The following is a 139946-nucleotide window of genomic DNA, read 5'->3' as shown; positions in this document are numbered from 1 at the left end:
TAAAGTTGTCAATAATTGGATGCATGGAGTTTGATGGGTTAACAAGTTGTGCGGTAGTCTAAAAAAAGTTTTCAGTGGAAGAATGTGAAGAAGTTGACGAGGAAGAAGAAGAAAAAGAGTATAACGAAGAAACAAACGGTAAAAGTTACGATAACAATTAACACAAAATTTGACAATGAAAATGACAAGAAAGAATATGAAAAATAAGAAAACATTGAATAAAAAATACGAAAACATAGGTGGTAGCGATTAATTAAATATAAAAACGAGTTAAATTCATGATTATAAAATTGTTTCGTTTTTCTGGTGGTCAAAGAAAATGGTTTAGGATATGTGAGGTCATCAGTTTGATTTGCCTCGCCTCGAAGTCAAGTTAAATTTATAGATTTTTTATCAGATTTGATTTTATAACACAACTGATTTTTATATATATTTTTAAAAATTGTGTATCTGAATTTTTTTTTCCTTAGTACTAATTTTAAATTTTTATGAGATAATATATTATTACTGTAATCAATCATATATAACTTTTATCAAAATATATCAAATAAACCCACGCGTAGCGTGGATTCAAAACCTAGTATATGTGAAAAGTTTAATAAAGTCCATTCAAAGAGTTATAATATTTTCGGTAATATATACGGTATTTTATAAATCTTCCTTTACATTTATTATACCTAAGATTAATCTGAGTAATACTTGGGTTCACCCCTAGGGATGAACCTATTCATTCACCCCCTTATAAAATAAGGAAATAAAATCTGTACATATTTATTATAAAATTAAAAACTTAAACCGCTCTTTTATAAACCTAAACCGATATATAATTTCGTTGTAATTGTAAAATCTAAACCCTAACCATCTCATTTGTAAACCTAAACCGACAAATACTTTCGTTCTAATTGTTAAATCTAAACCCTAACTGACATATATTTTCGTTCTAATTGTTAAATCTAAACCCTAACCATCTCATTTGTGAACCCAAATCGACATATAATTTCGTTTAATTGTAAAATCTAAACCCTAACCATCTCATTTGTGAACCCAAACCAACATATAATTCCGTTCTAATTGTAAAATCTAAACCCTAACATCTCATTTGTGAATCCAAACCGACATATAATTTCGTACTAATTGTAAAATCTAAATCCTAACATCTCATTTGTGAACCCAAACCGATATATAATTTCGTTCTACTTGTAAAATCTAAACCCTAACCATCTCATTTATGAACCCAAACCGACATATAATTTCGTTCTAATTGTAAAATCTAAACCCTAACCACCTCATTTGTAAACCCAAACCGACATATAATTTCGTTTTAGTTGTAAAATCTAAACCATAACCACCTCATTTGTAAACTCAAACCGACATATAATGTTGTTGTAATTTTAAAAATCTAAACCAAGTTAATATTTAACTTTCCTTAATTAAAGTATACATAATTTGTTTCTTTAATTTCTTTTTCTTTTTAATTTAATTTTGATTTATTTTTTAAATGAAATATTAGATGAAAGATTCTGATTGGCTTTAAGAAGAGGGGGTGAACAAAAAGGTTTAACCCATAGAAGTGAACCTAAGTATTTTTCCATTAATCTTCTTTTGGCTTTGGTAGAACCTCGATAAATCGAATCGAGGTTTCCAAAAATTGACGGGCAAGCCCAAATCAAAGTAAGGTTAGGCTCACTCGCCTTTTAAAATGTTCGTCATATTGTTGACATGATACGCCGTCTCTTAACGATCATTGACGCATCGTCATCTGACATAAACGGGTTACAAAACTATCTCACATCATTTCCAATTTATAACCTAAAGAGATTATAAACTCTTTCATAAACTTTCGATGTGGGATAGTTTGACTTTTCATTTCAGTTGCCGACGCTGTATCTATTGCCATGTGGCGTGATCTCAAAGTAAGGATAAGACTGGTCGGATTTTAAAGTCCTAGATTAATCACAAAGTAAAGCTAATTAATAAGGTTGAGATATGAGAGGGAACGATTGATCTCCCTATTCATCCATGATCCACAGTTGCTAGCTAGAGATGAAAAAAGTATATCAAATCTCAGCGTAACATATGTTGTATTTTTCATAATTGTATAGTAGAAAAAAACAATGGAACTGTGGAATTATTCATTTTACCACATATTACCCAGTTCACTTATCAAAACAATACATATTTCTAAGAACCAAAGACACAGCCACCGTAACTAGGGTTTATAGAAGTGAACTTGCGGGTATTGATAAACATGAAATTGCATGCTTTTATAGTGCGGCCATGGCTTTGGTAATAAGCGTTCATCACAAATGACGCATGATTTATGAGTGTATTTGGGGTAAAACATGATCCACCTGGCTGTATTTGTCTGCAATCAACTCCTTAGACTACATCCAAAATTTATAGTATTTGCTTGTAGTTGCACATTCGTTGACCCTAGACTTGCTATACACGGCATTGTGTGAGGTTGCTACGGGAAAGTAATGAATCATGATAGAAGAGAGAAGATGAAGAGGAGATTTAACATCCTTGACATTTTTTTAAAATTTTGGAAATGAAAATTTAAAGAGTTTTATTAGGAATATTTATGAAGATATTTTTAGTAATATTGTTTTGAACAAAATGAAGATATTATAGAAGAAAACCTGATAGAGTTGAATACACTATTTGAAATATTTTGTTTATAAAAGAGTTTGTTCATTAGATATTCAAAGATTTTAAAATGTCTATAAAAATAGAAAACACTAGGATTTAACCCGTGGTACACCACGGAACAATTATTTACTTTTATTTATAATGATGTTTGAATTTAACGATATTTAATTTAGTAATAAAATTATGTATTTTTAATTTTTAGTATTTTTTATATTTAAGTGGTGTTACAATTATTCTTAAAATATTCTAATTTTATCAGGATAAAACACTAAAATTATGAAATATAACTGTTTGTATAATGTATAATTAATCAGAATAATATATTGTATTTATTTAAAATAATACTTTGTTTAATATATAATTATGTTTTAGTGTATAAAGTTTAATGATTGATTTTTTATTTTATTTTTATTTATTTTGGGACACATATATAGAAAACAAATTTGCTATTAATAATGAATTTAAGTAGAATTAATTAGTTTCTATAAAAAAATCGATTTTGTCAATTTACCATATTTTACATATTGTTTTTAGTGCAATTTTGTAGGGACTAAAATTTTAAATAAACAAAATTAAAAGTGTAGAACCTAAAATGTACTTTAAAAATGTATATACATAAAATTTTAAATAAGAAAAATTAAAAGGGTAGAACCTAAAATGTACTTCAAAAATGTATATATAGATAATACCAATAGTACATATGGGAAAAAATGGGGTTAACAAAATTACTCTTCTAATGGAGAAAGGCTTAGAGCTCCTTAAGTGAGATTCCGTAGAAACTGAGTTTCACACAATGAATTTGTTTGAAGGGGAAAACAAATTCAATAAAGCTATCTCTCTAAGAAGTCGGATCAAAACTAACAAACAAAAGGGAATTGAAATCTCTTGAAAAACAAGTTAGAGTTTTGCTCAAAAACAATGAAAAACTAAGATTTTAGTATTAATTGCTGGATAGATTACAATGAGGGAAGATCTCCCTATTTATATTTCGTCCTATATTACAAAATATATCCACTTTCCTAATGAGTTGCATCAAAATTAGGAAAGTTTGTCGTCCCTGACTAGGTCGGCCGCTGGGCGATCTGGAAGATCGGCTCTTTGCTCCAGAGCTGGGCTTTCTTGATCTTATTGGGCCTTCATTCGAAGGCTGAATTCATCTCAAGATCGAACCTCCAATTCAGGTATCCAATTTCCTTATTGGTTTAGACTGGTATGTTGGGGGTGTCAATTCTCGCACCAACAATTAGCCACTCCGACGTCCGGAGTCCGGACAGTAAATTGATTTTGATATTATTTCACAACCTCTCTCTCTCCTACGCCATATACAAACTTCTCTAATCTGAATCAACCAACGGCCACCAATAACAAACGCGCGCTCCCGCCACAATTAGTTCATTAGACTATTCTTGTATAAGAATCACGTATGAAACACTATAACAAAAAGACTGAAAGAAAAAAATCAACGTATGTGTTATGCTTATACAAATGATATATTGATTAGATTTCTCAATTTTAATTGTTCTGTTATACATGGCAAGGAAAGGTTTGAAAAACGGTGGATTATTTGCTTGGACTCAAATCCACGACACTAATATGAAATGATGCTCTTATATATCATTGTAGTTTTTATACATTTCTCGTGTTTCACCCTTTCCCCAATGTGTTTAAATTAATTAATACCCTAGATCTAAATTTTCATCTAGTTATGTTCGAAACGATTGACTGAAAAAAGTCATTAGATCTTGTTGTAATTAACTACTATCTGCCTACAACCAAATAACCAATAGAGAACATAACACATGTCGTCGTGATTTGTTAACCTTAATTACATATGCATTGATATTGATGTACAATAATATAACATGCATCTTGTATTATATTTTTCCTGTTATCTTGTCTGCACGTACTATAATAATAATAATTGACAATAATACATGTTTGATTAAAATTAACTATTTGCCTGTCTCTTTCTGTTATTTGAATAAAATAGCCATATCAACACACATACAAAACAAACCTTTCTAGACAACTGCTCTGCACAATCTCAGTTCCCTTTTTAAATTTGTCTTCTCCTATTGACTTTTGAGTTCCTCATCAAATCTCCAAACGTACAATGGGAAACCAAGAAGTAGAGCTCGTCATCATCCCTCACCCGTTCTCCGGGCACATCCTCGCCACAATCGAACTAGCGAAACGTCTCATCAGTCAAGACAATCCTCGGATCTACACCATCACCATCCTCTACTGGGGACTACCCTTCATACCGAAAGCTGACACAATCGCCTTCCTCCAGTCACTAGTCAAAAATGAGCCTCGTATCCGTTTCGTCACCTTGCCCGACGTCGAAACCCCTCCACCGATGGAACTCTTTCAGGAAGCTCCTGAAGCTTACATTCTTGAATATGTCAAGAAAATGGTTCCCATCGTGAGGGATGGTCTCTCCACACTCTTGTCTTCACGTGATGAGTCGGATTCTGTTCGTGTGGCTGGATTGGTTCTCGATTTCTTCTGCGTCCCTATGATCGATGTGGGAAACGAGTTTAATCTCCCTTCTTACATTTTCTTGACGTGTAGCGCAGGTTTCTTGGGTATGATGAAGTATCTCCCAGAGAGACACCTCGAAATCAAATCAGAGTTTAACCGGAGCTTTAACGAGGAGCTAAACCGGGTTCCTGGTTACATCAATTCTGTGCCTACCAAGGTTCTGCCATCAGGTCTGTTCATGAAAGAGACGTACGAGCCTTGGGTTGAGCTGGCTGAGAGGTTCCCTGACGCTAAGGGTATTTTGGCAAATTCATTCACGTTTCTTGAGCCTAACGCTTTTGAATATTTCGGTGGTTGTCCGGATAATTACCCACCCGTTTACCCAATCGGGCCAATACTCTGCTCCAACGATCGTCCGAACTTGGACTCGTCGGAACGAGACCGGATCATAGGATGGCTCGATGATCAGACCGAGTCATCGGTGGTGTTCCTCTGCTTCGGGAGCTTGAGAAATATTCCTGAGACTCAGATCAAAGAGATCGCTCAAGCCTTGGAGCTCGTTGACTGCAAATTCCTCTGGTCGATACGAACCGACCCGAAGGAGTACGCGAGCCCGTACGATGCTTTACCAGACGGGTTCATGGACCGGGTTATGGATCAAGGCCTAGTTTGTGGTTGGGCTCCTCAAGTTGAGATTCTGGCCCATAAAGCAGTCGGAGGGTTCGTGTCTCACTGCGGTTGGAACTCGATATTGGAGAGTTTGGGTTTCGGCGTTCCGATCGCCACGTGGCCGATGTACGCGGAACAGCAGCTAAACGCGTTCACGTTGGTCAAGGAGCTTGGTGTGGCCATGGAGTTGCGGATGGATTACGTGTCGGAAGAAGGACATATAGTGAAAGCTGATGAGATAGCAGGAACCGTTAGATCTTTGATGGACAGTGAGGATCGTGTGCTGAAGAGTAAAGCGAAGGAGATTGCTGAGGCGGCGAAAGAGGCTGTCGTGGACGGTGGATCTTCGTTTGCTGCCATTAAAAGATTCATCGGTGACTTGATCATCGCCGATGGTTTGTAAAGGACGCCGTCGTTTCATTTGTTTGGTCGTGTGGCGATCATGTTTTTTTTTATAAAAAAAATCGTAATTATCACTTTATTTTAATATTAGAAGACTGTGTCTTCTTCTTACAACTTTTCCTATTTCATATTTGCTTCCATGTTGTATTGTATCTCGTGTTTAATGATTTTTTTAAAAAATTATTATTCTGGTCTTAGAAGTGTATCAAACTAAGATTTATTATTAGCTACACACAAGATTACGAGAGATGTTGTGGAAACCCCTTAGTCCAGTGGTTAGTCTAGGGTTCATTAATGCTTCTACACTAGGAAGTCTGGAGTTCGAGCCCTAGTTCATTAATGCTTCTATACCAGGAGGTCTGGGGTTCGAGCCCCAGATAATGCGATTTATTAATTGTGCAAATTAACGGAGATAAATTTACAAACAATCTCCAGTGATGCGATGCGTAATTATTGCCGTTCGCCGTGATTTTACATACAACTGAAGGTGAGCATAGAAAAAGGAGGAGGTGTCCATCAAGAACATGGAGCAGGCAGGAGAGCAAGAGTGTATGTAGTGAATCTAGTAGGGTCGAAAGGAATTGTCCATGTTAGATTCACATGTAATAGTTATCATAATTTGCAATCAATAATAAATCCAGAGTTAAAAAAAAAAAAAAACATTGCTTACTAACAAAAAAAAATTAAAGATTCCAAACACCGAAATTTTAATAATCGAAATATATTATTGTTTTTGTTAGGTAAGCATTTGGAATCTTTCAAGTTGACTGCTGAAAAATGAAAAACAATGCTTTATGATTATATATTTAATTTATTTTTACTAACATTATTATGTATTTATTTCAAGGAATCATGGGAACAACAACAACAACAAAAAAAGCTGGTAAATCAAGAACTGAAACATAAATTGAGTGCGACACAATTTATAACAAAATTGAGTGCGACACAATTTTCCTCAGACATCCCCTATATAATAAAATGGAAGTACACAACATTATTTTGTAAACTATATAATTTTAATAAGTTGGATATAAATAGAATATACATTAATGATAGATTAATTATTTACAAATAGGTTATACCAAAAATCTTAAAGAGAATATTCTAAAGAATCATATCATCTAACTTACTATATTAATTTCTTTTATTAAATTATTCATCAAATAAAATCTTTTGATATATAACTTAACATATTAATTTGTTAACTATCATTATAATTCACCTTTTATTTTTATATATGAGTCTATTTTGTAAAACAAATAAATTGTCATATTATTTATTATAATTAAAAATAGTTTTATTTCTGGATATACCATAAGTTGAATTTTAAAAACAAATATAAATTATTCAATCTATAAAATATTCAAGCTTTAGTAATATTTTACTGAGTAACAGGTCAAAATTTGAATATTTAAATTCAAATTTACAAAATTATATCTTATAATGACATTTAAGTCATGATGTAGAATCTACATTGTTGAAATAACTTCACATATATAACCTAATACAACATATTAAAATTTTCTTTTAAAATATAAAATATACAAAATTTCGTATAATATAATTATCTAGAATCATTAACAATATAAAACTTACAAAATAAGTGTCTCTTTTGAAGCCATCATATTTAGCATATGATTTTATTGCATAATGTTTTATCCAAAAAAACTTTTAAAAACAATCACATAAATTATATTTTATATAAAAATTATAATATAAATAAAATGAATTTCAACCAAGAGCATGGGTCTTCATCTAGTATATTAACGAATGAATGTGTCATGGAACTTATGTTTTTCTCTTCTTAAAAAAACAACTAAAATTTTAACATTTCACCCCAAAAAAAAAATTAGGAAAAAAAAATATATATATAAAAATTTGGTTACAAAAAAAAATTAATATTACAAATTTAAACAGAATTTGCCTCTAATCATTTTAAGTGAGATATTGTCACAATGTCACTCATCAGAATTTTGCTACTATATAATTTGTAAAAGAAATAAAAAAAAAAGTAAGCGGACACAAAAAAAATGGCTACCTTCTCCACAGCACAACCGCTCTCTCTGCCACGTCATCCAAATCCGAATCAACAAACCACCAATAACGAACGCTCCCGCCACACTATATCTCTGATCGACCGATGTACAAACCTTCGACAACTGAAGCAAACCCACGGTCACATGATCCGTACCGGTACTATAGCTGATCCTTACTCAGCTAGCAAGCTCTTCGCAATCTCTGCGCTCTCTACTTTCGCCAGTCTCGAGTATGCACGCAAGGTGTTCGACGAAATTCCTCAACCAAACTCTTTCACTTGGAACACCCTTATCCGTGCTTACGCTTCTGGACCAGACCCTGTTCGTAGCATCTGGGTTTTCTTGGATATGGTTTCCGAGAGCCAGTGTTACCCGAATAAGTACACGTTCCCTTTCCTTGTCAAGGCCGCTGCAGAAGTTTCGTCTTTGTCTTTGGGTCAATCTCTTCACGGGATGGCGATTAAGTCAGCTGTTGGATGTGATGTTTTTGTCGCTAATTCTTTGATACATTGTTACTTCTCTTGCGGGGATTTAGATTCGGCTTGTAAAGTCTTTACTACGATCAAAGAGAAAGACGTTGTTTCGTGGAATTCGATGATTAATGGGTTTGTGCAAAAGGGTTCTCCTGATAAGGCTTTGGAGCTTTTTAAGAAGATGGAGTCAGAGGACGTTAAGGCAAGTCATGTGACTATGGTTGGTGTCTTGTCTGCTTGTACAAAGCTACGGAATCTAGAGTTTGGGAGGCAAGTTTGTTCTTTTATTGAAGAAAACAGGGTTAACGTGAACTTGACATTGGCTAATGCGATGCTTGATATGTATACAAAGTGTGGAAGCATAGAGGACGCAAAAAGATTGTTTGATGCAATGGAGGAGAAAGATAACGTCACGTGGACAACAATGCTTGATGGGTATGCCATTTCAGAAGACTACGAAGCAGCTAAAGAGGTTCTTAACTCTATGCCTAAGAAAGACATTGTTGCTTGGAATGCTCTTATATCCGCTTATGAGCAGAATGGTAAACCTAATGAGGCACTGTTAGTGTTCCACGAGCTGCAACTTCAGAAGAACATAAAGCTGAACCAGATCACTCTGGTAAGTACTTTATCAGCTTGTGCTCAGGTAGGGGCACTTGAATTAGGTAGATGGATCCATAGCTACATCAAAAAGCACGGCATTAGGATGAATTTTTACATTACAAGCGCACTGATTCATATGTATTCCAAATGCGGAGATCTTGAAAAGGCCCGTGAAGTGTTTAGTTCTGTAGAGAAGAAAGATGTGTTTGTATGGAGTGCAATGATTGGTGGTCTGGCGATGCACGGATGTGGAAATGAAGCTTTTGGTATGTTTTATAAAATGCAAGAGGCAAATGTAAAGCCAAATGGTGTGACCTTCACCAATGTATTCTGTGCTTGTAGCCATACCGGTTTGGTGGATGAGGCTGAGTCGTTATTCTACAAAATGGAAACGAGTTATGGTATTGTCCCTGAGGACAAGCATTACGCTTGCATAGTTGATGTTCTCGGCCGCTCGGGTTATCTGGAGAAAGCTGTAAAGTTCATAGAGGCGATGCCAATTCCTCCAAGCACTTCTGTCTGGGGAGCGCTTCTAGGAGCTTGTAAGATCCATGCCAATCTGAGTCTTGCTGAAATGGCTTGTACACGTTTGCTTGAACTGGAACCTAGGAACGATGGCGCGCATGTTCTCTTATCAAACATATATGCTAAATCTGGGAAGTGGGAAAACGTTTCTGAGCTGAGGAAGCATATGAGAGTCACTGGACTGAAGAAAGAACCAGGTTGCAGCTCAATTGAAATCGATGGCATGATTCATGAGTTTCTCTCTGGAGATAACGCTCACCCGATGTCTGAGAAGGTATACGGGAAGTTACACGAGGTTATGGAGAAACTGAAATTGAATGGTTACGAGCCAGAGATGTCACAGGTTCTGCAGATCATCGAGGAAGAAGAAATGAAGGAACAATCTCTGAATCTCCACAGCGAGAAGCTGGCGATTTGTTATGGACTGATATCAACAGAGGCTCCAAAGGTGATACGAGTTATTAAGAATCTAAGGGTGTGTGGAGATTGTCACTCAGTTGCTAAACTAATATCTCAGCTCTATGATAGAGAGATAATAGTGAGGGACAGGTATCGGTTTCACCATTTCAGAAATGGGCAGTGTTCTTGTAATGATTTCTGGTGAGATTTCAGATTTACTAGAAGAAACTCAGTCAATTTTTGTGTGTTGTTCCTGTAACGTTTTGCGACTTGGACCTCCTCTCCACCGTTAATACAAATGTTACATATACCAAACATATCATCTTCTCATTGTGTATCCTAGATAGATAGCTTCAGGACATTGTAATTACTGAAGTCAAAACCACTAAATCTCTGTGTTTTGCGTTATCTCTTAACCTTTTCAAGTTTGCTCATATATATGGTAAAAGCAACAAAGTATATATATAGTTTCACCAGGACTCTGTATCTTCCCAATTTGATTGTAAGCAAAATAAATCACTTTGTTTTGCTTCATCTCCAATCCAAACCAAGTATTCATAATGGTCATATAGTAGAAGCAGATTATATCTCACAAATCAGAAAGAACCAGAGACTAGCTAAACCAAAGATGCATTTCAACAAGTCTCGTAAGAACTTTAGTACAAAGAGTGGCCAACTCTACACAAGGCCTATTCTGATAAGAGTAATCACATTTTTGCACAAAGGTTAAGAAGGAAGACGAGTTACTTTCCAAAGTGTTAGTTATAACAGCTTCTGAACCACTTTTGCTTCATATTTGCTCTCATATCAACAAGCTGCTAGCTAAAAACAGTAGATGTAATAAATGTTCCTTCACCTGCAAGTCAATGAAAGCCTAATTAAGACTTGAGGTTAAAGAAAATGTCATATATAGTCCATACACATCAAAAGATTAACATACCTTATACTGCAAGAAACCATCCCACAGAACATCAAAACGTAACAGAGCGACAAAGATCAATATAAGGCGAGTTCAAGGAGCTTAGCACAGGCACCACTGAATCGACCGTCCCCCACATCTCACCTCCTTCACGTCTTTCTAACGTGATCTCTATGCACCAAGTATCATTATATGGGATGTAAGAAGTGCCCAAAACCATCAGCTTCCCACCCAAATTCTCTATTTTACACTCAAAGTATTTGAGGTAAGGCAAACGATCTACACCCTTCAGAGGAGTCCAAACCATTTTATTTGGATCATATACCAGTATTGGGTGTCTAAGAACACACCGTGGATCGAAGCTATAAAACAGATCCTCAATCACACAACACGGCTTGCGCCAAAAATGCATCAACTTAGTTCCAAGTTCCGATGACTGCCATGTACCTTGTCTTGGTTCGTAAACCAAATCACGCATAGCATCCATGATGTAAATCCTATTTTGCATCACCAGAGATGTCACAAACCCTCCTTCTGGCAAACTAGATTTGTAGTCGGATGGATCAGGCACAGTACTCCAAGTTCTTTCCTCTACATCAAACACTTCGATCCAATCATCATGACGCTTCTCGCAACCTCCGATGACATAAATCTTTTCTTCAACTACTCCGGCGGCTGCGCGGTAGCGAGCCCTGTGCATATTTGGGAGGTAGCCACACGTGTGGTATCTACAGTCGATGACAAACACAGTCGATGCAGGTTGATCCAACCACCGATCACATACATTTTGTATCCGATTGTGACCACAGCACATCCAGGATTCATAGGAGGAAGTGAAGTGATTCGGATCAATCGTAATGAGTTGTTTCTTGGAATGTTACGATTGAGTATGTACCAGCACGGGAGACTAACAAGAGGGAACCCGATCAACGCATAAAGAACAGGGTAATGACATCTCCGGACGTGTGCGACGGTACCTCCGATGAGTACTTCTGGGATTTGTCGAGGATTCGGAGCAAGATCATCTTCTTGAGGCTTCTCGCTTTGATTCTCTTCATCGTCTTCTTCTTTCGGGTTCTTATGGAGTTCTTCGAGTTTCTTGCTTGGATTGCCACCGTTAGAGCCTTCGTCGGAAGTTTCAGAGATTAAAGCCATCGTCGCCGTGTGAAGTCTTTCAGCAGCAACGAATTAACCGAAAGGGAGAAGACTAAAGTAGATTTTTGAAAGAAGCTGTTACGTTCCTTGTGGTATTTATAATGAAACCATTATTATGAGTACGTAAAACTATTATCTTCTTTTATGGATTCAGAAATTTTGTTTTAAAAGTTATTGGATTCTGTATTACTTTATTTATTTTCTATTTATAATGTGTTTATTTTCTTTACTTAGGCTTTTTTTGAAGTAAAATATATTAAAAAGATGTATAAATAAACATGTCAATTCTAAATTACTAAAATGTTTTAAAATAAAAAAAAATGAGAAAGTTCTAAACATTTCATAAAAAGGAAATTTGTACATAAGTGGAAAAAATAATAATTTGTTTATATATTTAAAAGAAATAAAATTAAAATATATCCGATTAGAGGTGTGACATGAACATGTAATTTTTTTTACAGATTATGGCTTTCAAATAATAGTAGAGATAGATTATCAAGAAGCATATTCCACTGATTGAAGTTTGAACATAATAATTGCGATTATTGTTCGCATATAACACAAGACCCAGATGAAACGGACGATACGACTAATTTTTTTTAGTATTTGATATATGCCAGGCCCAGCCCAGCCCAATAAGATCGTTTGAAAGACGCGAGACAGATCTTATCCCAATCTGATCCAGAATGGGACCTTCTTAGTGAGCTCAACATGGTTTTGGACTAGCCTATTCGATGGGACGAGGACAAATCCAGGGGAGGAGATTTGATGTTTTTTTAATGATTATGGTTTTGGTCACCATGTCCTATATGTGTAATGTGTTTATTCTCTGAATATTTTCCAACATAAGCATACATAGAGTTGCGTGATCCTTGTAGTATAGAAGAGATTGTACGTTTATATACAAAAATTATTAATCAGTTATTTTCCTAACTATTACAATTGTACTTTCAAAATTTTCCTGTTTTACAACTATGATATTATGATTATTTTTTTTTACAAAATCATATTAATTTTACAATATACTTATTTAAAACATATCATTCCATAGTAAAGTGTAATAATGTTTAGAAAGTAAACTTTCAATGGCACTAAACAAAATTAGTTACGACGAGCATAATTATATTGTATCTGTTTCCTTTAGGTAAAGTCATTAAGTTAAGTTAAGCCATTAGGAATGTGCAGTCATTCGCACAATGATATAAATTAGGATAACACCTGCTACGATCTCTGAAACAGCAATAACACGTATCTGGTCCGTGGTGACTTCGACATGTTTGACGAAGGCACACTGAGGAACCTAACTTGTTCGATTCAACACCTTTTCCTCCGTTTGCATCTGTAATTAAGAAATATATTCGAAGTTAAAAAAAATGAAGAACTAAAATAAATAAAGAAAGAAATATTATTTATTAAAATATGATTACATTAATGGTGATTATTAATATACATATATGCATAATTTCATAAACATATATATGTGTATATATGTTTTTGGAGAGGAACGAGAAAATTACGATGATGCAAAGGATAACAAAATGTTAATTATTTATTTGTTATTTGATGATTGAAATTCAAACCTTTCTTGGTCGCGTCAAACTTTTGTGTTTCCCCAGCTATATATATATATATATATAAGAAAAAAAATTAGAAGTTAAAAATTAATATAGAGAAGATTATTTATATAACAATATATATGCTTACAACGATGCTGATTGTCATTAAGCAATGAAAAACGATTATTTATATATGTGCTCATAATTTCGTAAACATACATCCATGATGAACGAGCGAAAGCATGATCATGAAAAGGATAGCAAAATGTGATGATGACATTTCTTGTGATGTTCTTCTGAATATCAAATTTTGTTTTTTTGTTTTCTTTTTTTTGTTTTTTTTGTTTTTTTTATGGTTGAAAATTTGAAATCCTTACATACAGTTGGTTTATTATATAGATAAGTTGTATGTAATTATTAGCGCATGTCTCTTATGGTGATCCGTAAAAACTGTTAAATTGTTTTTACTAGTTTTAGTTCTTTCCTATTCCTTAGTAAATTAGAAATATTGGTGTTGTTTAACATGACAACTAAATAAATTTACTATTATGAACCATAACAAAATATGTATACCAATTCACACATACTGTACATATATATATGATATATACTATAGACCTATGGTCTAACATGTGTGAAGGGAAACTGAGAGTTTTAGATAGAGCGAGAGAGAACAACTTTAGTTCTTCTTATTGTTTTCTTTCCATTCTACATAGATATATATATGGGAGAAACAAGCTACGTAAACGTTATAATTTTGGCTTGTGAAAGCTCGTGGCAACTCCGTCGGATAGGCTAACTCTTATAAGCATTTGGCGAGCGACTTGCCTTTTTCCGCTTCATATTGCTTTGTTCTTTCCTTGCTTCTTTTTAGTGGGTCTTCACTTGCGGTTAGTCATTCTTGCTTTGTAATTTTTCTATAGTTTTCAGTATTTCTATTTACCAGTGATTTCTGTAATTTTCTTTCAAAAATTTGAAAATGGTATAAAACTTGACATTCATACCAATTTTTTTTAAATTACTTTTCTAAAAATTACAAAGGTGGTTTTTAGTGGCATACAAGTTTAAGACTCCAAGTAATATTTGATATTAATTAGCTTTTGTAATCCGAACCTAGTTGTTAGGTGACCTTGTTTTATCAAGTAAACACTATTATACCCAATAAGTATATATAGATGTGAAATTGTTTAAGACTTAACATACCAAAAAAAAAAAAAGTGTGATACACGTCGAAAATTTGCATCCATACGCAAAACTTGATCACTTTCATACCAAAATCTTAAAAGAGTACCATAGGATTTTTTAGTGGCTCCATACTATAATATTCCAGTTTGTTTGTAACTTCGGTGATTTGTGTGATACAAATTATGATAAATTTATGAAAGTAATCCTTTTGGGAAATAGTATTCTCTATATCAGCCGTTAAGACTTAAGAGTTTCAAATCAAACAATCTCTTCACGTCTTGGTATTTATCGTTATAGTTGTCATGATAAATGGTAGCGCGCGTCCCATGGTTTTTTTATTTTATTATTTCTATATGTTCTTGCTTTTTCTTGATTTCAAGTTCTTGTATCTAGTTTTCAGTTACGTTCTTAATTTTTCGGAAGTACTACTAGCTAAAGTCTAGAGTCACTATAGAAAATACGATGTTGATGTCAAAGGTACAAATAACTTTAACGGTTCTTGACTAATTTGCTTGAAATTGCTTGGAAGTAAAGAGAAAGAATGACTATACGGGTCAAGAATTGTATAGATGGAAAATATAAGGTGAACTTTTTAAAATTATCATAAACGTGCTATACTAAGTAAAATGGAAGATGCAGCGTTTCAACATTTTCAAAACTATTTCACTTTTCCTCTCTAGCTTTTTTTGTTGTTTGGAGATTGAGTGATGGACGAGTCATGTGTATGGTGGAACCAGCGATCAAGATTTTTATTTTTTACTATCTATACAAAGAATATACATGAAGTGGTTTCTAGTAAAGCATACAAGTTTTAAGTTTACGAAGTCAAATTCAAACTATTTTTTTTTTTTGTAATTAGCTAGCGTTCGTGCTAGTTCGAGTCTAGTGCTGATTGTGTAAGGAGGAGTCATGTGTGTTTGTGAAACAATTTAGAGATACTAATTTGAGAGAAAGTGAAACCAAGACTTCATCTATTTGCTCTTTTTAATGTTAAAAATAGAAAATATAGTTTCATAAGATTTCTGTAGATACAAATTAAATGCTAGTCTGCTACATACACGCAAATAATATTGTAGAATTTAGAATTCACACAATGAATTTGTTTATACGAGGAAACAAATTCGACAAATCTTTCTTTCAAAGAATCGGATTAAAACTAGAAATTAAAGGAGAGATTTAATCTCTTGAAGAACAAGCTAGGGTTTGCTCAAGAACAAAGATGAATTTAGGGTTTTTTGTATTAATTTTCGGATCCTTTACAATGGAGAAGTCTCTCCTCTTTTATACAATTTCATTGATCACAAAATATATTAACTTTCCTTATAACCCAAAATGAGATATGGAAAGTTTCCATCTCTTCCTCAAGTCGGCTGTCGGGCGAATTAGGAAGTCGGCTTCTCGTCGATGGGCTAAGCTTTTTTGCCCGAACAGGCCTCATCCAGATCGTTAGTTAAGATCCTTAAGCGGATTCCCGGTTAAGTAATTAATTTATCTTTCTGGTTTAGATCGGTATGTTGGGGGTGCTAAATCCCGCACCAACAATTAGTCCCCCCCAGTTCTGAATATTTGAGATTAAATTCGAATGTTAGAACTATAGGAAATAAAATATCTGATCTAAACCATAAAGAATTTTAATTATATAACCCAGACTTTCAAACCGCTTTACCACAAATTGTTGGTAACACGTGTCACATCCGCTAGGTCGAAAGCCAAAAGGTCACGTAGGTTATGATGACTTTCGTAGGGTTGCCGCCCATCCGATTCTATAAATACACAGCCTCCCTCTTCATTTCTCATTTTTCGCCGACAGCACAAGGTATTCTGCTCTGTTCTCTCTCCTCTTTGCTTATTTACTTTTGTTGCAATTTCTGGCTTTCTTCCGCACTCTCCGATCATCTATCATGACGAGCACTTAGGATCTCGCCTCCTCTCCTGAAAACGAAAACGGTCGCCTAATTCGACGCAATTCTAGAAGTGAGGCACGTAACCTAAATCGGGTTACACAGATCGGAGGACCCCTCAGATCGGGCTATGAAGCCCAACTTCCCCTAGTCTGATGTTCGGCTGGGACTTCTTCTTCACGAGCTCAACCCACAAGTCGCAACGAGAATGAGAATGATGAAACTCCCAATTTCGATCTGCACTTGGAAGAAGATCGATTCGTTCCCTTGGTAATCTTGATTGACGATCTCCCACCATCATTGGATCATAAAGGGCGAATTGGAGGTGAAAAGACTCTGAGTTCAGTCAAATCGGTCAACGACATGTTGAACTCATGCGGCCTTGGGAAAAGTGGCGTTACCATCCTAATCCCACAAGATGATCACCGCCCCTGGAATCCTCCAAAAGGATACATCTGTTTATACGAAGATTATTTTTCAGAATGTCGCCTTTGGTTCCCGATTCCAGCCTTATTATTGCTGTATGCCCAAAGACGCTGGATTCCGATCTGCCAGCTCACCCCAGGCAGTATCTGTAACTTCGTCGCTGCTCTTACTATAGCGACCGAAGTAGGAGTTGAGATCGGAGTTAAGTGCTTCGAGCAGCTGTCAAATTTCAAAATATCAAAGAGCAAAGAGAACTGGGAAGTGAACATGTAACCGCAACAAAACTTTCTTCCAGGCAAAAAATTTAGCAACTTCAAAAAGTGGGCTCGGCGGAAACGACTCTGTTTCTGATCCACCATCTTCAGTTAACCGCAAGCGCTCGACGGAAGAAGAAAAAGCAAAACAAGGGGAAACAAGTCGGAAACGACTCTGTTTCTGATCCACCATCTGCAGTTAACCGTAAGCGCTCGGCAGAAGACGCGGGATTGGAATCCGCTGACCGATTCCGTGTAAAAGACGGAATGATAAAACTGACTAGTTCGCCTTTGATTATTTTGGTGAAGGTCCTTTGGTCGCGAATCGGGCGACCTCTGGTGAAATTTTCCGGAACCTGAAAACTTTCAGTCGCATTCTCCCGGAAACGGAGAAGCTAGAGTTCGAACAAGCATACCTCGACATCGCAGAATCCCACCTAATGATTTGTATCACTATTTTCCTTAAGCTGTTTAGATTTTACATGGGCGAACTAACGCACACTTCTTGGATATAAAGACTGCTGCCAGGATCAACGTGCTAACTCAACTGTATGATAGGCGAATGAAATCATTGTCGACTTTGGGGTTCGAATTTGAAAGATGAAGGAAAGCTTAGAAGAGATCCGGACAGCCAATAGGGCTAAAGACGACATGATCAAAGAGCTGGAGGCCGTCATCGTCGGGAAGGATGAGATCATCGCTCAATCCGAACTGAAGATTGGTAAACTGAACTCCCAGACTCGCGCTCTTGAAGAGGAGAAATCCGAGCTACGGCGAGAGTGCATTGAGCTGAAGGCTAAGTTTGACTCTGAAGTTCGCAGACTCCGCCAGGACCGTTTGGATAAAGTAGAACGAACGGCGAATAAGGCACAAACTCGTCTAGATAAAGTTAGAGCCTATCTGGTTGAACAGGACATGATAGTTCGCCCCATGGAAGACATGCTAAATCAGGCTGTTGGAGTTCAGGAGACGGTGCAATATTTGATCGAAAAAAGGTCAGTTATTCCAGAAGAGCGAATCATGGAGATCAACGAGAAGAAGGCAAAAGCTCAAGAGGCCGTCGACGCGATGGATATCCTTGAATTGGGGGAGAACGATCTCGTCATGTCTTCGGATCAGTTTGGCTTTGGAATTCTTCATCCTAGGACCATGACTCCGGACTCCGTGAGGCATCAACATGGATCAAATGCTGCCATTTTCCAAGCCGATCTGTCCGACAACTTGGAAGTCTAAGCGTTCGCTTCGTATTTCACTAGGAGACTAACTTGTTTAAGTCCGGGGTTTGAAAACCCTTGTAAGAATATTGCCGACTTGCTCGGCTCATTTTACCTTTTTAAGTTTCTAAGACTTCGGATTTTACTTATTTTTTCTGGAACCTTTCCCTTTCGTATAAATGGAATATGTCTAGTATCGAGAAAGTCGAAATTGTTTTTTAGCGAAATTGGAAAAAATATCTCCTCCTAAACTTGTATAAATAAGCTTGCATCCTTTTGTTTGCTTGGAATTATCCAGACCGAGGCAAACTTAGAACTGGAATAATACCTAGTTCTATCAGTAGCGTAGAATCTCCGCTTGCCGGGAACGTTGTCCCGACGTTCTCGAATGTAGAAGCTATCGAGAGAGGAATGGCTTATTATCCGAACATCCGGGTTCCTTGGATGTTAATGTTCCATGTTAATTCGGAAGAAAGACGTGACTTAGAGGAATTCGGCTTGCTGCCTCGGAACAAGTGCAACGTGAGTTATTGCTCAAACTCGAGATGCTCGAGTCCCATCCAAGGACTTGGATCGAGAATGGGTTCGACAGGATTGCTGTCCTGCCACCATGTTTGATCGCATACTGCAACGAAGGCAGTCGGAGGGCGAATCAAAAGTCTACCCAAACAGATCCTGACTTGATTGGCGATTTTGTTCCAACCGACATCAGGTCGTTTTACATCAACAGGCGTGCTAGTGAAAACGACATCGCTGAGGCCAACACCTTTCATCGCCAGGTAACTGTCCTCTAGTTCCTTTTACTAATAAAAAACCAATCCGCTATTGCTTTGATTTGACTATCTCCTTCGTATTGTGTTTGTGCAGATTGAAGCTATGCATCAAGAGCTAAACCAAGATCTGCAGTACTTTCATATGAAGAAAGGAAGGATCGAACGCGAGCTAAAAAATCTGGAATCAGAGATTGCTATTCTTAAGGCAAAAAGAAAAAGGACTACCGATCTGCTTGATGAGGTGGAACAGAAAGTCAAAGCACTAGAGACTCGTCCCGAAGAATGGGAGAAGACTGGGCTGCAGCTGCTGTGGCTGATGCCGAAGCGACTCAAGACCAGTGCTCGTGAGATTGCCGCTAGTGGTGTACTAGCACGAAAGTAACACATTTTGTATTGATAATATGTCCTCTTTTATTTTAATTCAATAAGACGAACGAGACTTTGCCGAACCGTGGTAGGCTGAATAAAAATTGAATTCGCAAACATGTTTCTATTATTTTGCAAAGATGTACAAGAGGCATGACGTCTCCCGGCTTACATCAAGTAACGTTTGGTCAAATATTCGTAGAAAACAACGATCTGAACCTCAAAGGTGGGCCATTATCCCTTAACGGGATATGTATGTTCGGAGTGCGAGATACTGGGCTCGGCTTCTCTCCTTTGCTCTAGTTCGGGAGTCGGACAGCAAAATTTCTCTCTCGGTTCGGCTAACCATTCCGTTCGAACTAAAGGTTAGGTGCGACATAAATACTTTGGGTTCGGCTTATCCTATAAATTAGAGATCGGGTGCGAAATAAATACTTTGGATTCGGCTTATCCCTACATATGCAAGATGGGGGTTAAGTGCGAGTTGATCACCTGGCCAGGGTGTCAACGAAGAATGTATTTTGACTTCGAATGAAGTCAGTCCGAACGGACAAATATTCAATCCAGAACGAATGTATATATAATATATATCCCGATCTCGCGATTTTGCTCCGAACTCGGACACCGTCAACCCGGGGGTATCTCCCTTACAGCTGTAGCACCGAGCTCGTCATAAAAGGATGGGCGCATATATTCGGGCGCTTCAGCTGAAGCTTGACCAGCTCCATCGTCTCTACCGTTTAGAAGGGACCATTCAAGTCCTGGAGGATCTTATCGACGAAGGTTACTTCCTGGCGCACTGGCGTATGGCCCGACTACTTGCTGAGCACACGGCGTGCAAGGAGCTGGTCGACCGGATGGATGTACCCGATCTACTGGACAGCGATCGCGAACCCCTAGGGGAAACCGCCTTCCCGTTCGTGACAGACATCTGGGCCTATCGAGCTTGCTTGACTAGGTTGATCCAGTTCGTCAACTACTTGGAATCGTCAGGTCAAGCCTTCCGCGAACGCTATCTACTTTAAGGCCCATGTGCCTTCATAGAGGACATGATGTCCATGATGTCCATGGGCTCCGGGTTGCCAATTGAAAGGCTAGAAGCCTTACAGCGGGAGCGAGAGATCTAGCGAACTACGGTGAACGAGCTAGCGGTGGAGGAACCGTTGGAAACTGACCTATCCGGCCCATCGCCAGCCCTGAGATTGCAGGACCGTCCAGAACGCTAGAGGGTTACTGGCAAAACTTTTGGATTGGGCTCCCCGGCAGGAAGCTTACCGCTTAGGCGTTTTCTTTAATTATTTTTTCCTTTTTCCTATTTTGTAAAACTTTATTCGATGCTGATTTTGCCCATCTGAATGTAATCGACTCGTACTCCATGAAAATTCTGACCCTTTTTCCTGTTTTAGTCGAGTTTTCGCTTTTGTGTTATGTCGAACTGAACGCGATTGAACCACATCCAATAAAAATCTCGACAAAAACAAACTTTATTGAAAATCTTGCTGCATTCCTTCAATCTTTAACAAAAGATGAGGAATTGCCTACGTACCCTGAAAAGGGATCAAGCCAGTCGTAGCTCGTGTTACAAAAGAAAGATAAGTGGAGGTCGGATTCCCGAAACCTCCTAGGTAAGATCATGAAAATGATTTATTAGTAGTAATGCTTCAAATGGGTTGCGTTCCACGAGTTCTTGATTCGCTCACCAGCCATGGTCACGAGCTCTTACACGCCAGGGCGAATTGCCTTGGAAACGAGATATGGACCTTCCCATCGGGCGCCAAGCTTACCATCGTTAACTTCTCTGGTGTTTTCGAAAACTTCACGCAAAACTAAATCGGCCTCGTTGAAATGCCACTGGCGAACAGTCTTGTTATAGTATCGAGTCGCCGTATTCTGGTAGTTTTGAATCCGGACCAGAGCTTGGGCGCGCAGTTCTTCAGCAAATTTGATATGATCGGTCAACATATCGTTATTAAGGTCGTGATTGTCGACCATCATGGTGCGGCGAAGTGTCGGGTTACCTGCTTCAGCTTGGGCGACTGCCTCGATCCCATACGCCAGAGAGAAAGGGGATTGTCCCGTAGATCGCCGCGGGGTTGTGCGGTAGGACCATAGTACGCCGTCGAGGTGATCTGCCCATGCTCCCTTCTTTCGCCCAACTCGTTTCTTTAAGCCATCAACGATCGACTTATTCGTGGCCTCGGCTTGACCATTCCCTTGAGGGTATCGGGGGGTCGAGGTACTCAGACGAATTTGCCATTTGCTCAAGAAACGCTTGGTGATGAGCGAAGTGAATTGCGTGCCGTTATCGGTGACATTCTCGTAAGGGAGTCTGTGCATATAATGTTTTTCCATATGAAGTTGGTTACGTCTAGGGACTGGACTTTTGTGAAAGACTCCGCTTCTACCCATTTGGTAAAGTAATCGGTTAGTACGAGGATGAATTTCATGGTCATTAGCCCATGACGCTGGAAGGTTTCACATTTCGCCGAAAAGGCCTCGTAGTCGGCTACCATGGTTGGCCAGTAATGACCATCCTTCTTGATTTTCAAAGCGAGTGCCCGTCCACCGGAGTGATTACCACCCTCACCTTCGTGTACTTCCATCATGATTCATTCGGCTTCGTCGCGACTGACGCAGGTGAGGAACACCCCGGACGAACTACGACGGTATAAATTCCCATCCAAAAGGATGTACTTGGCGCTTCGCGCTTTCAGACGCCGAGCTGCCCAGCGATTTGGCATAACGACTCCTTCAGAGATATACATCTTAATCTCAATTTGCCAATCGTCGGGTGGTGTCGTGACGTCTGTCAAATCCTCTATTGGTTCGTCGAATTCCATTAGAACCGAATCGTCGTTGATAACGGAGATGCATTTGACTAGAATGGTACACCGTAAATCAGGATCCGAACTATTTGCCAAGGCTGCGAGGGCGTCGGCCGATGCGTTCTCGTCCCTCAGCACTTTCGTCAGAGAAAAAGAGGTAAATTCCCAACCAGTGTCCTGACCAATTGACGGTACGCTCCCATTCACTTGTTCTTGGCGTCTAACTCGCCACTAAACTGGCTAACTACTAATTAAGAATCACAGAAAACTTGTAAATGCGTCACCCCGAGTCCTCGCGCTAAACGGAGCCCCACGAGAACGGCTTCGTACTCTGTTACGTTATTGGACGCCTTAAAATTGAGCTTCAATGCTTGCTCGAGTACTTCGCCAGACGGAGATCGGAGAATGAGTCCTACACTGGATCCTTGATCAGATGATGAGCCATCGATGAACATCATCTAATGGTCCTGTTTAGGGGTAGGGTCCCCGAGGTCAGGGGATAGCTCGGTGATGAAATCGGCCAAAACTTGCGACTTCAAGCTCGGACGAGAGCGGTATACGATATCATATTTGCTCAACTCGACTGCCCATTTCCCCATTCGTCTAGACTGGAGAGGGCTATGGAGAATAGTTCGGAGTGGCTGATCAGTAAACACGACGACGGAGTGCGACTGGAAATAAGGTCGGAGTTTACGTGCAGCAGTAACCACGGTAAGGGCCAGCTTCTCTAGTGTGGGGTATCGAGACTCCGCGTCGATCAGGGTCTTGCTAGTGTAGAAAATTGGTTTTTGGTCGCCGTGATCGTCTCGAACCAGGGCGCCGCTGACTGTCGAGCTGGAAACTGAGACGTACAGATACAATGTCTCGACATCCTTTGGCTTAACCAGCACTGGGTGACTGGTCAGATACTCCTTTAGCTCCCGGAACGCGTGCTCGCAATCTTTGTCCCAATGAAAATCCTTGTTTCCTCGGAGGAGTTGGTAGCAGGGGAGGCATTTGTCGGTTGACCAAGCGATGAATCAATTCAAAGCGGCGATCCGGCCTGTCAGGCGTTGGACTTCCCGTTTCTTAGCTGGAGATGGCAGTCTGAGTATGGCCTCAATCTGCTTTGGATTTGCCTCTATTCCTCGTTCGGTAATGATGTATCCCAGGAATTCACCTGATGTGACCCCAAAAGTGCACTTTGTCGGATTCAGCTTCATTTGAAACTTGTCCGGGATATCAAAATATTCGGTGAGATGCTGAATGTGTTGTTCAGCGATCAAGGATTTGACCAGCATATCGTTGATATAGACCTCCATGGTGCGGCCGAGTAGATCGGCGAACATCATATTCACCAATCTTTGGTAGGTCGCCCCAGCGTTTTTTAGTCCAAACGGCATAACTTTATAACAGTAGGTTCCCCTGTCTGTGATGAATGCCGTTTTCTCGCGATCGGTTGAGCTCATGGCGATCTGGTTGTATCCCGAGAAGGCGTCCATGAACGAGAGTAGTTGATTTCCGGTTGTGGCCTCGACGAGACGATCTATGTGTGGCAAGGGAAAGCTATCCTTTGGACACGCTTTGCTGAGGTCGGTGAAGTCCACGCATACTTTCCACTTGCCGTTCTTCTTTTTTACCACGACTGGATTAGCCAACCAATCGGGGTATTGGACCTCCATTATTTGGTCTGCTTTGAGTAATCGTTCGACATCGTCCTGGACTGCTTTTGTTCGGTCTGGACCCAAGCGCCTGCGTTTTTGCCTGATCGGTTTGAACGTGAGGTCAATATCCCGACCATGTCCTTTGCCGACCAAGCGAATGTGGAGGACCGGGATTGCAGAAAAGCGATCAGCTTTGTCTTCATTTGGTCTTCGAGTTCAGCCCCGATGCCAACAGTTCGTGAAGGATCGGAAGGATCGATGTTTGCCAGGATGATCCGATATTCCGGAGACTTAAGACGGTCTCGCTCCGGCTTATAAGGACCAGGATCATGACATCCTCTGATCGCCGTAGAGCGTGCATAGATGGTAATTCGACGGTACAGATTGCATCGCGTATATCCACGGTGCCCCTAAAATGACGTTGTAAATTGGGGGCGCGTCGATGACCACAAATCTAGTTTTCCGGGTCACCCCGCCAGCGCGTATTTGTAATTTTACATCGCCCATCGACATTTTAGCTATCCCGTCATAACCGATCAACGTTTGAATCTCGGGTTTCACCTACTCTGGTGTGATGCCCATTTTTTCCAGCGTACGCTAGAACAGAACGTTAGCGGTGCTCCTGGTGTCGACCTTGACTCTTTCGACATTGAATTCGCCCATAGCTACTTTGATGACCAGGGGATCTGTGCAGAGCGGGGGTTGGATTCCTTTGGCGTCCTCTGGTGTGAAAGATATGGGATCTGTGCAGAGCGGGGGTTCGTTCGAGGTTGCCTGAAGGCTGCAAACTTGACGCGCCCTTTTCTTCATTGCTCAAATGGAGTCAGCACAATCCTCTGATGGACCCAGAATCATAGTTATTTGACCTCTTAGAGGGGAGTTGGCGCGCTCGGGATTCTGCCCTCTCTGTCGCTTGGGAGGACCAGGTAGTTCGTCTTCTTATGGCATTTCGTCTTGCCGATTTGCGAGCACTTGATTTGTTGGCTGTTGAATATCATTAGGCCGACCGTTGTTTACGTATCCTCGCCCGCCACCTCCTACACCGCGGCCTCCGTTAGAACGACTACCCCGCCATCCTCTGCGGCGACCTCTGCCTCCACGGATACTTTTGGGCTGAAAGATGGCTTTGGTTTCACCAGAAAGGTACTTTCCATATAGGTAGTTCCTTAGATGGGCGCACTCGTGCGTGGAGTGGTCGGCTATCATCTGGAAATCGCAGTATAACTCCTTCGGAGCGGATGGTTGCTTGTTTTGGCCGTCTACCTCAGAGACTGCATGGACGACACCCTTCTTTCGATCCTGAGGGTCCTGATGCTTTCGGGGCTCGTGATGTTCATCCCGGTTCTTAGCCTTCAGGAGATACGATGGTGGCGAGGTCATTTTCACAGCCAATCGGGCGTCCTCATCTTCCACGAGTGCAAATCGGGAGGCTCGATGTAGCGCGTCATCGAGGTCTTTAGGCTCTCGGATGTTGAGGTCCTTCCGCAAGGGTGATCCGGGAAGAAGACCCTTCTTAAAGGCAGCGAAGGCGGCATCTTCTGGGATAGAAACATTCGCCAATTTTTCTTTGAACCTACCCAGAAAATGTCGATGGGCTCTCCGGGTTCTTGGGCCATTTTCCAGAGATCGGAACTCGTCACACCTCGCTCCATGAAGATCCGATAGTGCTTGAGAAAGGCCGTTGACAATTGGTTGAAGTTGTCAATCGAGTTCGGCTCGAGCCTTGTAAACCAGGTTAAGGCAAGGCCGAAAAGACTATCGACGGACAGCTGGCAGCATCCGATATCCCTCTGTTCATCAGTGAATCGCGCCTTGGCTACAGTTGCCATGAAGGATGTCATAAAGAGGACTAGATCCTTATCCCCAAGGTAGGTCGGGAGCTTCAGCTTGACGTTTGGTATGGCGGCTTGCAGAATCCGCTGAGTGAAGGGGGTTTGCCGAGTGACCTCGACAATCCTGTCGATCTCAGGAGCTGTGCTGATAGCCCGGTGGAGGAGCGAGCTCATGCCGCGAATCTGCGACTGGATCTCCTCGATCTCGAGGCAAGCTCCCGTGTTTGTTGAGGGAGCGGTCGGGTTTCACGGATCCGTGAGCCCGAGTTCGATGGCCGGAGACTCGACGTTTCCTGTGGGAGGAGGGTCCTTCGCTCTGATTGGTTGACTGTCGGTATGTTCGAGATATCGAGACGACGGGTAAGATCGCCTGTCCCAAGTACAGGCGACTGCCCCGTGGAGACTGGAGATGGGGTCGTATGTGTTACGACTGCAACGACTCTGCCATTGGTGTCGGAGATCATCTGGTAAATTTCTTTTGTCATGGTGCCGAACAAGATCTTGAAATCTTCCATAGAGACGACCTGCGGGTTTTGGACCGCTATTGTAGTGCGATCAGGGGGATTCTCGGTTCGGACCCCGGGTTGTTGCTCCGTGGCACGCATTGTTTCTCCGCTCAAGGGTGGTTCGTCTGAGTGCTCCGTATCGAGGTGGACTGGTTGTTCGCGAGTTCGCCCTATTCCCTGGCTGGGATCCCCTTCAGATTTTACCTCAGCTGGGAGTTCGGGGCAGTTATCGGTTGGGTTGACCGACGTAGCGACGCTACGACGAACGTAAACAGCTGTCGTTTGCGTGGTTATAGCGTCACTTCGTGCTTCGGTGTCACCCCGAGGAGGTGCTAGGCTTGTGACATCGGATACACTTGAAGAGGTGCGGTTTGCGCCGATGATGTTGTTGCTGGTAACTGGAGACATTGTCGTAGGCTTGAAGGGAACCTTTCGGTCGAGCTGCTTTGAGAGAATAACTTGTAAAGACGATTTCGCGTCCCCACAGACAGCGCCAATTGTAGAATCTAGAATTCACACAATGAATTTGTTTAGATGAGGAAACAAATTCGACAAAGCTTTCTCTCAAAGAATCGGTTTAAAACTAGAAATTAAAAGAGGGATTTAATCTCTTAAAGAACAAGCTAGGATTTGCTCAAGAACAAAGATGAATTTAGGGTTTTTTATATTAATTTTCGGATCATTTACAATGGAGAATTCTCTCCCCTTTTATACAATTTCATTGATCACAAAATATATTAATTTTTCTTATAATCCAGAATGAAATATGGAAAGTTTCCATCTCTTCTTCAAGTCGGCCGTCGGGCGAATTAGGAAGTCGGCTTCTCGTCGATGGGCTAAGCCTTTTTGCCCGAACAGGCCTCATCCAGATCGTTAGTTAAGATCCTTAACCGGATTCCCGGTTAAGTAATCAATTTATCTTTCTGGTTTAGATCGGTATGTTGGGGGTAAATTCCGCACCAACAAATATTTATCTTCTCTTTGCATATAATACAGATAGCTTCATGACTTTTGTATTTTCTCACTTTGGTATTGTATGGTAGAAGCAGATTAGGCTTCCTTAAAGCTAGTCGTGATTAGTGATTACTCACAGAAGAATTATATATCTAAAGAAAAAAGAACTTGAGACCATGTTAGTGCAACTGCACACAAATCCCCGGAAAATGCATTTCAACAAAAGTTTCCTAAAAGTTATTGTATACAGGGTAGGTAGATAACAGAGTAGCATATTCTACACAGCTTAAGAAATTTTACTCAACTCTGAGTTACTCTTTAAGGTGTAACAACAGCTTCTGAGTTACTTTGCTTTGATTATAATAGTGATGTTAATTCGGGTGGACCCTGCCCATTTAAATCCAACCCGATTAAACCCTGCCCATTTAGAAGATATAATTTTTAAACTCGTTTAGATTCTACCCTTTTTAAACCCTGCCCATTTAAAATCGTTGATACCCGTTTAGCCCGTTTAAATTTAACTTTTTGTGTCAACAAATATTTATTTATTTTAATTAATTGTAAAAATCAAGTGCTTCCATCGACTTCTTTCTTGTTCTCCTCTCTCACCCAGTTACCACCATTATCTAACTCACCTCTGCCCTCAATCTCTGTCCATATCCTTGCGACAATTATCATCTCCTATACCGGCCACTGATTCCCGATGAGTCAAATCCCAATTTTATGGGTTATCTTTTAAACTCTAAAAAATCAGAAGTATCTAGATCTAATTGAAGATAATAACATTGAAAACTATAATAATGGAAGCAGAGGCGAAGATGCTTGGAGCACAGGTGGTGAGGCTTGAAGGAGAAGGCCATGAGGCTTGAAGGAAAAGACGACTTAGCTTGGAAGAGGAAGCGATGACGGCAAACAAAATTAACAGAGAAAAACCCTAAATGAAAACTACGTCGTTTGAAGGAAAATAAAACCAGAACATATAATAAATGGGTAACCCGTTTAATTTTGATCGAACCCGCTAAGCCCGCGGGTCTAAACGGGTTAACCCGTTTACACCCTTTTATTTTTATATTGTAGTTAAATGGGTAACGGGCTGAAATTATTATACAGAGCCCGTTTAGACCCGCGGGCTCTGAGCCCGTTTTAACATCACTAGATTATAACAAGCTTCTCAAACAGTAGATGTAATATCTTTCACCTGCAAAGTTCATAAAAGCCTAAATAAGACTTGAGGCTCAAGAAAATTTCTGAAACGTCATAATTCATTATCAAAGGTCCATACTAACAAAAGATATTAACATACCTTGCAACTGCAAACGAATAATCAAACCGTAACAGTTCGAGCAAACTCAAACAAACAAGACTCGCTGAATGAACACACACGCGAGATTGATTCGAACTTCCCCCAAATATCACCATCTTCACGTTTCTCCAACGCCACCTCCACGCACCAAATTACACCCCGGCTCCCATTATAATACCCCAGAGTCACTAACTTGCCACCAAAACTCACCATTCTAGACTCAATATAAACGAGAGGAGGCCAAAGATCTACACCCTTGACAGGTCTCCAAACCATTTCCCTTGGATCATACACGATAATAGAAGAACCAAAACCCGCCAGATCAGGAACATTAATAGAATACAGCAAATCATCAACCACACAAGACGAAGCGTGCCGTGGACTTGTAGGTCCCCGATCCTCCCATCTACGTAGTCTCGGATCGTAAGCCAAACAAAACGGACCATCCATAATGTAAATTTTATTATCCAAAACCACAAGTAAAGGAAACATGCTAATCGAACTAGCAACAGGATATCGATAGAGTGGAGCAGGCACAGTTTCCCAAGTCTCAGTCTCTACATCGAACACTTCTACCCAATCATAATATCGTTTCTCCCTACCTCCGACTACGTAAATCTTTCCGTCAATTACACCGGAGGCAGCGAAGCAACGATCCCTTTTCATACTTTGGAGCTGGCGATACGTGTGGGATCTGCAATTTATGACAACCACAGTCCTTACGGGTCGGTTTAAGCGGACGTTAAAGCCACCCATAACGTAAATCTTGTGTCCGATTGTGACGGCAGTGCATCCAGGATACATCGGAGGAAGTGAAACGATTCTGCTCAACCGTAAAGAGATGTTGCTTCGATGGAGAATGTACCAGATTGGGGGCTCGAAACGTGGGAACGGCCTAATCAAGGTATAAAGAACCGGTTCTGTCAAGCCGAGGAGCGAGCGCGTTACGAAGAGTTGATCCGAAGAGATTACGTCACGGAAGGCTTTGGAGAGTAGAGATAGCCTCGGGTAATGACATCTCCGGATGAGCGCGACGGTTCTTTCGATGAGTATCACTGGGATGTCTCGTCGACGAATGGGAGCAAGATTCTGATCTACTTCTTGATCGTCTTCTTTCGGATTCTCGTTTTGATTCTCTTCTTGTTCTTCTTCTCCTTTCTGAATCTTGGTTAGATCGCCGCCACTGGATCCGTCGTCGGAAGTTTCAGAGATGACAACAATCGTCACCAGCAACAGAATTAACTGAACGCGAGAGCCTAATTCGATATTTGAAACTGAATAAATGTTTCTTCTTCACAACGAAACCATTATTATAACGAAGACCGTAACGACGTCGTATAAATTATTATATATTGGGCCTACGGCCCAAACAAACTTTCTGAAACTGTACATATAATTTTGTTTATTTATCTATTACTAAAACAAAGTAAGGGAAGAAATTAGAATTAACTTGAAGTGTGAAGTAGATTTCAATGTTTGAAAGAAGCTGTTACAAATGTTGTGGTATTTTAAAGGGAACGAAGACCTTATCGACGTCGTTAGACGATCAAGAAGTAGCATATGCGATTTTCAAATGGGCCTAATAAGCGTTGACTTGTTGTTTTTTGCCATTAAGAAGGTGTTGATCACTTTTAAGTATGATAATGGTGGTGTTATTGCAATCTTGTTGATGAAGTTGCAATCTTGTAAGTCTGCTCAACTTTTTAAAATCTTGTTCTGATTTGCTGAAAAGTCAGAGATATGATTTTGAAATGGAATTATGTCTGTTTTTAATTATTGGGTTATGGACCTTATGGTTAGCTAAATTTGGTTTGGGATCTGTTAGGTCGTTTTCTTCATTCTAGTTGTGTAAACTTACTCAATCCTTTGTAGAGATAGCTTACAAATATAATACCGAATCACCATTCACATTCACTAAACTTGATCGTTATGGTGATGAAAATTGTAATCTGTCTCATCATCAATCCATGATCGAAAGCTGTGTTTTATGTAGGAAATTGGGAGAAGGTCCAAGAGGAACCGTTTTCTATGGTGTCAGCTTGGCTTCAACGTAAACTGTTATCTTTGAAGAATCTGCTACTTCTCCAAGATCAGTGTTACTAGACAGTTGGTCAGCTGCAAAATGTGGATTCACCTGTTGAATCATCTCATAATCAGTTTGATGTAAGTCCTACAATTCATAATCAGCTTGGACATTCTGAACCAACTGATGAAAATACAGTAGAAACAGTTTGTTCGGATGCCATGGGAACAATTCAAGAGAAGCAAGAGGTGAGCCATTATCCTTTTCCAAGTTACAATATAATACTCTGTATACACTTAACCTTGAGTGTATAATTCTTCTTGTGCTTAACATTGAACATGAAACTATCAGGGGTCTGGTGACCTCAGAGAGTCCATCAATCCATTGGTTGTAGAACTTAAAAACAATCAAACCGATGGAATCAATTGATGAAATGGTAAGTTTGAGATAATTGCCTTGGATGAAATCAATTTGTTTTTTTAGAAGAAATAATATTTTGAAAAAAGCTGACGTGGAGGGCGATTCGAAAGGCAATTTAGGGTTTGTTCCGGGTTTCAAGTATGCTGTCGCCACCGGCATCTCCGGCTCAAACTGGAGAGATTTCGGTGTCGGAGGGAGGTTCTCCTCCTCTAGGGATGGAAGTGGAGAGTCAGTTGCAGGTTTCTGTGGATTTGATTGGTGAGAAGGAGAAGGGATCTGTTTGCGTGCAGGACAAGGGTTGTGTGAGCCTGCAGGGAGATTCGGCTGTTGGTGGTTCGACTCAGGCTGTTCCCGTTAATAAATCTTGGGTTCAGGTTGCAAAGAAACATGTTTTCACTCAGCAAAAGTTTGTAGTTGATGTTATTGAGGGGTAGGAACGAGTTAAGGTTCCAAAGGAGGTGATTGCAGGAGCAAAGCCTTTGTGGGAAGATTTTGTGATTGGAAATTTTTTAAACGACAAGGCACCACATGTGGGAAAGGTTCACATGATTGTGAAAAAGATCTGCCGTCTAGGCGATAAGACTACTCTGATTGTCGTTTATGAGGTCAATGCAACAAGAATCAAATTTCGTATCAAAAGTGAGGGAGTGAGAATGAGAGTCCTGAATAGAGGCATGTGGAATATCATGGATATTCCGATGGTGGTGTCAAAGTGGACTCCTTTTGCAGAGGAAGCACAACCTACAATGAAGTCTATACAAATGTGGATAACGTTAAAGAATGTTCCACCATCAATGTTTTCAGAGCAAGGCTTGGAGTTTTTGGCTAGTGCAGTGGGGAGACCAATTCGGCTCCATCCAAAAACAGAGGCTTGTGAGAGTTTTGATGAGGCGCGGATATTGGTTGAAGCGAATTTAACTAAGACGCTTCCATCTGAATACGTTATTATTGGTGAGGAGGAAGGTGAGCTTGATGCAGTTGTTACGTATACGTATCCTTGGTTGCCACCGAGGTGTAGTGGTTGTTTGAAATGGGGTCACCTGCGGGAAACTTGTCTCTCTGCAGATAAACCTAGCTCTCCAGTTAAAGCTCAAGCTGGGGCAGCTCTTCTGACGACCAGTTCACCAATTCTACCTGCAGCGACATCTGATGGAGTGGTTTCAGAGGAGAGTGTAGAGACATCTGTGCCTCGGGAGCACACTCAAATGCATCTCAGTATTGGGGCACCTACCTCTGGTGTTGGCAGTGAGGAAATAACTGGTGACGATCAGGGTTGGGTTACACCACCAAAATCCTCTCGTAGTCCGGTGAAAAGGCAGGCAGCAGCAGAGTTGACGGGTACTTCTCTTCTCTCGAATGCGTTCTCTGCCCTTAGTGGTCAGGATGACACAGGGGAGGTTTCGACTGGTGAGAAAGATCTTGATCGAGTTGAGACTGGGAAGACAGGTGTGATCCCGGGGCAGGGATGGCATCCCAGCCACCGACAGTGGAGACAAATTTTGCCACGTGAATCAAAGACAGCTCACAAAGTGTTATCAGCTTCTTCTACTCAATCATCTAGGCTTCCTCCTAGAGATCAGAGTAAGAGAACCACTACTAAACATCATTAATGTCAGGGTTCTGCTGGAATGTTCCTGGCTTAAACAGATCAATAAAACATTCCATTATCCAGAAATGGATTGAAGATCAGAGATTTCAATTTGGTTGTCTCTTAGAGACAAGAGTTAAGGAGAAGAAAGTACAGAGGTTGTGTACTAAGTTGTTTAAAGATTGGTCTGTCTTGACCAATTATGAATATAATAGGAGGGGTCGGATTTGGGTGGTGTGGAGCAGTAAAGTGAGGATCACGCCTTTCTATAAAAGTGTTCAACTTATAACCTGCTCAGTGAAAATAGAAGAGTTGGAGGATGAGTTCTTCTGCTCCTTTGTCTATGCCTCGAACTCTGCTCAGGTGCGTCAAGAACTATGGGCAGAGTTGCGAGATCATTCTGATTCGCCTATCATTCGCAGTAAACCTTGGCTAATCTGTGGTGACTTTACGAGACATTGGATATTTTGGAACACTCTCGAGTAGCTGCTACTCCCGTCCTCACTGCAGGAATGCAGGATTTCCAGCGAGCGATCAACTACTGTTCTCTCTCAGATTTAAATTCCCATGGCCCACTCTATACCTGGTGTAACAATAGAGAGGATGATTTGATTCTGAAAAAGCTGGATCGAGTGTTTGTGAATGACAATTGGTATCAGGTTTTTCCCCAATCCTACAATGTTTTCGAAGCTGGTGGGTGCTCCGATCATTTGCGTTGTAGGATAAATCTAAATATTGCTGTTGGGGTTACCACTACAGCTCGCAAACCTTTCAAGTTTGTTCATGCTGCCGCTGAAATGGAGGAATTCAAACCGCTGGTAGAAGGGTACTGGAAGCAAACTGAGCCTGTTTTTATGTCTACCTCCTCTATGTTTCGTTTTACGAAGAAGTTAAAGGCTCTTAAGCCTTTAATTCGAGGCTTAGCAAAGGACAAGTTGGGTAATCTAGTTCGGAGAGCAAAGGAAGCATATGCTACGCTTTGTGAAAAGCACGAGATCAACCAAACAAACCCTTCCCCCTAAACTATGCATGAGGAATCAGAGGCTTATATCTCGTGGGAGCGGATTGCTGCTTTAGAGGAGAAGTTTTTGAAGCAGAAGTCTAAACTCCACTGGTTGGAGGTCGGAGATCAAAACAACAAAACTTTCCACCGCGCAGTACTATTCAGGATGGCTCAAAACTCCATTCGAGAGATACGAAGGCAAGATGGGACGGTAACGTCACAAAATGAGGAGATCAAAGCAGAGGCAGAGCTTTTTTTTAGGGAATTCCTGCAGCATATTCCTAGTGACTACGAAGGAGCCTCAGTTGAGGAGCTCCAAGATCTATTCTCTTTTCGTTGTTCCGTGGCTGACAAGGAACGGCTAATTCGTCCTGTTTCTGCGGAGGAAGTCAAGCAAGTATTGTTCTCCATGCCTCGTGATAAATCCCCGGGCCCGGATGGTTATACTGCTGAGTTCTATAGAGCTGCTTGGGAGTTCATTGGTGCAGAGTTTGTTATAGCGGTTCAATCCTTTTTTGTTAAGGATTTTTTGCCAAAAGGAGTAAATTCCAAAATCTTGGCACTCATCCCAAAGAAGTTGGAGGCTGTGGAGATGAAAGACTACAGACCCATCTCATGTTGCAATGTGATTTACAAATTCATTTCCAAAATTATCGCCAATAGGCTTAAACGGGTGCTGCCACTGTTTGTTGCCGGTAACCAGTCAGCTTTTATGCAAGATAGGTTGCTTATAGAGAACCTTCTTTTGGCAACAGAGTTGGTGAAAGGGTACCACAAAGACTCTGTTTCTAGTTGGTGTGCTATCAAAATTGATATTTCCAAAGCTTTCGATTATGTCCAATGGTCCTTTGTTGAGAATGTCTTGGTAGCTTTGGGATTTCCCTCAGAATTTATACACTGGATCATGCTTTGTATTATTACAGCCTCATTTTTGGTTCAGGTAAATGGAGAATTGGTTGGTTTATTTGGCAGTTCTCGTGGCTTGAGGCAAGGTTGCTCTCTCTCACCCTATCTATTTGTTATAACAATGGACGTATTGTCTAAGATGCTTGACAAAGGAGCCGGATCACGAAAGTTTGCATATCATCCGCAATGTAAGTCCATTGGCTTAACTCACCTTAGTTTTGCTGATGACTTGATGGTACTTTCAGATGGAAAGGTGAGGTCTATTGAGGGCATCCTTGAGGTTTTTAATCAGTTTGCAACACGCTCAGGGCTCCGGATTAGTATGGAGAAATCTACTGTGTATCTAGCTCGTGTTACGGCTTCCTCTCATCAGGAGATTGAAGATCGTTTCCAGTTTGGTGTTGGTCAGCTACCTATTAGATACCTTGGTCTCCCGCTGGTCACTAAGAGGCTTTCCTCTGCTGACTATAATCCATTATTAGAACACCGTAAAAAGAAAATAGGTTCTTGGACAGCTCGATTTCTTTCCTATGCTGGTCGACTGAACTTAATCAGTTCTGTTCTCTGGAGTATCTGCAATTTTTGGCTTGCTGCATTTAGACTTCCTCGAGAGTGTATCCGAGAGATTGAGAAGATTTGCTCTGCTTTTCTCTGGTCTGGTCCTGATTTAAATTCGAACAAAGCAAAGATCTCTTGGGTGGAAGTTTGTAAACCAAAGGCAGAAGGAGGTTTAGGTCTTCGATCATTGAAAGAAGCAAACGATGTTTGTTGTTTGAAGCTAATATGGCGGCTTTTGTCTCATAAAGACTCTTTGTGGGTAAAATGGTGTTGATTATCTCTATTGCGTAAGGACACGTTCTGGTCAATCAAGCAGACTCCGCATCTGGGATCCTAGATGTGGAGGAAACTACTCAAATATCGGGATCTTGCCAAAGGTTTCTGTAGCATGGAGGTGCAGAATGGGGTTCAAACATCTTTCTGGTATGACAAGTGGTGTTCTTTGGGGAGACTCATTGAGATCACGGGGGAGAGAGGTTATATTGACATGGGGATCAGTAAGCATATGTCGGTTGCAGAGGCGTGGAACCGTCGACCTCGACGGCATAGGTCTGTGGAGTTGAACTCCATTGAAGATGTTTTGGCTACTAAGCAGTGATCCTGTACAAGTGTAGTGGACACGACATTATGGAAAGGGAAAAACAATGTTTATCGTTCCAGTTTTTCTACCAAGGATACTTGGAACCATATACGATCCATATCACCACCGGTTCCCTGGCACAAAGGGGTTTGGTTTGCCCACGCAACGCCAAAGTACTGTTTCTGTGTCTGGCTGGCGACACGGAACAGACTCTCAACAGGGGATAGAATGCTTCATTGGAACAGGGGCCTGTCCACGACTTGTGTCTTTTGCTCTAATACTCTTGAAACTTGGGACCACCTCTTCTTCACTTGCAGTTTTACATCAGGTATATGGGCAAACGTTGCCAGAAAGATCTTTGCAATGAGGTTCTCTTTGGATTGGCAAGCTTTGATAACCGCACTATCGGGCTCTTGGAAAGATCCATTGGAAAGTTTTACTGTCCGCTATGTCTTTCAAGCCACGGTCCATGCTCTATGGCGAGAGCGAAACCAGCGGCGCCATGGAGAACATCCGACCACTGCAGAGCAGTTGATCAAATATATTGACAGACAAGTGAGGGACCGGCTCCTCTCGATAGTAAGGAGTGATGACCGCCGCTACGATGCTGCTCTGCAGTTTTGGCTAGCCTCTAGATATTAATTCTCAAGACTCTCTAAGCTTGTAGCTTAAAGTTTTTGTTTTCACCCTTTTTAACCACCTTGTTGCACTAGTTGTACAAACGTTATTTTTTCTTTGAATCAAATTTAACATTTTATTCAGTAAAAAAGAAATCAAATTGTTTTCTTTTGATATTCAAGTGAGACTCTTATAAGGTTTTGGTTCTAACTTTTACAAGGAACACTATCTGATTCTCTTTTTCTTTTGTTCTAACTGTTCGGATGCAGAGTGTTCATCGCATTTGCAGCAAGTCAAATCAAGAACCAAGTCACTTTGGTTTATAATCAAACACCAAATATAGGAACTTACAAAAAAGAAGCGAAATGAATGAATGATAAGATAATAGGAACTTTATGTTTGTGTTGTATCATGAAATGTATGTTTCATACAAAAGTATAGCGAGAGAATGTATTGGTTTCTTGTGTGTGCTCTGCTTCCTTAGAGCCCACGGCAACTGAGGAGATCCTCTTGAACATTTTTGTATGAAACATACATTTGCATGTGTAAAAGAATCACCTTGGATTTGCATGTGTCGATGTTGAAGATGACTTCTCTCCTCCCCCATCAAGTTTTCTTCTTTGTATCTTAAGGCAAACTGGGCATCATTTATAGGTTTTTTTGGTTGATGTATAATCTTCTTTGAGTCATACTATTATTTTAGGCTTTTTTGGTTGATGTATAATGTAAATATTGACATATTATATAAAAACCATATAATGTTGGACTAATAATAAATAACAAGTTCAACTCTACTAATTTTTTTTGCATACAAATAGAACCATATAAACATGTTGTACTGATTTATGCGTTTAAAGTTTTTAAAAATTATTTTAAAAACTAAATGTCCATATGTGTTTATTACTAACGTGTTGTTTGAGCCTCAACCTTAATCATTTGTATATGATAACTTGGAGAGCATGATCGATATATTTTAAAAATAATTTTGAAGACTGCAATCATTCAAATATATATTTTACACATCGTGTTTAATTATTTTATGCAACATTTAAAAATCAGACATTAAAATTTGGGATTCTAGGTACCTCACAAATATTAAAAACGTATTATATATGTTAAACTAATCTAAAATTAAATTTCATATGTAAATTAAATATATATATATATATATATATATATATATATATACATACATATGTATACTTAAGATATACAAACTTTTTTTTGCTACTATCTCAATATACAATAGAATTTGAAATAAAATTATTAGTTAATATAGAATTCCATATAGAATAAAATTGTAAATGGGTTATTTACCATTTAATAGAGATATAAAAAACAAAGCCCATCAGGCCCAGTAAAGAAGATCGCTAGGGTTTAAGATTCAGAGTCAGAGCAAGGAGGCGATGAAGAACTGAATCTGTGTGTAGACGTAGACGAAGGAAGAGAGAAAAGAGTTGGCGAAAAAATGGACGCAAACATGATGGCTGGACTAGATGGTCTTCCTGAAGAAGACAAAGCACAAATGAGCTCGATGATTGAGCAGCTTCAGCTACGCGACAGGTTCGTCGTCTCTTAGATCTAGGGTTCTGTTCGCAAAAATTTCGACATTTTTTTGGCTTCTTGGAATAGTTAAGGAAATTAAACTACGATGTATTGAAATTTCTTGTTCTTGAACTAGAAACCGGTCGAGCTAGATAGATGTTTGGATCGTTGTTTTGTTTATCAGGTTCATTGACCAAGTTTTCACAACTGAACCAGCCTATCATCCCCTGTATGGGGCTTACACTTCGAATTGTTGATTCAGCGCCAGGGTCAAGCCCTGACACGAAAGAATACTAACACTCCTAAGAATTGTCACATTTTATTCATGAAATGGGTTGGACTGACAAAAAGAAACGAAGTGATATTTAGTGACATTATCTATTTAGTCTCGAACTGCTCTGTTCTAGTTGATACTGTTCTTGTCAAGTTGGGCCAAGAATTATTCTTAATTTGCAATCTGCTTTGACTCTGTCGCTTGTTGTTGTCTGACATTGAAGCGTGATCTCCTTTAAAACCAGTGCAGCCAATTAATGTTGCAAACTGGTCGTTTTAAGGAACAACAACTTATGCACTGTCTATTGGAAATGAGAGTTCATTGTTCTGTGTTTAGACCTTAACTTATGCTTTGTGTTGCAATTACTTTCAGCTTGAGGATGTACAATTCATTGGTCGAGAGGTGCTTTGTGGACTGTGTTGATAGCTTTACACGCAAATCTCTACAGAAACAAGAGGAGACTTGTGTTATGCGGTGCGCTGAGAAGTTCCTTAAGCACACTATGCGTGTTGGTATGCGTTTTGCTGAGCTCAATCAGAACGCACCAACCCAAGACTGAAAAAAAACTCTGCTGCCTTCAATTTTGTTTTTTTGGTACGGTTTATTGTCCCAAACCAGAATAAACCGGTTGTTAGTTGTTCAGTTTACTCTTCTTTGAACACCAAACTCCTGTACTGTGAAATTGTTTTGACTAAGTCCAAATTCTGATATTGATATTTATTTGTATTTCATTGGAGAGTCTACAGAGAAACATATCATATCAGTATGAAAATTTTCATTATACTCATTTGGTTTCTCATACATAATATTGTTAAACATGTTTGACAAAAAATAAAAAAATAAAAAAAATATTGTTAAACATATTGAATCTTAGATTACATAAATTGTTATCATTCACAATCATAGCATCTCGATGACGTTTATATCAGTTTTTCATGATACCTACATTGTAAACCGGGGTGAAGTCCGGTTTGAACAAACCAAAATTTTGCTCGGAAATCGAAGGTTTGAGGTTCTCGTTGAAGAGAGCGAATATGCAAGTCTCGAAAACCCGGTTTGGCATCAATAGAGTTCCCTTACCGGAATTCACATGCTTTTTCCGGTTGTATGTAGCCGCATAATCTAAACCAACGCCGGTCTGATTCGGTTCACCAGCTGAGGGCCAACCGGTTTCAGCCACAATGATGTCCACGTCTCCGTACCCGATCCGTTTCATTGCGGAGTAAACCGCGTCAAGCTGGGCGTCGAACATGTTGGTGTAGTTCAACTTCGTAACTGGGTCAACGACGACTGCGTCTTTTGAGTTAAAGAGTGCGTAGTTTAATGTTTCGGGTCCGAACCCGAAATATGGGTATGGGTGAACCATAAAGAGAGACTTCGTGCGGTTATGGAAGTCGAGGATTGGAGCGAAGATGGCTTTGCCGTAGCCTCTACGCAACTTTCCGAAGCTAGGTGGTTCGGAGGAGCCTGAGAGGACACCTAGCGAGTGAGGCGTAGAGACTAATTAAGATCCCAATGATGCAATGAAGTACTAATATCAAGGGTGTGTGGAGATTGTCATTCAGTTACGTCGTTCAAGTAAACCAGTTTGTTTTGCTCCCAGACCCATCTTCACATCTCTATAACCAAGATTTCAAATTGCTTATATACTTGAAGGCTTGAAGCACAGTTGGTCTTTAAATGTTAAGAAATTTCATAAGATTTCAGTAGATGAAAATGTTACTTACAAACAATTAGGACTTTGTATTAATTTTCTCACTTTGAAATTGTAGTTACCAATAAAATAAGTCAAAATTTGCTTTTAAAGTGAGACCAATGTTTCTTCTGCTTATCTCTAAACCAATGTTTCTTATATTGTTGAAAGAACTTGAGACCATTAGTGCAACTACACACACCAAAAATGATAGCTAACGAAGATGCATTTCAACAAGTTTCGTAAGAAATCATGTTTCAAGGCTAAGAGAATGGCCTAGTCATCATCTACCCAGCTTAAGACACAAGGCTAATTATGTATGATAGTAAGAGTATATACTAATCACATTGTGCACAAAAGTTAAGAACGACGACTTACTCTTTGATGTGTCAAGTAAACAGTTTCCGACTCACTTTGTTTGCTTCCTATATATATGCTCTCTCATATTAACAAGATGCTCAATCAGTAGATCGATGTATTAAAGAACCTTACCTATAAAGTAAGTAAGACTACTTCAAGCTAAGAAAATGCCTGAACATGATTATATATTTATAGCATCATCAGTATCCAAACTCATCACAATTAACATACTGTGATGGTATCATCCCACGATGGAATCATCAAACCATATCAGTTTGATTAAGCACAATCAAAGGCGACTTTGCAGGATGAAAGCACATGCAATCTTTGATTTGACCTGACCCCAACTATCACCATCTTCTCACGTCTTTCCAGTGCGATCTCTATGCACCAAAATGTCCTTTTTACTAGTAACAATCGCAACAACCCCTGTTCTCTGTTTAGAAGCCCTAATTTGTTGTTTAATAAATGATAAGGCCACCAATTGGGAAAATGCTCCTTGAAGATCCTTTTTTTGTAGTCACTATCAAATCAAATAAAAACCACTGGTTAAAGTGAACCGGTTTGTCTTGCTTTTACATTGCTAATACACTGGAAGCACGGTGAGTCTTTTTAAAATGAGAACAGAGTATCATACAATACAACGATATTATCTTCTCTCTTTGTATGATCTATATAGAAAACTTCAGGCTTCATCAGGACTCTGTACTTCCACAGTTTTATATTGTTGTTACCCATAACATCATAACCACTGGTTAATTAGATCACTGTGTTTTGCTTCATCTCTATTATACCAAGATATCATATTGCTCATAGTAGAAGCAGATTACTCTGCTTACTTACAAAAAAAGTTATATATCTAAACTAAAAGCAAACAGAAAGTAGTTGAGACAATGTTACGGAAAGAAGAACAAAAAACCCAAAATAAAGATGCATTCCAACAAGTCTCGTAGTGGCCGACTCTATACATTGTGCACAAAAAGATTAAGAAAGACGAGTTACTCCCTAATGTGTCAGAACAAGTTTCTGAGTCAGTATATATGCTTCATACTTGCTCTCATGTAAACAAGCTTCTCAGAAACAGTATATGTAATATGAGATCCTTTATTCATCATGACCTGCAAGTTTATGAAAACCTAAATATAAGACTTGAGGCTCAAGAAAAATGTCATAATTCATCATCAATACTCAACAAAGATTAACATACCTTGCAGCTGCAAACGAATCATCAAAACGTAACAGTTCGAGAAATCAGAAAGAAAGGCGACTCGACTGAAGAATGCACAGGCGATATTAGTGACTCGACCGGCTAGGTTGATTCGACCTTCCCCCAAATAGCACCATCTTGACGTATTTCCAACGCAACCTCTACACACAAAACGTTTTTTTCCGTGTCATGATCACAACTATCCTGGCTTTGACACCATCCCAATATCACCAAATTCCCACCAAAACTTGCCATTCTAGAAAAAAATAACCGAGACTAGGCATATCATCTAAACCCTTGACAGGTCTCCAAACCATATCCTTTGGATCATACACGATAATCGAAGATCCAACAGCCGCCACATCAGGAACAATGGCATACAACAAATCATCAACCACACAAGAGGAAGCGTGCCAAAAAAGCCTCTGTGGACTTCCAGTTGCCCAACTACTCCATCTAAGTAGTCTTGGATCGTAAGCCAAACAATAGTGATGATCCAAAATGTAGATCTTATTATCCAAAACAACATGTATAGGAAACACTCCGTAAGAACTAGCAACGGGAGAGAATGGACCAGGCACAGTTTCCCAAATCCCCTTCTCTACGTCGAACACTTCAACCCAATCATTATATCGTCTCTCGCGACCTCCCACCACGTAAATATTTTCGTCAATGACTCCGGAGGCTGCGTAGCAACGTTCCCTTTTCATATTCTGGATATGTTTCCACGTATGGAATCTACAGTCGATGACAATCACAGCCTTCACGCGTTGGTTTAAGCCGTTGCGTCCACCCATAACGTAAAACTTGTGTCCGATTGTGACGGCAGTGCATCCAGGATACATCGGAGGAAGTGAAACGATTCTGCTCAATCGTAAAGACATGTTGCTTCGATGGAGAACGTGCCAGCTTGGGGGTGCAAAATATGGGAGCGAGATCAAGGTATAAAGAACCGGTTCAGTCAAGCCGAGGAGCGAGCGCGTTACGAGGAGTTGATCCGAAGAGATTACGTCACGGAAGGCTCTGGAGAGTAGAGATAGCCTCGGGTAATGACATCTCTTTACGAGTGCGACGGTACTTTCGATGAGTATCTGTGGGATGTCTCGACGAATCGGAGCAAGATTCTGATATACTTGATCGTCTTCTTCTTTCGGTTGATCGTCTTCTTCTTGCGGGTTCTTTGTTGGATCTCCGCCACTAGAGCCGTCGTCGGAAGTTCCGGAGATCAAAGACATCGCCGCCGTGTGAGTGTGACCAAAGTAGTCTTTGAGTTAGTTATGAGATGTTTAACTGAAAGTGTGACCAAGTAGACTTTGAAAGAAGCGGTTACGTTTGTTACTTGTAGACCTGTGGTATTATAAAAGGAACGAAAAAACTAACGACGTCGTGTAGACGATTGTAAAATGAGGCCTACTATGTCGTATAAGCGATATTCAAATTAGCTCGATATTCAAAAGGCCCAAACAAAAGTAACTTGAATTATTTTGGTTTTTCCGGTTATTTATGCTACAAAAGGAAAATAAAAAAATAAAAAAAATAAGTGGGAAGAGATTAGAATTGACGACGATGGAGAAAAAAATTCTCGAGTATTTGCAACTGAGCGATGAGGAGGTAGAAGAAGACGGCGGTGAGGCACAGCGGCTGCTGGAAGAAGAGTTTTCACGGAAAGGAAAAAGCTTCTACGAGGTTTTTAGTCTCAGAGGAATCCGAGTCAACCGGGTCGACCCGGGTTTCATTTCCTGCTCTTTCAAGGTCCCTCTCCGTTTGACGGTTCGTCTCTCTCTGTCTCAATCCTTGTCTTTGCAATGGGAAATGGATAATTTGAGGCCAGAAGATGAGAATTCGATGGATAGTAGTAGTAGTAGTGAGTGATGATCCGAATTTGATTTGTTTCTCCACTGAGCCATCTTGTGATTAGAGAATCAAGGCCGAAGAAGATCTCCTCCTTTAGTATTTATATATTCGCTTGGAATTGCTTTTTGCGGTTTGTATTTGAGACGTAATTTTTGATTTAGGAATAAGGAATTGGTTTAAGTGAGGATCTGAATTGGTTTAACTTTTTTGAGTGAGGATCTGAATTGGTTTTTGTGAGCAGAATCAGGAAGAAGAAGATATATATATATTGTAGGCCGGACTTGTTTTTGTTGTTTGTATTTGAGACTTGATTTTTGGTTTTTTACCCTTTTAAGGTGGTTCTTTGAGCAGGATCATGAAGACATTGTAAAAACGGTGGTATTGATCACTTTTTAAGTTTTGATAATGGCAGGGTCGAGACGGGAATCTAGCTAATGGTGCGGTTGCAAATCTTGTGGATGAAGTTGGTGGAGCGCTTGTACAAGTCGTAAGCTTACCTTTGTGTGTTTCTGTGGACATGTCTATTGCATTCCTTTCTCAAGCTAAGCTCGGTGTATGTCTGTCTGTCTGCTCGTCTTCTTCTTTTTTTTTCAGTCTTTCATTTGGACCGCTTGTTGTGTGATTTATTCAATAGTCAGATTCTGAAATGGAAATATATTTATCAGGAGGAGTTGGAGATAACGTCGAGATTGCTAGGCGAGAGAGGAGGTTATAAAGGAACACTTGTTGTAGTGAGAAACCAGAGGACGGGAGAGGTTATAGCAGAAGGTCGACATTCTCTCTTTGGCAGACAAGCTAGTAAGCTCTGAGGTCGAATCTTTCTTTTGACATTCTTTGTTTGGCACCTTCAAGTGTTTTGCTGTTATGTGTTTATGTCTGTTTTCAATGATAGGGTTATGGTTAGCTAAATTTGATTAGGGATCTGTTAGGATGTCTTTTTCTTCTTTCTGGTTGTGTAAACTTAATCATTTGTAGGGATAGCTTATAAATATAATACCGAACCACCATTCACAGTCAGTAAACTTGATAGTTATGGTGATGAAAATTGTAATCTGTCTCATCAATCCATTTACATTCGATAAACTTGATACTTATGGATCCTCTGTGGCATTTTTGTTTTCTTCGGCTATATATTTTCATGTGTCTTGTATAAAAGGTGATTTTGTCTTTACTATATAAGGTGAAGAGAGAAGTAAAAAGAAAGAGAGTAAAAATATGTCTTAAGCTCACTTCGATAATGTTTACCCCATAAAGACAATATATCAACTAAATCACTTTGTTATGCTTCATCTCTAAATCATAAGAATGCATATCAACAAGTTTCGTAGGAATTAAAGGCTAAAACACGAATGGCCTATTTTGCACAAAGGTAAAGAAAGACGAGTTACTTTCTAAAACTGTCAGAGATATAACTTGCTTCTGCACCACTTTTTGCTTCATATTTGCTCTCATATCAACAAGCTGCTAGCTAAAAACAGTAGATTGTAATAAAGGTCCTTCTTCACCTGAAAGTTAATGAAAAGCCTAATTAAGACTTGAAGCTACAGAAAATGCCATATAATAATATCATCATCAATAGTTTATGCACATCAAAGCTTAACATACCAAGAAACCAGCCCACGAACCATCAAAACGTAGAGCGACAAAGATCAATGGAAGGTGAGTCGACGGATTTAAGCACAAGCGATCTTGATACGACCTTCCCCCGAATGTCACCTCCTTCAAGTCTTTTTAAGACGATCTCTACGCACCAAACATCTTGAAGACCTTGTAGGTTGATTCTGCCCGGTCAAACCACCGATCACATACATATTGTATCCGATTGTGACCACAGAAGATCTAGGATACATAGGAGGAAGTGAAGGGACCTCGCTCAAGCTTTCTGAGATGTTTAAGTTGAGAATGTGCCAGCTCCGGAAACTTTCGTGACTATAAGGGAATCCGATCAAGGCATAAAGAACCGGTTCAGTCAAGCCTAGGACCGAGCGCCTTCTGTAGAGTTCCGGCGAAGAGATGACGCGAAGGAAGGCTCTGGAGATGAGAGATAGCTTCGGGTAGTGACATCTCCGGACGAGTGAGACGGTTCTTGCGATGAGTAACTCTGGGATTTGTCGAGGAGGAATCGGAGCAAGATTCTCATCTTCTTCTTGATCTTCTTTGCTCGGGTTCTTGTGGAGTTCTTCGGTTGAATCGCCACCGTCGTCGGACATTTCAATTTCAAAGATCAATTCATCGGAAGTTGGATCTCCGCCATTAGAGCCGTCGTTGGAAGTTTCAGAGGTCGAAGCCATCGCCACCGTGTGATGTCTACTCTTCAGCAGCAACGAATTAACTGAAAGTGAGTAGAGAGTTTGAAAGAAGCGGTTATAAAAGGAACGAAGACCGCAACGACGTCGTACAGACGATTGTAAAATGAGGCCTAATACGTCGAATAAGCGATTTTCAAAATTAGGGCCTTATAAGGCCCAAACAAAAGTATAGTTTCTGAAGAACTTGAACAATTTCTTTTGTTTATTTTATCCTAAAAAAGGAAAAAAAAAATAGGAAGAAATGAGAATAGAGGAGGATGAATTGATGATAATGGAGAAAAAAATTCTCGAGTATTTGCAACTGAGCGATGAGGTAGAAGAAGACGGCGGCGAGGCAAAGCGACTGGGACTGAAAGAAGAGTTTTCACGGGAAGGAAGAAGCTTCTACGAGGTTTTTAGTCTCAGAGGTATCCGAATCAACCGGGTCGACCCGGGTCTCGTTTCCTGCTCCTTCAAGGTTCCTCTTCGTTTGACGGTTCGTCTTCCTCTTCGTAAGATTCAATGAGAAGTATTAGCGTCATAGGGTTTCATTTCCTGCTCCTTCAAGGTCCCTCTCCGTTTGACGGTTCGTTCGTCTTCCTCTTCGTAAGATTCAGTGACAAGTAGCAGCGTCATAGGGTTTTTAGGAATTGGATTATTTGAGGCTGTAAGATGAGAATTTGGTTTATTATACTCTTTACAAGTAGTGTATGATGATCCGAATTGGTTTGTTTCTCCACTGAGCCATTGGTGTAGTTCCTAGAGATTTGTGCATAATCAAGGACCTGTAAATTGTTGTTTGTATTTTGGCAGAGAAACTCAATTATTGTTTTCCCTTTGATCAACTTATAAGTTCTGATGAAGGCAGGATAGAGACAGGAATCTAGCTAATGGTGCGATTGCGAATCTTGTGGATGAAGTTGGTGGAGCGGTTGTACAAATCGAAGGCTTACCTCCTTGTGTTTCTGTGGACATGTCTATTGCATTCCTTTCTAAAGCTAAGCTCGGTGTATCTCTCCTCAACTCCCTTTTTTTTTTTGTTTATTTGACCACTGCTGAAGAGTGTCATAGAAATGGGATAGAGAGAGAGAGAGAGAGAGAGAGAGAGAGAGAGAGAGAGAGAGAGAGAGAGAGACAGAGAGAGATATGATTTTGAAATGGAAACGATATACTTTCAGGAGCAGTTGGAGGTAACGTCGAGATTGTTAGGCGAGAGAGGACGTTATAAAGGAACACTTGTTGTTGTGAGAAACCAGAGGACCGGTGAGGTTATAGCAGAAGGTCGTCATTCTTTGTTTGGCAGGCAAGCTAGTAAACTCTGAGGTCGAATCTTACTGTTATATCTGTTTTCATTGATAGGGTTATGTTTCTTTCACCGTTATGTCTGTTTTCTGTTTTGTGTAATCTTAAACCTCTGTAAATAGCTTTATAAAGATGAGACCGAACCACCATTCGATAAATTTGATATTTTTGTGATGATCATAATGGTAAATTCTCTCTCATCAATCCAAAATCAAAAGCTGTGATTTAGGTAGGTATTAGAAGAAGGTCCAAGAGAGAAACTGTTATCTATGGTTTCAGCTTGGCTTTATAGTAAACATTAAGTTATAAAAACTATACACAGTTAACAACTCTATTCTCTTCCATCATATAATGTAACGCAAACAAATAGTTGACCAAGAATTTTTGATACATTGGAAGCTAACTATATTGTAAATAGCAGAAGCAAAAAATTCAGAACGCTGTTGAACTGACAGTGGTTTCTATTGAGACGAACCAGTAGGAACAACAACATCAGCAGATTGCTGAGAGGATCCTGAAGGTACTGCAGACACAGAGTCAGATGGTGGAACAGAGACTGAGCTTGGAGGAGGGGGATTAGGCCTTGAAACGGGACTTGGTTGTTGCGGATAAGGATGAGGAGCTTGTTGTGGCGGGCTATGGTGGTAAGGAGGATACTGCTGGTAAGGTGGTTGCATGTATCCTTGTTGGAATTCTAACTTCTGACCTCTGTTTTACTCACAAAGGTTTGGACTCTTACTTTCTCTCTTTCACTCTCTTTGATTCACTTTCGTTGGTGTAGAGAGAAAGGATCCAAGAAGCGTTTATGCTTAACCTTCTACATTGATAATATCTTGGATAATGTTCACTTACAACATTACATCTCTTTTATACTACTTCTTCCTCTTAACCTAATTACTATGCAAACAAGCAAACCCACTTAATACATTGGGCTTAATTCACTTATGGCCCAAACACCTTATTACAAAACACACAAGTCCAACTTCTTCTTCCTTGTCGTTGACTCTTCTCCTTCGCTGTCACGACACTTTCTTCTTCTTGTCCGCTTTGCTTCTTCTTCTCTTCATCCTCTTCTTACTCTTCTCTTTGTTTACTCCACTTGCAGGATTAACCAATTAATCAACTTCCAACACTCCCTCTTGATTCATTTGGTTAATCCCCAAAATCCAAAAGTTGAGATTTTGAATCCCATGCTCCTTGTTCTTCGCCCGTGAATCCGCCTCCTCTCCGGATGAATTTCTTTTCACGACATCAGCAAGGTTCACTGTTAAGTTCACTCACTCCCTCTTGCACTGAACCTTCACGCATCAATCCTTGTGGAAATCCATTTGCGACATTGGCACAATCCAATAGTGAGTTCTCTTGCTCCCTCATTGCTTCAATCTTCACAAGCTTTTCAATTTGCTTCAGAATCATCACTTTCTCTCGGTTTTTGATTTCGGTTTCGACTTTCCTCAATCGATTGTGCTTGAACCCAATTGAAAAACTAAGACTCTTTTCCCTGCAGATTATTGTGTTGTATTGCTGTCTCTGATCTCTCTCTTGCTCTTATTCTCCATGGACTTCTGCAGGTGCTCTGCAGCAGAATCACTATTGTCTCCCTCTTCAATGGAGCTGATGCTTCACGTCAGTCTCTTCTGGTGAGTTGAACCGTCACCATCTCGGTTCTTCTTCATGGACTCCAAAGTCAGGTAACTCACCTCACCCTTGTTTCTTTTCTAGCTTTAGCTTCTTGCCCGACATCACCATCTTTTATGAATTCTCTGTTACTATGTCGACATAGCTCATTTGCAGGTAGCTAGCTCTTTAAATCTCCCTCTTCATCTGAATCTTTATTGATCCAGCTTTTCTCTTGCGAATTTCTTTGTCACCTCTTGACAGTTTTCCTTCGCTTTCTCTCCATGTTTCTCTTTGATCAATTACTTGACCAATTTGTTTCACTTGCAGGTCAGTCAGCTTTGTGGCTTCATCTATGTAACATGCAAGTCTCTCCTTCAAGCTCTTCCATGAGCTTCTCCTCAGTGCTTCTACAATCAGCACTAGCTCTCGTTAAGGTGAGCTTTCTCTTGTTTTGTTTGGTGTCCTCTTCGATATCACCATCTTGTGCGTGACTCTTGTTCAGACTCTTGTTCACGTCTTCAGCTCCCTCTCTTAGGTAAGCCTCCTTTGTTCTTCTGTTTCGTTTAAGCTTTGATCTTTCTCTTTCTAACCAGTTTGTTGCTCCCTTTCACTCTTATGTGAGCATCCTCCTTCTCATTTTACTTTGATCTCTGCTTCTCCAACAGCTTGCGCCGTTCACTCAACCTCAGGTATGCATTCTCCCTTTCTTTACTTTGAGTCTTCTTTGATCACCAAGTTGTGCATTTCCATTCTCTAAACCATCACTTTGGTTGACTTTAGTCTGTTTGGTTCTTTTCACCATCACCTAAAGCTTTTCTCTAACCTCGGTCTATTTGTTTTTTCCAGAATCTCCAACACAACTTGAGTAATCAAAAACGTTTCCAAACTTAAGCATACCTCTCTCATTTCAACTTCAGCCACATATTCTCCTTTTTGGTTTGATGCTTCATAGTTTTGTTCTCAGCCTCAACCTTCTTTCTCAATCCATCTCTTTTTGAATTTGAGTATTGTTGATCTTTGAACTCTGGTTTTATGCACTCTAACCTCATGAGATTTTGTTTCCATGGCTGCAGCCTCGCTTTCCTCGTTCACGCCCTCCTCTTTGGACGAGGCTTCTCGTTGCCTTACACGTCTCTTTGTTGTGAAGGCTCCATCTCTTTACTTCGGTTTTTCTCTAACCTTTGGCTTCTTCTTCTTCTTGTTTCAGTTTAGGAACCACACGGATTCTCAACCTCTACAAGCGTCTTCAAGCGTCACTTCACCATGTCAGAACAAGAAAAGAAATCACCCCACAACTCTGTCTTCACATCCGCACTATCTCCACAGCTTCTTCCAGAGACCTCCTCGCCTTCTTGGATGCTCTTGAAGGTACGGTGTGAAAGTGTTTGTGGTAGCTGATGGTGCTCTTGTCACCACATCCTTTTCCTTCTCTTCTTCTCTGACTTAGTCTCAGATAGCTATTCTTTTTTTTTTTTTTTCATTTTTTTTTTCTTCTTTCAGCCTAACACTTTTCCTTGTGTAGGCTTCTTCTTTCCTCACCCAACAAGCTTTGCTTTGAACAACATGTTGGTCTTTCTCTCTTTGCCGTTTCTTCTTCACGGCTTTCTCTTCTCCCTCACAGCCTCTCACTTGGTTGTAGGTCCTCCATTGAGGAGCTTCTCTAGCCGCATCTCACTTCCTCCTTTCTCTCGGATATGTTGGTCTTATCTAACCAAGCTCCAGGTCCGTACTCCCTTCTTTCTCTTCTCCAGTTCAGTCTTTCCTTGACTAACTTCTTCTCCCTCTCGGTCTCATCTTATCTTCTTGATGCAGGCTCCAGAGATCTTGTAGCTCTGATACCATGTTGGAATTCTAACTTCTGACCTCTGTTTTACTCACAAAGGTTTGGACTCTTACTTTCTCTCTTTCACTCTCTTTGATTCACTTTCGTTGGTGTAGAGAGAAAGGATCCAAGAAGCGTTTATGCTTAACCTTCTACATTGATAATATCTTGGATAATGTTCACTAACAACATTACATCTCTTTTATACTACTTCTTCCTCTTAACCTAATTACTATGCAAACAAGCAAACCCACTTAATACATTGGGCTTAATTCACTTATGGCCCAAACACCTTATTACAAAACACACAAGTCCAACTTCTTCTTCCTTGTCGTTGACTCTTCTCCTTCGCTGTCACGACACTTTCTTCTTCTTGTCCGCTTTGCTTCTTCTTCTCTTCATCCTCTTCTTACTCTTCTCTTTGTTTACTCCACTTGCAGGATTAACCAATTAATCAACTTCCAACACTCCCTCTTGATTCATTTGGTTAATCCCCAAAATCCAAAAGTTGAGATTTTGAATCCCATGCTCCTTGTTCTTCGCCCGTGAATCCGCCTCCTCTCCGGATGAATTTCTTTTCACGACATCAGCAAGGTTCACTGTTAAGTTCACTCACTCCCTCTTGCACTGAACCTTCACGCATCAATCCTTGTGGAAATCCATTTGCGACATTGGCACAATCCAATAGTGAGTTCTCTTGCTCCCTCATTGCTTCAATCTTCACAAGCTTTTCAATTTGCTTCAGAATCATCACTTTCTCTCGGTTTTTGATTTCGGTTTCGACTTTCCTCAATCGATTGTGCTTGAACCCAATTGAAAAACTAAGACTCTTTTCCCTGCAGATTATTGTGTTGTATTGCTGTCTCTGATCTCTCTCTTGCTCTTATTCTCCATGGACTTCTGCAGGTGCTCTGCAGCAGAATCACTATTGTCTCCCTCTTCAATGGAGCTGATGCTTCACGTCAGTCTCTTCTGGTGAGTTGAACCGTCACCATCTCGGTTCTTCTTCATGGACTCCAAAGTCAGGTAACTCACCTCACCCTTGTTTCTTTTCTAGCTTTAGCTTCTTGCCCGACATCACCATCTTTTATGAATTCTCTGTTACTATGTCGACATAGCTCATTTGCAGGTAGCTAGCTCTTTAAATCTCCCTCTTCATCTGAATCTTTATTGATCCAGCTTTTCTCTTGCGAATTTCTTTGTCACCTCTTGACAGTTTTCCTTCGCTTTCTCTCCATGTTTCTCTTTGATCAATTACTTGACCAATTTGTTTCACTTGCAGGTCAGTCAGCTTTGTGGCTTCATCTCTGTAACATGCAAGTCTCTCCTTCAAGCTCTTCCATGAGCTTCTCCTCAGTGCTTCTACAATCAGCACTAGCTCTCGTTAAGGTGAGCTTTCTCTTGTTTTGTTTGGTGTCCTCTTCGATATCACCATCTTGTGCGTGACTCTTGTTCAGACTCTTGTTCACGTCTTCAGCTCCCTCTCTTAGGTAAGCCTCCTTTGTTCTTCTGTTTCGTTTAAGCTTTGATCTTTCTCTTTCTAACCAGTTTGTTGCTCCCTTTCACTCTTATGTGAGCATCCTCCTTCTCATTTTACTTTGATCTCTGCTTCTCCAACAGCTTGCGCCGTTCACTCAACCTCAGGTATGCATTCTCCCTTTCTTTACTTTGAGTCTTCTTTGATCACCAAGTTGTGCATTTCCATTCTCTAAACCATCACTTTGGTTGACTTTAGTCTGTTTGGTTCTTTTCACCATCACCTAAAGCTTTTCTCTAACCTCGGTCTATTTGTTTTTTCCAGAATCTCCAACACAACTTGAGTAATCAAAAACGTTTCCAAACTTAAGCATACCTCTCTCATTTCAACTTCAGCCACATATTCTCCTTTTTGGTTTGATGCTTCATAGTTTTGTTCTCAGCCTCAACCTTCTTTCTCAATCCATCTCTTTTTGAATTTGAGTATTGTTGATCTTTGAACTCTGGTTTTATGCACTCTAACCTCATGAGATTTTGTTTCCATGGCTGCAGCCTCGCTTTCCTCGTTCACGCCCTCCTCTTTGGACGAGGCTTCTCGTTGCCTTACACGTCTCTTTGTTGTGAAGGCTCCATCTCTTTACTTCGGTTTTTCTCTAACCTTTGGCTTCTTCTTCTTCTTGTTTCAGTTTAGGAACCACACGGATTCTCAACCTCTACAAGCGTCTTCAAGCGTCACTTCACCATGTCAGAACAAGAAAAGAAATCACCCCACAACTCTGTCTTCACATCCGCACTATCTCCACAGCTTCTTCCAGAGACCTCCTCGCCTTCTTGGATGCTCTTGAAGGTACGGTGTGAAAGTGTTTGTGGTAGCTGATGGTGCTCTTGTCACCACATCCTTTTCCTTCTCTTCTTCTCTGACTTAGTCTCAGATAGCTATTCTTTTTTTTTTTTTTTCATTTTTTTTTTCTTCTTTCAGCCTAACACTTTTCCTTGTGTAGGCTTCTTCTTTCCTCACCCAACAAGCTTTGCTTTGAACAACATGTTGGTCTTTCTCTCTTTGCCGTTTCTTCTTCACGGCTTTCTCTTCTCCCTCACAGCCTCTCACTTGGTTGTAGGTCCTCCATTGAGGAGCTTCTCTAGCCGCATCTCACTTCCTCCTTTCTCTCGGATATGTTGGTCTTATCTAACCAAGCTCCAGGTCCGTACTCCCTTCTTTCTCTTCTCCAGTTCAGTCTTTCCTTGACTAACTTCTTCTCCCTCTCGGTCTCATCTTATCTTCTTGATGCAGGCTCCAGAGATCTTGTAGCTCTGATACCATGTTGGAATTCTAACTTCTGACCTCTGTTTTACTCACAAAGGTTTGGACTCTTACTTTCTCTCTTTCACTCTCTTTGATTCACTTTCGTTGGTGTAGAGAGAAAGGATCCAAGAAGCGTTTATGCTTAACCTTCTACATTGATAATATCTTGGATAATGTTCACTAACAACATTACATCTCTTTTATACTACTTCTTCCTCTTAACCTAATTACTATGCAAACAAGCAAACCCACTTAATACATTGGGCTTAATTCACTTATGGCCCAAACACCTTATTACAAAACACACAAGTCCAACTTCTTCTTCCTTGTCGTTGACTCTTCTCCTTCGCTGTCACGACACTTTCTTCTTCTTGTCCGCTTTGCTTCTTCTTCTCTTCATCCTCTTCTTACTCTTCTCTTTGTTTACTCCACTTGCAGGATTAACCAATTAATCAACTTCCAACACTCCCTCTTGATTCATTTGGTTAATCCCCAAAATCCAAAAGTTGAGATTTTGAATCCCATGCTCCTTGTTCTTCGCCCGTGAATCCGCCTCCTCTCCGGATGAATTTCTTTTCACGACATCAGCAAGGTTCACTGTTAAGTTCACTCACTCCCTCTTGCACTGAACCTTCACGCATCAATCCTTGTGGAAATCCATTTGCGACATTGGCACAATCCAATAGTGAGTTCTCTTGCTCCCTCATTGCTTCAATCTTCACAAGCTTTTCAATTTGCTTCAGAATCATCACTTTCTCTCGGTTTTTGATTTCGGTTTCGACTTTCCTCAATCGATTGTGCTTGAACCCAATTGAAAAACTAAGACTCTTTTCCCTGCAGATTATTGTGTTGTATTGCTGTCTCTGATCTCTCTCTTGCTCTTATTCTCCATGGACTTCTGCAGGTGCTCTGCAGCAGAATCACTATTGTCTCCCTCTTCAATGGAGCTGATGCTTCACGTCAGTCTCTTCTGGTGAGTTGAACCGTCACCATCTCGGTTCTTCTTCATGGACTCCAAAGTCAGGTAACTCACCTCACCCTTGTTTCTTTTCTAGCTTTAGCTTCTTGCCCGACATCACCATCTTTTATGAATTCTCTGTTACTATGTCGACATAGCTCATTTGCAGGTAGCTAGCTCTTTAAATCTCCCTCTTCATCTGAATCTTTATTGATCCAGCTTTTCTCTTGCGAATTTCTTTGTCACCTCTTGACAGTTTTCCTTCGCTTTCTCTCCATGTTTCTCTTTGATCAATTACTTGACCAATTTGTTTCACTTGCAGGTCAGTCAGCTTTGTGGCTTCATCTCTGTAACATGCAAGTCTCTCCTTCAAGCTCTTCCATGAGCTTCTCCTCAGTGCTTCTACAATCAGCACTAGCTCTCGTTAAGGTGAGCTTTCTCTTGTTTTGTTTGGTGTCCTCTTCGATATCACCATCTTGTGCGTGACTCTTGTTCAGACTCTTGTTCACGTCTTCAGCTCCCTCTCTTAGGTAAGCCTCCTTTGTTCTTCTGTTTCGTTTAAGCTTTGATCTTTCTCTTTCTAACCAGTTTGTTGCTCCCTTTCACTCTTATGTGAGCATCCTCCTTCTGGTTTTACTTTGATCTCTGCTTCTCCAACAGCTTGCGCCGTTCACTCAACCTCAGGTATGCATTCTCCCTTTCTTTACTTTGAGTCTTCTTTGATCACCAAGTTGTGCATTTCCATTCTCTAAACCATCACTTTGGTTGACTTTAGTCTGTTTGGTTCTTTTCACCATCACCTAAAGCTTTTCTCTAACCTCGGTCTATTTGTTTTTTCCAGAATCTCCAACACAACTTGAGTAATCAAAAACGTTTCCAAACTTAAGCATACCTCTCTCATTTCAACTTCAGCCACATATTCTCCTTTTTGGTTTGATGCTTCATAGTTTTGTTCTCAGCCTCAACCTTCTTTCTCAATCCATCTCTTTTTGAATTTGAGTATTGTTGATCTTTGAACTCTGGTTTTATGCACTCTAACCTCATGAGATTTTGTTTCCATGGCTGCAGCCTCGCTTGCCTCGTTCACGCCCTCCTCTTTGGACGAGGCTTCTCGTTGCCTTACACGTCTCTTTGTTGTGAAGGCTCCATCTCTTTACTTCGGTTTTTCTCTAACCTTTGGCTTCTTCTTCTTCTTGTTTCAGTTTAGGAACCACACGGATTCTCAACCTCTACAAGCGTCTTCAAGCGTCACTTCACCATGTCAGAACAAGAAAAGAAATCACCCCACAACTCTGTCTTCACATCCGCACTATCTCCACAGCTTCTTCCAGAGACCTCCTCGCCTTCTTGGATGCTCTTGAAGGTACGGTGTGAAAGTGTTTGTGGTAGCTGATGGTGCTCTTGTCACCACATCCTTTTCCTTCTCTTCTTCTCTGACTTAGTCTCAGATAGCTATTCTTTTTTTTTTTTTTTCATTTTTTTTTTTTCTTTCAGCCTAACACTTTTCCTTGTGTAGGCTTCTTCTTTCCTCACCCAACAAGCTTTGCTTTGAACAACATGTTGGTCTTTCTCTCTTTGTCGTTTCTTCTTCACGGCTTTCTCTTCTCCCTCACAGCCTCTCACTTGGTTGTAGGTCCTCCATTGAGGAGCTTCTCTAGCCGCATCTCACTTCCTCCTTTCTCTCGGATATGTTGGTCTTATCTAACCAAGCTTCAGGTCCGTACTCCCTTCTTTCTCTTCTCCAGTTCAGTCTCCCCTGATGAAGAAACTACAAACATGTGCTCGGTTCCTTTTGTAGTATGGCGTTGTTCTTTGAAGCATACGAATGGTATCATTAGATCGAATTGATCGCGAATGTTATCTTAACATAATTTACAGATATCATCAATTCAAAGTAGCCAAAAAGGTTTTGACTTTTCTCCGAAATTTCGTAAACCCTAAAATCAGAAATCACTAAAATTGCAGCTCCAACACTCAGAGAAACATTTAGAAAAATCATAAAACGAGTAGGAACAAAACAATGGATGAAGAAGAAAAAGGAGAGATTGGAAGTTGAAGAGTTTTACCATTCGAACGTAAAGGATTGTCACCGAGACAAGACTCGCATATGATTGATTGGGAAATCAGAACGTTCCCCATCCATCAGCCTCATTCATGATCTCTCAGTATTCTCTCTTTCTCAACCTTCCTGAATTTGATTTCGTCAGTCTCTCTCTCGAACACGACGAAGATGACTGACTGACTGGGAAACGAACAGAGGGAATCAAACCAACAACAAGTGATACGTAAACCGAAGTAAACCACAATTAAATTAAAACAAATCAATAAACCGGAAATAACCGACTAATTATAAAAAAGAAAGGCTTTATAAAGTGGTGGTGGTGTATAGAAATAGCGATTGCCGTCTTAATCACTTCTCTTCTCAGTCCTCATCAAATCACCTCTCTCTGGCTCTCTCTCTCTCTACCAATCCAATTTTTCTTAAACGTTTGCTTCATTCTCTGCAGGATTCGTTTAGTTTACTATTTCGACTAGGGTTTCGTTTCGTTTCTATTGTTAGATCTTCTCTTCTAACCCCTTAACCAATCGCTCGTTGTTTTTGTTTCTCTTTTGTGATTTTTTTGTATAATGGGTTCCTCCTACTTGAAGGCAATGGCTCGATGCCCAATTCAGCGATCCTTTCTCCCTAGAGATACGTCCAAAGAAAACGTAAGTTTTGGCTAAAAAAATTAGGGTTTTCGATTTTTTTTTGGGCTTTGTTCTGTTCTTCGGGATTTTAGGGTTTTGAACTTGCCTTGCTTTAATGTCTTCGGGATTTAGGGTTTTGAACTTGCGTTGCTTTAATATCAATTGATTTCGTGTTTTGTGGCTTTGTTCTGTTCTTCAGGATTTAGGGTTTCAATTGATTGATTTCGTGTTTTGATTATCAATTTCGTGTTTTGATGATGAATTGAATTGGACTGATTGATTTTGTTTTTTATGTGTGCAGCTTGACAGATTCATTCCGAATAGATCAGCCATGGATTTTGACTTTGCCTACTCGCAGCTTATGGAAAAACCACCAAACAGGAACGATGATCATCAGGCAACAAAGGTAAGCTCACCATCGAGAGAAGCTTATAAGAAACGATTAGCTGAGGCCATGAATCTCAATCGCACTCGTATTCTTGCTTTTAGGAACAAATCTCAAACTCCAACTCCAGTGGCAACTCTTCACAGCTCTGTTTCTTCTTCTTCGCTTTACCAACAGCAGCGTAAGCCGCCTAGACACATCCCTAAGACTTGCGAGAGAATGTTGGATGTTCCTGACTTGGCCGATGACTTTTATCTCAACTTGCTTGACTGGGGCAGTGATAACGTTTTAGCCATTGCATTGCATCATACTGTTTGTCTCTAGGATGCTTCTAAGGGACCTGTCACTGAGCTTGTCACTGTTGATGAAGATAAAGGACCTCTGTCACAAGTATCAACTGGGCAGGAGATGGTCGTTATCTTGCTGTTGGGCTTAACAGCTGTCAAGTCCAGATTTGGGACTGTGTTGAATGTCGTAGAGTGAGAATGTTGGAGAGTGGTCACGAGTCTAGAGTAGGATCGTTGGCATGGAACGATCACATCTTGACAACGGGAGGAACGGATGGGAAGATCATCAACAACGACGTACGGGTTAGTTCATACGTTGTCAAAACGTACAGGGGTCACACTTTAGAAGTTTGTGGGTTGAAGTGGTCAGGATCTGGACAGCACTTGGCAACTGGTGGCAACGACAATGTGGTTAATATATGGGACCGTTCTAGTAGTACTCAGTGGCTGCACAGGCTTGTAGAGCACACATCTGCAGTTAAAGCTCTTGCTTGGTGCCCTTTCCAAACGAATTTGCTTGCAACTGGTGGCGGTGAGAGAGATGGGAGAATCAAGTTCTGGAATACTAGGACAGGAGCTTGCTTGAACACGGTAGAAACTGGCTCTCAAGTTTCTTCTTTGTTATGGAGCAACAAGGAAAGAGAGTTGCTTAGCTCACATGGGTTTACTCAGAACCAGCTTACACTTTGGAAGTACCCATCTATGGTGAAAATGGCTGAGCTCAATGGTCACACATCACCTGTTCTATATACGGCCCTGAGTCCGAATGGTTGTACTGTAGCTTCTGCAGCAGCAGACGAGAGACTGATGTTTTGGAATGTATTTGGAGTACCAGAGGTTGCCAAAAAAGCTGCTCCAAAAAAAGTAGTAGTACCTGAGCCGTTTTCTCATCTGAACCGTATTCGCTGAAGTTGTTGTGAAGCCATTGTCTAATTGTATTTTTGCTGCACAAAAGAAATGTTTATGCACATTGTAGTCACATGTTAAGTTGTTGTTTCTACCTGTAACGCTTGTATATATCTCATTATATGGATTTTTTTTGATTTTGCGTTCATTTAAAAATTAAGTTAACAACTGTTGTAACAATTCTATTCTCTTCCATCATATAATGTAACACAAACAAATAGTTGACCAAGAATTTTCGATACATTGGAAGCTAACTAAATAGCAGAAGCAAAAATTCAGAACACAGTTGAACTGACATTGGTTTCTACGGAGACGAAACAGTAGGAACAGCAGCATCAGCAGATTGCTGAGAGGATCCTGAAGGTGCTGCTGCAGACACAGAGTCGGCTGGTGGAACAGAGACTGAGCTTGGAGGAGGTTTTGGTGAACTAACTGATTTACTAGAACTCAGTCAATTTTGTATTTGTTAGACCTTGTGAACCAGAATCACAATCGTACCAAGATCAAACAATGTAGTTTCAAAATGTCCGTGAGAGGATTATATCGTCTTGATCAGTTGTTTTGAAAGCAAGATTACAGCCAGTTTAACAATCAGATTTGTCTTGCTTTTACATTGCTCTCATATACTTGAAGCACAGTGAGTATTTTTAAATTGATATATAGCAAAGTATCATACAGACGATATTATCTTCTCTTTTTGTATATATGATCTATAACTTCAGCCTTCATCAGGACTCTCTACTTCTATTGTTAAAATCATAACCATCGGTAAATTAAATCACTGTGTTCATCTTCATCATTATACCAAGATTTCAAATTGCTCATTTAGTAGAAGCAGATTACGTTTCATGAGCGTATAAACTACTCTGGTTTCTTACAAAAAAAAAAGTTATATATCTAAACCAAAAGCAAAATAGAAAGTATTTGAGACACTGTTAGTGAAAAAAAAACCCGAGATAGAGATGCATTCCAACAAGTCAGTCTCGTAGTATTTTATTTGGTATAAAGGCTAAAACAGTGGCCGACTCTACACATTGTGAAGAAAGATAAAGAAGGACGAGTTACTCTCCATTGTGTCAGATCACACTTTCTGAGTCACTTTGATAGTTTGGTTCATACTTGCTCCCGTGTATGAGTGTATCAACAAGCTGCTCAAACAGTAGATGTAATAGAAAGATCCTTCACTTCACCTGCAAGTTTATGAAAGCTTAACTAAGACTTGAGGCTCAAGAAAATGTCTGAAACTATCATATTTCATCACAGAAACATACCTGCAAAGTACTGCAAGAAACCATGCACCACGATTTGAATCATCAAACCGTAACAGTTAGACAAAGCTCAATGTAAGCCGACTGCAGCTCGTCTGTATACACAAGCGAGGTCGATTTCACATTCCCCCAAATCTGACCTCCTTGACGTGTTTCCAACGCAATCTCTACACAACGAATATCTTGTACCCTCCCGTAATAGCCGCCCAAGAGCAACAACTTGTCACCAAAGTTCACCATCTTAGACAAATGATGATAACTGTGCATAGGTAATTGAGAAGCGTATACGCCCATGAGAGGTCTCCAAACCAACTCATTCGGATAATAGATCACTATTGGGTATCCAAGAGAAAGCTTAAGATCAATGCAATACAACAGATCTTTAACCGCACAAGAAAATGGGCACCAAACTCTCTGAAGTTGACTTTCAAGTCCCCATGACTGCCATAGACCTTGACTTGGTTCGTACGAAAAACAACTCCGATGATCCAAAATGAAGATTCTCCCCTGCATCACCACAGACGTACCAAATATTCCGTTCGCACTAGCATCGTTAGGGCATTGACTAGGCACAGTTTCCCAAACCTCAGTCGCCACATCGAACACTTCGATCCAGTCATCATCTTGTTTCTTGCGACCACCGATTACGTAAATCTTTCCGTCGATCACTCCGGCGGATGCATCGAAACGAGCCCTTTGCATATTTGGGAGATACCGCCACGTATTGAATCTGCAATCGATGACAATCGCATCCGTTAAGGGTTGCATCATGCCGACGTAACCACCAACTACGTAAATCTTGTCTTCGATTGTGACGGCAGCAGATCCAGGAAACATGGGAGGATATGAAGAATATATTCTGATGAATCGTGAAGACAAGTTGCTACGATGAAGAATGAACCAGCTTCGTCGGGTATCAAGTGCTGGGACCGAGATCAAGGCATAAAGAACCGGTTCGGTGACGCGGTGGCGCAAGCGAGTTTCGAAGAGATGTTGCGAAGCGATTAGTTTACGAAAGGCTATGCATACGTCATATAGTATCAGGTAATAACATCTCGGCACGTGTGCGATGATGATCTCCATGACATCGTTAGGAAGTTCTTGAAGAACAGGAGCAAGATTCACTTCTACTTCTTGAGGATTCTCGTTTTCATTCACTTCTTCTTCTTCTTCTTGAGGATTCTTGTTTGGATCACCGCCATTGGAGCCGCCGGAAAGTTCAGAGATTACAACCATCGCCGTGTGACGTTAGCAGCAACGAATTAACTGGAAGTGATGAGACTAATTCAATTTTTTTTTTCTTTCTAAAATAATGTTTGTTGTTGTGTATAGTATTTATATTAAGGAAACCAAATTGTCATTTCACTAGGTATATATACCCTCAATGCAGGCGTTTAGTTTTTTTTTTTTTTTTTTTTATAAATTCCAAAAAATATAATTTGTAATTAAATCATTTTTCTTCTTCTTAATTAATCAAAGCACTTCAAATTGTTGAATTTATATTCACATTTTTTCGATGTAAAATTTCTCCGAAAACAGTCGGTCAAAGAAATCCACTCTTATTATTATTATTGTTCTCAACTATATATATTAGCAATGGTGTTTTTATTTCTCACATTTTGTTTTTTTTTTTTTTTTAAATTTTTTCTTGTAAGACTGGTGTCTAATTCTTTTGGTATTTTTATTTAGAAATAAATTCAGCAATGGAAAAATAGAAATAGCAAAAAAAAAAGAAAAAAAAAATTAAGCCAAACGTCACTGAGTACTGTTTCTCACAATTTTGTGTGTTTTTTTGGTTCTACTAAAATAGAAGACACAATGCTTTAGAAATAGAGAGCGATGAGAACCCTAGGGCGACGGCGGGATCTGGTGTGCAGGATGCTACAATGCTGGACGTCGGGGAGAAGGGGCGTCCTCCGGGAGAGCCGCCGGATGACATGAGATCGTGGGTGGATAGGGTTAATGGCGGTTCAGTCGGAGGTATGCGGACGCCGGAGAGTGTCATGGATGATGCTTTCGTATCAGCATGATTACGTGTGGCATATCCACATGGGGAGGATGGTGAGCCTGAGATCACGATTGGGGACGAGGTTCTGCAAGTGATGTATGGTTTGTGGAAGAATTGCATGGTGGTTAAGATGCTTGGACGGCCAATTCCGATTGCAGTCTTGAGTCGCAAGCTACGAGAGTTGTGGAAACCAAAGGGGGAGATGTACGTAATGGATCTCCCACGTCAATTCTTCATGGTCCGCTTTACACAGGAGGATGAGTACATGGGGGCTCTTACTGGTGGTCCATGGAGAGTCTTTGGTAACTATTTGATGGTGCAAAATTGGACGCTGGCTTTTGAGCCATTGAAGGATGAAATCGTAACTACGCCAGTCTGGGTGCGATTGTTGAATATTCCGGTGTCATTTTATCATCAGTCTATCCTTATGGGTATTGCGTCCAGTCTAGGGAAACCGTTGAAAGTGGATACGACAACGCTGAACTTCTCACGGGCTCGATTTGCCAGGGTTTGTGTTGAAGTCAACTTGTCGAGACCTTTGAAGGGTACGGTTCTGATTAATGGGGAACAATATTTTGTTGCATATGAAGGGTTGGATAGAATTTGTTCATCATGTGGACTCTATGGGCATTTCGTTCATAGTTGTCCGACGAGGGAGACAGAAGAGGCTCTCAATATTTCTGACAAGCCAGTGATGTCAGCTGTAGGAGATGCGCGGCAACAACGACAAACTCCTCCAGGGACGCATGAGGAGGGCTTTACTACCGTCAGCCAGTCTAGACGACCTCCGGCCAGGAAACCGGCGGAGACAGCTAATGTGGTGATTTCTCTCGATGGTGTGTTGGAACGTAATCTTCGGGATATTACGGGTAATCCGGGATTGCAAACATCGAATCGTTTCCAGAATCTGATCACCGATACGGGATCCACTGAGATACGGGAAGGTACCATGTCCAATGCGACGAATAAGGAAAATGAGTCAGCTCCTCATAATCTATATCTGGAAGGTAGTGGAGGGCCAGCGCGGTCAGAAGGCAAAGTGGGCTGGGGGTGTTAAAAATGGTGAGGTTAATGGGCCGCACACTAGAAAAGGTTCGCAGTCCAGGCCCATGAAGGGTTTGGTGTTTGGCCCAACAAAGGGTGAGGAAGCTTTATCGGCGAACGGGAAGAGATTACGAGTTGAAACGGTGGAGATGGCGAGACCCGGTGGACACCAGGAGACCAGAGAAGTAAGTCCGGAGGATCCATTACTGCACACGGGACCGGGACTCTTGGTGAATAATGCCACGGTGGTTGGGGTTAGTGTCCAGCAGGATAAGAGTGGTATGGCGGGGGAGTCGGAGTCGGGTTGACCGCACACCCCGGTAGTTTGGAGGTTTTTTCTTCAATTCCACATGAATTGCATCTTATGGAACTGTCGGGGGGCGAATAAACCCAATTCCAGGCGTGCAATACGATACTTGTTGAAGAAATTTAAGACGGATGTCTTGGCTCTGTTTGAAACTCATGCGGGTGGTGATCGCGCAGCTCGTATTTGTCAGGGGTTAGGATTCGAGCATTCCTTTCGTGTGGACTCGGTGGGCCAGAGTGGAAGTTTTTGATTACTTTGGCGGTCCGGTATTGGTGATCTGGAAATTGTTGAAGCAGTATACCAGTTCATTGTTGCGACACTAAATTCAGGTACCGAGATTTTAAATTTTGTTTTCGTCTATGCGGCTCCGTCAGTGAGTCGTCGGAGTGGGTTGTGGGAGCAGTTGACTTCAGTGATAACTCGTTTGAATGGTCCTACTATAGTTGGAGGTGATTTTAACACAATTGTGCGTGTTGACGAGAGAACAGGAGGGCATGGTGGTTTGTCTCCAGACTCACTAGCATTTAGCGAATGGATTAACTCTTTATCTCTGATAGATATGGGATTCAGTGGTAGCAGGTTTACTTGGAGACGTGGGAAAGTGGCGGAGACTTATGTGGCCAAGCGTTTAGACATACTGTTGTTTTGTGCTCATGCGAGACTGAAGTGGCAAGAGGCGAGTGTCAGACATTTGCCGTTTCTGTCCTCTGATCATGCCCCTTTATATCTCCAGTTGTTTCCGGACGTTGTGTTGAATCCTTTACGGAGACCTTTTAGGTTTGAAGCAGCCTGGCTGAAGCATTCTGGTTTCAAGGAACTTCTTACTGCCTCATGGAATGTGAATGTGTCTACGCCTGAAGCTTTAGAACTATTACGAGTGAAGTTTCGAAAGTGGAATAAAGAAATCTTCGGTGATATTCAAAGAAGGAAAGAAGACTTGATGAGTAAGATTAAAGTTGTGCAAGATGTTCTGGATGTATCTCCGACGGATGATATGTTGTAGCAGGAGGAGGGGCTCATCCATCAATTTGAGGAGGTCCTAGCTCAGGAGGAAACACTATGGTTCTAGAAGTCACGGAAAAATGGGTTACTCTTGGTGATCGCAACACCAAGTACTTTCATACATCAACGGTGATACGGAGACGCCAAAACCGGATTGATATGCTGCGAAATGACGATAATACCTAGATCTCGGGCCAAGCAGAGTTGGAACAGCTTGCGGTGTCCTATTATTCTCGACTCTATTCACTGATGGATGTCCCGCAAGAGGTGGAGCGGTTGCAAAAGGAAGGTTTTGTGACACTGAAAAGAGATGAGAAATTGCAATTGGCAAGACCTTTTGTGCCAATGGAGGTGGAAAAGGCAGTCAGAAGCATGGGGAAGTTTAAGGCTCCAGGTCCTGATGATTATCAGCCTGTTTTTTATCAAGATTGTTGGGAAGTAGTGGGTGAATTTGTCATACGGTTTGTTCTACAATTCTTTGAGACTGGGGAGCTGCCTCCGGCTACAAATGATGCATTGGTGGTACTTATTGCTAAAGTCTCTCGGCCTGAGCGTATTAACCAATTTCGACCAATCAGTCTATGCAATGTTCTTTTTAAAGTCATAACAAAGACAATGGTCTTGAGGTTGAAGCAAGTGATAGGCAATCTTATTGGCTCGGCGCAGTCAAGTTTTATTTCGGGCCGTTTAAGCATTGACAACATTGTTATTTTGCAAGAGGCGGTGCACTCAATGAGGAGGAAACAAGGCAGGAAAGGGTGGATGCTCTTAAAGTTGGATCTTGAGAAAGCTTATGACCGGATACGGTGGGATTTTCTCGAAGATACGTTTAGAGCAACTGGTTTTGAGGAAAAATGGGTTCAATGGATCTTAACATGCGTAGTGGATCCGTCAATGACGATCTTATGGAACGGGGAGAAGACAGAGGCTTTTAAACCAGCTTGTGGCCTTCGTCAGGGAGACTCCCTCTCTCCATATCTCTTTGTCTTGTGCCTTTAGCGGCTCTGTCAAATGGTGGATAAATTTGTTGCAGCGAAAGAATGGAAACCAATACGCCTGTCGCAGGGTGGTCCAAGCTTGTCTCACATTTGCTTTGCTGACGACTTGATCCTGTTTTTGGAGGCTTCAGTAACCCAAATAAAAGTTATCCGTCGGGTTTTGGAGAGGTTTTGTGTGGCATCAGGTCAAAAAGTGAGTTTGGAGAAGTCGAAGATTTTTTTCTCTAGCAATGTCTCACGAGAATTGGGAAAGTTGATCAGTGATGAAAGTGGAATCAAAGTACAACAGACTTGGGGAAATACTTAGGCATGCCTATTCTTCAGAAACGGATCAACAAAGAAACCTTTGGTGAAGTTCTTGGTAGGGTGAGTTCAAGATTATCTGGTTGGCGAGGTAGTTTTCTGAGTTTTGCGGGGAGATTAACTTTGACCAAGTCTGTTCTATCCTCTATCCCAGTGCATACAATGAGCACCATCAGTTTACCGAAATCAACGATAATTGAGCTTGATAAAATCTCTCAATCTTTCCTCTGGGGTTCCACTCCGGAGAAACGAAGACTGCATCTCGTCGCTTGGGATAAGGTATGTCAGCGTAAGGAGAAGGGATGACTTGGTATTAGGAGATCTCAAGACATGAATAAAGCTCTATTAGCTAAAGTTGGCTGGCGGGTTCTTCATGATCACACGAGTTTATGGGCGCGGGTGGTATGCTATAAATATAAGGTCGGTGGAGTTCAAGATCAGTGTTGGTTGTCTGCCAAGAGACCAAGCTCTTCCACCTAGAAAAGCATTGTGCTCGGGTTAAAAGAAGTGGTGGTGAACGGAACCAGATGGGTTATTGGGGATGGTAGAACCATTCGCTTTTGGACAGATAAATGGGTACTAAATGAGCCTTTAATTAAGAAGGTGACAATGGCTCCTCCGAATGGTTTCGAAGGGATATGTGCGAAGGATGTATGGCGGAATGGTGAAGGGTGGGATTGGAATTTTATCTCTCCATATGTTTCACTGGAGACTCGGCTGGTTTTGTCAACGGTGGTTCTTGACAATGTCACAGGTGCGCGAGATAGACTTGCTTGGGGAGGCACTTCGAATGGACAGTTTACGGTTAAATCTGCCCACTCTTTGCTCACAGGAACTACAGATCCAAGTCCAAATATGTCCAGTTTTTTTCAGAGAATCTGGCAAGTCAGAGCCCCTGAGAGGGTTCATACTTTTTTATGGTTGGTAAGCCATCAAGTCATCATGAAAAATATGGAGAGAGTTCGACGACACTTGGGCGATACGAGTGTCTGTCAGGTATGTAACCAGGGATATGAGACCATTATGCACGTTTTGCGAGATTGTCCGGCTATTGCAGGACTGTGGATTAAACTTCTACCAGTTCAGCGCAGAGATGCTTTCTTTACAAGCACGATCTTTGTCTGGCTCTATGGTAATTTGGGACTAACAGATGATGAGACAGAGTATTCATGGGCAACATTGTTCGCTGTTGTGGTATGGTGGGCTTGGAAGTGGAGATGCAGGCATATTTTTAGTGAAGTAAGCAAGTGCAGAGATAAAGTGAAGTTTGTCAAAACACTAGCAAAGGAGGTGGTTTTAGCGCACAAGGCCACACAGGAAGGGAACCACTTGTACGATCCGGTTGAACAAATGATATGTTGGAGACCACAGCGGGATGGGTGGGTGAAGTTGAACACTGATGGAGCGTCACATGGGAACCCGAGGATAGCTACAGCTGGAGGAGTCCTGCGTGACACGATGGGGCACTGGTGCGGTGGCTTTGCCTTGAACATTGGCATATGCTCTGCTCCCTTAGCAGAGTTATGGGGAGTTTACTACGGCCTACACATTGCTTGGGAACAACGAGTAACAAGGCTTGAGCTGGAGGTTGACTCGAAGATGGTTGTTGAATTCTTAACCACAAGGATTACTGATTCACATCTCCTGTCGTTCCTGGTACGCCTGTGCCACGACTTCATTTCAAGGGACTGGATAGTCCGTATATCTCACATCTATAGGGAAGCTAACTGTCTAGCGGATGGGTTAGCCAATTATGCTTTTTCTTTATTCTTAGGCTTTCATTGGTTTGTAACGACTCCGACTATGCTCGAGTCGCTTGTAATGGAGGATATTGCTGGAACTGCGTTTCCGCGTCAAATCCGTTTTTAGTGAAGTAAGCAAGTGCAGAGATAAAGTGAAGTTTGTCAAAACACTAGCAAAGGAGGTGGTTTTAGCGCACAAGGCCACACATGAAGGGAACCACTTGCGCGATCTGGTTGAACAAATGATATGTTGGAGACCACCGCGGGATGGATGGGTGAAGTTGAACACTGATGGAGCGTCACATCTATAGGGACGCTAACCGTCTAGCGGATGGATTAGCCAACTATGCTTTTTCTTTCTCCTTAGGCTTTTATTGGTTTGTAACGACTCCGACTATGCTTGAGTCGTTTGTAATGGAGGATATTACCGGAACTGCGTTTCCGCGTCAAATCCGTTTGTAATTTTTTCTTTCGTTATGTATAAATAGCAAGGAGGTCATTTGCCTCCTTGTCCTTTACCAAAAAAAAGAAGACACCATGCTTTTTCTTTCACCAATTGGAAGTGCTTTGATGAATTAATGCTTGATTCAGAGAGAACATTTCCCTAATTTGACTATCGATTCTTAGGTTGGTGGATTAATAATTCCAGTTTTCTCAATAGAACTCTTTACTCTTTTTCTTGTTTTTCCTTTTAATCTAGTAGTCGGTTCTCGTTAAACAAAAGATACTCAACTAAGCAAAATAGCAACATCGAAACTATAGTATGGGAATAGCTTTTCTAAAATATTAACTTATGCAGATAATAAGATACTAATTAATAAGTTGTTTAAAAATGCTAGTTAACTTGTTATTATTATCAACGTCCTAAAGATAGTCACACAAAGTCAATATCATTTTTGCCGTGTGGGAATAACAAAAAAAAATTGATACACACAGTATAGTATAATATAATACATAATGTTTTCAGTAAGTATATATATACATACATTAATTTTGGTTGATTGTTTTTTTTTTCTATTTATATAAATTTCTTTCCAATGCAATTATGGATATAAATTTTTACTTTCTCAATAAAACTTTATGTAACAAATTAATATTTAGATATGAATGAATCTATTAAGATTTCGTATAGATATTATGATAATTAGGGGTGATAAAATCATTCACACAAAAAGAAGAAAAAAAAAAAAAAAAAAGGAAATGTCTGACAAAAAGGCGCCCTTTTTTTGTTTCTTTGAAATTGGACCCATATCATATGCTACTGTTTGCAGATCAAAAGCAAAAGAGAGAAAAAAAGAAAAAAGAAATTATTTAAATTATTGTTTTTTTTTTTTTGCGAAACTCCTTCCTCTCTCTTTCTCCCTCTCACTCTTCTTCAGTTTTTTTTTGTTTTCTTCTTCTTCGCTACAGAATCAGGACGATCGGATCGAATCTGTTTTCGTGTGCTTTGATCTCTGTAAGGATTCTCAGTTGATTCCGAGTAATTGTTGTGGTTCTTCCTTTTTCCTGTGTGTGTTGCGTTTCAAATTTCATCTTCGAATTGTTTTTTTTTTTGTTTGGAGATTTTAGGCGTTTTGCTTTTGTTATAGCGTTCTTATTATTATTCTGGGTTATGATTTTTTGGTTGTAGTGTACAGTCGAAAGCTGTATGGATCATCTTCCGACTAATTTTGAATTGTTGTTACGGAAAAGTTGTTGTTCTCTCTGTGGATGATTTATTAATTTATTGAGATAATTATTTTAAATCTGAGATGAATACCAAATTATAATAAATAAAATAAAAGCGTAAATGCGAAATTTAAATGTGGGAACAACATTGTTTGTTGGTGGATTGAATGTTTCCTACTTTTTTGATTTTGATTAAAACTAAAGCGTTACTGTTGTTTGTTGGATTTTGTTTTTTATTTTTTATTTTAACAGAGACGATGAAAAAACACAAAAATGTTTAGGCTAAGCAAAGACATTGATTCAGCATTTCAAGGTGTTGGAACTAAAAGGTATGTATGGCTTTGTTTGTTTATGAGAGAGATCTATGGACATTTTTTGTTTTTGTTTGTTTGATTCTCTTTATGTTTAAACCTTTTTTGTTTGGGGTTTAGTAGTGGCTTGGAGATTTGGTGTGTTTATAATAACCAGCTCGTTTCTATCCCAAAGTCTTCTTTTGGAAAATTTCACTCTGGAAATGCATACCTTGTTCTCAGAGTAAGTAAAGCTGTTTCTTTCACATTCGTGTCACAAGTAATATAATTTTGAATTAATGTGGTTAATTTTAACTTTTAGTTCTTAGAGTAACTTTTAGTTTCTAACTTTCTATCATGTTTGTGTAGACGGTTTTGCCTAAGGTCGGATCTCCCCAGTATGACATTCACTATTGGCTAGGAATTGATGCAAATGAGGTTTTTTTTTTTTTTTGCTTATCTCTGAAATAGTCATCCTCACATTTTTCTTGATTTTAATGGTGTACATTGTATATGGCAACTAAAATTGGTGTTTTCCCTTTTTTTTATCTGAAGGTGGACTCAGTTTTGGCATCTGACAAAGCACTAGAGTTAGATGCAGCACTTGGATGCTGTACGGTGCAATATCGTGAAGTTCAAGGTCAAGAAACAGAGAAGTTTCTCTCTTACTTTAAACCTTGTATTATACCTGTTGAAGGCAAGTATTCCCCCAAAACTGGATTGGTTGGGGAGACGTACCAAGTCACCTTGCTAAGCTGCAAGGGAGATCATGTTGTTCGTGTTAAAGAGGTAATTATGTGTTTGGATTAGGAATCTTTGAACATTGTCTGGTGCATAATTTATGATGTATCTTATTTATTCATCTGTGTGGACTTGTTATGCTGTATGAGCCTTGACCTGTTCATGCCTGGATAAAGTCGCAGGCTGGGAAATATAGCTAAAACTTATGATTGATTCCCTTTTTTAAGTTTCTTTTCTTCGAGTCTAGTGTATATTCATTTAATCTGACTTTTATTGTTTTCCCTTGATTTGAATCTACATAAGGTGCCTTTTCTTCGCTCATCACTGAACCATGATGATGTGTTCATTCTCGATACTCCATCAAAAGTTTTTCTCTTTGCTGGTTGCAACTCAAGCACTCAGGAAAAAGCTAAATCCCTTGAGGTTGTGGAATATATAAAGGATAACAAGCATGACGGAAGATGTGAGGTGGCCACTATTGGTAAGAATTTTCTCAATTTCAGCTCCTTCTTTGATCGAAAGGACTGAAATAAAAGCAACAGCTAATCACTTCTCTGTTTTTTGGTAGAGGATGGAAAATTTTCAGGTGATTCAGACGCTGGTGAATTCTGGTCTTTCTTTGGTGGTTATGCGCCCATTCCCAAGCTTTCATCTTCTACAATCCAAGAACAGACTCAGACCACATCTGCAGAATTGTTCTGGTGAAATGTGGTTTTATACACTCGCAACAGTTTTGTTCTTTTTAAGATATTGCTGTAATAGCCGAAATTCCTGTGCTTTGAGGAGCTGCTGAGTGCTGGCAAAGACAGACCATTATTAATCAACTAAAAATCTTTCATGAACAGGATAGATACCCGGGGAAATCTACATCCAACTGGAACAGGTTCCCTGGACAAAGATATGCTCCAGAAGAACAAATGCTACATGCTGGACTGTTACAATGAAGTATTCGTTTGGATGGGACGAAACACATCACTTACAGAAAGGAAGACATCCATCTCATCCTCAGAAGTAAGTACTACTATTGGTAATATAACATGATTGATATGGAAGCACATTTGAAAGTGCTTCACCTGTGTTTCTCTTAGTTTATGCCAGAGCATCTGAAAGTCCATTCATATAATATGATTTAAATTTGCTGTGCTCTAGGAATTTCTAAGAAAAGAGGGACGCTCAACTAGCACAAGTTTAGTACTTTTAACGGAAGGACTAGAAAATGCTAAATTCAGGTCATTTTTCAATGAGTGGCCTCAAATTGTGGAGTCTAGCCTTTACAATGAGGGTCGAGAAAAAATGGCAGGTCTGTTTCATATTGCTCTGGTTCTTAGAAAATGATACAAAATTTGCTTAAGAAAACTACTGACATCAGATACTAAAATTATAAACACTTTTATGTAGCGATGTTCAAACAGAAGGGATATGATGTTGATGAGCTTCCCGATGAAGAAGATGAACCTCCCTATGCAAACTGCCGGGGCACTCTGAAGGTACTTCATACCAAAATGTCACATATCTGAGCATAAACTTGATTAATGGGATTCTTTAACTAATTTCAGGTTTGGCGTGTAGATGGTGATGAGGTATCGCTTCTCTCCATTCCGGACCAGACAAAGCTATTCAACGGCGATTGCTATATTGTGCACTATAAATATGATTATAATGAAAGAACGGAACATCTATTATATGTATGGATAGGTTGTGAAAGCATACAGGTACGCAGGCTGTAGTCTTTTCTTTCTTTTTTTGTCATTTCTTTTTTTGTCAATCATTTGTGAGTTGTTCCACTATGAACTTCATTCTGTTTCCTTAACTTCATTGCAGGAAGATAGAGCTGATGCCATAACCAATGCTAGTGCCATTGTTGGTTCAATAAAGGGTGAATCTGTACTGGTTAGTTCCTAGCTCATTTGTTTGCTTTCCTTTCCTTTTGGATCAACACTGTGAACTTACTGATCTTTTTCATTCAACATTCTTCATCCAGTGTCACATACATCAGGGAAGCGAACCTTCTCGTTTTTTCCCAATGTTCCAGTCCCTGGTTGTTTTTAAGGGCGGTTTGAGTAGACGGTACAAAACGTTTCTAGTAGAGAAGGCAGACAAAGTGGAAGAATATAATGAGAACAAGGCTTCTCTTTTCCGTGTTCAAGGAACAAGCCCAAGGAACATGCAAGCAATCCAAGTTGATCTAGTGGGTTCTTTAGTACTTTATGCATTTCTGATTTGTTAAGATACCGTAATTTCTTTGGCCATTCACGTATTATTAATCATATGAAAATTGTCCCCCTTCAGGTAGCAACCTCCTTGAACTCATCCTACTCATACATTTTACAATATGGAGCTTCTGCCTTCACTTGGATTGGAAAACTTTCATCAGACTCCGATCATGATGTTCTTGACAGAATGCTATATTTCCTTGATGTAAGTAACTTTAGCTCTCATCTGCTGTTTACTAATTCCATGCCATACATTTATTCTGGTTTATTAGGGTTATGTTCAGTATCACTAGCATCAAGTCTATTTCTTCGTTCCCATCTGCAGGCATCTTGTCAACCCATATACATCAGGGAAGGAAATGAACCAGATACATTTTGGGATTTGCTTGGTGGGAAGTCAGAGTACCCCAAAGAAAAGGAAATGAGAAAACAAATAGAAGAACCACATTTATTTACATGTTCATGCAGTTCAGGTAATGGTAAACATCTTTCAATTTTTTTTCTATCATCTTACATTATTGTTAGTTCTGCATTGGTTCAGCTATAAATTATGCCTAACGTACACGTGGTCCATGACTTTGGCTCTTCTGTTCAGATGTACTCAAGGTAACAATTCATGTGTATATTAATGCTATCTTTTCAGTGATTAGAGATCAGGTCTGAATACTCTTATCTTATACCCACTCTGTGCCTGAGATTTTCAGGTGAAAGAAATATATAATTTTGTGCAAGACGATTTAACTACCGAAGATGTATTACTGTTGGACTGCCAAAGTGAAGTATATGTTTGGATTGGATTAAACTCAAACCTAAAGTCGAAGCAAGAAGCTCTAACTCTTGGTCTGGTAATTTTGCTCTTTATTTGGCCTTCCAAGTGCTATATTTGCTGTCTTTTGGTGGAACTGCAGCATAGACATTAAGCAGAGTTAGGCTGATACTTGGTAGAAATGGGATCAAATATCACATGCTTTGATTATTTCCTTACTCTGTGTTATGATATATGGCTTCCTCTTTCAATGTTTCTTAGTCCATCCTACTTGTGAGATTGCAGAAATTCCTAGAGATGGATATTATGGAAGAAGGTTTAACCGTGAGGACTCCTGTATATGTTATCACAGAAGGCAATGAGCCACCATTTTTCACCCGTTTCTTTGAGTGGGTTCCTGAAAAGGCGAACGTAAGACATCTCTTCCCATCTTGATTGAAGTCTCCTCAAACAGAGCGTTAGGATATTCGATATCTTTTGATAGTAGTCTAGAATTGAAGTTTTGGGTTTTTGTATACTTCCACTAATAATATGCATGGAAACATTGCAGATGCAAGGTAATTCATTTGAAAGGAAGCTTGCTAGTCTGAAAGGAAAGAAGACAATCACTAAGGTAAGTCACACTCAAAAGAACTTGTTTACTTGAGATATGTTACAGTAATGACCTACAAAGCCAATGGACTTCTCGGAATGCGAGAGTAGTCCGACGTTTTTATTGTTATGATCGTAAACAAGCAAAATATAAGAAAGAAAAATGTGTTTTGAAGTAGCTACAACATTTGTGCCTTCAGAGATCTAGTGGAAGCCCTTGGAGATCACGCTCGAAGGATAATGCATCACGTGATTTACCAAGTCGACCTTTGAGTTCAAACGGATCAGAGCGAGGAGTGTCACCTTGCTCCAGCGAAAAGCTTTCGAGCTTGAGCTCTTCAGAAGACAGGACAAGCAGCAGTAACTCAACTCCAGTTGTCAAAAAGCTTTTCTCAGAATCTCGTTCAGTGGATCCTCCTAATGGTAAGGTTTCATATGTCAACCGTTTCATTGAAGTTCATAGTTATATATGACTCATAAATATCAGAAAAGTAGGAAACAGCTTCGAGATCACTCAATTGATGAAAGCAGTGGAGAAACAACAAACTACGTAAATTTTCTTTACTATTGGATTCTTCAACTTGTAATGGTTTCCAATACAGGATTGGCGAGACAAGATTCAAGCTCCAACTCAGAAATTTCTAAAGAGAATCCACTCAATGGAATCAATCTCGATCTCAGTAGTCTAGAGTCACTTGCATATTCATATGAACAGCTTAGAGTTGATTCTCAGGAGCCAGTGAAAGATATAGATGCAACAAGAAGAGAGGTAAACCCTACAATTCCATATAGAAATTTTAGTTCTATTATTTACAATCACATAAACACTTCAATGCAATTTTATCTATCACCCAGGCATACTTAACAGAGAAAGAGTTCGAAGAAAGATTTGGAATTGCGAAATCAGACTTCTATGCACTTCCAAAATGGAAACAGAATAAACTCAAAATATCTCTTCACCTTTTCTAACAAAGCCCTCACCATAGAAGTAAGATCTTTGGAGCAACGTTGTTTTCTCCAGATATATAAGTTTGAGGCTAGTTTGTTACAAGATCACAACACCAAACAAAGAGACACCTAAATACTATTATTGAGTAACTTTTTAAAGATCATAAGCAAACAATGTCTATGAAACTTGTAAACTGTAAATTCCTCATGATTTCGCAGTAAAAAGTCAAAGTGCAACCAAACGACGTCGTATTGTGGAGTGGCTTGAAGAACCTCAGACAAAAGAAGAATAAAAATCTGAGAAAGGTACGCCCTTTAGCTTCGTCTTCTTCTGATCCTTCATCATCCTTAATCGAATTCGTCAATTTGACTTGCCAAAAGCTGAAACCTTTTGAGTACCCAATGGATCGAAACCAAAGACCCAGAAGCATTATAGATTCATTAGGCGAAGAACTCATCGCAATCCTCACACCTGTCTCGATTTGTATGTTCACCGTTGTTCTTCTGGTCTGTATCCTAAACTCCGACCCTTCTTCTTCCTCCTCCGCCTCTTTCTCCTCCATAGCCACCGCTGCTTACTCCGAGAGCGATTCGGATTCCTCATGGGACAAATTCGTAGGTGCCTTTTTGAATTCACTCGTCTTCGTCGCTGCAATCACCGTTGCAACGTTCGTTCTCGTCCTTCTCTTTTACCTCAGATGTGCTAAATTCTTGAAATTTTACATGGGTTTCTCAGCTTTCATCGTTTTAGGGAACTTAGGTGGAGAAATCTTAGTTTTACTGATCGATCGTTTTAGATTCCCGATTGATTGCATCACGTTTCTGATACTTCTATTCAATTTCTCCGTCGTTGGTGTCTTCGCTGTGTTCATGTCCAAGTTTTCGATTTTGGTCACTCAAGGCTACTTGGTTTGGATTGGTGTTTTAGTTGCTTACTTCTTCACGTTATTGCCTGAATGGACTACTTGGGTTCTTCTAGTAGCTTTGGCACTTTATGATATTGCTGCTGTGCTTTTACCTGTTGGTCCGTTACGTCTTCTTGTGGAAATGGCTATATCTAGAGACGAAGATATCCCGGCTTTGGTTTACGAAGCACGGCCTGTGATTCGAAATGATTCACGTTTGGTTCAGAGGAGAGTTTGGAGAGAGCGGAGATCAAGTCAGAATGATAACGATGACATTGAGGACAGGACTAATCGAAATGAAGTAGTAAGGGTGGTTAGATCAGCAGAAGTAGATGAAGAACGTGTGGGTTCAAGTGAAAGAGCAGAGATATCTGTGCCTTTGATTGATCGTAGACCTGATCAGGTTGAGAATTCAGAGACTTTTCTTGAAGGGATTGGGTTGGGATCATCAGGTGCTATCAAGTTAGGACTTGGGGATTTCATCTTCTATAGTGTTTTGGTTGGAAGAGCTGCAATGTATGATCTGATGACGGTTTACGCTTGTTACTTGGCGATCATAGCCGGTTTGGGGATCACGTTGATGCTATTGTCTGTGTATCAGAAGGCTTTACCAGCTCTTCCTGTATCGATCATGTTAGGAGTTGTGTTTTACTTTTTGGCGCGGTTATTACTTGAAGTTTTTGTTGTGCAATGTTCTTCAAACCTTGTGATGTTTTAAGAATATCGAAAGTAAAATGGTGCTTTTGATGTAAACTTGTAAGTACAGCTTCATTTGTTTCGTCAAAATAATAGTGTTGGTTTTGATTGATTTATCATTGAACTATGAACCTATGGTAGTGTGCTCGTCCTCGACATGAGTTCAAATCAAGTTTTTCTGCGACTGTTGCAACCCGAGGACTAAGGAAGAGTTTGTGGAAGAAGAAGAGGTTTTGGATCATTGGATAGAGTGTTCATTAAATATTAATGTTATTTTAAAACTTTTTACAGCGTTAATATTTTAAACTTTATATATCATTAATAATTTAAAATTTTACAAACTTTAAATATTTATCATATATATTACCTTTTTTTTTTTTTTGTAGGAAAAAGGGAGGCTTAATTTATTCAAAACATATAAAATTACAATCTCAAATGTCATGGGAACATAGTTCCACCAACATCTTCAAGCAAACAAGACTTAACACAATCTGGAACATGGAACAGACTCTAACAAATGAAAACCTAATCATAAAGAAAAGGCATAGTTCATTAATCCATCTACAAGACTATTAGCTTCCTTATAGACATGCGATATATGGATTATCCAGTCCCTTGATAAAAAGCCATGACATAGACGTACCAGGAAAGACAACGAATGAGCATCACTAATTCCTGTCTTGAGAAATTCGACCACCATCTCCGAATCCAGTTCAAATTCCAACCGTTGTACCCGCCGCTCCCAGTCAATGTACAAACCGTAATACACTCCCCATAACTCAGCTAGAGGTGCAAAGCAAATCCCAATGTTTACAACAAAGCCCCCAACCCAATGCCCAGTCTCCCCCCCGTAATGCTCCCCCCGCAATAGCAAGCCCAGGGTTCCCTCTAGATGCACAGTGTTAAGTTTCACTAGGCCGCTTCCAACCGATCAATATCTTTACCCTTACCCCTCGACCACTCTGCTGAACCTCCATCCTCCTACAAGCAAGTGAAACTTCTCTCGCCAAATCCTTAAGAAATTGCACCCGGTCCCAACACTTACTATTGGTTCCAAAAATATTACCGCAGCGTCATTTACACCCCCACCAAACCGTAAGAGCAAACAACGTAGACCAAGGACTATCACCTAGCATCTCAGTCTCCCCCAAATTACCATACAACCACTCAATTAATGACTGCTCAAAGAACACCCTTCTTCTCCTAGGCAGCAATAACCGATCCCAAACCCCTGACATGGCTGGACAATCACGCAAAATATGAATAATGGTTTCCTCACCTCCCTTACAGACTTGACAAATCCCAGACGCACATAAGTGTCGTCTTTGTCTCTCTGTATTCGTCATAAGAACTTGGTTTATGCCTAACCATAAGAAAACACAGACTCTTTCTGGGGCACGCACTCTCCACACACGTGAAAACAAGCTACTAAGGTCCGGCCTTGGGATACTGTCTCGTTTCAACAGGGCGTAAGCAGATTTAACTGAAATTTCCCATTGTCTTGACCTCCCCATGAAAAACGATCTCTAGCTCCTGTCACATTATCAACAACTCCTGCTCCCAGCTGTAAAACACTCTCTACAGAGGCGTATGGCTCAATCTGATCCAACATCCAACCCCTACCATTCTGCCATAGATCACGAACCTTGAGTATCTCCGCTCCCAAAGGTAGATTCACGGTACTCACTGCCAATAAGGATGTATCCAATAACTATTTATCTGCCCAGAACCTGATATGACCGCCATCACCAATGACCCACCTAATATTTGGTACCACCACCTCTCGAAGACCAATGCACACACTCCTCCATGCTGATGACCAACTACTCTTAGTCACCAACCAAGAGCCATCCTGGAAATCCTTCACCTTATATTTACTTCGCAATACTCGAGACCAAAGGCTAGAATGATCATGAATCAAACGCCAGCCCAACTTCGCGAGAAGTGCTTTATTCATAGTCTGCAACGATTTTATCCCAAACCCTCCATCACTCTTACGACGACAAACCTTATCCCAACAGACAAGATGTTGTCGTTTCTTTTCTGCATTGCTACCCCACAAAAAGGATCTTGACACTTTATCCAAACTATCCAAAGTCGACTTTGGTAAAGAAATGGTACTCATGTTATGAACCGGAAATGAAGATAACACCGCTCGTGTCAAAGTCAATCGTCCTGCAAAGCTCAAGCATTGGCTCCTCCAACCTGATAACCGTGAGGATACCCTCTCAAGTATGTCACCAAACGTCTCTTTTTTTTTTCCAACCTAACATTAATTAAATTAAAATTCCTAGATTGGTTGCCCAAACTGGAGGAAAGTTGTTTACATAAATCGTTTTTGACAAAAGCATTCTAGAAGTACGAGCTAAACAATCAGCCTTCACATTGGACGTCCTGGAGATTCTGGAAATGATAAAAGGAGGCAAGGAGGCACTAAGCACCTGAAACTCATCAAGAAGCGTATAGAAAGCCGGCCACTCCTCCGGAGCTTGCATCATCGCTAGTCACCAAACGTCTCTTTGTTTAGCCGCTTCTGTAGGACTGGCATCCAAGATACTTCCCCAAGTCCTTTGTCGCTTCAATGCCGCTTTCATCACTAATCAATTTCTCCAAGTCACGACTCACATTCTTTGAAAAATAAATCTTTAATTTCTCCAAACTAACTTTTTGTCCTGAAGCAATAGAGAATCTCTCGAGCATTCTCTTTGACAGATGCTATTAGATCATATATATTACCTTGTAAAGGTTTAAATATTTAAAATTTAAAATATCATTTATTTTAGGTAAAATTATTGGTTCAACTAAAGAACCAGATTAATTTGAACAAAACTTTTAAATTTTGACTCATTTGGATCTGGAATCATTTTGGGTTATTTTTATAATTGAGTCTCAACCATTGCTCAATATTTTTAACGAATTCGAGATGTTGAAAACACTCTTTTTTCTTCAACAATTGAGGAATATATTTCCGGTTTCAAATATCTAATCGCAACAGAAAACTGTACATATCTATTAGTTATATGTATTACATATTATATGATAATATGAAAAACTAATAGAAATGATAGATTATTCACAATATTTAAATCTTAAAAATATATTCCATAAATAATAAGAAAAAAATTAATGCATTTGTTTGGTTCGGAAATAATTGGAAAAAAATTTGGTTATATTCCTCTCTTTTTTTTTGATTAAAAATATGAAATACCATAAAATCTTACAAAATATTGTCTCAAATAATTTGAATGTTTTCCCCTTTTTGAGTTTCTTTTGTTAACACTTATAATTTGAAATCACTATTTCTGTTTTGTTCATAAATTCAAGATTTGATAACATTATTTTTTAAAATTAAAAAAAAAATTGTTTAAATTATTATATAAAACACTTTCCATATGAAAAGTTTAGAGATTAAACATGGATTAACAGGAAACTAGTTTTTTTATTTATCCCCGTTTACTCTAGTGTGTAGCAAAATTTAATAACACTGTTAAAAAAAGATTCTCTATTTTTTTTTTAGGTTGAATAATTAAATTATAAACCACATAGGAAACCGGCAAACGGTAGGAAACCTAATTTGGTTTAAGTTCGTACAACGAGATTTGTTTCACCAACAAGCAAAAAGGAAATTTAACAAATAAATTAACGAACGCTAATCACAAAAAGGAAATTAAGAAACTAAGAAAGGAAAAAAAGAAAAAGAAAAGGGAAATTACATTAACGCGTTGGAAGTCTGAACAAATTATATAAACAGAGTTTTGCTTCTATAAATATAACACAACACAGTAAACCTTCTCCACAATCTCATCTAATCTTTTACGACTCATCCATCTTTTACTCTGTCTCTGAGTTTTCTTTTTCTGATTTTACTCCGACAATGGATACTGAAACAATCAGACTCGATGTTAATGTAGCAGCTACGCCTCAAGATCCGTCGTTAGGGTTATTAAGCACGGTGATAATCACTTTAGAGAGAGAGCAGAGCCGTGCCTATGTGTATTAAAATGAAACATTCGCCTACGGCCTTATATTTTTGTAAGAAACCTAAAAGGCAGTCAAATGCATATTTTTATTTTATAAGAGTAGAGAGTTAATGAGGATTTGTAAAATGGTAGCTAAACTAGAAATATGGAAAGTAAGTTAGGATGACACACTAATCTCTTCATCTCTTCTTAATTGGAATATACGTAATTTAAGTTTTACATTTTGCTTCCTTCTATTTTTATTATATAAAAACTAATAAAAACAAATGAATAATCAATTGGTAAGTATACAATTCACTATAAATGGTTTCATCTAGTATTATTATTCTTTCATAATAAACAAAACATAATTTAAAATTTACAAATGATGCACCGATAGTTATTATAGATTAGAATCCGATTAAAATTATAGTTTTGTAATATTTTTGTATTTATTTGTAAGATAATGTAATTAGTTTTTTAAGACATACTTTTATTACCGCCTCTAGCCTAGGCACGGCTCTGAGAGAGAGTTCGAGGAATTTATCATAGAGGAGAAGAACGATGATCATCATAGCATCAAGAGTAGTGTCGGATCTTACCCTGATTATTCTAGTCCAAACTCACTATTCATTCTGAAACTCCGAACCTTGGACCCAAACGACGTCTATCTAAATCTCCATAGCCAACTCCACGATGGTCTCTTGTCCGAGTACATAGCTGATGAGATTGTAGCCCAAGCCCAACGGCAAAGAAGCAAAAGTTCTAACTTGACACAACAACCTTTATTCATGATAGGCTCTGTCAAACTGACACAGAAGGTGTACAACGTTGTGCCTTGTTAGTTGTTACTCTGCTCCGTCGGCAACAAATTTGGAGACTTGTGCCATCTGTTTCGAGAATCTGTCTAGAACCCAAGTTTACTGCCAGATGCTTCACTGCTCGCGTTGTTATCATGAAGATTTGTGTCAATAAGTGGGTAGATCAACTTGATGGCTCATGCCCTCTCTGTCGCAAACTCGTTAATAAACGACCAGCGTGAAACAGACTCGTTAATTAGGGTTTCAATGTATTATTGTGTGGTCTTAATGATTTTTGCTAATTTGTGTTTTTTTTCTTCTATGTAATGATATTAATCCTGTTTTTGTTTGCAACATGTAATGAAATTAATTTTTTTATAGACTTGAAGTTCAAATTAATAATTTCATCTACAAGTTTGATACAGTCTGCAACATATATCTCACCACACACCATTGACTTAAAAACACATTTTGTTTCAGATAAAAAGAAGCAACTTTGAACCTTTTGATGTCGGTTTACCAAATTGAAGGAAACAAGGAAACAATCCAACAATACCAGAGTTTCAGAACTGAACTAGACGTGATCCTAGGTTCTAGATATTGAAAACATCTCTCAAATCACCAGACAATACTAATGACTCTTTATCTACGGATTAAACCAAACTCTAGATGACTTTTAGATAAGATCAAACCTCGACGTGCTTGAAGTGATACTCATCGATTGTCGAGTATATTAGACCATCTCCTTCCAGTGATTGGATGACGCCCCTATACATATACCAGAAAGAAAACAAAGCAAAGTCATAAACACAACAACTTTGACAGTAAAGAGAGAGAGGTTATAAGGAGAAAGGAGAAAAGAGCATACTCTAGCTTGTTCTTTGGGATCTTCAATTGCTGAGCAATTTCATCAATGTGTATCCCCCTGTTGTCTTGCTCTGCAATGAAAAAATAACAATTATCAGATCGACTTTAGGTGGTGCAGTGTGTACAGCAGACTCAAAGTCACATGCAAGCAAAATGAGTTTTGATTTGAAGTGGTGCAAGGTGAAGCAAACTCAAACTCACGTGCAAGCAGGTTGCTTTAGATAGTCTAGAATCATGTCATCTAAGTTCTTGCGACCATTCCCATCGTTTTGAGAAGACACCACCTAAAAGAGAGAGCAACAACAATGATATTTTAAGCAAGCAAATCACATGTCAAGAAGGAAACCAAAAAAAATACTTGGTAAATCTCAACGTACAGGGTTCAATGGTGCTGCCTGGTTTGTGTTTGATCCACCTTGAAACGTGGCGTTACCCGATTGATTGACATCACCAGCTTGTTGTCCCTGTTGAGAAAACACATGTCAGAGAGCATTGATGATTGAAAATTGTAATCTTACAACAACAAAGTAGATCTTCTGCTTTATTCCATTTATTTTCTACTACCTGTGATTCAGAGTTCTGGGAGTAGAAGTGTATACACTCAATGTAGTGAAAGGTAAACTCATTGAAGTCCATTATAGGCCTGCAAAAACAGAACAATCTCTAAGAGGGGGTATTCAAGGATTTTAATATTTTAGAATTTTGAAAGATTTTAGCAAGTTTTAAGAGAACTGATTGTGTTTTAGAGTTTTTCTATTTTTTTTTTTTAAAAAATGAAATGTGATTCTATGAGATTTGACTATTAAACATTGGGTGATTTAAAAATATTTTACAACACAATACCAAAAGAAAATCAAATCAATAGTTGGAGCTATATCCTCAGTTCATGTACGATGGTGAGGTTTTTTTTTTTTGCATCCAATAATAATCTGATCGAACTCTCCATGAGCTCAAGGGAGAGAGAGAACCTCAACCTGAAAAGTTAAAGTACAACCGGAAAAGCCTAACGAACTCATAGTTCCTGACGTGAACCGTCGTCATCTGCGAGAGGCTATGCTTCACGTTGCTCTGTTTCACCTTTGGCTGCTGAACCTCCTCGACAATGGCCGCCTCCACCGTAGCAATAACAGTCACAATCGCAACAATCGTCTTCACAACCACAATAGCGGACACATTCACAACCGCAACCCAATGATGAATTTCCCTTGTAGTTAGCTATGTTCCTCGAAGAGGTTTGTGAACATTCCGGCTGGGGAGCTGCTTTGCTTGAGAAGATTGGATTCAAGTGGTTTAGTGTGGTGATGATTACTACCGAGAAACTGATCCAAACCAATTGAATTCATTATCCCTTTATTCTGCCTCTCTGGTGATGCTCCGGTAAACCCGGAAAACTCGACGGCTCAGGCTACCCTGGGACTTGTTGCAAGCATATTTTTCAATTTGCGTTCTTTAACTTGATCAAAATTAAATAACCATCGATGATGGTACGTATAGGCTAAATTTCCAACACCTAGTTTCGGCATGAAAATGGGAACAGAACCTCGTACCGTGGACAACCGCATAACGAATAGTCCTGACGCTACTCCATCGATTTCACTGTCATGTGCGATATAAGAAATTGATAAACTCACTTCATTATCTTTGACATATAATTGTTGCTTCACTACAAGAAACACGTTAAATAACGTCGGTTTTGTTTAAGTCAGTTCTTCAACTGACGTTAAATGTTAGAAAGGAACGAGTATTAACATCATTTGCTTAACCAACGCTAACATTTATTTTATTTTCTAAAGTTTTCAAATGGATTAGTTTCCAGAAAACGAAAAAGGCCCAAAAAAGCCCAACATGAAACAACAAAATTAAAAAAAAAAAAATGATGACGTCTTCAAATTAATCAAGTTTTTTAGTTAATTAAATTCTTAGGTTTAATTAAATCTTCTTCTTCTTTAAAGCTTCTTCTTGTTTCTCAACCCAGAAAACACAGAGCAATCAAAATCAAAACGATGGGTTTTTTTTTTTTTTTTTTTGTCTTTATGGATTAAAATCACTAAACAGTCTTAAGTCTCAACGAATCCCAAATCCTTCACCAATTTCATCAATTTCGATTTGAAAATTGTTCTGCAACTCCATAAGAGGTTCATAAGGTTTGAATTTCTTAAAATTTGTTGTGTTATTGACGAAATATGTCGATTCTAACAATGATTATGAATTTTGGTTGAAGGATCCGTGAAGATATTTAGGATCAATTTTTCAGCTTTGGTGAATCTCATATTTCAGAGAAATTTGAAATTTAAGGTACCATTCACTTTTCTACATCTAGATTGAGTGTTGAGCTTTGTTTTTGTACGATTTAGCTACTACTTTGTTTCTTAATTATTTGTTCCCGTTTGATACTTGTGTTCAATGGAAAGTGAAAAATGTGAGCAATAATGAGCTCAAAGGAACCAAAATGTTATATTTTTTTATCATGTTCTTGTTTGATTTAAATTGTGGTTAAGAATCACTTAATTGATTGTGGATTTGTATCTTTTGCTTATGCTCATTGGCTGGTTAATTGATATTGATTCTGGATTTTTGTTTCCACAAGAATATATTGTCTATTCTAAAAGCAATAATTGATAAAATTTTGTGAATCCATGATTTATCGCTTATTTTTTCTTTAACTATGGTGTTTGATTTCCATTTCTATGGAAGTCAAAATGTTTTTGTGTATCTGATAATTAGATTACTCTATTCGTAGAGTAACTGTGCAATGGACAAATCTTAGATAACGAAACATCGTTTATCTCAAGACTACATAAGTGGAGTCGAAGCATTTTTGGATTTTGCTTTTGGTGTTGTAAGACAGAGATGGTAAAATGTCCTTGTCAGACTTTATATCTTGTTAAATACAAGCTTAGGGTTTAGATTAAGGGTGATTTAATCTGTCATGGTTTTCTACCTACGTATACAAATTGGTATCTCTATGGTGAAAAAAAAAATAGATTTTCAGGAGCAAACAGTGAGGTTAGAACCTGAATCTGATGGTGATCATGCTGAAAACCTGACTATGAATCTGCTTGAAGATATTTTGCCTGTGGAGGATCATTCAAAGCAAAAGGAGGCATTTGATTATTTGTTATCAGACTGTAATGCAGCTTTATATGAAGGGTGCCACACATTCAGCAAGTTATCATTTATGATTAAGTTGTATCGCATCAAGTGTATATCTAGGATAAGTGACAAAGGAATGTCAATGATAATTTATCTCTTGAAGGAAGCTTTTGAGCATGCAAAACTGTCAGATTCATCTAATGATATGAGGAAGATAATACATAATTTATGATTCAACTATGAGACTATTCATGTGTGTCCCAATGATTGCATGTTGTATTGGGGAGATGATGCATCTAGAAACATATGCAAAATCTGTGAAAAATCAAGGTGGAAGACATCTACAACAGTTCATGATACACAGGATAAAAAGAAGAAAAAGAAGCAACAAGCAGCTAAAGTCCTTAGATATTTTTTCGTTGAAACCACGCTTGCAGCGTTTTTTTATGTCATCCAAAACTGCTGAATATATGAGGTGGCATGCTTAATCTGAGAACAGAGATGGTGGACGAAGACATCCTAGAGATGGAAATGCTTGGAAAATATTTAATGAAAAATTTCCAAAGTTTGCATCAGTTCCAAGGAATGTCAGACTAGGATTAGCAACTGATGGATTTAATCTGTTTGGTTCTATGAGTACAAGCTATAGTGTATGGCATGTGCTTTTATTTCCTTACAATTTTCCGCCTTGGATGTCCATGAATGATACATCAATGATTTCTTCAATGCTAATCCCGGGAAAACACATGCTAGGTAATGATATTGATATCTATCTTCAACCTCTTATACAAGAACTAAGATAGTTATGGTATGATGGTGTTTCAACCTATGATGCTTCTTTAAAGGAGACATTTTGTATGCGTGCGGTTTTGTTATGGACCATCAGTGATTTTCCAGGGTTTGGAAATTTATCTGGGTGGAACATATACACAGGATTGGCTTGTCCTTCATGTAATGATGATGCTGCATAGTTTCGCTTACGCCATGGGAAGAAAAACTGCTACATGGGAAATCGTCGGTTTCTACCTCAAAGTCATATTTTCGGAAGGATAAGCAGCATTTTGATGGCTTTATTGAAACAAAGGGCTGCTCCTATTACACCATCAGGAAATGTTATTCTCCAGCAACTCAAAAATGTTCATGTTATTTTGGGGAAGAATGTAGATAATATTGGAAAGAAGAGGCGCAAGCTAGAAGTTAGGAAAAATCAATGGAGAAAGAGTAGTATATTTTTTAAACTCCCTTAATGGAAACATCTTCTATTACGTCACAATCTGGATTTGATGCACATAGAAAAAAACATATTTGACAATCTCATTTTTACCTTTTTGGATGATATAGGCAACTCAAAAGATAATCTCAGTGCTAGAAAAGATTTGCAGGAGCTTGGTTTTCGTCAAGAATTGTGGTCTAATGAAAATGGAAAATATCTTCCGGCATGTTTTACGATGGCCACACAAGAGAAAGATAGATTTCTTACTATCTTACAGTGTGTAAAGCTTCCAGATGGATATTCTTCAAATATATCTGCTTTTAGTGATCTGAATTAACGAAAAAAATTTGTGGGTTTAAAGAGTCATGATTGCCACATCTTAATGGGTCAGTTGTTGGCTATCGCTATACATAACGTTTTACCACGAGAGGTCTCATTTGTTGTAACAGATTGTAACAGAGTTATGTCGCTTCTTTCGAGAAATAAGTTCAAAGGTATTGGATATTAAAGAACTGGATAAGTTGCAGGAGGATATTTCATTTACGTTGTGCCATTTAGAGATGATTTTTCCTCCATCATTTTTCAACATAATGGTACATTTGACCATCCATCTGACAGAAGAAGTGAAACTAGGAGGTCCAGTTCAATTTTGATGGATGTATCAAGTTGAGAGGTAACTTAGATTCTATTTAAAAAGAAATATAATATATATATATATATATATATATATATATATATATATATCATCAAACAAGCTTCTCTTGTTTCACGACTGAAATAATTATGTTATATTTTCTCTGTAGGGTCTTTGGGCGTTTAAAGTCTTATGTCAGAAATCAAGCTCAACCTGAAGGGTCCATTTGTGAGCAGTATATTGCTGATGAGTGTCTTACGTTTTGCTCTATGTATCTTGATGGAGTAGAAACAAAATTTAATCGTATTGGTAGAGTGGATGATCACCCTATGGCTAAGCATAACTTAGGTCCTGGATCACAAATTCAACATGTTTTTCCTTTACTTGGGAGACATGTTGGTGCTTCTAGATTGGAGACACTTAGTCGTATAGAAAGACAACAAGCTCACTGATATATCTTAGTCAATAGTTATTTCTTAGATGATATTGTATAAGATTGCAATTCTAGAAAATAAGAGACGCAATATTAAAAGTCGGAGTAAACATAAGATACCACATGCACTTGGAAAAAAGAGTTTAGCGAGAAATTCTAATGAGATGGTAATCTTAGTTATATCTTACATTGCATTAATTTAAACTACGTTACATGGAAGCGTGGCTAAGGCTCCGATTCTTGCTTCGGAATCGGAAACGGGAGCGGAAGCGTCCGGAACCGCTCGGAAGCACGATGGAATCGCGATTCTCAAAAAGATGAATTTGGAAGCGCCTAGGAAGCGTAGATTCCGATTTGGAAGCGTAAAGAGACATAAATGGAAGCGTCGAATGATATGGCCAACTCACTTGTCAAATAACTTTAATCTATATATGAAGGTTATTTAATTTCGAGTATAATCCATTGAGTTATATCTCATGAAAGTAAAGAAACTTTTTTATCAGTTTAAGAAAAACAGATCTTTTACCGCGGAAGTAAGGAAGAAGAAGGAGGAGATACTAGGGTTTTTCAAGATTACACGTGGTTTTTTTATTTCAATACTCTATTTATGGATTTTATTTTAAATCTATAACTACTAGAATAAAGTGAAAGATGACCCACGTAAACCAACAAAACAAAAAAATATATTAAATAGAGATCACACGAAATTGAAAATTATCACATAGTTTGTTATAACATTTTATTTTCATATGATATTAATATTATGTTGATTTATATATATATACACGCTTCCAACACGTACTTGCTTCCTATTTCTTTTAAAAATTCCGCTTCGGTGCTTCAAAACGATTCTACTTCCATGTATCCGCTTCCAATTCCATGCAGCTTAGATTAATTATTAAATATGGTTTTGTTTATCTTTAGACATTCATTGCAACCACACTTTGTTTAGGAAGACCAGACTGGCATAGAACCAGATCGAGCTGATATTTTTGTTGCATCACATACTAGATCAGATGGAAGTTTAGTGTGCAACGAAGCAAGAGTCTCTGTGGTAAATTTTCTCTCTTTTTAAAATACGATAGTGGTGATTCTTTGTCCTTTTCTTAAGTTCTATTGTCTCTGTGATAAGTTTGGTGATAATTTTTGCAGGATAAACTTTCACAAGTAATGACTCAGAATATAAGAAATGAAGTACTAAATAATGAGGCTAGGCCAAATGATGCATTTGAGCAAGTGTTTGGTCCTGAGCATCCGGGACGAGTTCGATGAGTTGGACATGGACCCACACCGTTCAAGTATTTTTCAAATCTGGAATCTACTACGTCTAATGCCGAGATGATAGATATGAAGCACCGTAAGAAAGGACTTGAAGATAAACTAGAGATCGTGACTAATGTTCTGTTTGCTCTTACTGGATCAAGAACTCATTTTCAGGTAATATACAATTTCTTTGTGATTAAGAAGTTATCAATGTTCTTTGTGATTAAGAAGCACCATAATGTTTACATGAGAATGCAATAGGTGGAAACACAAAGTTAAACACCAATCTTCATCAATCATCTAGTATCAACAGTAGTGACCATGTAGCAAAATTAGAATTATATGTATCTTATGCATTACACTTGAAGTAGAACTATCTACAATTTATCTACAATTTCAGGAAAGTAGCATTACGAAGACTTGAACTGAAGCAGAAAGCCATTTGACTTGAAACTGGTATGTAAACAGATATGTTAGTTATTGTATAATATCTTGGTCTGTAGCTTTTAATTAGTCTCCTCTTAATAAGTCCACTCAATTAGTGTTGGACTCTGTTTTAAAAACTTTGAATTAATTATGAGAAACCAACGTTATTGCATGATGAATTTCTTTTGTTTAGTTATGGAATGCAAATGGGCAAGGGCGGACGTACGTTACGGTAAATTGGGGCACTTGCCACGGTTAAACTTTTCAGATTAATGTTATTTTACATGAGTTTTTAAGTATGCTCCTGCTAAAATATTTTTTATTGCCCCTATTACCCTATTTTCTTCTTAGATATACTTTTTGTGTTGTGTATAATATTAAAATATCCTACAAATACAATACAAAAACTTAATTTTGTTTATATTTCCTATGTTAACAAGCCCATATTCTATTAATAAAACAAAATTTTGTTACTTATATTAACTTGAAACTAATCAAATATTTTTAACTGATATAATTTTATTTAAAAAAATAATAAATAATAATTTAATATTATTGCCCCGGATAAAATAATTTTCTGGATCCGCCACTGCAAATAGGTAGTGTTGTTGTTGTCTTTAAGGCTACGTAGCTCGTTTAAGATAGAAGAAGCAAAGACTTTATTGTCCTTTTATCATTTGATCATTGATTATGGTTACTATGTTTTTTTTCCAATTTAGATGTGCGTTGGGTGTGGAACAAGGCAGTTGACTGGGAATAACGGAATTTCTTATTTTTATACATCAAACAATTTTTTGTATTTTTCATCATATACTATTTTATGACAATTATGTATTGTCCTTAAAATATAATATTTGAGCAAAAGTTAATAATAAAGAAAACTGTTTTGTAAACAAAAAGATATATAAAAAAAATTGTATTACGTCGGTAGGGGTGTCAAAATGGTTAACTCAACCCAACTCAACTCATTATCCAATGAGTTTAAAGTTAAATGAGTTTATGAGTTGACTCGACTCATTTAACAGTTGAGTTGGATCAACCCATGAATCCATATAGTTAAATGAGTTAGATGATTAATTGGGTTAATCCACTACACTATAAAGTAATTAATATTTAACATAAAAATAATTATAATTAATTTATATCATCGTTTTCATCATCGTCATTATTATCACTATCAACATCACATAACTTTAAGTGGAAATAATGGATTTGCATTTTAGCGGGAAAATTACGAGTTTGCGTTTTTTGCGGGAAAATTGTGTGTTTGAGATTTTGACGAAAAAATTACCGGTTTGTGTTTTGGCGGGAAAATTACGGATTTGGGATTTTGGCGGTAAATTACAAGTTTGCTTTTTTTTGGCGGGAAAATTGTAGGTTTGAGATTTTGGCGGGAAAATTACGGAATGCGTTTTTGGCAGAAAATTGTGGATTTTTCATTTTGGCGGGAAAATTGTGGATTTATATTTTTGGCGGGAAATTTACGGTTTTTAGCGGGAAAATAATAAATTCTGAATTTTGGCGGAAAAATTATGGATTTGCGTTTTTAGCAGAAAATTAAGAGTTTACTTTTTAGCGGCAAAATTGCGGGTTTGGGATTTTGGCTGAAAAATTATGATATGATGATGACATCATGATATTGTTATGATTGTGAAGGTATGATGATGATAGTATGAAGAAGATGATGATAGTAGTATGATGATAATGCTGGTAGTATGATGATGATGATAATAGTATGATCATGGTAGGATGATGATGATGATGATAGTATGATGATGGTGATAGTATGATGATGATGGTATGATAATGTTGATGATATTAGGTTAATCATGTAGAAATTGATGGGTAAATGGGTTAACTCATAAACTTATTATAATCAAACTCATTTGACTCATTAACTTATTTAATCATCAATTTATTTAATTCATCAACTCATTAGGGTCAAAAATTTTAACTCATTACAGTTCATGATTTGAGTTGAATTGAATTGAATCATTAGTCTTGACCCATTTTGACATCCCTATACGTCGGTTTGAAAAGCCATGCGAGGAACTGTAGAGTTATATAATAAGTTAATAATTCACGCTACAAGAAAAGCAAACAGAAGTTAGTTTTTAACGTTAAAGTTAACGTCAGTTTTACAAATGAAGCAAAAACACTTAACGTCGTTCCATGGTAAGTTAGTTACAAAACCGACGCTATATTATTAGAGTCATTTTTAAACTGATGTTAAAGCTTTATAAAACTGACGTAAAACCCCTTCTTTTTTGTAGTGCTTCTATATCAAAAGTACAAACTATTGATAGTATTTTAAATCTTTGATCATGATATATACTAGTAAGTTGAAGATAAGGAAAATTTTCTACCTAATTCAAATATATATAAATATATGATTCTTTCATTTTTATTTAAATTATTTTGAATAGTTATATAATAAATTTAATTAATAAATTTTTTGATTTTTTCTGTCATATTATGTATTCAAATATTTTGAAACAGACATATATTACTCAATCGATAAATAAAAAAATATTGGTACTATATCCCACATAAAGTGCTATTAATATTTTTAAAAAATCTTTATCATTTAGAATCTTACCTATAATTGTTTTTGAAATTTTGATAACTAATATTAAATGCTAATTTAGAAAATGAGGATTTATTTGTGAAAAGTACTTCAAAAAATACTAGTATAGATAAACAAAGTAGAAAGAAATATCAATTAAGATGGCAGTGCTCTTCAGAATTAGGCAGACAATTTTCTTTTATTTTCATAATGAGATATATAAAATAACAAAAGTAAAACAATCTTAAATTCAGAATCATGTCTCTCATCAGTGACCACTTTCTCTTTATTCTTTCCCTAAATATATAACAAATTACTGAGTAATTATATATCCTAGCATAAAAAGCGTCCATCTTAGTATTTTTTTCGCATGCTAATGATCAATGTCTAAGAGAGAAAATCAGAAGAAATGGATCTGACAGCTTGATGAAACTCTAGGAAGCTTCATAATAGCATTGGTGATCTCTGGTACTTGTTATTACCATTGTTGTCTTGTCGGCGATTCACTTTAACACCAACCTTCACAGTTTCAAGACATTTCAAATTTCCCAAGAAATACCTCATCTGTTTCAGCTCTCTAAGAGTTCCTCGATATCCTGAAATGTTTAGTATTTTCACTTGACATGTCAATAAACAGCATCCTCCCTCTTCCATCTGCTTCTTCTTCCTCCTCTTAGGGATGCAAGGGCAGGCGTCCCCGCACATATTTGTAACTTGGTGCACAAGACCCTGAAAAGCAAAAATAATTCAGGTATAAACATTAAAGCAAAGAAAAGAATAAGCAAATTCATGTACAATAAAAATGATCTCGCAAAGAAAGAGAATTATATGTTGCGCTGATCGAACGGAATTGATGATACCTCGATGGCTAAAGTTTCAAGGTTTGGAGAGTGGTTGAGGAGGAGTGGCACCACTTGTCAGCCTATATCTTTGTGACTCTCAAAAGATAAGAGTAAGGAGGTTGTGAAACACCGGCATTGTATCACAGCACAAGTGAAACACCTGGATATATAAATCACAACCAAAACAAACACATGAATACAAAATGAGACTTTGAAACAAATGATTAATAGAAGTATATGTATGAAGAAAAACTGACTGACCTCAAGAGTATCATAAGATAAGTGAAGGGTTTTGACATTGCTTATCCCTACAAGCAGATCTGTAATATCACCAGAAATATCATCATCATCATAATAATCATCATCATCCTCGTCGCTCTCATCATCATCCTCGCTCTCCGTCTCGTAGTTGCGCTCTTTCTCGTCTACCCATGATCGAATGTTGAGTCTAGCTTCTTCAAGGGAACCCAAATCAACCTCATATTTATCCGCGACAAAACTAGAATAGTCAAGGAACACAAGGCTGGGTGTCTCAAACAAACAACGCTCGTAAGCAACCTCACGGTAAAAGGGTAAACTGTGAAAGATGGTCAGTCGTTTGAGGGAAGGACTAGACACGACCCCACTCCAATCCGGGGGATCGTAATCGCCTTCATAGTGTAGGGATAATTCCTCAAGCACAGGGCAACCGTCGATGAAATGCTCATACGTGAACTTCGTATAGTTATCTGAAAACGCCACTTGAATTAGAGAAAGTGTTTTGAGCGCAGGGAAAAACACGCCTCCAGGAGGGAGACGACCGTCAAGAGAAAACCTATCACATATTGTGAGCTTAACCAATGTGTTGCTCGTGAAGAACTCAGTGTCTATACGATGCAGACCAACGGTCTTCAAGTGAAGTTCCAAGAAGCCGCGCTCCAGGACAGTGCGAATCCAACTGTCCACCCGAGCATCTTCATGCTGAAAGGCACAAACCAGAGAGAATCTCTTGACGGTGGTGGAATTGCTTAAGAGAGCAAGTGTTCTGTCCACAAAATCACAGAAGTATCGATAGTTACCACTTGCGTCATTCAAATCAAGGTTGTCTACAAGCGCAAGCAGGTTCCTCCACCTCTTTGACAGAACCGCTGTGCAAGCAGCACGATTTGTCCAAAGCAATGACAAGATTTTGCCAAGAACCTCATCGGGTAAACAGCTAATCAAATCTCTAGAACCCATATCTACTCTTTTGGCAGACATATATATAGATTATGGTTATAAAGAACCTATCAATAACAAAAATATCGATTTAGGGTTAGGGTGACAATAGCTCTAGACAAAAAAATCAACAGAATTGAAGGAAAATATCAAATAAGATTCCACTAAAATTCTAGGTCAAACATGCAAGCTTAACTCAAGACGATATGTAGATTGCGGTCAGAGATATATAGTAGAAGTAAAAACTTACGATTGGAAAGGAAACCAAACGAGGAATTCGAAAGCACGACGAGGCTAACAGGAGGATCGAAGATAAGTTTTGAGAGGGACGAAGAGCGAGAACGCAGCTATTTATACGTAATCAGTTTCCTTTTTTTACAAGGCAAAGCCCTAAAAAATATCAAAATTCCACGTCGACTCTGTATGGCCAACTGTTTTCGTCGAATATCCATCGTCGTCCTCAGCTGCCCCCTTGGGGTTTCGTAAGTTCTCTTTGATAATAAAGAGCACTGATTGATTTGTTCTAAAACCCCAACGTAGCGGAAGGAGAAATAGGGATTATACATTTTCTTTTTGTAGAAAGTAAAAACTAAAAAACATTGCTTTTTCATAATGGGTTCTATATATAATAAGCGTGCATGAGGCGAAATAATACAAAGCCCACCAAAAAACTAGTGTTTCGAGACCAAAATTAAATTAGGAAATTACGTACCACAGTGAACCAAGTGGGAACCATCATTAGTGATGATAATTATATCATCAAAATCATTTTGGAATTTGCTATTGGATAATAAAATTAAAATTTATATACAAATTGGAGTAAAAATTTGTACATTTATCGTAAGTCATCCCGCTTCCTACGAATGTAGGAATTTGGCTAATGGTCCGATCTGTTGTGGTCCAATCATTGACAAAAAAAAAAAAAATTGTACATTGAGATTGTTAGAATAACTTACAATCTGTGTAGAATTTGTATGGATACCAATTACCAGTACGTGAATGTCTCTAAACAATACATATATTTTGAGACAATATATAATATTATAATTACAAGATTATTCAAAAAGATAGAGTCAGAAATTAGTTGTAAACAATAATGATACAAAATTACTGGTTGGGGTGGATTCTCAATCTCACGTAAGACCTTCACATAAAGCCCAAAATTATTGGAATGTGAACAAGGGTATTGCGATCTTTTTGATAGATGAACCGACACAATATTCTATAAATAAGGGGATACAGTACCTGAAAAAGGGATAACAAAAAAAAGGAAGAAAACAATTAGAAAAAAACGACTAGCAATTGACGACAGACTCGTCAATAGTTTAAGTTGGACGAGCTATTTAGTTCGTCTGTTTTCTGTTCTCGTCTTATTTAACTCGTCTGGTTGAAAATTGTAGCCTGACTTTGACGTGCCTCGGCACAAATTTATAAAAAAAAAACTTCAATATCCTTTCCACCGAACTAAATCTCTAATTGTAACCAATAAGAACATCAATCAAATAAATGTGATTCTCTTCATTTTCGTGTCTATCTCGGCCTAGAAAAAAGAAAGAAAAAACGATTTCGTGTCCATCTATAATATGAGTTGTATTGCAACAATAAAAGGAATTAAGGGTTTGTGTAACGGCAATGGACATCTACTAAAACGCAGATGTAATGAAAATTCTTTTACGTTAATTCTCCAATATCATTACTTTATGAGTTTTGTTATATTTTCTAAGAAAACAGTAAAAAGTTAATAACTAATTCACAAAAAACCCAACCAAACAATCCTTAATTTTTCAATTTTTAACAATAAAATGAAAAACAAAATACTTATCTACCTATTCATTACCGGAAAAAATGGAATAATATAGGCCACCACGAAGAATACTATACTATCTTTAGCAATTCCAGGTTACATATAAGTTTTAAGTTTACCGCTTCAACAAGATTATTCAGTTCTACAAGGCATCACTGTTTAATTAAACTTTCTTTTCTTTTTTTCTATTAGTTACGAATTAAAAATTCAACAATCTAATCTAACCATTAAATTCCCCCAATACATACATGCATACCCTCTAGATGCAATTTTCACTAAATGGAACAAAAAAAAAAAAAAAAAAAAAAAAAAAAAAATCTTAGTTGACTGCATTAAACAGAAAAAATTAACTGCTTAATTTAATTATCTTTTAATAGCCATAGTTACAGAAACATTCGATCAAAAATAGTAGTAATCGTAATCACTATTCAAACAACCTTCTAGAAGAAAACAAAAACAAACTCAAACGCTACTCAAACTCTTTCTAAAATACACACACTCGGCCTCGCTCCACAAAGACCACAAGGGCAACACCGTCATTTCATGTACCTTCAAAATATGCCCGGTGATTATGCACACGCTTTATATAATGTAGACTCCCCCTTAACTGAATCAAAATAATCTAACAGAGAAGTCCCAAAAAAAAGGTTCTCTTTCTCTGATTTTTCGGAGAGTAACAAAAGAAAAAAACAAAAAAACGAAACAAATTCTCAAAATCGTGAGAGAGATAAGAACAAATCTCGATTTCGATCTCTTCTTCGTTCGGAGAGCAATGGCGGCGGCTTCGAATGGGAGCGAGTATTTCGAATTCGACGTTGAGACTGGTAGAGAATCGTTCGCGCGGCCGTCGAACGCCGATACTGTCGAGCAAGATGAAGAGGATCTACGGTGGGCGGCGATCGGGAGGTTACCGTCGCAGAGACACGGTGGTAGTAATCTCGGTACGACGATCCTTCGTCGGTCTCAGACGCAGAGTCAGACGACTTCTGGTTACGCCGACGGGAACGTTGTTCAGACGATTGATGTGAAGAAGCTAGATCGCGCGGATCGTGAGATGCTTGTTCGTCAAGCTCTTGCGACTAGTGATCAAGATAATTACAAGCTCCTCTCTGCTATTAAAGAACGGCTTGATCGGTATGTGACTCTTTCGATTCCTCTGTTTCTAATTTTAGGAATTTTTTTTTATATTATATTTATTTAAATTATAATTTTTTAAAATATTTCTATAGAGTTGGTATGGAGGTTCCAAAAATCGAAGTCCGGTTCGAGAATTTGAACATTGAAGCTGATGTTCAAGCTGGTACTAGAGCTTTGCCTACTTTGGTTAATGTCTCTCGTGATTTCGTTGAGGTTTGTCTTCTTTTTTTTTTTTTTTTTTATCTTCTGACTTTGCAAAAAAAAAGATTGTTTCTAATTGTGGATTCTGTCTCTGTTGTTTTGCAGCGTTGCTTAAGCAGTTTGATGATTATTAAGCCTAAGAAACACAAGCTGAACATTTTGAAAGATATTAGTGGGATTATCAAACCAGGAAGGATGACTTTGTTATTAGGACCACCAGGTTCGGGGAAGTCGACGTTGCTACTTGCTCTAGCAGGGAAACTTGATAAGAGTTTAAAGGTTGGTTTAAACATGTGAAGTTATTTACTCTATGTTCACATATATATCACATGCATCTTATTTTTTGGTATCTGTTACAGTTTAATAGTCACATGCATATGTGTTAAAGGTTTGTAATTTGATCATACAAAGATTCTGTTCACTTTTTTTTCTTTCTTTTTTGGTATTTATGATATAAACTTTTAACTTTTTGATTTTATAGAAAACGGGTAACATTACCTACAATGGGGAGAATCTTGATGAGTTCCATGTTAAGAGGACTTCAGCATATATCAGTCAAACCGACAACCACATTGCTGAACTCACTGTTCGTGAAACGCTTGATTTTGCTGCGAGATGTCAGGGTGCAAATGAAGGATTTGCAGGTTAATTTTTCATTTGGTGTTACTACTCACTCACTATAAAATCTTCTTCCAGTCAAATGTTCTTAAACATTTTCTGTTTTGATGTTATAGGTTACATGAAAGATTTAACCCGATTAGAGAAAGAGAGGGGTATACGTCCTTCTTCTGAGATTGACGCTTTTATGAAGGTCAGTGTCATATAGCTCCTATATCATGTTTCTTGATCACACAACAAAGCCTGACACTTTCTCTTTGTTATAGGCTGCTTCTGTCAAGGGTGAAAAGCATAGTGTTTCCACAGATTATGTGCTTAGAGTGCTTGGTCTTGATGTATGTTCTGATACAATCGTTGGTAATGATATGATGAGAGGTGTTTCAGGAGGTCAAAGGAAAAGAGTAACAACAGGTCTCTTTCACTCTCTTTTAACTTTATATCTATCTCACATAATTATCCACCAGCTCTGTTGTGTGCTAAACTGTTAAACCTGACCTATATATAATGCAGGAGAGATGACTGTTGGACCAAGAAAAACGTTGTTTATGGATGAAATATCTACTGGTCTTGATAGCTCAACAACTTTTCAGATTGTGAAATGCATCAGAAACTTTGTCCACCTAATGGATGCAACTGTTCTCATGGCACTTCTTCAGCCCGCACCAGAGACATTTGATCTGTTTGATGACTTAATACTTCTGTCAGAAGGCTACATGGTGTATCAAGGCCCTCGTCAAGAAGTGGTGGGATTTTTTGAGTCTCTAGGATTTCGTCTCCCGCCACGTAAAGGTGTTGCGGATTTTCTCCAAGAGGTATACATCCTAACTCTTTTTACAATCTTGTTGTTTATTTGTTAGGGTTTGGTTGTTGACTAAGACATTAATAGGTATGATTCAGGGATATAGTTTAGCAGTTCAACTTCACATGGTAGCCTAAAAGTCCTATTCTCTAATCGATTACACTGTTGGCATGCAGGTGACTTCCAAAAAGGATCAAGCTCAATATTGGGCAGATCCTTCGAAGCCATATCAGTTCATTCCTGTCTCAGACATAGCGGCTGCATTCCAAAACTCGCAATATGGGCATGCTGCGGATTCCAAGCTGGCCACACCATTTGATAAGTCATCCGCGGATCCTTCAGCTTTATGCAGAACAAAATTTGCCATATCAGGATGGGAAAACCTTAAAGCTTGCTTTGAACGAGAAATACTATTGATCAATCGGCACAGGTTTCTTTACACTTTTAGGACATGCCAGGTAATATATATCTACCTATTTTCATCTAGAGTATTAACAGTGCTATCTTTATGACTTGAATAGAGTTTCACTTTGTGTTATATAAAAGCTTCTATGTTTCTGATATGTAACATTTTGTGTTCCTTAAAGGTTGCATTTGTGGGATTTGTCACAGCCACGGTGTTTTTGAGAACTAGATTACACCCAACAAGCGAACAATTTGGCAACGAGTATCTGTCTTGCCTTTTCTTTGGACTAGTGCACATGATGTTCAATGGTTTCTCTGAATTGCCTCTCATGATATCGCGTCTCCCGGTTTTCTACAAGCAAAGAGATAACTCGTTTCATCCTGCTTGGTCATGGTCTATAGCCAGCTGGCTGTTGCGTGTGCCTTACTCTGTCCTTGAAGCTGTTGTCTGGACTTGTGTGGTATACTACAGTGTGGGACTTGCTCCCTCACCAGGCAGGTTAGTCATTTCCTCGGACGTTAATATATTTTTCTTAACCAATTGATTTTTTTAGTTTTGTAGTCTTACAAACAAATCTCCTTTTGTTCTCCCTTAGGTTTTTCCGATACATGTTACTCCTCTTCTCGGTGCATCAAATGGCTCTCGGTTTATTTCGTATGATGGCTTCTCTAGCAAGAGATATGGTCATTGCTAATACATTCGGATCTGCAGCAATCTTAATAGTGTTCTTGCTTGGTGGATTCGTTATTCCAAAAGGTTAACTATCACTAGCTACTTCACTACTTCTTGCATAAAAGAGTTTATTTGTTGATTCGAGTTGCTAAAATAAATTACTCTTTTCATTTGCTACAGCTGATATTAAACCCTGGTGGGTTTGGGGTTTTTGGGTTTCGCCATTATCCTATGGACAACGTGCCATTGCGGTCAATGAATTCACAGCCACACGGTGGATGACGGTGTGTTCAATAATCTCTTATTCTAGCTAATATTACTTGCATTATAATATACAATGCTTAACTATATACTTTTAAAATATCATGCAGCCATCCGCTATATCGGATACTTCAATTGGATTCAACCTTTTAAAGATACGTAGCTTTCCCACAAATGACAATTGGTATTGGGTTGGAATTGCGGTTCTCATTGGTTATGCAGTTCTCTTCAACAACGTAGTCACTCTCGCCCTGGCTTATCTTAACCGTGAGAATCTCTATTGCTAATGATTTTTTTTTTCTAGATATGTGTAGCAGTATTGTGAGGCTTAGTTCTTTTGTTTTTTTCTCTTGCAGCTCTAAGAAAAGCTCGAGCAGTTGTCTTAGACGATCCCAATGAAGAAACCAAAACTGCTTTAATGTCAGATTCAAAACAAGGAAAAAGTGAGAAAAAGGGAATGATCCTTCCCTTCCAACCATTGACAATGACTTTCCACAATGTCAACTATTATGTTGATATGCCAAAGGTTTAAATTCACTTCTCTGTTTCAGTCACTTTTTTCGTATCAGCTCTTGTCTATGGTTTACGTAAATGTTTATTCTTTTCTTTTTTGGAATTTTAGGAAATGCGTTCTCAAGGTGTCCCAGAGACAAGACTACAGCTGTTATCAAATGTGAGCGGAGTCTTTTCACCTGGTGTTCTTACAGCTTTAGTTGGATCAAGTGGTGCGGGGAAAACGACGTTGATGGACGTTCTTGCTGGTCGAAAGACAGGTGGATATATAGAGGGAGATATTAGAATCTCTGGTCACCCAAAAGAACAACGAACGTTTGCTAGGATCTCCGGGTATGTTGAGCAGAACGATATACATTCTCCTCAAGTCACTGTTGAAGAGTCCCTATGGTTTTCGGCTAGCCTTCGTCTTCCTAAAGAGATCAGCAAAGAGCAAAAGAAGGTTAGTAACTAGCTCTGAATTAGTTTTATTACTCCATTTGGTTCTTCTGATTTGGATAGTTTTACTGAAAATATGTTTTCATGTTTTTTTAGGAATTTGTGGAAGAAGTAATGAGACTTGTAGAGCTTGATACTCTGAGATATGCTTTAGTAGGGTTACCTGGTACAACAGGACTTTCTACAGAACAGAGGAAACGTCTAACAATTGCGGTTGAGTTAGTAGCAAATCCATCAATTATTTTCATGGATGAACCAACATCTGGACTTGATGCAAGAGCAGCTGCAATTGTGATGAGAACTGTAAGGAACACTGTTGACACTGGAAGAACAGTGGTTTGCACCATTCATCAACCAAGCATTGACATTTTCGAGGCCTTTGACGAGGTTTGCCCTAAGTTTTCTTGGATTACAAGACTGTTATGAATTGTTGTGTTATCAATGGATGATCTTAACGTATGTTCTCTTTTTGCTCAACCTTAAAAATACAGCTGCTTCTAATGAAACGAGGGGGACAGGTTATATATTGTGGGAAATTGGGTAAACACTCACAGGTTCTTGTAGATTACTTTCAGGTACTTGTGTTGGCCTTCTCTTCTTCGTTTTAGATCTTTGCACTCAGTTACTTGTGCCCCAAGTAAAATATGACAAACCCTAAACCCTCTACAGGGGATTAACGGAGTGCCTGCAATATCAAGTGGTTACAATCCAGCAACTTGGATGCTTGAAGTAACTACGCCTGCTTTGGAAGAGAAATATAACATGGACTTTGCAGATTTATACAAGAATTCTGACCAATTTAGGTAACTATCACAACACATATAACTACATTTTTGAATCTCTTTTAGCATATAAATATCAAAATTTTAAAATCTAACCATATATACTATGTTGTACAGAGGAGTGGAGGCAAACATCAAGCAGCTTAGTGTTCCACCAGAAGGTTCAGAGCCAATAAGCTTTACTTCAAGATACTCACAGAACCAACCATCTCAATTTCTACTCTGCCTCTGGAAACAGAACCTCGTCTACTGGAGAAGTCCAGAATACAATCTGGTGAGATTGGTCTTCACAACGATTGCTGCGCTTATACTCGGCACAGTCTTCTGGGACATTGGTTCCAAGAGGACTTCTTCACAGGATTTGATCACTGTAATGGGGGCTCTCTACTCGGCTTGTCTATTTCTTGGAGTTAGTAACGCTTCATCGGTACAACCAGTTGTATCAATCGAAAGAACGGTTTTTTACAGAGAGAAAGCGGCAGGAATGTATGCTCCAATTCCTTATGCAGCTGCTCAAGGTCTTGTGGAGGTACCTTATATTCTCACCCAAACCATCCTCTATGGTGTCATCACATACTTCACCATTGGTTTTGAAAGAACACTCAGTAAGTTTTCTTTGATTCTTTTTTCCGTAAAACTCAATCATTCTCTATCTGCATTAACTATATAATTAATAATACTAATATAATGACATTGGAACGCAGGCAAGTTTGTATTGTATCTGGTGTTCATGTTCCTCACCTTCACCTACTTCACCTTCTATGGCATGATGGCGGTTGGTTTCACCCCGAATCAGCACTTAGCCGCGGTTATCTCCTCTGCGTTCTACTCTCTCTGGAATCTCCTCTCTGGTTTCCTCGTCCAAAAACCAGTAAGTATTTCACTCTACGAAGTGATGAAAGGCCGCTAGTGCATTCGAACAATCAAGAACTTTTTTTTTTATGATGTCATGGCTATTAAAGAATTTGATTCTTTAACCTATTTTAATGTGTTTGTTTTGGTGTTTTCAGTTGATTCCAGTGTGGTGGATATGGTTCTATTACATATGTCCAGTGGCGTGGACACTTCAAGGAGTGATCCTTTCACAGCTAGGTGACGTGGAGAGCATCATAGACGAGCCAACGTTCCATGGCACGGTGAAGGAGTTCATTGAACTTTACTTCGGCTACAAGCCAGATATGATCGGTGTATCTGCAGCAGTTCTTGTCTGTTTTTGCGCTCTCTTCTTCTCTTGCTTTGCACTTTCAATCAAGTACCTCAATTTCCAGAGAAGATAGAAGTCCTCCTATGTTATATCACTTTCATATTTTTGGCCTGCCTTTTTCACTGGTGTTCCGTTCTACGAGTAGTAGTTAGGATTTTTTTTTTTTTATGTTTACCACAGAGAGAACTATAGTTAGCTTTCCTTGACATTGACGAAAAAAAAACAAACACAGGAAAATAAAATTCTGTTTTGCTCTGTTTAGTGCTATTTTTTGTTAGTTTTGTACACTGAACACACTGCATATGTTGGTTGATCTGTTTTTTTTTTTTTTTGAAGGTTTCACATTTAACCCCCATGATTATGGTAGTTCATTTACCGTCTTTCAATTTGTTGTATTTTTGTTCGACTCATTACTAATTACTCCATATGTTCAATAAAAATGCATGTTTTAAAAAGTGTCACAATGATTCTGATGTAAAAGCTTTTTGGTCCGAGGTAGGTTTATCACTTTTTTTTTGCTATAAAATATACATATTTGACGATTCTTCGCTAGCGTCACTTTCACTCCGTCACCGATCCAATCGTATCCTCCCAACAAAACACTTCATTGCACTACCCATTGGTCCTTCACGCAATCTCGTCACTTCTTGATCCCGAACAACCGCTTCCCCGGGTCGGTTTCTTCCACGTGTCGCCTCGTATCATATTTCTCCCTCTACTACATCCGACAAATATATATCTTTAGAAATTAACAAATCGAGAAACTGATCGCTCCGTCCAAGCTCTGGAGATGAATAACGAAGTCGACGGTGATGAAGAAGAAGACATGGAGGTGTGGGATACGTTGAGTAACGGATTCAAACGCGCGCAAGCCGTTCTCGATCAGAACCGTGAGTTGATACAACGGGTCAACGAAAACCACATGTCTCGGATCCCTGATAACGTCGCTAGAAACGTTGCTCTGATCAACGAGATCAACGGTAATATTTTTCGAGTTATGGAGATTTACTCTGTTTTATCTGTCGATTTCGCCAACAAATTCGATCAGCAGCGGAGGACGGCCAAGAACGTCGACACTACAACAACTACCACCACGGCCGGTTCTTACGGCGGCAGACGGAGCTCTTTCGGTTCCTGAGACGCAATTCACAACAAGCTCCGATTTTAGCTTTTGCTGTTGGTGTTGATGTCATTAATTAAGGATCCTCGCATTAGTATTTTGTAAGTTATATTGAAACTTAAAAAGTGGTCAAAGCCACCTTGTCAAAAATAATAAGTTCCAACATCTTGATGAATCAGTTCAGTTTTCTAGATACGTTTACATGTTAACTCCCAAAAGCCATGATAAAGCACATTTAGAAATTGAGAAAGGAGGCAGACGAGATAAAAGAAATTGATGATTATATTCATTAAGATAAGGAAACCCTAAAGGGGTCTAACCATTTTTTATAATTGAAAAAAAAAAAGCAAAAAAAGAAATTAGAAATTTATGAAGGTGTCTATTATTCGAATGGTAGACCAACTAACTAATGAGGTTCTCAAAATTTAAATTTTACAAAACTTGTGTATAAGTTAAATTCACTCAACTTCCTCTGACTGCTCTACAATGGGTACGAGCGAGAATCTGAAAAATGGAGAGGCAACTGAACTTTGTACATGTGATGTATCTTCAAATGACCAGTTGGTTTGGTTAAGCTCAGTAAACTCTTCATCCTAAATAAACAGATCTAATCACCCATAAAAACTTTGTGAAAAAACCCTGAATCTAACAAGCAAACTACTCAGATATATTCAATGAAGAACAAAACGTCTTTCTGAATAATAAGCAATAGATCTTAAAAAATAAGGAAGGAGTTTAAGAATTCTTCTGTCTACAAAAAAGTTCAGATCTTTCTCTCCCAAAGCACTCAAAAAGCTAAAACTGCTAGAATAAAACTTAAGGGTTTCCTAGACCTAAAAACACTATATATATGTCCTAAAACACGTCAGAGACTAATCTTGTAATTATGGAGAACTTCGGGCAACTTTATAAAACTTCCAAAACTTGGTTCTCTCGTCGGTTAAACTGGGTGTGTCGACCGACACCAAAGGTGGTGTCGATCGACATATCACTCTTGATTGGCTCCAAGTTGATTTCCTCCGGTTAAATGCTCCAAAATGATCCAAATTGCTCTACTTTGCTTTTTCTATGCCAAAATCCTAGAAAACGTGTAAAAGCTCAAAACATCCTACAAAATAAATCAAAAGACTCAAAAAGCATATTTATATCATGGTTAAAAACCGTAAAAACCATGATATATCAAATACTTCCACAAGACCTTGAGCAGCTACTCTGGTTTAAGCAATGAAGTGTATGATTGGCGCAAATAATCAGAATTTCATATTCCTAACCGATTGTTATGACTTGATGAAGATGGTGTTTTCGACTTTTGAGTGGTCTGCCTTCATAATTTATCTAGATGAGATTGAAACTGATAAGGATAAATTTACTACTTTCTCTTTGGTTTTGATTTCCCGTTTAGAAAATGATAGAGCGGATAAGTTGTTTTAGCACTTAGTCACCTATGTAAATATTAACCCTTTCAATTAGCTTAGTTACCTATGTAAATATAAAAAACTATGATTTATATAAAATTTTATATTACCTTAATCTATTTAATTATCGTGTACTCGTATATACTAGCCGATGTGGAATCAAACTTTTATTTGGAGGTGGTGGTTACTATTTATCTTCTAACACATATATGCATGTACGTATTTGTTTTAGCAGAAACTTGTGTCCCTCGTATTGTTAACTTATTTTCACAAACATATTTTTTATTTGATGAATAATTAAGTCAATCGATCCATAATCAAGTCAAAAGATTTTAGTTAGATATCAATCCATAATCAAGTCAACCTGTAAATGATGATTATACAAATGATACATAACTTAAATCTATTTAAATTATTAATGTCTTAATTTTATATCCATGACTCATATATTTATTATATAGTCTATCAAAAAACATTTTTTGATATATTTTTTAAGTTTTATATTTTTATAACCAACTAATGACCTAAATCCAAATTTAATAAAATATTTTTTAATGTAAAATATTTCATGGATTTATTCTATTTCTTTAATCGCCTAACAGTATATATGGTTGTGTAAATATACTCTATCAGGCGTGTTTAATAGAAAAATATTTTTTTAAAGATTTATTTTTATTGTTTCATTTGTCTATATATTTTATTTTTTAAGTTGTATTATTTTTTGAAATATCATCTTTAAGTGTATTCATTGCTAGTAATTAATAATAATGTAGGTAAAGTAATTATTGTAATTCCTAAATCTCGGTATAACTAAGGAAACCAATTCATAAACTATTTTATAACTAAATAAAGAATCAAATAATAACTATAACTTTATTACCTATAATTATTATATTGTTTATTATATTATTTTAATTCCTAAATCTAGGTGTACTTTTGAAATATTAAATAGGAGATATGTAAACTGTAGTTGCAAGTTTTTGTGCTTGTAGCTAATTTCACAAGTTTGACAACATGTATACCCTAAAAAAATGGTCTCGAATATGGTTCATTCAAGTTATTGGACAACAACAATTTTCGAAATTAAATTATCTTCACCAAAAGTTTAAGTGGCTCATGGTTGTGTATATAGATAGCTAATTAACTATAGCCAATAAAGTATTTAATGGAAAAAAAAAACACATATGGTATTAACAGATCCATTCTAAACATCTCAATTGAATTATTTGTTATTTTTTTTTCAAATTAAACAAAAATCTTAATAATATTCCACCCCATCTTAAGTATCTTCATCAAATTAAGTTTGTTTTATGAATTTAATTTATAGATGAATTATATTTGATTACAACTCTGTCAATACATTATCATTATTAAGATATGATTTAAGTTTTAAAACAAAATTATGAAGAAGAAGATAAGCAAAACATAAGCAATATATAAACAAAAAGTTATACTTGTTCACATTTACTCGGTTTGGATCCTCTGTATGCTACAAAATCGTGAGAATATCATCCATAAACATGAAAGTAGTTGAGCTATCAAGACCAGTAGATATTTCATCCATAAACCACATTTTTCTTGGTCCAACAGTCATCTCTCCTGCATTATATATAGGTCAGGTTTCACAGTTAGCATAACAGAGCTGGTGGATAATTAAGTGTGAATAATAATAAATGCATGCCAACCATCATGTGTTTCTCCTATCATCTTTGTTTGATTTTGTTTTTAATTATTTTGACAACATGTATACCCTAAAAAAAATTGTCTTGAATATGGTTCATTCAAGTTATTGGACAACAATAATTTTTGATATTAAATTATCTTCACCAAAAGTTAAGTGGCTCATGGTTGTGTATAGCCCTGAGTATTTAATCCGAAACCGAACAAACCGATCCGAACTGATCCGAATAAACTGATCTAAATCGGTTTCGGTTTATCTGTTAAAACCGATCGGTTTCTGTATAGATTGAAAATCGGATTTCGGTTTTAAACCGATCTGAACCGAAATTCAATCGGTTATCCGCGAAACCGAATACATATTAAATTTCTATACATTTGGGTTTATAAATTAAAATTATTTCCGGGTCTTGTTAGAAGCCCATTAACCATTAATGGATCCATTATAAAAATTTAAGCTTAAATAAGGAATCATCACCTTGAAGATAAAAGGACACATTCTAGCCAACTAAGCTGTCTCGACTTTTTGATTTTACCCTCCAAATGATATATATAATGCATTCGGTTTAAGTTCGGATTTTTTAAAAAAATTGAAAACCGATCCGATCCGAAAAACAGTCGGATTCTAAATGGAATCTATATATCCTAATCCGAAAAATCTGAAATCCGAAAAATCCGATCCGATCCGAACCGAAAATTCGAACGCCCAAGACTAGTTGTGTATATACATTGTAGCTAAATAACTATAGCCAGTAAATAACAAGTTATTGGTCAATAACAAAACATATTTATATCCCACAAAAGAGCTAAAAATATTATATTTTGATAGAGTCATATTACTTAAAAAAAAGTCGCTAATAAAAACATGAAAAATCTTGTAGTTTTTATATTAATTAGTATTATGTGTTTTGGATCGAATACTGAAGGTATCTTCAATACCAATTGCCCTAAATGCAGATTGGAGATAATAAACGATCTTGGTCCTGGTCGAACTCTTCAATATGATTGCCATTCTAAGAACAACAATTTAGAAGTTAATATTTAGAATTCAAAGCCAATAAAACAATTCTTTTTCGGGAGGATGTATTCAAAACGACGATATGGCGTTGTGTCTTGAAACAAGGTTTGTAGATGAAGTATTCTCACGATTTGGTAGCATACAGAGGATCCAAACCGAGTAAATGTAAACAAGTATATTCATGGCGTGCCAAACTTGATGGGATTTATTAGGAGAAAAATTCAAAAGGTCTGCCGAAGCTTATGCTTCCATGGATTAAAAAGTAATGTGTTTTCCTTTTCCTATTTTTGCTATTTTTGTAAATTTATTTATTAATTTTTTTTGAAATATGCTTTATCATGGCTTTTGGGAGTTTACTTGTAACGTATCTAGAAAACTGAACTGATTCATCAAGATGTTGGAACTTATTTTTGACAAAGTGGCTTTGACCACTTTTTCAGTTTCAATGAGTTTTCCGAAATCGTTCATTGGAATTAACGGATCGATGGAATCGTCGCTGCCAGCACTACAAAGTTGTGTATTTGACCTCAGTATATATATATTCAATATGTAAATATTCAATTTTTGCAGGTCATGAAGTTACTGCGTAAAACCGTTAAAAGTAACAGCCAAGAACTTTGATGGCAAAACTGCGATGGACATACATCAAACTCACAAGTCTACAGCTTGTTTCCCTGAAGCAAGAAGAATATTTCATAGTGCTAAAGAAAAACTAGTTTGTCGTTCCACAACTACTCTTGCAGAATATTTGAGCAAAGATCTATCATTTATTGAGAAACAGAACACTCTCTTGGGGCTGAACAATTTCAGCATCATTAGAGACAGTTCTCGAAACACTAGCAACCGCTGCGAAACAATTCTTTTGGTGGCTATACAGAGGAGTGGAGACAAACATCAAGCAGCTCAGTGTTCCACCAGAAAGGTTCAGGGCCAATAAGCTTTACGAAAAGATACTCACAGAACCAACCATCTCAATTTCTACTCTGCCTCTGTTTCCAGAACCTCGTCTACTGGAGAAGTCCAGAATACAATCTCGTGAGATTGATCTTTACAACGATTGCTGCGCTCGGCACAATTTTTTGTGACATTGGTTCCAAGAGGAATTCCTCACAGAATTTGATCACTGTAATGGGGGCTCTCTACTCGGCAGAGTAGAAATTGAGGTGGTTGGTTCTGTGGGTATCTTGAAGTAAAGCTTATTGGCTCTGAACCTTTCTGGTGGAACACTGAGCTGCTTGATGTTTGTCTCAACTTTTCTGTACAAAATACTTAAATACAAGTTACCTTTCATCACTTCATAGAATGAAATACTTAAATGGTGTTACCGTTTTACGAGTACAATAGAATTGTCACGCATTTGGAGTTGTGCATGCATTTTGGGACAAGTCTTGTGGTTGTGCCAATGTGAAACACTCACCAACAAGTAACCTAACAAAAACTCAAAATTCATGATTAAATGTTTGGACATCAACGGTTTTAGCCATAAAGAAGAGGTTCCTTGTTGAACATCTTCTACATACGTATTTGTAGTCCAAGATCAGAAAGTCTAAATTACTTACTTGCAAACAAAAGCTGGTTCAAATAACATAACATTATATATGAGCTACGTTTCAGACAAAATTACTAAGCCAGCTAATTGGGAAACTATATATAATGTTAGATTAGTCATTGTTTAGGGTCTCTTTTGGTTAAACTATGACGCTAGACTCCTTCTATCGTATTGTGGAACTTTGGAACAAAAAAGATGGACTATAAGTCATCTATGTCAATTCAAGGTCGACCTTTTTTATTGGGAATTCTCAGACCAAATTTTTTGCCAAATAGTGCTAGACTGCTAGTGTTGCTTAACTTTGTAGAACCATACGTTTATAGGGAAACTGATAAATGGATATCAAACTGATAAATTGAAACCTTTGACATAGATTTCAACTCCTTTCTAACTTTACCAGTACTCCACCAGGTTGGTTCGATGGAGATTCCAACTCTTTTTAAACACATGGAGTTGGCAAGTAGAAATCTTACCAAATCTTTCTCTCCTTTTCTTCCTTTATAGTTTTCCCACTCAAAGATCTCGAGACTGTTTGACAAACACTCTGGAACAAAAGCCGGTGGGTTGAAACAAATTGAGAGATCCTCATCTTGTTTTGCACTTGTCTATAAAGCAACAACATTCAAAATAAGTAGCTAAAACGTTTGTTTCAATTTGAATTTGTACATCAATTAGTCCATCTAAACTTCATGTACGTGCTTGATGAGAAGGACTTTTAGTTTAGGAGAATTTTGAAGAAAAATCATAGATGGTTCCAACCAATGTAATCTAAATGTGAAAATTTTGCATTCAACAAGCTGCGAGAGGTCAATGTTCTGAAAACATCCAACCTGCCAATGCCAATGCCATATATATATATATATATATATATAATGCAGCAAATAAGTCTGATGCTGGCAATTCGATAATAATAATAGTAAATAAGGTTGAAAAAGACACTATGTAGTATGTACTGTCTTTAAGTTCAAACAAGTCGAGATGAATAACCGAGGAGAGAGACCTGGTAAACTCGTCATCAAGATGAGACAAAACTTGGATAAGTGCCTTATCAACTATCAAGGCGGGGCCTGTTCTCAATGTAAGAGTTTTGCGAAACATCCAGGAGGAAGCTTTTACTTAAAGTTGGAGAATCGATAACCAAAGATCCCCCCCTAAGTTCCGTTATTGTCTGTTGCTACTACTATATGAGTGTAATATAAGGGTCTTTAAACAAGGCACTTTGACTATGATATTTTTCAGGTTGTCACTGCGCTGTCGTTCCACACCCAAATGTTTGAGAACATGACAACCAGATAAAAGCCTCACAATAGCATTCTCATCTTTGTACACAACAGAGAAGAGGCAAAGAATTTCTAAAGATGGAGAGCAAACCAGACAAGGAACATCCAAAAAAACCTTGTCGGAAATAGTAAGAAAGACTAGAGTGTTGCATACGTAAAGGCGATCAGGTAAGCTGATAAGCTCTGACAACCAGCTGAGCTTAAACTCTAGCTTTCGCACCTTTCGATCAACCGCATCTTCAATCCACTTTATAACATCAACACCACCAATATCAATAGGACATCCACGACCGAGTTGTACACACAGAGCTTCTAAAACATGACCCTTATGGAGCTTCAATGACTCGTTAAGAAACCACCACACGTTTAAACCATCAAATGAGATCATCATAGAGTGTTGATTGTTGTGTGTTTGCACAAACAGAGTCTGGTTCTGTAAAATCAAGTCCTTGAGATACATAGTTGCCAAATCTACTTAAGGATGGTTATGAAAATGACTTAAATCCCTAAAGACCATCCCAATTCTGAATTTCTTGACATTCACCAACAACACCACCAGAAAATCAAATCAAATCAAAACTCTTCTCTATAAGTCAATATTATTGAAACCAACCTTTGAAACTTAAAGTGATACTGTTCTTGTAGCCTTTGGGACATGTTTGATTATAACTAACTTGTAATAGTAACTTAAAAATCGTATTTCTCCTGAAGAAGAAGAAGAAGGGTTTTTGGGTTTACGGTTTAGAGAGGAAGTTCTCCACTGTCTGCAATTACGACTTTGCTCTTAGGAGTTCCGCTTTGCTTTCCTTCAGCTTCAATCTTGTAGACAACATCCATTCCTTGCTCCACTTTCCCAAACACCACATGCCTTCCATCTAACCAGCTTGTTTTCACGGTTGTAATAAAAAACTGCGAACCGTTTGTGTCTTCTCCCGAGTTTGCCATCGAAAGCAAACCTATGTCGAATTCACATACCAACCATCAGGTCTTCAACAACAAGTTATGACACTCGCCAAACTTGGCTTAAAAGAGAAGGAAGAAAACGATAAACCACCTGGCCCGGTGTGCTTCAGCTTGAAGTTCTCATCTGCAAACTTCTGACCGTAGATTGACTCTCCACCCATACCGTTTCCATGCGTGAAGTCACCTCCCTGGATCATAAAGCTGGGGATGATTCTATGGAATTTGCTTCCCTTGTAGTGTAGAGGCTTCCCACTCTTCCCAACACCTTTCTCCCCTGTCAAAATCAAATCATATTATCTCATCGTCTGCCTTGTAATATTTAAAACGAGATTATGCATAATATAGAGTTATATGGTGAAACTATACCTGTGCACAGAGCTCTGAAGTTTTCTGCAATAAGAAAACACACACACACACACACACAATCAAGAATTAATCCCTTGGATTTAACATACAAACATGATCAAAAACTTCAAAAACCCATTATTATTTAACCTGCAGTTTTAGGAACTGCCTTGCCAAATAGTCCTATAACAACGCGACCTGCGACAACATAAACAGAACCAATCAAACATCAACACAAACCTTAGAATCTCTGTAAGCTGAAGAACAACATTTTTCACTTAATAAGTTCAAGGGAATCATATATACCAGCGGATTTGCCGTCGATCTCGACATCGAAGTAAACCTTGTGAGTAATCTCCTCCTTCAGATCTTCTTTTGCCTAAATTGAAGAACAAACCACAAGATTGACTCAAAAATCAACGGAGATTAGAAACTGTTGTTACTTTCCACAAATCAGAAACAGTGATCATATCATCGTTATTAACTCCAGAAGCCTAACTAAGTACATGTGTGTATTAGACAACAAACCACTTAGAAACTCTCTTTTAAACAATCTGGTGACTTCAATTTGTAGATCTGGATCATTTGTAGCCAGATTCGTGAGGGTATAAGCAATGGTTACCTCGATTAAAACTACGGCTCCGAGAAGGAGGAGAGTTCCAAATAGAATAGAGCTTGCTCTCGCCATCTTCGTCATCTTCTTCTTCTCAATCGAAACAGAGTCAGTAAGTAAAACGATCGATTGATGATGATCACACCTGAACGAAGCTAACATGCGCCGGAGTTGTTTATTGGACTTTCTTAGTGGGTTTTATTGTGGGCTTTTTACAGTTTGTAATTTGTAATTACTGAGAAAATATGCAAATCAAAATGTACTTTTAGTTGACAATTTATTATTCATGTAAATTTTTTAATTTTTTTCTCAGAATTCATCATCATTAAACTGAAAAATCTTAAGTGTATCTATCTGTGGTTTTCCCACAAAGACAAATGACTTTGTTGTGAAAGGCACTGAAACTCATACTTTTTTTTTTAGTAAGGTGTAGTAGCTACAAAAGCCTACAAGACTCTTGATTTTGTATTTTGCTTCCTACTTTTCATTAACCTACTTTTTTTTTTCTTACTATGTTGATATATACCGTGAAATGTTTATCTATATTACCGTGAAATGTTTATCTACAAAGTCATGTTTATTCCTATAATTACCGTGAAATGTTTATCTATATTATGTTACTTTTCTATGTGAAAAAAACTAATTTACTAACATGTGAGACGAATTTTTTTGCATATAACATGTGATATGTTTTCTTGAAGACGAACTTTTATATTATCTTTAAAATTGTTCTATATTGATTTATCGGTCTATCCATACTACAATAAAATGCTAGATTTCATCTCAATCATACTCTTTTTGTTATATCTTAATAACAACTATTCAAGTTTTTATTTTCTTAATTAAAATAAAAACAAAAAACAAATTGTGTAGGAGAAGAACACATTTTAAAAATCTTAAACTAATATGTAAGAATAGTAAATCTCACTAAGAAACGGGAATCATAATGTATAAATCGTTAATCTAACTTAAATATGGGTAATCGTAAAGTCTTAAACAAAACTCTTGTGTGTGAGAAAAAAAACATCTTAAGAAACTAAAACTAGTAAAAGATGATAATAGCTGCTACCCCTAAATCGAAGCCTTGATATTTTTCCTTTGAATAATATAAATGTGGAAAACATGAAGATTTAAACCATGTATGACCACAAAATATAAAGTATACTAAATATATATACAACAAATTATATTGTAAATTTTGATGTTTCGTAAATATAAAAACCATTAAAAATATATATATACAATTTGCAAAGGAAATAGGGGCTAGTAAGAAAAATCCAACTCTCCGTTTGTTAAACTAGCGGTTGTATGTAGACCATCAAGCTTTTATTCAAATGGTTTGTAATCACTTCATTTTACTAATTCTAATCGCATGTATGAACCATACACTTGATGACTTGAACCACTCGTTTTAACCGTTTGCTTATCCATGTGTGTGGTGTGATTAATAAAATTTTACGTCCTAACAGTTTCTAAATATAGTTTCAATCAAAGCCGTAAGTTAAGTTCAATTCATAATACAATAATATAGTTTTGACTCTTTTACGAAAGACATACAAAAAAGTAGGTCACCATAATTGACCAGTTACCACAACATTGTCGTGGTAGTGTCACTAAGACGACAACGACACCACCCAAAAGTTCCACCTCTCTCTCTAGTCTCTACTAAACATAATCATCGAGTCGTTGCGTCATTTTATTTTCCATATTAATTTTATGACACTAATTACTTGACGCATGTCATCAGGACAACATGTTCTTCGAATATTTACAAAATTCTGACATTATTACATGTTGATCCACTTACTTTTGAAACATTCGCTTTTCATCCGTAATCGCTGGAGAACCTTTCACACTCAAGTACTCATAAAAAAAAAGTCATTACATTTTAATATAAAACAGACTACTTTTGAAAAGATAAAACATCTACGTTATCTTTTGACAATTGAAAGTCTTTGCAATCCTTATAAAAGACAACTAATCTTTCACTTTGTTCTAATTTTTAAGTTATTCACATGATATTTTCATCTCGGTAGATTAATTTACCAAAGAAAACATCTCCTATAAATTGCGGTAGATTGGTATTATGAATTTGCTCACGTTGAATATACTTTATATTTAGTATCATCAACATGATAATTAGTTCAAAAATAAAATAAAATAAAACTATCTAAACACGTATAACTATGTCATTTTTTGAATTTACAGTTAAAAACCTAATGAACTAAAATATATTTTCATAAACCACATATTAATTGAAGCTCAAGTTATGGAATATAGGCTAAATCGTTAGGATTAGGGAGAAAAGTTTAGCGATCTATTTCGCCTGATTTACTCGAGTTATAAAATAAAAATATATATAGTGATTCTTAATAGATTCTAACGCATTAGTGTATCAAAAAAGATGAAACTAACTGATTTTATTTTACTTTTTTTATAGGGGTTTATTCTTTTGTTTTGGTATTGTGTAATTTGATCACTGTATAGTGGAAAAGTATATAATTATAAAGAATTGTCTTAAACAACAAAAATAATAATTAAGATGCTCTGAAAGAAAAGAATAATATAAGAAAGTAAGGGTCAAATCGAATACCTTTTAATTGGAATCGACTCCTGTCTTGTGGTGTCACTTGTGGTTGTGGAGTCATCTGTGCTGTCGAGAGTTTGAGTCTCAATACACATTTCTCTCTTCCATCGATCAAGTAACAATCCTCTGTTCTACGTCTCATCTTTGATTGACAAAAGAAAAATCAACGTGTCATAATTCTATTCGAAATCGCATGTCCAGTCCAGTGTCGTCGGAATCTCTCACTTTTGGGTTATTGCTATATATGATCGTACACCCATTTCATATTCATTAACTCACTAATCTAAAATAGTAACATTGTCGTACTTGTAACTTTTGCTATTCTATTACTTTTTCAACGTCCAAGTCAAAAAAACAAATGCTCCAAAAAAATTATATAAGATAATTTAGTATGTGGATAAATTTTGGAGTGGTTGTGATTTGTGAATATTTTTACTTTTCTTGACAAAAATTTGATTTTTTTTTTTTTGGTCAAAGGGTTTTCTTAAATAAATAAAATATTAAGTTTACATGATAAAATTATATTACAAACAAAGAAATAAGAACTAGAAGGATAATTCCAAAATTTTGTTGAAACATGATCGCTGATAATAATTCCAATCTCCTCTCCCACTCTTTGTAGGCTATTCCAATCACTAAAGATATTAGTACAAGCTAATTAGGTTACATGTCTTAATCCGGTGAACTATACTATTAAACGAAAATTTTGGCTTATAGTATTCACAATGGAAAACAAAAGGATTATTAACGATGAATTAATGATCATTGATTGCGTTTATACTGTTCTTAATTTTTCCAAACATAGTCATTGTACCATACCTACTACACTCTCATAATAAAACATGATATAGTTGAGAACTCTTTTCCATGTACAGTTAGCGATGTTGAGACTTGAGACTCGTTATATCATTGATATTTCATTGTTTAAATAAGTAATAATATGAACGGTACTTTTTGAAACTAAATTTACTAGTTTATAGTATTAAACATAGATGAAAACAGAATTTTAGTGAATGCTATTTTATTTATGTGCAGTTTATCTTGTTAATAGGAAACATCTTCTAATATGTTTATGTACCCTATCATTTTGTTGAGAGTAACAGATATCATATTTCTTCTACTAAAAATTTATTAACTCGTTCCTTTCATATTAATGTCGTCTTAAGTTCAGATTGTATCTTCAACTTAATTATTGATTTCTATTTTTAATATAATTTTAATTATATTTTTAATATTTTCTTAGATTAACCAATTAAAATGAGGAGTAAAAATAAAACTTTAATTTTTTTATGAATATATATGAAAATATTAAAAGATATTTAATCTGAAATAAAAAGGTATTATTTTCTATTTTTAATATCATATGTGTTAACAACATTTAATTAATTAATGCGATTTAGCAAAATCTAATTTTGATAGAAAACTGTAAAAAATGACTGTTAACCAATTGATTAGAGATAATATATGAGGAAAAATTAGTATTGGAAATTTGGAATCAAAATTTATTAATTTATAATTGGTCAGTTGAAACAAAATTATAATTGAAGTAAAAGCAGCCAGTATTCCAATGATCAATGTTTGTTTGTCCTTAATTGGCCTGAAAATAATAAACTATTTTGTGATAATAATGATTGGTCATTGAGTAAATTTCCTTTTCCTAAAGGGGAAAGACAAAAGGAGACCTTTGTGGCTGAGAGAATATAAAAATGTGGAAGATAAAAGTAAAACAAAAAAGTATTTTTTTTTTCTTCTTCTTCTTCATTATTATTAATAAAAAGACTTTTTGAATGACAATGACACAAGAAAGCATATAAATGGTGGTGGTGGAATTTATAAAGGGGTTGGGGCCTAATCACTTACTCATGCTTTTATTCTTTACCATATCACATCCATCTAATCTCTTAAAAGTAAAATTATATCACTGTCTACCACTGAATATATGCTTAATTATAATTAATTTGACTTGTCTTTCTTAATCATTCCTATTATCTTCAAACTATACGTCTCAAAATATTTAAAACTGAATTTCATTTTTTAAATCCTATTTGTATAAAGTATCAGTAATGATGTAAAATTAAATCATTTTAACTTTTTCTTAAACAACAATTTCTACCATAATCATCATGTTTGCTTGCAAAACATCTGATCACAATTTATGTAGTCTAGTAAAGTTGTACCATTGCCAAATAAAAATAGATACGCAACATTTAAAAATGACAAAAGATCTCGATTACTACAAATGAAATGTTTTTTTATATAACTAATTAATACAAAGATGATCTCTCTTAAGTGATTTTTTGTTTTAACACCGCATAATTACTGGTTCAATACAGTCAAATGGCCAGTCTTGTTTATCTTAGTTTTATATTTGGTTGAATGACCCTTCTAGATGATTGTTCCACTGTTTGTCTATTTCATCCCCTTCAGTGTCTTGTGATAATTTAAATTTTTTTATTGTCAAACATTTAATAATTTATAAAAAAGAATGTTGGTTAGTTCTCGTTAATAGCATAAAATATTAATAAAAAAATTAGCACTATCATCTCTAAAGTTTTAAAATAACACTATGTTTTAAAATTAAATCTTCAACTCTAAACACTAAATCTTACCCTCTCAAAATTATATATTGAATGTTAAATAGAAAATTCACACCTAAAAACTTATAAAAATAATTTTAAATAATTGTGTCAAATGATGTTATTTTAGAAATTTTATGGAATGTACACTATAACTATCTACAAAATTTGTTTTTACATAATATTTCTAATAAAAGTATTTATGCATTACTTAGTCTGAATCGAACTATTGGCTTTTGGACAAAAAATAGTTAGTTAATGTTCACAATACAAATACAAGTTGAAAAAAAAGGGAAAGTAGATTTGGCATAGATACTCACTCATTCATACTTAGATATTTATTTTTATTTATGTGAGCTGAATAGTTCACTTTTAGATAAGAATAAGAGAAGAGAGAATATCAAAAACTGTTTACATAATATATTTTTAAAAAAAAAAAAAAAAAAAAAAAAAACGAATAATCGTGAAAAACAATGTGGATTGTCAAATCTAGATTTTTAATTGAAATTTTTTTTTTGAAAGGGTTTAAGCGAATGAAAGCAAAGGAAGATCTTTGAGTTGGGCCATAGTGAATCTATGCTCACCACATGTGCCTTTGCCCTCCTCCTTCAATATACACGAGGATTTGGGGCAACACATAACAACAACAACATTACAAAATACAAAAACAAAATAAAATAAAAGTTCATCATACTGATCATAATAACTAATAAGTAATAATAATTCATAAAATATATATATGTGGGTTCCATACGCCAATAGACCACCAAAACAGCGACTCTTCTTCTTTCTTTACATACCTTCACAGAACCCTTCTGAGGATTGAAACCAAAGTAACAAAAAACATACAAAAACTATATATTATATATACCAAAAAAAAAAAAAAAATACTATTTCTTTTTCACAAAAGCGACTACACGGTTTTGATATCTTTGTCGTATAATTCCCATTTCAAGAAAATAATTTTTCACGCTTTGTTTTGTTTATTATAGTTTTCTTGATTTCATCTTCTTGTGTTCTTGTTTTTTTTTGGTTATGAATTTTATCGGTTTAGTTTAATTTCGAATTTTTATTAGCTAAACCGGTGACGATGCCGACACCGGTAACCACGGCGAGGCAATGTTTAACTGAAGAAACGGCACGTGCACTAGACGACGCTGTCTCCGTCGCGCGTCGTCGCAGCCACGCTCAAACGACGTCTCTTCACGCCGTTTCGGGTCTTTTAACGATGCCTTCGTCTATCCTCAGAGAAGTTTGTATCTCACGCGCCGCTCACAACACGCCGTACTCGTCACGTCTCCAGTTTCGCGCGCTCGAGCTCTGCGTCGGCGTGTCTCTCGACAGGTTACCTTCTTCGAAGTCTCCGACGGCTGTAGAAGAAGATCCTCCGGTGTCGAACTCGCTCATGGCGGCGATCAAAAGATCTCAGGCGACTCAACGACGTCACCCGGAGACTTATCATCTCCACCAGATACATGCGAACAACAACACGCAAACGACGTCTGTTTTGAAAGTTGAGTTGAAGTATTTTATACTATCCATATTAGACGACCCGATAGTGAGTCGGGTCTTTGGTGAAGCCGGGTTTAGAAGCACCGACATTAAGCTCGACGTGCTTCATCCTCCGGTGACGTCTCAGTTCTCGTCGAGGTTCACGTCGAGATCTCGTGTTCCTCCTCTGTTTCTGTGTAACATACCGGAATCTGATTCGGGTCGGGCTAGATTCGGGTTCCCGTTTGGTGATCTCGACGAGAATTGTAGGAGGATCGGCGAAGTTTTGGGGAGGAGAGATAAGAAGAAGAATCCATTACTGGTTGGTGCTTGTGGTGGTGAAGCTCTCAAAACGTTTACTGATTCGATAAACAGAGGAAAGTTTGGTTTTTTACCTCTGGAGATTAGTGGGTTGAGTGTAGTTAGTGTAGAGATTAGTGAAGTTTTGGCTCAAGGGTCCAGGATCGATGTAAAGGTTGATGATGATCTAGGGAGATTGAAGTCAGGGATGGTTTTGAATCTTGGGGAGTTGAAAGATTTAACCAGTGAGGTTTACTCAGTTGATGTTGTTGACAAGTTTGTGTTGAAGCTCTCTGATTTGTTGAAGCTTCACCGTGAGAAGCTTTGGTTTATCGCTAGTGTGTCGAGTAACGAGACGTATTTGAAGCTGATTGAGAGGTTTCCGATGATTGATAAAGAATGGAATCTTCATCTTCTTCCTATTACATCTTCGAGTCAAGGTGTTTATCCAAAATCCAGGTATTGATTTGATTTGTGTTTTTGTATCTCTACTAATGTTGGAAAAAGTTTGAATTTTTGTGCTGAGACAATGATGTTTACATTCAGTTTGATGGGATCGTTTGTTCCATTTGGAGGGTTTTTCTCATCAACATCGGATTTTAGAGTACCGTTTAGTAACTCAATGAATCAGAGTTTACCTCGGTGTCATCTCTGTAACGAGAAGTATGAGCAAGAAGTCGCAGCCTTTGCCAAGTCTGTGTCAGTGATCGATGATCAGTGTTCGGAGAAGTTACCTTCTTGGTTACGAAATGTGGAGCCTGAACAAGACAAAGGACTTCTCCGAAAGGTGCAGCTTTTATGAGCTTTTATTCTATGCTTTGATTGCTACCAAAAACTTGTTTTTATAATGGTTTTAGCTTCTACGACAGTATCTTGAGAGTATTTGCTTCTTATTCAGTGCAGGCTAAAGATGATCCAAACGCATTAGCCGCTCGGATTCCGGCTCTGCAGAAGAAATGGGACGACATTTGCCAAAGGATCCATCAAACTCCAGCATTTCCTAAACTCAGTTTCCAGCCCGTTAGGCCGCAGTTCCCACTTCAGCTGGTTCCGTCTAGCCAGACCAAGATGAGTCTTGGAAGCCCAACTGAGAAACCTGTTTGCATGAGGACGACGTCTGAAAGCTTTCAGGGGATGGCTCAAGCGCAGAATCCGCCTCAACAACAACCTGGTTTATCAGTAAAAATCTCAAAGCCAAAACAAACCGAGGATCTCATAAGTCGCACAACAACGAACTCGCCTTTGAGCTGTGTTACGACAGATTTAGGATTGGGAACAATCTACGCATCGAAAAACCAGGATTCAAGCACACCATTATCGCTTAAAAGGAGAGACCTTGAGGTTGTCAAAGAGAAACCAATGTTTGCGGCTTCAAGATATTGCAAAGATTTCAAGTCTCTGAGGGAACTACTCTCTAGGAAAGTCGGTTTTCAGAACGAAGCCGTGAACGCCATTAGCGAAATCCTTTGTGGATACAGAGATGATGAGTCCAGGAGAAGAAACCATATAGCAACCACAAGTAATGTTTGGATGGCTCTTCTTGGACCTGATAAAGCCGGGAAGAAGAAAGTAGCATCAGCTCTTGCTGAAGTCTTCTGCGGTGGCCAAGACAACTGCATATGTGTGGATTTCCAGTCGCAGGACAGTCTTGACGATAGATTCAGAGGGAAAACAGTTGTTGATTACATTGCTGGCCAAGTGGCGAGGCGGGCTGATTCTGTTGTTTTCATTGAAAACGTTGACAAAGCCGAGTTCGTTGATCAGATCAGATTGTCTGATGCTGTGAGAACTGGAAAACTCCGTGATTCACATGGGAGAGAGATTGGTATGAAAAATGCTATAGTTGTTGCTACTATTTCTGGACTTGATCAAGATTGTCATGTTGTTGAAGAACGAGTTAAATATACCGAGGAAAGAGTACTCAGTGCAAGAAACTGGAAACTTCAGATACAACTAGCTGAGAATGCGTCAAATGTTATCAAGAATGGTCTGAATAAGAGAAGACAGGAGGAGACAGAAACAGGGGTTACAGAGCTGCGAGCCCTTAAGTCTCAACGTTCGTTTCTTGATCTCAATCTTCCGGTGGATGAGACAGAAGCAAACGCAGATGAGGCGTATGCAATGTCCGAGAACACGGAAGCTTGGCTTGATGAATTTGTGGAACAAGTAGACGGGAAAGTGACGTTCAAGCAGATTGACTTTGATGGGTTAGCCAAGAACATAAAGAGGAACGTTCTTTCGCATTTTCATCGGTCCTTTGGACCTGAAACACATCTAGAGATTGAAAACGATGCGATCCTTCAGATTCTACATGCCTTAAGATGGTCATCAGATGAAGAGAGAACATGTGATCAATGGATGCAAACTGTTCTTGCTCCAAGCTTTGCTGAAGCTAGACAAAAGTATGTTTCGGCTACTCCTTTCATTGTGAAACTTGTCGCCTCTAGAGATTCTCCGACTGAAGAGGAACCTGCCGGAATACAGTTTCCCGCAAGAGTCAAAGTGATATGATAATTGTTCTTATAATTTCATCTATATATATAGATATGGTGATGATAGTTATATAGATTTCCTCAGAGTTTTGTAATCGGCTTGGTTTGAGTTTTGTGCTTTGTCACTAAATGTATATTATAGGCTTAAAGCTGAGCTATTTAAGTGTGGCTTTTGAAGAAGGGCCGAAATTGCCACTGCTTTTGGTTTTAGGCATCTCTCTTAGTATCCACTATTCAATCATTTTGAAGGTTTTCTGTATATTTTGTATAAATATTACTATCAGTTTCAGTGTGCTGCATTTGTATTCGTAAAGAGTCCGTTGCGCTACAATGTTACAATTAATAAGAAACTGAGGATAGAACACAAAACTTCAATTCCTAAAGCGTCTGCTAAGTTTTAGTGTTCATGAATTTTGTATTCTAGTGGGCAAAGTGGATTATGAGATCATGATTTAGATGGCGCATGAAACTTTCCACGGATGTTGACAGCATTATTAGACTCTTGAGTTTGGAATACTATTTTTGGTGGTTCATGATGTCAAATGGGGTTTTGAAACTTATACGGTTATGTCTGGACCGACGTACTATCTCCCCCTCGGAACTATCGTATCGTGCCAGTTCCTCATCGATCTTTGACCTATTACCAGTTCTCATTCGGACTTATATCCTCCGCCTATTTCCCTCCGAATTCATACTTCTCCGCCTATTTCTCCATCGAACTTAAACTTCTCATCTAATTTCCCATCGTCTTGGTTTTAACGGTTTACTGTTTTGATTAACCAACAATGAACCTTATAAACCAAATTAAACCCTATTAAACCGGATTACAACCCGATTACAACCCAATTACATAACTAAACCTAACTTAACCTAAAAATAAAAAATCTCCAATGTTTGAAATGAGCAACCCTTTGTTCTCCTTCTCGCTTCTTTTCCCGACCAACGTTTCCGGCACCAGCATTCCAAAAATCTGATGAACTCAATACTTTAATCAATTGTGTTTTGAACAAAGAAAAATTAAACCCTACGAAGACAATTTCTAGTGAAACCAAGGGTTCCAATTGTACACATTAATCGAATCAAAATATCCAACTTATTTTCACTTTAAACTATGAACTGAAAATTACATGTTTGAGATTGACAAATCTTGAAGAAATAGTGATAGGAACTGTGGGTAATTGTTCTAAACAAGGCGACTAAAGTATTTACCGGCAATCAATCGATGTGGAACTCACCACCGAGCAAACCTTATCATCATGTAATTGTTTCTTGCTTATTTGTTTCTCACCACCGAGCAAACCGTCGACTTGTTTCTCACCACCGAGCAAACCTTCGTCGTCACTGGATCTCATCATCACCACCATCTCATATGCAATATCATCTTCTTCGTCTCGTCTCCTCATCGTTACCACCAGATCTCGTCATCTTTGTCACTGTCTCGGACCTCTCGGTCACCGGATCTCATCATCACCAGCAGATGTCATAATTTTCACCACCGTCTAGTTTATCGGATCTCATCATCACCATTCACCACCATCTGGTTCGCAAACTCGTTATCATCACCACCGGCTCATCTCCTCATCGCTATAACCAGTTTCTCCGAATCACACAATACTTGTGGAAAAAGTATCGATCTCATAATTAATATTTCCTTTTCAATTTCGATTTTTAGGGTTCTTAGTAGCAAATTTGAGGGTTATCGTTTCAAAATAGAAGAAGAAGAAGTCGGATCGGGTTGGATATATTACCCGAGTTATAAATTGGTTTCATACCGGTTTAATATGGGTTTATATCAGGTTTAGTTCCAAAATTTTGTAAACCCAGTTAGATGGGAAAATAGGTGGAGAAGTATGGATTCGGGGGGAAATAGGCGGAGAAGTATGGATTCGGGAGGAAATAGGCGGAGGATATAAGTCCGAAAGAGAAATGGTAAGAAGTCAAAGATCAATGAGGAAATGGCAAGATACGATAGTTCTGGAAGGAAATAGTACGTCGGTCCGCTATGTTTATAAAATTGACATTATGGATTTGCATTACCTCCATTATAGAGATTTTTATGATTTTGATTTCCATTTTGCTAAACAGATCGACAAACGATTTTGAGAGAAGGCCCGTAGCTATTTTGGGTCAAAAACTCACTCTTTACTCTTTATAGGATTTGCTATTTTGCTTTTTGCATCTTCTTTTTTGGCAAACAAATAAGAAGTCTTTGTGGATTTTTTTTGGGACAATAGCTATAAACTACATCAATTTTGTAACATTTTCTATGAATTACGCAAAGTAGTAAACTCAGTCCACCACTATTGAAACTCGACCTAAAGCTTGAGTGATATCAAAACAAACAAAATATAGGAATAACAACCAAAAACTACACTAGCGTCTAATACCCACAAAAAACTTCATACTAGCTTTTAAAGAATCATGTGAGTATGGAATTAACTGAAGTTACCCTATACAGTACTGTGCCCAAATTTTCTATAACTGGTGCCTGGTGGATGTGGTGTAAACAATGTCCTTTACTTCATTTGGTTTCCTTGGAGATATGCATTTAAGAGGCTTTAGATATTACTATATTCTTGGGCCGTGAAGTAGTAAGAGTAAGTAGTAGGCCTATTAAGTAAAAAAGCGACAACTCCGTGACACATTGTCGTTATGACAGGGACCACAAACGGCGTGCATTTTGTCGTACTTTCAGTGGAACTGTCTTTTTCTTTTCATTTTGCTTTTGTCTGAAACAAATACTAGCTACTACTACTATTCAAATCTTTTTGATGTTAACTTAAAAATAAAAAGCGGAAAAAAAAAGAGAAAGAACAAAACTTTACGTCTTGTAATGTAAATACATTTATAAAAAAAAAAAAAGAAAAAAAAAAGTTTCACGAGTACACTTTTTTAACTTAAAAACAACAACAAAATTAAAAAAAAAAAAAAAAAGGGGGGGACTTGCTGGTTTATTCCTAATAGAGCTAAACAAAGGAAGAGATTTAATTGATTTTAGACTTGTCAGAAGCGTAAACGTAGAGATCTGGATCTGTCTCGTAGAAGACAATATCACCAGTGTCACTGACGTAATGATCTTTCTTAATACTTGCGACCAAACTCTCCACCAAGTGGATCGGTATTGCTCCTGACGTTTGTGGTTCTCTGTAGTATCTTCCCAACACATGTTTAGCTGCTTTAGTCTGTCAATCATTCAAATTAAACAAATCACAAATTAGTAATCACCCCCCCCCCTTTTATTATGTATTATTAGAACTAATCTCAGTAAAAATATATATATATATATATATATATATATATATATATATATATATATATAATGAAATGATCCACTCACGGCATCGACCAAGTGATAGTGAGGGATCTGTGGGAAGAGATGATGGATCACGTGAGTTCCAATGTCGTGATGAATGTTGTTGAAGATTCCGTAATCTCTATCAATAGTTGTTAGTCCTCCACGTAGATAACTCCATTCCTATATTTTTCAAACAAATCAACTATTCCTATATAACATTGCTAATATTTCTAGAGATTTCTGTTTTCTTATAAACATAAATATAGTTGTTTTAAAAAAAAAATTACCTTGCCTCTGTACCAAGGCAACTTCTCATCGTGACCATGGTGATGTAAATAAGTGACAGCGTCCAACCACATCACAAAGATCTGAAAAAAACAAATAGATCCAAAATTTATGTCAAAAACATGTATTGCATAAAATTGCTCACACAGACACAGTATAAAAAAATGAAATAACTTACGATGTACGGCACACCATAGACTTTAAGAACGGAGAGTGGACCGAAGATGAATGATAGAGCAATAAGAGTGACAAACATTATGGACCAACAAGTAGTTGAAGTTGCAATAAGCTTTCTCTCGCTTGGAGCAAATAAACTACTGTATGGGTTAAAATGTGATCCTTCCTTTCCAGGACTTCTGTAGCACTGTCAAAAAAAAAAAAAAAAAAATCCAATAACAACTTTTATTACTTTAAAAAATCTAAAAATCAATTATTGTGCAAGACTAGGATTTAAAAACATTTACCAGATAGAGAGGATAAGCAAGCATGGGGAGAGGGACAGTGTATCTCAGCATCCGAGTACTGTGGGGCAAGTTCTTGTACACCCTTTCTGGTAACTGAAATGTTTTGATTAAAATGACTATTGTTATTAATTTATACACTCGTATAAATTTACATTATGGTTTTAATCGTTATCATTATACATTGCATGTGCATTCTATTTTTTTTTTTTTTTTAATTTTATGTATTTTTTCAAGATCTAGACAAAATATCACGAAAACGACAAGAAGAGAAACAAAAAAATGAAAAGAAAAGTATTCGCACTTCGAGGAGAATCGTCCTATGCGAAGGACCCGAATATAAGTGGTCCACTATCAAAGTTATATATTAGAAGTATCATATTTTGACAGAGTTGATTTTATAAACCACTAAAAAAATCAATTACTGATTCAACAAACGACACTTGACCAAGTGGTTGTTGTTAGGATTCAACTTGCCTAAACTAAATCTATATCTAAAACATACCATTAAAGAAAAAAAAACATATTGTAGGAGTAAGCTAGCATATAAAAATTCTAATATAGGAAAGAAAAAAGAAAAGATGAGAGTACACAGATGAGAGAAGGGAAGATTACCGGAACCCATGACTCGTCGTTTTCAACATGGCCATGGTTCTGGTGGTGTGTCCGGTGGCTTATTCTCCTACAACCCCAATTATATAAATTCACAAAAAATTAGTTCATGTTTTGTTCTATAAATACAAGTATACACAACTCTTTGCGTCAGATTCTAACAATCTTCAAATTTATAACTAGGGGATAAGTAACAAACAAACAGTACTATAATGATGCATACAAATCTACTTTTTAATGATACCAGCCGATGAATGCATTTAGGACATCAATCTCAATCTCACACCCAAAAAAAAAAAACACATTTGGCTTTCACAAAATTAATGTTAATTAGACAAAGGTACATCAATTTCTTCATGCTCAGGTTGGCTAATGGGCCATAAATTGGCCCACAACATTTAATAAAAGTTTTGATGCCCTCTTTTTTTGGTTGGTTACTAAAAGATTTGATGCTTTTGGAGTGGAAAAATCAAAAGCCACCTCATATAGTCACATGCATTATTTTATAATCACAAAATTTGCAATACACCCCAAAAAAAAAAAAAAAAAAATCCGATTGAACTGAAGGTTATCATATTAAATTCCTATCATGCACCAAATACACCAAAAATAACAACGTAAACAGTAAAAAAAAAAAATAAGAGAAAAGAATAAAAGTAAATAACTTACCAACCATGGTAAGGAACGAGGATGAAGGAATGAAGAATGTGACCAACCACACTATTCAGCAGAGGAATGTCTGAGAAACTCCCATGTCCACTGTGTCATTATTTTTACACATTCAATTTCACATAAATATTCATTAAATACACATAAATCTTATAATATACTGCAAAAATATTAATATTTTCCCATGTTTTCATAATATAAAACGCCTCAAGAAAGGTTAGAATATATATATATATATATATATGACGTGTATAAATGTCGAAAGTACATTGGTACATTATATTAATAATTCAATAGTTCCATGAATAATTAGAAAATAAAAAACCGTAGATCTAAAAGAAACAATAGTAATTTGTGAAGTTCGAACGTAGATCCATGAAATGCGGTATTATAATTAATAATAGAAAAGTCTTTAGATATTTTGTTACGAGTCTTACGACTAACTAATCATCATAGTGGAACGTTATTGAAAAATAAAAAATCTAAAAACAGAAATCTTGGATCCTCTTTTTCAGTTTTTTAACAAATTAAAGTAACCTCAAAAGAACAAATATTGAAGTTAGCGACAATACTTCATCGAACGTGCAAATTCAAAGTATAATTTAAGAATTCGATGAAATTAAAAAAAGCAAAAAAAAGTCACAAAAACTAAATTGAAAAAATAATTAATTAAATTAAATTATTTTGAAAACGTAACATTAGTAAAAAAAAATTACCAGTCGTGGCCGAGGACGAAGATGGCCCAGAAAAGGGTGCCTTGAGCGGCCCAATAAAGAGGCCAGAGGAACCAGCTGTTAAAATACACGGCGGCGACGGCAAGAGCCGCGACGGCGCAAATGTCTCGGACGACGTAACTCATTGATCTCAAAGGACTCTTAACCCAACAGTGTTTTGGTATTGCCGCCCTTATATCACCGATCTTGAACGGAGGCTGTGCACTCGGATCAAACCCTTCTCCTTTCTTGTTCCGGTCTCCGGCGCCGGGATCTCCGTTCACATTGCTACGTTTGTCCATAGCAACAACCATCTCCGGAGAAAGAGAGAGAGAGAAAGAGAGAGGATCTCAAAATGGGCTCAGTAAAGAAAAAAAATGTGGTGAGAAGAAGAAAGGGTTTGATGAATTTTTTGGGGTTTGTGTGATTTGTTTATATAAAGGGAGAAAAGAGATGTGTTGTAGACAAATGAGAGAATAACTCCAATTTTTTTTAATTTTTTTTTAAGTTTATTTTTTAATTTTATTAAAAGGATAAAAAGGGTAATTTTGCTGTTTTTTGATTTTTAAATTGCTGTTTTATTACGTTGTTCAATGAAAAACCAAATTGGAGAAAAAGTGTGAGTTATAAAATTTTAACAAGAATAAAACTTTACCATTTCTTCAAAATACGTGTAAGTTTGAAAATATATATTTCTCATGATTTATTTCTTTGTAAAAGTGGTAATTCTGAAAGGAAGGTGAATCCCTATTTTTTTCTTTGCTTTTTCCTTGCACGTACCAAAGTATACCAAATAAATTATATTCATCTTTTTTTTTTTGTCAAACTGTAAATTATATTCATCTCTTGACCATATTTGTGCACCGAAACTGACAAGACAACGAGTATAATATTTCTTATACTAAAAAACTATATATGAGAAAGCTAATTGATTAAAAAAAAACTATATCCTGTAATGTAAAATGGACAACAAATAGTTTTTTTTTAAAGGGAAAAAAGGAAAATATCTTAAAATTAGTGGCTAGTATTAATACATAGTAGTGAAAATTAGTTCGGTGATTAATAAGAGGAATAATTAAAATGTAATTGACACATCAGTACATGATCACTCTTGATTTATTTGACCAAAAAATTAAGAGGTTTGTAGCTGTTTCAATTAGTTTTAAATCACTTAAATAGTTCAACATCACCGATTTTTGCCGTTTCTTAATTGCCTGCACCTATTTGTAGGCAAATCACTTGATGCGGATTAAAAACAACACAAAGTGTGGTCAAAATGCTTTAATATTGTTTTATTTGAAAATAGCATAACATTTTCCTATGTTTCAAGAAGATGTATTCAAATGCCTGAACCATTACATTTATGGTTAGTAGAGGAGAAGACATTGAATTTGTACAGTAAAATGAGGCGTTTCCTCTACCTCTTCTTTTCTCTTAACTGTTTTTCCAGCACGCATTTACGATTTTACGCATTAATTATTTTATACATATTTTGACTACAACAATTCACTATATATGCAATTAATTACTTGAAACAACTTTTCTTTATTTGGAAAAAACATATTCACATGAATATCGACCTTGTATATGACTGGAGTTCGCAACCTAAACGTACCGTACGTTTATATATAGTAATCAGAAACATAGGGAAGACTTTATTCAGTGATACTTATGTAGCTTCTGCCCAGTAAACTAGATTGCATCGCCTCACCTATAACTCTTTGTGGTAATTGTTTATATACAATGCCGGTTAATTGATAGACTATATGTATCATATCATGTGCTTCTTGTTAATTATAGAAATATCTGAGTGTCCGTTATTATTCTGGTACAATCATAACTCTTTGTGGTAATTGTTTATGAATATTCGATTGACTTCAATTCACATATATTTTAAACATTTTTTGTTGAAAATATTTTAATATTTCATAGTATTTGTAAAATCGATTAATAAAGATGCAGCCAATGAAATTAGTATTCGACCAAATGGAGCGCTCCTTTGTAGATTCTCTTATCTGAGGTAAAAAAAAGTGTTCCGTTAGTTTCACCTCTCAAGAAAATCAAAAAATCAATCTCACAAATCTCAGTACATAAAGAGCTTTGATGTGTCATGTTTTCAATTCATTTTGGTCTTGTTTCTTTTAATATTTTGGTTTTTTTTTTTCAACCAAACGCTATTTAGAAAACAACTATTTTGGTCTTTTTATCTTCGCATTTAAGCGTTTTTGGGAATTTTAATTTACTAGCATTTGGTTTTTCTAAGGTCTTTTAGAGTAAAACCCATAAGAAGAGAACAAAAATAGGAGGAATAACAAGCATAGCTATAGCCTATATGACTGATTAAAGTCTACTGCAGAGCAATCCAAAATATTCATCAAATTGATGGTGCTAAAACCCCCCATGCAGCCGACTGAGTGGGTTTGCACGACATCAATGGGTTTGAAGTACAGAATCTCTAAGGAAACTGAGGTTCATATCGAGCTGAAAGTGCAATGACTATCAGTCTATCACACAAACATAAGGGTAATCTTGAAGCCATTTTTCATGATCTGACCCGGATCAAAATCAAATCGACCCACTCCATTATATATATAATTTTCTTGGTATCAATTTCCATTTGATGTTTGCTATTAAAACAAATCTAAGAACATTAAATCCTTCATATGGGGGTTTCCAATTTTTATGAAGTGAACCAAGGAAAAGGAAGTGTGTGTGTGTGTTATAGACATGAGCGTGCACGTGACAGTTCTAGCTATCAAACAAATGCTTACTACTGTGGGCTACTTGCTACGTACTATTTCTACTTTATTATATATGTGTTGAGATATGAGAATAATTGAGAATAAACCCCAAAACGCAAAGAGAAGTATGTGTTTGTTATTTAGCAGACGCACATGGCGTGGAGGACAACCTTCGATTTCCTCGTGATTTCCGAAGGGCCATATTTTCCTATTACATACAATTCGAAAACTATTAATGAAATCATTCGTATATCTCAGCCATTATTTGAACAAAACATGGAGTATATAAGTTAACCATTCAGTCTGTACACATACACATTAGTTAATTCAGTTATGATTTGTAAGTCCGTTGATATGATAATGAATGAAATGAAATATAATTACATATTTCTCGAGATGATTTTTGGTTTTTAAAATTTAAAAACAGAAAAGAAATTACAATCATTTTTTTTTTTTTGCATTGTTGTTGGTGATTTCAAAAATAGTATATTCTAAGGTACCATCATTTTAGTATACCTAATCGAAATCATTTTAGGTACAAGACTATCTTTAACTAAACAAATAAAGTACTCACTTATGCATTCGCACATGACTCGTAATATAGTATCCATTTTCTGTTGTATGAAAATATATACGTAAGAATATAATAAAGATTTAGATTTCAAACACGGCCTATGATATTTTTTTTTTGCCAACTGTGATTAATATTTTAATTCGTATATTTCTCTATCTAAGCACGTACAACGGCAAACTTGGCTTACCAATACCATACACGTAACACGTCTCTACGTGTTTATACATGTTATACTATTCGGATTATAACCATCCGTATTTCATGAAAGTCGTGTACGTATAAAGGAATCATTTCGTAGACGCTCACTATAATACCCAAGCTAAAAAGTTATGTTCTAAAGATAAACCATATATTAATACGTTAACTACCAAAAATAATATAGAAGGGTGGGCCGGAGGAATATGCTTCCCTGTTTTGTATAAATTTATAGTAACAAATAATAGATTTTGTCTTAAACCGAGATATAAATAACGTGCGGGTTATAAGATAAAACAGAAACTAACGCGTTACGCATAAAAAACTCAATTAAAAGATTAACCAATTATAAGATATTGGTGAAACCTTTGTTCATTACTAAAATTTTCCCCGTTACCGAATTATTTTGGATACTCAACCTATTGTAAAAGGCATAAAAACACAACCGTTGATTGAGATTTGAGACCAAAAAATATATAGAGAAGTGAAAAATAATACCAAGTGTTGCGGGAATGGAGTGGGTATAGAACACGTCGTAAAGAAATGATGTCTTTTCGTGCATCAAACATGCACCTCGCATTTGTTTTTGTAAACTACCCCACAAAACTTTCTCTCTTCAATTCAAAATTTTCTCATTTTTTAATATTCTTTCTTGTACTATCCGATAAAAAACAAAATTATTCGGAGAAGATGCGCATATATTTGCATTGCAACATGGTATATATTCGAATTACTAGCTAGAGATGTTATATAGACCATTGAACTGATAAGAATTATAAGTTTTCATACATGCTAAATTGATTAAAAGACCCACACACAAAAAACCTACGTTTTACACAATACGCATTCACGTGGCTCATGCAAGGTCACAAAGCACAAGGATCTAGTGCATGACGACGCCTGCCAAAACAAAGATTTCATGTACTGCATGAACCTCACGACAACGTTTTGAGTCATCACCAGAAGCACCAGAAGATGGACTGTGGACCACAATCTAACTAGTGGTGCAAGCTTCCTTACATTGAACGGTAGAGTACACTTGTTCAGGTCATGGGATTGATCATATAGGTAAGAATGTTCGAATTCCTAGCCTTTGAGACCATTTAATCTCGGCCCATATGTCACAAATGAGTTGTACTACTAATTATCATAACTAATCATAAACTAAAGTCTTATTTAACGTCTCTTTATTTACCAATTTCCAATACTACATCTTCATACTAATGACCCGATCTGCAGTTTGTATTATTAAGTTGTTGTATGCAAGACCCACTAGCAATCTTAGCTTGTTCGGTTATATACTTATATCATCCCAAAGATCTTTAAAAATCTCAAAACTGAAAGATAAGACGTACGTTAAAAAGGTAGAATGATCTTCTTTCGCACTGAATATAACCAACAGAATGGTCCATCAATTATCATCAACCTTGCTTGATTTTTCGTATGGACCCATTCCCAAAACGATTTTTCTTTTTCTTACTAAAACGTGTGATGTGAGAATTTTTGGGTTTTTTTTACTCGCCGAAATGTCATTTGCATGAATGACCCGTCCTTTGAGTACGAACGCATTAGTACCATTCATTGAAGCTAGTACTAGTTTCCTCCATGACGAAAAGTTTTAAATATCTAGCTAGTTTGTGGTTTTTATGCCATGCTATAAAATGATGTTTACAAAGTTACTGATAATTGTTGAATATACGGTATACATATCGCACTATCCCTATACAATTATTGCTTGCATGTAAACGCGCACCACACTAGACCAATAATTGTCTAGACCAATTTAATTTCCATATATCAGAAAGACTTATATAGAAAAGTCAAAGTCTGTTGTTCAAAAAAAAAAAAGTCAAAGTCATTATAGTCGACAGAATCAATGTGAGTACAATAAAACACGTACTTAGGTCTACATAAACAGTTAACTGTTTTTATAAATTCGTTCTTTTTATATAAAAATACAAACCACAAAGAAGAAAAACAGTTAAAGATCACGATCTATCATGTACGCATACGTCTCTTCAACTTCACAAAGTACAAAGCATGCATATGGATGGTTTGATATCTTACAAAGCATAATTTTCAAAGATACCATTACTCTATTAGCCGGAAATCAAGCTACTTGTTGGTAAAAAAGAAGGAAAATAAAACCTCATGATTAGTTAAATGTTAGGTTTGTCTACCAATAAGAGTGTTTTAATTAGATGCTTTGGAGTTTGGACAATCCGTGTACGTGTGAACCGACAAAATGTCGTCGTCTTCTGTTCGTAGAGAAGCAATGGTTCTCTACTTTCTAAAAGTATCCAACTATCAAGTGAATTACTTGACCCGAAAGCCTAAACAATGTCATTTCGTTCGACACCAACCAATTCTTGGTTTCTCTCTTTTTTTGTTCGGTTCACCAAACTTTTTTTTTCTTAGGAAAGAAAAAGTTCTTGTTAAATGAATGATTAAGTTGGGTATATTGGTTTACAACTAGAGATACTCCCATTGATCACTATGAAATTTACAATAACGTTTGCATGTTTTGGAGATTCGAGAGAGCATCCATGTTTCGGTTTGGAATCTTCGGCTATAGAATTTTTTTAGTTGTTTTTCTTTCTTCTAACTGTTAAAAAACATAATTTTGTAGTAGAGTAGTGGGTCCAATCATCACTATAGCTTAATAACATACTTTAGTAATGATTTTGTTTCCCGGAGTTTAAAACACTCACTCATGAGAATGACTAAGAAAAGTAGACAAAGGTTTCTCTAAAGAAAAACAGAAGCAAAGGTAGAATAGCCCTCAAAGGTAAAGTCATAGTTCTGCTTTTGTTGCCATACTTATTTCATACATTTGGTCACATTCATGGAATATACACTATATATGTTCTTTTAACACGAGGTAATTGTTTTAAAAAAATAAAATCATGACCCGTCTCAGTTTTACTTTTACCAAATAGCCGCTTCAAGATATTGTAAAAAAAAAATATACGTAGTTAAATAGTTTATTGCAGGATACGGCTTAATTGTAACATAATAGTTTTGAACTAAGATATATATTTTGGTTGTGTCGTAACTCTATTTCAATTCAATTGCAACTTGTTGATGATAAAAAGTTATAACTATTACAATGTACGCATTATAACTTCTTTATAGTTCATATAGTTGGCTACTTGGCTTCGTGTTAATAGGGAACGTATATATGAGTTGTTTCATCTCTATCCATCAGGTTTACATCTTAAAGTTATGAACTTTTTGTTTTAACGTTAGTTTTATTTACTGAGAACTTTGATGTATATGATATTCACTCACTTTTGATCCAGTTTGCGGCTAATTCCTGAGTAAAAAAGCATGCCTAATTCTCCAACCTTTGTTTTTATGAATAAATTTAAACAGTTTTCATATCACTTTCTTTGACTTGCATGTCTCCCAAGATTAATTCTTTGCCCACAAAAGAGAAACAATATGAATGGCAAAAATTCCAGAGGTGTTTGCAATAGTTCTCATGCTTTAATTTATGTTTTTTTCTCTAATTACTTCAAGTTTCATTAATAGTTCAGTTGTAATGAGCCAATTTCCTTTTAAAAGGAACTAATCAACGTTTGTTCCATTGCTTGATAGGATTCCAAGCAAATCTCAAAAAAAAACTTTGGAAGAGAAACACATTAAAAAGAAAAAGAAAACTAATCAAAGCTTGGAAGAAGCATGTGTTATCTAGAAAAGCACAAGAGAAAAGGTGAAAAAATAGAGTCAGCCTTCACCTTTTACATACGACGAGATATACATGAGGCCACCAAAATTTGTTGAATTGGTGGATACATACTGTATATTATTATATTTTTTTTTATATAATGTTATTTTGTTGTTGTTAAAAGTCCTCTTTATCCTTTTATTTTGAGCTTAATAAACTTTCAAATACAATGTTCGATTTTATAGGTCTATCCATTTAATATATATATATATATATAATCATAACTAAATAAACTTTTAATCATCTCAAACTTCTTCAATGAATAATGAAATTTTTTTTGTGAATATACAACAAATCTTTTGATAAAATACAGTCTGATACATAAATTTACCTGTGCATGGCACGTATCATAACACTAGTACTATATAATTGATAAGAAAAAAAAATACCTTTAGATATCGGATCTAAACGAAATATCCTCCAAGAAAATTGTATTTTATATATGTATCATTGTATAATGAGAATGAGGAAACAAGAAGATATTTATGAAGTCAATTATTGGTTTAAGTATGGGATTCATATACTTTTTAGCAGCAATTCATAGAGAAGAAGAAATCGGAATCGGACATAAAAGCCAAACGGAGAGAGATCAAATGGATTTTATATGACATAACCACGACACTGTCACTTGTCAATTATTTTATTTTTCTCACTTCGCAATGTTCCCTCCCTCTCTTGTCCTTTCGCTAACTGTAACATGACAATACCTTTTCTTAAAATATTATTGTTTTGCATCAGCATAATTATGTTTCTGTGCAAACCGATCAAAAAAATAAAGAACAAAACGAAAACAATAAAGTATAGGAGTACGATACAAAATAAAATAAATTATATAAAATTAATACGACGACATTAATAAAATGTAAAGAAATTGCATTACAAGTATGCTTGGAGAGGCATACACTTGGAGAGAATACACGAGCATGCGTGACAACTGACATGAACATGTGAATATAAAGATCCAAACCTCAATATTTTTTAAAGAAAATTTTAATTATAACTTCTTCAGGGTCTGTCCACAAAATCCAAATTGTATCACCAAATGATTATTAGTTTTTTAACTGTATTAGATTCGTGGGGATACTCTCTTGCTCTGCTACTGACCAAAAATATTAGTGTTTCTATTTTTTATATTAGCAATAGGTGCGCTTTTATTTATTTATTTATAATGTTAAAATAAGAATTATATTACAAGTTAATATAACCTAATTATTCCAAATATACCTAACGTGGTGTAAATAGAATTGTCTGCTCTCCTATGTTTAAAGTAAAGCTATCTGATATGATGAACATGGTACTTGTAAAACAATTTTAAATTTTTGTTGTGCAAATAATTAAAGAACTTTCATTTATAGAAAGTATCTACAAAATCGTGCACATGATCATTATTACTAAATGACTATTAAATAAAATTCTTGTTTTTTTAAAAAAAATATTTTCTCCCTCAGATTAAAGTCTCAAAAACCAAAATACCGTACGTGTATATATTCAAAAGAACAAAAAAAAAAAGTTATTACTCACATCAACCACTGAACCACACACACACACAAAAAAAAAAAAGTTTAAAATCTTCTCTTCAGCTGGAGCTTGTTATTGATGTATGTTTCTGTACAAAACAACTTCGCTAACAGTAGGCCGAGATGAAACACTTTGGACACAGATCAGATACGGCTAATGTCACGACCAAAGACGAAAGTTGTGAACCAATTGATGGCGACATAGAAGCGGTTTCTCCAACTGATGACTCGAGTCAGATAGGCTGATCTCCATATGAACCAGCTCACGAAACCAGTCATTGATATCCCTTTTGCGTCCTGCCCAAGTAATCTCCCTTTATGAGTGACTTTTCAAAGAAATATCAAGTGAGTCTGTATATAATTGTTACCTTGCTCTCACGGAGGTCGACTAGGGCTTTGTATCTACCGATGGTAGCCATGCTTCCAAGATGCTTATACACAAAGGGAACTCCAAGTTCTATCTCCTTTGCGCTGTTGGCTCGTCCTCCATTAGCTTTCGCAATCTCATTTAGTAGATTCGCCAAGTATTTGCCTTCTCTCTCAGCTACCTTAATTGGCCAGTAACATAGAACGAAAGGTATAAGAGATGAGATGCAAAAAAAAAAAAAAAAAAAAGAGTATGAAATGTTATCTACCTGAGCTAGAGCAGGAAGGGTTGGTTTTCCAGTGGTCTCCAGATATCCGCTGCAGTCACCAATAGCAAACACGTCTTGTACAGAAGGCACACGCATCCATTCGTCAATGCCAATCCTATAGAGATAAACATCCAAAAAGTCGAGTTGCTGTCGAATAATTTTTTAGCAAAAAAGGGTCTAATGGAGTGATCTTGATGAACTAACCTTCCACCAGGATCTTTTGGAAGACCAAGGGACCTCACAAAAGGAGATGGACCAACACCAGTGGACCACACTAAGAGTCCGTAGGGAACTTCTGTGCCATCGTCAAGTATTAGCTTCTGAGGCATCACATCTTTCACAATCCCACGCACAAACCGCACTCCAGACTAATGTGAATTAAAACCAGTAGGGTTTAAGACAAAACGCTCTATAAAAGTTAGCACAACACCTTTACATGTTCTAACTTCTAAATGAGTTCACCTTGTTCAACTGCTTGATAGCATAACGTCTGAGACGATCATCAAACGACGAAAGTATATCCCTGGCCTAGAAACAGTTATAAATTTTAGTGAGTTCTGCAAAGAAGATTTCAAAGAGAAGCTTCTTAAAACAAACCTCTATCAAAGTAACATGAATGTCGTCCTTCACATGAGAATATCGTTGACGAACATCTTTCTTAATAAAGTCACTCAGTTCACCGCTAAACTCCACCCCGGTTGGTCCACCTCCAACCACAACGCAATGTAACAGCCTCTGTTTCTCCTCTTTCGGTAAGCCTAATAAAAAGAAATTGTGCAAAGAAGTGTTATGTTCTAATTCTAATTCTGAATCTGAATATTCAGGAGATGAAATACTGCTTACAAGGAGTATCCGAGAGCATCAGGTTCAAAAGAAGCTTCCTCCGAATCTCCTGAGCATGGTGAACTTCACGGAGGAAAATCGCGTTTTCCATGACACCATGGATCCCAAACGTGGATGCCTCTGCACCACTTGCTACTACAAGCTTGTCGTAAGCAATCTTGAACTTCCTTGGCTTTAACGTGTCCAACCCATCAGGTAAAGTCTCACAATGAACCTAATCACCAAGAAACGAGTCATCTAACAACAGAATTAAACACACCATGAGCTTCACAATAACAAAACTGAATCTGACACTTTAGTAACTCCATTACTTCTACAGTAACTAATAGTCTTCTCCCTAACTCTCCAAATCTTAGCTAATTCCCCTAATCAAAATGGTATCAGATTTCAAAGGTCCCTGCATTATCAATGACCAGTCTGATCTATAAATCTCTCAAATCAAACACCTAATACGAAAGAGTAAGTGAGAAGCAGTAGTATAGTACCTCATGAGCATCAGCATCAAGACGAGAGCAATTAGCAAGGAAGAAGTAAGAACCAGGCTCTCTAGAAATCGCAGGTTGAATACTAGTGATAGGCTCAGCGACGGACCTGAACTCGAGAGTACCAACACAAGTAGAAGCGAGAAGAGGAGTGAAGACCATGTGGTTCCTCGGAGAAACGCAAACGACGTCGTAGAGACTCGTATCGATCCCTTTCATCAACCTACAACCCGCCCAACCCGAACCGAGAACCACAACTCTAGGTTTCTCTCCTTCTCTCGTCGGTCTTAAACCTTCGTATTGACTCCGATCCACACCATTTGAAGATGCCGGAGATTGAATCTGAGTCTCTTGAGCTGTGCAGAAACGGGAAGCGAGTGTGTATGGTGATGATGATGATCCGGAGTTTCTGAATCTGGTCACGATCGATGATGTCGTCGGTGAGACTCGTGTTAGGTTTCTGATCAAGAACATTGTTCTTCTTCTTCTTCTTCTTCTTCTTCTTCTTCTTCGTCTTCTTCGTTGTGTGTGTATTTGAAGAATCTTCTTCAGTCAATGGTAAATAGATTCCTCAGCTCAGGGAGCATTTTGAAAAATTTGTCGACGAGCTTTAATAACTCTTGGGCCTATATGTTCTTTTATGGGTTTGGTTGATAGAGACGGCCCATAAACAAATTAATTTATGTGAATCATATTTTAATTATCCATAGGTTTATTTGATATATTTTAATAAAAATTATATATAATTGATAACGGTAATAAAATATTATTTTATAAAAAAATTTAAAATAGTATTAAAGAAAAAATTAAATTTCAGATACATATTTTTTAAAAATATAAAAAATTAAATTTCAGATACATGAATTTAACTCGACGTCGACGTGAGGCGAATCAAACTGATGACCTCAGATATCCTAAACAATTTTTTTGACTACCAGAAAAACAGAACAATTTTATCATCATGAATTTAACTCGTTTTTATATTTAATTGATCGCTATGACCTATGTTTTCGTGTTTTTTATTCCATGTTTTTTTTTTCATATTCTTTCTTGTAATTTTCATTGTCAAATTTTGTGGTAATTGTCATCGTTACTTTTAACATCTGGTTCTTCGTTATACTCTTTTTCTTTTTTTTTTCTAGTCAACTTCTTCACATTTTTCCACTGAAAAATATTTTTTTTAGACTACCAAACAACTTGTTAACCCATCAAACCCCAAGAACAAAATCATTTATTTTCTCATAAAAATAAAAAATAAGATAGAAATAAAAAATTAATAAAAGAATATCAACTTATCTATAAAATCATACACAAAAATATATTTTACAGCTCGTAAGAAATAAAAAGCACAAACGTAGATAAATATGATAATTTATGTATTACATCAATATTTATAATATTTTAAACTTTTAAAAATTAAAAATTATAATA

The 139946-nt window shown here is 37.5% G+C and overlaps 15 protein-coding genes, 2 long non-coding RNA genes and 10 pseudogenes across 33 annotated transcripts; 16 read left to right on the top strand and 11 right to left on the bottom strand.

Moving 5' to 3' along the window:
- Positions 1-4636: 4636 nt before the first annotated feature.
- LOC104700518 (flavonol 3-O-glucosyltransferase UGT71C1) lies at positions 4637-6402 on the top strand. The gene has a single exon (XM_010416040.3). The coding sequence runs from the start codon at positions 4766-4768 to the stop codon at positions 6206-6208; it is 1443 nt and encodes a 480-aa protein (XP_010414342.1). The 5' UTR covers positions 4637-4765; the 3' UTR covers positions 6209-6402.
- A 1819-nt stretch (positions 6403-8221) lies between these two features.
- On the top strand, positions 8222-10560 carry LOC104700517 (pentatricopeptide repeat-containing protein At2g29760, chloroplastic). Its single transcript, XM_010416038.3, has one exon. The coding sequence runs from the start codon at positions 8238-8240 to the stop codon at positions 10446-10448; it is 2211 nt and encodes a 736-aa protein (XP_010414340.2). The 5' UTR covers positions 8222-8237; the 3' UTR covers positions 10449-10560.
- Positions 10561-10872: 312 nt separating this feature from the next.
- Positions 10873-12349, bottom strand: LOC104704371 (putative F-box/kelch-repeat protein At2g29780; annotated as a pseudogene). Its single transcript, XR_015562084.1, has 2 exons — positions 11184-12349; positions 10873-11099 (listed from the first exon to the last, which is right to left on the bottom strand). The product of XR_015562084.1 is annotated as a putative F-box/kelch-repeat protein At2g29780 (transcript).
- An 846-nt stretch (positions 12350-13195) lies between these two features.
- On the bottom strand, positions 13196-14254 carry LOC104700516 (uncharacterized). Its single transcript, XR_753592.2, has 3 exons — positions 14093-14254; positions 13898-13933; positions 13196-13656 (listed from the first exon to the last, which is right to left on the bottom strand). It is a non-coding gene; the product is annotated as an uncharacterized LOC104700516 (long non-coding RNA).
- Positions 14255-22601: 8347 nt separating this feature from the next.
- LOC147940945 (uncharacterized) lies at positions 22602-23275 on the bottom strand. Its single transcript, XM_087458326.1, has 2 exons — positions 23087-23275; positions 22602-22994 (listed from the first exon to the last, which is right to left on the bottom strand). The coding sequence occupies exons 1-2, from the start codon at positions 23273-23275 to the stop codon at positions 22602-22604; spliced, it is 582 nt and encodes a 193-aa protein (XP_087314452.1).
- Positions 23276-25399: 2124 nt separating this feature from the next.
- On the bottom strand, positions 25400-26466 carry LOC147940944 (uncharacterized). Its single transcript, XM_087458324.1, has 2 exons — positions 26103-26466; positions 25400-25998 (listed from the first exon to the last, which is right to left on the bottom strand). Exons 1-2 carry the CDS (start codon positions 26464-26466, stop codon positions 25400-25402), a joined length of 963 nt encoding a protein of 320 aa, XP_087314450.1.
- Positions 26467-29076: 2610 nt separating this feature from the next.
- Positions 29077-30447, bottom strand: LOC104704369 (putative F-box/kelch-repeat protein At2g29800 pseudogene; annotated as a pseudogene).
- Positions 30448-38107: 7660 nt separating this feature from the next.
- LOC104700515 (mitochondrial import inner membrane translocase subunit TIM9) lies at positions 38108-39301 on the top strand. The gene is made up of 2 exons (XM_010416037.3): positions 38108-38314; positions 38943-39301. The coding sequence occupies exons 1-2, from the start codon at positions 38220-38222 to the stop codon at positions 39127-39129; spliced, it is 282 nt and encodes a 93-aa protein (XP_010414339.1). The 5' UTR covers positions 38108-38219; the 3' UTR covers positions 39130-39301.
- A 194-nt stretch (positions 39302-39495) lies between these two features.
- LOC104704368 (putative F-box/kelch-repeat protein At2g29800) lies at positions 39496-46049 on the bottom strand (annotated as a pseudogene).
- On the top strand, positions 43358-44767 carry LOC147940943 (uncharacterized). Its single transcript, XM_087458207.1, has 3 exons — positions 43358-43600; positions 44097-44237; positions 44350-44767. Exons 1-3 carry the CDS (start codon positions 43397-43399, stop codon positions 44491-44493), a joined length of 489 nt encoding a protein of 162 aa, XP_087314333.1. The 5' UTR covers positions 43358-43396; the 3' UTR covers positions 44494-44767.
- A 159-nt stretch (positions 46050-46208) lies between the features above and the next one.
- On the top strand, positions 46209-56774 carry LOC147940942 (uncharacterized). Of its 4 annotated transcripts, none has more exons than XM_087458206.1 (3): positions 46209-46468; positions 46841-46981; positions 47151-47432. In XM_087458206.1, exons 1-3 carry the CDS (start codon positions 46235-46237, stop codon positions 47292-47294), a joined length of 519 nt encoding a protein of 172 aa, XP_087314332.1. In that variant the 5' UTR covers positions 46209-46234; the 3' UTR covers positions 47295-47432. The 4 variants fall into 4 exon arrangements, 1 of the variants encoding a protein (XP_087314332.1); XR_015561889.1 differs by adding an exon at positions 50417-56774 and having other exon boundaries at positions 46237-46558; positions 46837-50262; XR_015561888.1 differs by adding an exon at positions 50417-56774 and having other exon boundaries at positions 46326-46558; positions 46841-50262.
- Positions 56775-56839: 65 nt separating this feature from the next.
- On the top strand, positions 56840-58867 carry LOC104700512 (cell division cycle 20.2, cofactor of APC complex-like; annotated as a pseudogene). The gene is made up of 2 exons (XR_015561887.1): positions 56840-57162; positions 57443-58867. The product of XR_015561887.1 is annotated as a cell division cycle 20.2, cofactor of APC complex-like (transcript).
- Positions 58868-59998: 1131 nt separating this feature from the next.
- LOC104704364 (F-box/kelch-repeat protein At2g29830 pseudogene) lies at positions 59999-61249 on the bottom strand (annotated as a pseudogene).
- A 621-nt stretch (positions 61250-61870) lies between these two features.
- LOC104704363 (uncharacterized) lies at positions 61871-63052 on the top strand (annotated as a pseudogene).
- A 52-nt stretch (positions 63053-63104) lies between these two features.
- On the top strand, positions 63105-64349 carry LOC147940941 (uncharacterized). The gene is made up of 3 exons (XM_087458323.1): positions 63105-63337; positions 63440-63588; positions 63676-64349. Exons 1-3 carry the CDS (start codon positions 63105-63107, stop codon positions 64347-64349), a joined length of 1056 nt encoding a protein of 351 aa, XP_087314449.1.
- A 4170-nt stretch (positions 64350-68519) lies between these two features.
- Positions 68520-74850, top strand: LOC104700511 (villin-1-like). 9 transcript variants are annotated; one of them, XM_010416035.3, is made up of 22 exons: positions 68557-68847; positions 69312-69388; positions 69494-69593; positions 69719-69787; positions 69905-70138; positions 70394-70571; positions 70659-70791; positions 70936-71101; positions 71240-71390; positions 71489-71577; positions 71647-71802; positions 71912-71980; positions 72072-72278; positions 72380-72508; positions 72629-72776; positions 72899-72909; positions 73008-73148; positions 73355-73480; positions 73620-73682; positions 73861-74083; positions 74263-74429; positions 74516-74850. In XM_010416035.3, exons 2-22 carry the CDS (start codon positions 69333-69335, stop codon positions 74627-74629), a joined length of 2730 nt encoding a protein of 909 aa, XP_010414337.2. In that variant the 5' UTR covers positions 68557-68847; positions 69312-69332; the 3' UTR covers positions 74630-74850. The 9 variants fall into 9 exon arrangements, 6 of the variants coding, with proteins under 6 accessions (XP_087314352.1, XP_010414337.2, XP_087314355.1 ...); XR_015561938.1 differs by having other exon boundaries at positions 68661-68847; positions 69491-69593; positions 73008-73143; XM_010416034.3 differs by having other exon boundaries at positions 68661-68847; positions 69491-69593.
- Positions 74851-75010: 160 nt separating this feature from the next.
- Positions 75011-76323, top strand: LOC104700510 (presenilin-like protein At2g29900 pseudogene; annotated as a pseudogene). The gene has a single exon (XR_015561941.1). The product of XR_015561941.1 is annotated as a presenilin-like protein At2g29900 pseudogene (transcript).
- Positions 76324-80083: 3760 nt separating this feature from the next.
- Positions 80084-81210, top strand: LOC104704361 (uncharacterized; annotated as a pseudogene).
- Positions 81211-83811: 2601 nt separating this feature from the next.
- LOC104700508 (uncharacterized) lies at positions 83812-89754 on the top strand. Of its 2 annotated transcripts, XR_015561622.1 has the most exons (6): positions 83812-83970; positions 84057-84130; positions 88161-88262; positions 88361-88645; positions 88872-88927; positions 89091-89129. It is a non-coding gene; the product is annotated as an uncharacterized LOC104700508 (long non-coding RNA). The 2 variants fall into 2 exon arrangements; XR_753589.3 differs by lacking the exons at positions 83812-83970; positions 84057-84130; positions 89091-89129 and adding an exon at positions 89617-89754 and having other exon boundaries at positions 88141-88262.
- On the top strand, positions 84100-87269 carry LOC104700509 (uncharacterized; annotated as a pseudogene). Its single transcript, XR_015561079.1, has 2 exons — positions 84100-86814; positions 86945-87269. The product of XR_015561079.1 is annotated as an uncharacterized LOC104700509 (transcript).
- Positions 89755-91863: 2109 nt separating the features above from the next.
- On the bottom strand, positions 91864-93544 carry LOC104704360 (F-box/LRR-repeat protein At2g29930-like; annotated as a pseudogene).
- A 2382-nt stretch (positions 93545-95926) lies between these two features.
- ABCG31 (pleiotropic drug resistance 3) lies at positions 95927-103632 on the top strand. The gene is made up of 20 exons (XM_087457836.1): positions 95927-96440; positions 96536-96656; positions 96750-96923; positions 97126-97288; positions 97379-97455; positions 97529-97673; positions 97773-98074; positions 98238-98519; positions 98649-98965; positions 99063-99223; positions 99320-99423; positions 99511-99667; positions 99757-99926; positions 100023-100355; positions 100448-100738; positions 100843-100926; positions 101021-101154; positions 101251-101738; positions 101838-102004; positions 102144-103632. The coding sequence occupies exons 1-20, from the start codon at positions 96079-96081 to the stop codon at positions 102408-102410; spliced, it is 4299 nt and encodes a 1432-aa protein (XP_087313962.1). The 5' UTR covers positions 95927-96078; the 3' UTR covers positions 102411-103632.
- Positions 103128-103632, top strand: ELF4-L1 (ELF4-like 1). Its single transcript, XM_010416028.3, has one exon. The coding sequence runs from the start codon at positions 103128-103130 to the stop codon at positions 103473-103475; it is 348 nt and encodes a 115-aa protein (XP_010414330.2). The 3' UTR covers positions 103476-103632.
- Positions 103633-110978: 7346 nt separating this feature from the next.
- Positions 110979-112751, bottom strand: LOC104700505 (peptidyl-prolyl cis-trans isomerase CYP19-4). Its single transcript, XM_010416027.3, has 6 exons — positions 112327-112751; positions 112011-112083; positions 111855-111902; positions 111726-111749; positions 111451-111633; positions 110979-111352 (listed from the first exon to the last, which is right to left on the bottom strand). The coding sequence occupies exons 1-6, from the start codon at positions 112477-112479 to the stop codon at positions 111138-111140; spliced, it is 696 nt and encodes a 231-aa protein (XP_010414329.2). The 5' UTR covers positions 112480-112751; the 3' UTR covers positions 110979-111137.
- Positions 112752-118040: 5289 nt separating this feature from the next.
- LOC104700503 (protein SMAX1-LIKE 7) lies at positions 118041-122062 on the top strand. Its single transcript, XM_010416025.3, has 3 exons — positions 118041-119730; positions 119818-120058; positions 120175-122062. The coding sequence occupies exons 1-3, from the start codon at positions 118571-118573 to the stop codon at positions 121780-121782; spliced, it is 3009 nt and encodes a 1002-aa protein (XP_010414327.2). The 5' UTR covers positions 118041-118570; the 3' UTR covers positions 121783-122062.
- Positions 122063-124565: 2503 nt separating this feature from the next.
- Positions 124566-128547, bottom strand: FAD3 (fatty acid desaturase 3). The gene is made up of 8 exons (XM_010416024.2): positions 127802-128547; positions 127086-127175; positions 126420-126486; positions 125808-125900; positions 125522-125707; positions 125346-125426; positions 125101-125238; positions 124566-124945 (listed from the first exon to the last, which is right to left on the bottom strand). The coding sequence occupies exons 1-8, from the start codon at positions 128110-128112 to the stop codon at positions 124748-124750; spliced, it is 1164 nt and encodes a 387-aa protein (XP_010414326.1). The 5' UTR covers positions 128113-128547; the 3' UTR covers positions 124566-124747.
- Positions 128548-136354: 7807 nt separating this feature from the next.
- Positions 136355-139127, bottom strand: NDA2 (alternative NAD(P)H dehydrogenase 2). Its single transcript, XM_087458996.1, has 8 exons — positions 138519-139127; positions 138034-138247; positions 137788-137948; positions 137653-137718; positions 137395-137558; positions 137191-137305; positions 136924-137103; positions 136355-136852 (listed from the first exon to the last, which is right to left on the bottom strand). Exons 1-8 carry the CDS (start codon positions 138987-138989, stop codon positions 136700-136702), a joined length of 1524 nt encoding a protein of 507 aa, XP_087315122.1. The 5' UTR covers positions 138990-139127; the 3' UTR covers positions 136355-136699.
- Positions 139128-139946: the final 819 nt, after the last annotated feature.

The sequence above is a fragment of the Camelina sativa genome, chromosome 7, assembly GCF_030686135.1.
Source record: "Camelina sativa cultivar CO46 ecotype springtype chromosome 7, ASM3068613v1".
NCBI classification, from domain to species: Eukaryota; Viridiplantae; Streptophyta; class Magnoliopsida; order Brassicales; family Brassicaceae; genus Camelina; species Camelina sativa.
The sequence above is the reverse complement of the archived record's forward strand: the minus strand, read 5'-3'. Positions and strand labels throughout refer to the sequence as shown.

Bases quoted from the DNA above. Each gene is read 5' to 3' on its own strand.
- LOC147940944 (XM_087458324.1), bottom strand. From the start codon at position 26,466: ATGAGCTCGCTCCTCCACCGGGCTATCAGCACAGCTCCTGAGATCGAC. The intron at 25,999-26,102 runs GTGTGACGAGTT...TTTCTATCCCAG, and splicing joins TCGGATCTTCATGGAGCGAG to AAGATGCCGCCTTCGCTGCC.
- LOC104700503 (XM_010416025.3), top strand. From the start codon at position 118,571: ATGCCGACACCGGTAACCACGGCGAGGCAATGTTTAACTGAAGAAACG. The intron at 119,731-119,817 runs GTATTGATTTGA...GTTTACATTCAG, and splicing joins GGTGTTTATCCAAAATCCAG to TTTGATGGGATCGTTTGTTC. The intron at 120,059-120,174 runs GTGCAGCTTTTA...TATTCAGTGCAG, and splicing joins ACAAAGGACTTCTCCGAAAG to GCTAAAGATGATCCAAACGC.
- ABCG31 (XM_087457836.1), top strand. From the start codon at position 96,079: ATGGCGGCGGCTTCGAATGGGAGCGAGTATTTCGAATTCGACGTTGAG. The intron at 100,739-100,842 runs GTTTGCCCTAAG...TTAAAAATACAG, and splicing joins TTTTCGAGGCCTTTGACGAG to CTGCTTCTAATGAAACGAGG. The intron at 101,739-101,837 runs GTAAGTTTTCTT...ATTGGAACGCAG, and splicing joins TGGTTTTGAAAGAACACTCA to GCAAGTTTGTATTGTATCTG.
- LOC104700515 (XM_010416037.3), top strand. From the start codon at position 38,220: ATGGACGCAAACATGATGGCTGGACTAGATGGTCTTCCTGAAGAAGAC. The intron at 38,315-38,942 runs GTTCGTCGTCTC...AATTACTTTCAG, and splicing joins CAGCTTCAGCTACGCGACAG to CTTGAGGATGTACAATTCAT.
- LOC104700511 (XM_087458225.1), top strand. From the start codon at position 69,333: ATGTTTAGGCTAAGCAAAGACATTGATTCAGCATTTCAAGGTGTTGGA. The intron at 71,391-71,488 runs GTCTGTTTCATA...ACTTTTATGTAG, and splicing joins GGGTCGAGAAAAAATGGCAG to CGATGTTCAAACAGAAGGGA. The intron at 72,279-72,379 runs GTGGGTTCTTTA...GTCCCCCTTCAG, and splicing joins AAGCAATCCAAGTTGATCTA to GTAGCAACCTCCTTGAACTC.
- LOC104700505 (XM_010416027.3), bottom strand. From the start codon at position 112,479: ATGTTAGCTTCGTTCAGGTGTGATCATCATCAATCGATCGTTTTACTT. The intron at 111,750-111,854 runs GTTAAATAATAA...TTCTTATTGCAG, and splicing joins GGCAGTTCCTAAAACTGCAG to AAAACTTCAGAGCTCTGTGC. The intron at 111,634-111,725 runs GTATAGTTTCAC...TGATTTTGACAG, and splicing joins CTTCAGAGCTCTGTGCACAG to GGGAGAAAGGTGTTGGGAAG.
- NDA2 (XM_087458996.1), bottom strand. From the start codon at position 138,989: ATGTTCTTGATCAGAAACCTAACACGAGTCTCACCGACGACATCATCG. The intron at 138,248-138,518 runs GTACTATACTAC...CTTGGTGATTAG, and splicing joins TTGATGCTGATGCTCATGAG to GTTCATTGTGAGACTTTACC. The intron at 136,853-136,923 runs GTAACAATTATA...TTACTTGGGCAG, and splicing joins TCGACCTCCGTGAGAGCAAG to GACGCAAAAGGGATATCAAT.
- LOC104700517 (XM_010416038.3), top strand. From the start codon at position 8,238: ATGGCTACCTTCTCCACAGCACAACCGCTCTCTCTGCCACGTCATCCA.
- LOC147940945 (XM_087458326.1), bottom strand. From the start codon at position 23,275: ATGATGTTCATCGATGGCTCATCATCTGATCAAGGATCCAGTGTAGGA. The intron at 22,995-23,086 runs GTTTTCTGTGAT...TCAATTGGTCAG, and splicing joins TCGGGGTGACGCATTTACAA to GACACTGGTTGGGAATTTAC.
- LOC147940943 (XM_087458207.1), top strand. From the start codon at position 43,397: ATGGAGAAAAAAATTCTCGAGTATTTGCAACTGAGCGATGAGGAGGTA. The intron at 43,601-44,096 runs GTTCGTCTCTCT...TGATAATGGCAG, and splicing joins AGGTCCCTCTCCGTTTGACG to GGTCGAGACGGGAATCTAGC. The intron at 44,238-44,349 runs GTATGTCTGTCT...TATATTTATCAG, and splicing joins TTTCTCAAGCTAAGCTCGGT to GAGGAGTTGGAGATAACGTC.
- FAD3 (XM_010416024.2), bottom strand. From the start codon at position 128,112: ATGGTTGTTGCTATGGACAAACGTAGCAATGTGAACGGAGATCCCGGC. The intron at 125,901-126,419 runs GTAATCTTCCCT...AAAACATTTCAG, and splicing joins ACGACGAGTCATGGGTTCCG to TTACCAGAAAGGGTGTACAA. The intron at 125,708-125,807 runs GTAAATGTTTTT...TTTTTTTGACAG, and splicing joins TTGCTTATCCTCTCTATCTG to TGCTACAGAAGTCCTGGAAA.
- LOC104700518 (XM_010416040.3), top strand. From the start codon at position 4,766: ATGGGAAACCAAGAAGTAGAGCTCGTCATCATCCCTCACCCGTTCTCC.
- LOC147940942 (XM_087458206.1), top strand. From the start codon at position 46,235: ATGAGAATAGAGGAGGATGAATTGATGATAATGGAGAAAAAAATTCTC. The intron at 46,469-46,840 runs GTTCGTCTTCCT...TGATGAAGGCAG, and splicing joins AGGTTCCTCTTCGTTTGACG to GATAGAGACAGGAATCTAGC. The intron at 46,982-47,150 runs GTATCTCTCCTC...ATATACTTTCAG, and splicing joins TTTCTAAAGCTAAGCTCGGT to GAGCAGTTGGAGGTAACGTC.
- LOC147940941 (XM_087458323.1), top strand. From the start codon at position 63,105: ATGAAGGGTTTGGTGTTTGGCCCAACAAAGGGTGAGGAAGCTTTATCG. The intron at 63,338-63,439 runs GTCGGGTTGACC...ACCCAATTCCAG, and splicing joins GGTATGGCGGGGGAGTCGGA to GCGTGCAATACGATACTTGT. The intron at 63,589-63,675 runs GTTTTTGATTAC...CACTAAATTCAG, and splicing joins CTCGGTGGGCCAGAGTGGAA to GTACCGAGATTTTAAATTTT.
- ELF4-L1 (XM_010416028.3), top strand. From the start codon at position 103,128: ATGAATAACGAAGTCGACGGTGATGAAGAAGAAGACATGGAGGTGTGG.